The following is a 144179-nucleotide window of genomic DNA, read 5'->3' on the forward strand; positions in this document are numbered from 1 at the left end:
GCGTTAGCATCATGTCATGCTTTAGCCATTGAAAAACAGCAGATCTACAAGCTCGTAGCGCGCCACCGAGTGGCGCGCTACGAGCTTGTAGGTCTGCTATTTTTTGAAAAATCGAAGAACGACTGACATTTTTTTAGAATCTGATCTCAGGTCAGAATGGGTTCATCAGACCAGTAGTGTGTCCCAGTGGAAACCTCGTATGAATCTGATCTCGGGTCAGAATGATGTTCCACGGTTGCTATAACAACCGGTAACTATACTATACGGGAAGCAGGCCTCAACTTATAGTGACTCATCCCTTTAACCCATTTAGACCTGGGGAGGACAATTCTACAAATGCCTTCTAAAAATACCTCATGTTTTCCCATGTCAGCGACTCATGTCAAGGATAGCCCCAAAAAGAATATGAAATTGGCCGCCGGGACCCCCAAAAACATGTTGTTGACCCCGTCCCCGTCCCCCGAACCCCCACCCCCCACCAGAAGCAAAGACTTGCGTTGAAAACGTTTGCTCTGAAAGAATATATATACATTCAAAGATATCCGCCCAACACTTTCACGATTTTTCAAAAAATAGCAGATCTACAAGCTATAAGTGCCGCTGCGCTATGAGCTTGTAGATCTGCTATTTTTCAATAGCTAAACAAGTATAACATAATGCTTTAACCCATTCTGAACGGGAACCCCTTTTGGTGTTCAGCATCATGTCATGCTTTAGCTGTTGAAAAACAGCAGATCTACAAGCTCATAGCGCGCCACCGAGTGGCGCGCTACGAGCTTGTAGGTCTGCTATTTTTTGAAAAATCGAAGAACGACTGACATTTTTTAGAATCTGATCTCAGGTCAGAATGGGTTCATCAGACCAGTGTGTGTCCCAGTGGAAACTTCGTATGAATCTGATCTCAGGTCAGAATGGGTTAAAGCACCAAAAAGGGGTTCCCGTCCAGAATGGACTAACAGAGAGAGAGAGAGAGAGAGAGATACAGTATTATACTACAGTCTAGTATATCTCCACTAATCCCGTTATCATACTGTACACGTCCTTTTAACCCATGCCGTACTGAATGACATCCGGATGTTTCATCCTCTCCAACGACACGAACACGCAGTCAAATCACGGCATCAATGCAACATATGTTCCATTTGAGTGTATACGATAATATACAAATGGACCCATAAGGCAGTGGTTCCCAAAGTGGGGTCCGGGGGACCGACCCCCAGGGGGTCCTTGAGGGGAGTTCCAGGGGGGTCCGTCCCTCAGCTAAATGATAGTTTGGAATCAAATGGACCCTTATGGGTCTGTAACTCTCAAGAGTGTACAAATGGGAACCATTTTGTGTCCATTCGTACACTCTCAGAGTTAAATTAACATTGATTTTACAATATAAATTGGGGGGTCCCAGAGATAGAAATGTCATTAAATGGGGGGTCCGTAGACAAATGCATGTCAAACCTGGGGGGGTCCTTCAAATTAAACAGGTTGAGAATCACTGCTTAGAGCCGTAAAAACCTTCTCTTATGGGGGGGGGGGGGTCCCTGGCATACCTTTTCAAATGGGGGTCTGCAGGCTAATTGGTGTCAATTTGGGGGTCCATCGGTGCCATATGGTTGTAATTTATTGGACGATGTATTATCAAATCATGCCGTCGAGTGTTTCATTACATTACAATGTGAACAACTTTTAACTTAGATTTAACCCATTCTGGGTTTTTTTTAAGCATTATGATATACTAATACTTTAACCCATTCTGGGCGGGCACCCATTTTGGTGTTGGCATCATGTTATGCTTTAGCTATTGAAAAACAGCAGATCTACAAGCTCATAGCGCGCCACTCGGTGGCGCGCTATGAGCTTGTAGATCTGCTATTTTTGAAAAATCGAAGAGCGACTGACATTTTCAGAATCTGATCTCAGGTCAGAATGGGTTAATCAGACCAGTGTGTGTCCCAGTGGAAACCTCGTATGAATCTGATCTCAGGTCAGAATGGGTTAAGCTATTGAAAAATGCAGTTCTACAAGCTCATATAGCGTGGCACTCGGTGCTCGAGCCTGTAGATCTGCTTTTTTTTTTTTTAAAGATCTTGAAAATGTGCCGCAAATCATTGGATTGGATATTCTATCACAGCGGTTTTTCAGAATTTTTAGAATCAGCCTCAGGTCTAAATGGGTTTAACTCATTTAGGCCTGACGTCGAAAAATAAAAAAAAACTTTCGCTCTGAAAGAATATATACCGGTACTTGTAGGCTATTCAAAGATTTGTGCCGCATTTTTTTTCTCCGATTTTTCTAAAATAGCAGACCTACAAGTCCATGAGCTTGTATAGATCTGCTATTTGTCAATAGCTATAACAGAATGCTTGCAGCACCCAAAAGAGGTCCCCGCCCCAATTCTACTCGTATCATCCCTTACCAAAATCAAATCAAATCATGAGGTGCAGCTGTGGGTGACCACAAGTAGACGACTTGTCTGTCTGCATCTCTGCACACAATCACCACCTGCTGTGACAATCCCCTCTTGATTAATCTGCACTAAAGCGTCTCTCAAGCTGCTACATCTCTACCTGATTAGGGGCATATAATATACTCCATGATACATTCACCCTAAAAACAGAACAGCCAGACCTCGACAGGCTCATTAAGACCGGGGAAACGCATTAGCTTTCAACCATTATTTTAAACTTCAGCTGTTGGAAAATTTTGCAGATCTACAAGCTCATAGCGCTATACGAGCTTGTGTAGATCTGCTATTTTTTTGAAAATTTGTGAAAATGTGGCTCAAATCTGTGAATATATATTCTTTCACAGCGAACGTCAAATCTTTGTTTCTGCGCGGGGGGGGACAAAACATTTTCAGATGGGGGTCGGCGGCCGGATACAGATAACTGTGGGGGTTTCCTTGACGTGAAACAGTTTGAGAAACACTGACATAGAAAACTGTCATGATTTATAGAAGACATTTATAGAGTCGGGGTCCTTAATGGGTTAAATTGACGATGAGTTGCCACACAGATAATTGCAGTTAACGATTTAATTGTGTTTTTGGCATCGAACATTGGAAGACACTGGTGCGATTAAAGAATACATTTCCGTTTGCCCGGTGATCAAGAAATGCACAAAAAACTGAAATATACAAGAACATTTCTGACATATTAATTATCTTTATACAAACAAAGGTAAAAATAATGCGGAAATAGCTGATCTACAAGTTTACAACACGTTACAAATGCAGCGTGTAGATCTGCCATTTCAGCTTTTTGAAAGTATATGAAAATGTTTCGAGGTGGAAACGATGACGACAAAACGATTGCGATCATCTCAATTAATAGCAATTAAGACAATTATGTACTAATATTGTGACAGGCCTAATCTCAACCCGTCCCTTTAAATTAATCTCAGTTAGTATAGCCGATAGGACAATTTACTACTAATAGTGGTGGGAAAAGTATATAGTCACATTTTTGAGCGGTGCAACCACTCTTAAGGAACAGCAATGTCCGCGTCCGCCCATGTGTTCACCTATGTGTCCGCCTATGCATGTGTAATGAGAACGAGTATGACCATTAGTACCAGTAGGGGCACTGTTGTGCCAGAGAGAGATAGTGCTGTACTGTTGCCTGCTAATTAGAGAGAGAGAGAGAGGGGGGGGGAGTGGTGTTCACACCCGTGTGAACACCACTCAGTTCACACGGGTGTGACTTTTACTTAAGTAAACGTATAAATTCTGCAAAATACTCTAGTTAAAAAGTAAAAGTCTGGAATTTAAAATTGACGTACACTCAGGGGCTCAGCGGTCCAGGCAGCTTAATGGCCGGGCCATGGTTTTCAAATAATTGTAGTGGGGTTAAAAAAAAAAAAAAAAAAAAAAGGACAATGTTTGTCTCCGAGATGCATAGTGAAGTTAGAAGTATACAGGTAATGTCAAATTGCAAAACACTCAAGCAAAGTACCCTATCGTCCTGAATAATAAAACTATTTTTTAATTCCGAAGGAAATATCATTAAAAAAAAGGGGGTCGTATTATAATCAGTCGTCTTATATTCGGCGCAATATGGTAATTGTACTCAAAAAACAATTTTACTCAAGTACAGTGTATGAATGTGTGTGTGAATGTGTGTGTGAATGTGTGTGTGAATGTAATGCACAATCTATGTAAAGCACCCTTGGATAAAGGCGCTATATATATATATATATATATATATATATATATATATATATATATATAATGCACCATTTACCATTTATTTACCAGTACTTGAGTAAATGTACTTGGTCCAACCACTTCTCCGCCGACTAGAGGTGATAAATGATGGCTGCACTGCACTGCACTGCACTGCACTGCACTGCACTGCACTGCACTGCACTGATGTCAGTGCCATGGCTAGAAGGACACACTGTTCCCAAGACCCCTTCTCACCACCTCATTTGCATCACTGAGGTTTCCCTCTATACATCCCAAACGTATTCATGTCAAGGATACACCCCAAATTGACACATTTGAAAATATAATGCCAGGGAGGGACCTCCACTTTAAATGCTTAGTAATTATATACCTCATACTAAAAAGCATTTAAAGTATGAGGTATTTAAAGTACAGCAGCCTCGTGTTCATATATATATATATGCATGGGAATACATCACATAAAAACATTTATCATGAACCCGCAGCCTCAGCACCACACCACATCCATCCTCAGCACCACACAAACACACACAGCATCCTCTCACATGCTGCATCACCACTTCCCATCGTGGGGTCCAATCACTCCATCAGGATTTATCTCAGAATGAACGACCGCCTCACTGTTCATTATCCCTCGCATAAACAACTAGAGTGAATAACATAAACAACTAGAGCGGAGTTAGTAGAGTCGCTGCTTCTTCCACCTGGAAAGGAGCCAGCTTAGGCGGTTTCGGGGCATCTGGTTAGGATGCCTCTCGGGGCGTCTCCCTATAGGGAGGTCCTCGAGGCACGTCCCACTGGGAGGAGACCCCCCCCCCCCGGGGAAGACCAAGGCGCAGATGGAGGAAACACATCCGACTCACTGGGCCTTGGAACGTCTCGGGATCCACCCCTAGGAGGAAGTCACTATAATGTTGCTCTGGAGAGGGAAGTCTTTATCTGACTGGAGCACAAAGCATTAACCCCAGCCAGCATGAGGATCCGTATTGTGTGGGGAAAGCTTTCGCAAGAAACAACGCGTTGCGAGCTTGTCCATTGGCTTTTTTCAGCAAAGACTGTCCCCACAATAAAAAATAAAACAAACTACCCTAGCATAGAGCCATGAACATTACCTACTGTGAAGCTGTTCACATAAAGTTTACTTAACTTTGCTACTACGGGGAAAACATGCACATGTTTGTACATAATGATGTTAGTTTTTATTTCATTTTTGAGTGGTGCAACCACTCCAAGGAACAGCAATGTCCCTATGTGACTATGTCCCGATGTTTAGAGAACCAGTAGGGGCAAAAGTGGCGCTGTTGTGCCAGAAACAGACAGAGAGAGGTAGTGTTGCACTGTTGCCTGCTAATTACAGAGAGAGAGAGAGAGAGAGAGAGAGAGGCAGGGGGAGAGGGGAGTTGCGACACTCAGTTCACACGGGTGTGATTTTTTACTCTTTGAATGCATGCACTTTCTTGCACCCTTAAGGTCATTACACACTGGCGAAGCGATATATTCGTGCGAATAATTCGCATAAAAAAAAAAAACAATTTGAAGTCCACGCAAGCTTCCACATCAGTGGCGAATGTGCGAAAATGCGACCGTCGCTCTTTATTTGTTCGCTCTGGTGTCGTGTTTTGCAGAGACTCGCAGGCGAACTGCAACATGCAATATTTCGCATTTTCAGATCGCTCATTCGCATCGCGTCGCTAATTCGCCAGTGTGTAATGACCTTTAGGCCTGACTCACACCTTTCGATCTAGCATATATACAACATTGATGCATGCTAGATGTGTGAGACTTGTTTACTGATGCAAGCTCCCAATGCATTTCCAATGGAAGTCACATGGTTTGACACAACATTTTTGTTGTACGGCTTCCGGCTGTGTTTCGACTGCCCCCCCCCCCCCCCCCCCCCTCATACAACAAAAATGTTGTGTCAAACCATGTGACTCCCATTGGAAATGAATTGCGAGCTTGCATCAGTAAACGAGTCTCATGCATCAGCTATACATCAATCTGTTGTGAAGGTGTGAGTCAGGCCTTATTCTATCCCTTTGTTTGCTGTGTTTTGTCGTTTGAATTCTACTGTATATGCTGCTGCATTGTCTGTAAGGACCTGTACCTGTACACAAGATGTATAACAATAAAGTACAACCTTGTTGTTTTTGGCAGCAAATTTAGATTTTAGTTTTAGTCCTAATTTTTGCCACCTGGAATGTTTTAGTGTTAGTCTATAGCTTCAGTCGACTAAATATCACAAGATTTTAGCCGACTAAATCTACAGTTGATTTAGTCGACTGAAATGTATTTTGTCGGGCCTTGATGCCATCGTAATGACTGTTTTTACACTTGCTGAAAATAGCCAATCTACAAGCTTGTAGATTGGCTATTTTCAGCATGCAACCAAGTATAAAATGACTTATTACTGGATCTCTTGTCCACTAGTCCCTTTCCTAACATTTTAGTCTGGTTTTAGACCGCGTCAGGGAGTAAGACAAGACTATTATATCCATGAACTGGCCACATTAATTCATTGAACAATGAGGACCATGACTGTGACTCACTCCATCCACCTACTCATGTGTAGCATCCCTGTAATGGGCATTGGGCATCTCATCATAACTGGCAAACATTCCGCGAAATTAGCTGATCTACAAGCTGTGATCAGCTAGCTATAAATGTCAGCAAAGAGATTTGGTATAGAGGGGGGGGGGGGGGAACAAGAGGACTGAGTATAGTATTGGGCCAAGCCAACTAAAAGTAGGATTAAGCCAGGATTAACCCCTTTTGGTGTTTTAAAAAATATGTTATAATTTAGCTATTGAAAAATAGCAGATCTACAAGCTCATAGCGCGCCACCGAGTGGCTTGTAGGTCTGCCATTTTTGAAAAATCGTGAAAATATTTATTTCATAAAACTAGGAGGATTTAGAAGATTTTTTTTTCAAAGTGATCAAACAATGAGGAAGTGAACATGTTTCTTTTCTCCTATATCTCCTTCTAAAGAGGAACTACAAAGCCTATAAGAAGCACTGAACGGTATATACTGCAAGAGTCTGCAACACCTTGGCCTTGACAGTCAGCTGAGGCCTCACTCATGATGATCTCCCAGAAGAATCACAGTACAAAACAAATATCCATGATGAATATCAGGTTACTACTGTATCAGAGAAGTATGGGCTATATATCCTGTTTCTCGTTTGCTTTTCTTCCTTCATCCGACCGTCCCCACAGCACAGTTCACAGATTTTTTCCACCAGGGAGTCAATTGGATATCGTTGCTGTAGAGAGGAAACCACCTAACCTAATTCCATTCTTTTAGGGGTTTTTTGGGGGGTTTTTAGCTATTGAACAACCTTTACATCCGAGATTTAACCAATGAAAAGTAGTCAAAAGCGCTTTGCACAAAGCCCCAAACGGTCTGCTGAAACAGCCAACTCCACCACCTCTTCCCCTCTCATTCAAAGAAAGTAACAATATATAAACTAAGTCACAACACCAACTTTGATGAGGCAGTATTGCTTTGTTTAAAAAAAAGCTTTTCTTAATTTCTTAAGTTTTATATTTTTCCTTTTCTGAAAAGTGTTTTTTTCCTAACAGCAGAGATATATTATACATTTGAATGTAATTCAACGCACACACGCGCACACGCACACACACACACACACACACACACACACACACACACACACACACAGTCTGGCAGAAACCTCTTATCTCCATGTTTGAACTTGTTTGTGTCTTTTCGTAAATTAATGCTCTAGTTTGATCATACTACACAGCTTGACAGACTAGTATCCAAAATAGCAGATCTACAAGCTCAAAAGGCGCCACGAAGAGACATGTTTTGACCTTGTGGATCTGCACATTTTTGCCGTTCTTTCAGGTATATGTTCTGCAAAGAACATCTTCCCGAAAAAACAAAAAGCACAAAACAAAAGGCATTGTAACCATAGTAACTATATGATAGTCACCACACAGAGAGAGAGAGAGAGAGAGAGAGAGAGAGGCGTTTAAAAACACGTCATCAGTGACAGAGGTCACAGAGGTCAGACTAGTAGTAGGCCTAATGTGTCGTCGTGAGTAACATCATACTTCCTGTTTACCACTGCTGACAATACAATACAATACAGGGACCCCTTATCTGAGAGAGATGAAGCAGTGGATCCAAGGGAGGAGGGCTTGTATACAGTACAGTACTACAGCACGAGTACAGTACAGTACAGCACAGCACCACTCACTTCAGACTGGTCTGATTTTTTGTGTTTGTTGACAGCACTATTATCTGCGGTGGATGTATTTTCAGGCAGTTAACCACTTAAACCCTCAATACCTAAGGCCTCATTCACCTCCTAAAACACACTTGTGTCCGGTGTATTCTGTGTGTCATGGGTGGCCGCCTCAATGCATTTCCAATGGGAGTCACATGGTTTCATGACACAACGTTCTTCTTCTTTTTTTTTTAAATGTTTCATCCCACAATTTTGCAACCCATTTTTTCCACCCAGTGTCAATTACCTAATGTAATGGGGGGGGGGGGGGGGGGGCAGCGGACTGACCTCTGATGTTGCTTCTTTTCACCTGACATGGGAGCGTTTCCCCCGGGCCGGACGCAGCACGTTGGAAGGAACATGTTATTCCGACGACCAGTTCCTTTCCCCTCCATCAGACTCCCCGGCCGGCCAGGGGGAGGTAGTTTAGTGACCAGGATTACTGCATGTTTTTGTGAGGGTATCTACCCTAGGGGACACGGGGAGAACATGCAACCCCCCCCCATGTGTCATCAAACCATGTGACTCCCATTGGAAATGCATTAAGGCGGCCATGACACACAGAATGAGGCCTAAGTAAACTTGACCTTTGGCTCTGTACTTGGTCAGCTCTTTTTCCCTCTACAGTCCACACCAAACCTCTTATTTTTGGCTAAACGTTCCCAAGGGGTTACTGTAAGAAAAGAAAGGAGAAAAAAAAGTTCCTATCACACAAGGACACATTTAGAGTAGTGTAGTCCCTTCCAGTAGTAACTGGAAGGGACCCCCCCCTGTTGAAGACCCATGCAATAGTACAGGTAAGATGTGACGCACAACTTGAACCACTTGACCGGATTACTACTAGCGTCTCTTCTGCTTTCTGTTACTGTGGGGAAAGCTTTCGCTGAAAGATAGCTGCTCGATCAGCTTGACAGCAGAGACACAGAATGCACTCTATACCACAGAGGACTGCAATAGAGAGATGGGTGAGTCAGTCAGTTGGCAGTCGGTCAGTCCGTCAGTGTCCGGCTGGTCAGTTAAGCTGCACTCGTCAAATGTGCGGCTGCATTGCATGCTCTCGCTCTCCGCTGAGTGAGAATTTAATTGTATCCATCGACTGACGTATTTGGTGTCAATGCAGCTTCAGCCTGTCAGTCAGACGGACACACAGAGTCAGTTGTAACTTGTCAGTCAGTCAGTCAGTCAGTCACTATTCAGTCAGTCAGACAGTCGATAAATGTCAGTCAGTCAGTATTCAGTCTGTCAGTTACTAGTCAGTCAGTCAGTTACTAATCAGTCAGTCAGTCAGTCAACCATTCAGTTCAGACAGTCAGTGTGAAGTGATGAGACAGCTGGCAGTCTGTGAAGGAACCACACTACAACAGTGCACCTCTGTGAAGGAACCACAGTACAACAGTACACCTCTGTGAAGGAACCACACTACAACAGTACACCTCTGTGAAGGAACCACACTACAACAGTGCACCTCTGTGAAGGAACCACACTACAACAGTACACCTCTGTGAAGGAACCACACTACAACAGTGCACCTCTGTGAAGGAACCACACTACAACAGTGCACCTCTGTGAAGGAGCCACACTACAACAGTGCACCTCTGTGAAGGAACCACACTACAACAGTGCACCTCTGTGAAGGAACCACACTACAACAGTACACCTCTGTGAAGGAACCACACTACAACAGTACACCTCTGTGAAGGAACCACACTACAACAGTACACCTCTGTGAAGGAACCACACTACAACAGTGCACCTCTGTGAAGGAACCACACTACAACAGTGCACCTCTGTGAAGGAACCACACTACAACAGTACACCTCTGTGAAGGAACCACACTACAACAGTACACCTCTGTGAAGGAACCACACTACAACAGTACACCTCTGTGAAGGAACCACACTACAACAGTACACCTCTATGAAGGAACCACACTACAACAGTACACCTCTGTGAAGGAACCACACTACAACAGTACACCTCTGTGAAGGAACCACACTACAACAGTACACCTCTGTGAAGGAACCACACTACAACAGTACACCTCTGTGAAGGAACCACACTAGAACAGTACACCTCTGTGAAGGAACCACACTACAACAGTACACCTCTGTGAAGGAACCACACTACAACAGTACACCTCTGTGAAAGAACCACACTACAACAGTGCACCTCTGTGAAGGAACCACACTACAACAGTACACCTCTGTGAAGGAACCACACTACAACAGTACACCTCTGTGAAGGAACCACACTACAACAGTGCACCTCTGTGAAGGAACCACACTACAACAGTACACCTCTGTGAAGGAACCACACTAGAACAGTACACCTCTGTGAAGGAACCACACTACAACAGTGCACCTCTGTGAAGGAACCACACTAGAACAGTGCACCTCTATGAAGGAACAAAACAACACCTCTGAGACAGACGATGGCCCTCGTCTGTCTCATTCCGTTTGTGTAGCTCGCCACTTCCTCCAGTCGCACACGAGTAGCATACCGTATAGTGTTGACATTGTCCCTGAGCCCGGTAGAGATACTGTTCACTGCCGTTTGCAGGAGAAATAGAGCTAATGTGAGGTAAGCTTTATTTCCCCAGATGCTATATGGTTTTCCCCCTGGAGAGCTGGGGAAGACGAGCGCTTGTTGTTCCTTATAGTTTTGTTACTATAAAGGCTCATACATAGTCTGGATTTTCGGTGGTGGGGTGACCACCGAACTACAACATGACGTCACAAGCCGCGGTGAGGAGCAAACCACCGCCACCGCTCCAGCCCTTCTCTCTGTTTTTACTCACCACCGCTCAACGTTATTTCAGCTCCGGTGGTCAGATCACCACCGGAGCGGTGGTCACCTCACCACCGAAAATACCAGACTATGAATAGGCCTTAAGGCCGCGACCTTCAGGCTGGCACTTGGCGAACCCGAGCGAACAGCCAGCCTGGCCTGGGAAAAACAATATTGCATTCCTGATTTGGAAATTCAGGTGATCAGTACTAGGCCTATTGTCTCTCTCTCTCTCTCACACACACACACAGCCAATATGAAAAAGTAGTGAGTTGTCAGTCAGTAGGCCTAGTCACACACACACACACACACACACACACACACACACACTATCATCAATAGATATGTCGCGAAGCCGCGAAGAATTGTAATTTCTACTTTTAATTTCTTGAATTTAGAGTTGCGACCACCAACCATTGACAACCTATGCATTCCAAACAAGGTCTGATCCGATTGTATTAAACAAAGTTAAACTCACCAACATGTCTAGCCCCGCGAGTCAGAACCCAATGGTACGTAAAGTTTCTGACATTTTTAAGACTTTACCCACGGGGTCCTGTCCCAGCGCTAACCTGCTACAGTAACATGGTACACAGACATAAATAACTTTGGAAACGTCTTTGCTGCGGTTTCCTCACGCGGGTCCGACGGTTCACAGTCTGTGCTCCAGCACAGACAGTGGCTAACTGCCGTCCCTATACGTTCCTGCCTCTGATCTGCTCTGTCGAAGCTATATAGCCACTGTCGGTGCTGGAGGCGGTACAATGGGATGTCAATAAGGAAGTCAAGGAGGAAGGAAGAGAGAATTTCATAGCTGCCAAAACGGTCAAACACGGATTAAAAGTACGGCTTCTGCGCCAAAGGAAAGATTCTCAGACGTTTCCGTTGTCTCCTATAGCTCTCATATGCTTCGTTTGAAACATATCACAATCACTCAAACGCCGCAGAGATGACGTTTCCGACGGTATGTACAGCTGCGTCCTATAGTGGGCTAACGAACTGAAGAGGTATACCCTCCTTGAAGTACATCCAAATGTCAGAATCTTTACGGGGGGTTTCCGAGAGGGGCTACAACATTGCAGTTGTATAGGCTACGGAAAGCTTGACTTATCCTATCTGCAAAGTTTTTTCGTTGCACAAAAATGCACCACCATAGACATGTTATGAGCTACTTTTGGTCAATGAATTCCATGCAGGTGATCATTTTTTAGAAGTGTTCGCTGTTCGAGGTTTGGAAGCGCTCGTTGGAAATCACTCAGCGGTCCTGCGTAGGTACAACCCGTTTCAAAGTTGCACATATAAAGCAAGAGGCGAGCAGGACATTGCGTTCTTGCAAACGAGCGCTTCCAAACTCTGACACTGGCGGCACGGAATTTATTCACGGAAAAGTATCACATTTTTATTAAACAAAAAAGGATATTCAAGCTTTCCAGCTTCAATGTTAATAGTGAGTTTAACCTTATTTAATAATAATAATAATCAGATAGGTTCTATCTGTTAGGGCCGTTAGTTTGGATGTACAGTATGGGTTGTGAATGTCAATGGTTGGTGTTGCAACTCTAGATTCAAGAAATTAAAACTAGAAATGAGTTGCTTGTGGCTAGAGATCCCAGCCCTGACAGCCCACACGGTGCTCTCACCCAGATTGACACGATTATCTATGTTTCTAACAATCAATCATTCATTGTCAACATGTTACAACACACACACACACCCCTTCATCTTAGTGTTTTATACTACAATAAAAGATTATAGCTAGCTGTTGTCAAACACACCCCCCCCCCCCCCCCCCCCCCCTCAACACACACAGTCAGTGTACACACCCTCCATTCACTACTATACAGTATAAATATGCTGCTCTTCTACATTCACGCACCTGCGCACACAGCGCTCTCTCTCGCTCTCTCTCTCTCTCTCTCTCTCCAACCTGACTGACCTCGTGTCTTTCAGTCTCATGGCGATTTAAAGTCCTTCACGTTCTGATTTCATCTAAACACACAATCCGATTCACCGATAGTATCACACCAACACATTCACAAGCGCAGAGGCGAGAAGAGGAGAGTCGATTGTGTTCAAACACAGTCAAAATCCCCACTGGTGAATGAATGGTGATAATCCATTTGCAACTCTCTCTGAGAAAAATGTAACCAAACGGACCATTTGGTTACATTTCGTACACTCCCAGTCCCAGAGTTAACTTAATTAACGATAGTAGCTTACAATTGCCGTCTCTTCTAATAAGACACCGATTTCTCTGTAGGCCTACAGGGGGGGAAAAGGGCAAAGTAATGAATGAATAAATGTGATTTATTTACCTCTTCCTCGCTACGGTTCAGCGCCACAACCTGCCTCCCCTGTTAGGCATCACTGCTGCTCAGCTCAATGCTTCCACATGTGGGAGGAGAGAGAGAGAGAGAGAGAGAGACGGGTGTCCCTCCACCACTTAAATCAAATGTCACACACCGACTATATTCCTTGTCGTGTCGCCCACACGCCGCTGTCCCTTTCAGAATGATTTAAAGGTCCCCGCTTCGCTTCGGTCAGTCAGTGACTCAAGTCATATTCCCCATTATGCTCCATGATGAGACCGAGACTTTTATATCTAGAATGGTGTTGGATTTAGCAGCGATAATAAAATGGCTGAAAAGGCTTCCTCCGATGAAGAGAGCTGAGTTTATACCAGGCAGATGCCATGTGTTTGGTTTATATCATGCAGAGAATGACGCTCTACTGACTGAGCTGAGCATGGTGGTGAATGGTGGTGTGTGTGCGCGAAGATGTGCCTGCCTGAGCCCAGCGTGTGTGTGTGGTGGGATGGGACAGTAATGTGAAACTCACAAACGATCCGTTAAATGTGAATTCGATTCCGATCAGGGTTGTCCTTCGATCCTGCAAGTGAAGTCCTGATAGTATATATATACAGGGCATTTAAATAATTAGGTGGGTACTGTTATGTATGTCTGCAGCTGTATGGTAGTGGTTAATTATCAACCTTTTTCAGGGCATGAGTCGACTTGTTATTTCTATTTGACAGAAGTGTCTATTTGTACATCTCTAAATGTTTTGATGAATTGAACAAAAGGTGGACCCTCTTGTAACCAAGTGGAGTGCTTTATTGGCCGGGTCGTCCACTCACAGTTAACAGTTTTTGTATTGAGTTGTGCTCGAAATGTAGGCTACTGTAATTCTGCAAACCGTTAATAAATATTTAAATCAATCAATATGATGACATGTATAGTACAAGTTACTAGCGTTATTAGTGAGAACTATAATAACGCTAAGACAATAATGGTGTGAATTCTGAGATTTTGGTTTGGCAACTTTTGGTACAAAAGAGTCGAATCTCAAAACACAGTCAAACTCCCCATTGCTGACACAGCGGCGATCCCTCTGAGGGGTTGTCTGTTTGTAAAAAGGGGCGGAGACTACATCTGGTTTCACACACAGTCCCACACACACACTCACATACACACACACACACACCCACGCACACAATCACTCGCGCGCGCACAGGCGCGCACGCGCACAAACGCACACGCCTCATTTGAATAACCATTCAAATCAACAGAGCCAGCCAAGGCCATAGGCAGGCGGTGTGTGTGTGTGTGTGTGTGTGTGTGTGTGTGTGTGTGTGTGTGTGTGTGTGTGTGTGTGTGTGTATGTGTGTGTGCGTGTGTGTGTGTGTGTGTGTGTGTGTGTGTGTGTGTGTGTGTGTGTGTGTGTGTGTGTGTGTGTGTGTGGACTGTGTGAAGAAGATGATGACTCACTCACAACATACAATGGCTGTACAAACATCCCTAGCTGTTGCAGAGTGATGACCAACTTATGGACTGATCAACGAAGTCCACACCCACAACACCAGAGGAGGGATATAGTTCAGCAAACCATGTGCAACCCAGATTCGGCACAAACAAGGGACTCAAATTATGTCCGCACCAATTAAAATGTGGAACGCCCTATACCAACTGTCATTATAAGACATGCAAATCCCTTGACAAACGGAACCAAATGGACCCTTATCCAGGACCAATTTGTACACACTCTCAGAGTTACAGACCCATAATTGGGTCCATTATTTGGTTCCAAACTATCATTTAGCTGGGTGGGGACCCCCCTGGAACTCCCTCAAGGACCCCTGTGGGTCCCCGGACCCCACTTTGGGAACCACTGTTGTACAGAACAATATATAGGCTACAAGCAGCACAACAGAACCATCAATAATAACATCGTGAAGACCAGGCCCTGCATGCACTGCAAGTTGCTGTCCTCTGCCTTGAGCCACTATAAGCATAACGAGCATGGGGGTTTGGTGAGGTCGTGAATAGAACAGAGTCTACTAGAGCCTGGATTTAGAAGATTCAACAGCTAGAGGGGGAAGATCTAAAGGAGAAGGGAATGCTGTCTGTATATATACGGTACTGTACTGTGCAATAGATACAGTATAGTACTGCAGTAGCCTATAGGACAGTGTTGTTTTTGGCAGCAAATTTATATTTTAGTTTTAGTCTCTTGAATAGTTTTCATTTATACTTTTTAGACACCCGGAATATTTTAGTTAGTCTAGTTGTAGTCGACTAAATATCATAAGATTTTAGTCGACTAAATCTACAGGTGATTTTAGTCGACTAAAATGTATCTTGGCGGGCCTTGATGCCGTCGTAATGGCTGCCGGGTTGGTAAAATGACTTATACTGGATCTCTAGTCCCCTCCTAACATTTTAGTCTAGTTTATATTTGTTGACAAAATCGACAGTATATTTAGTCATAGTTTTAGTCATCATGGCTTAGTTTTTATGTAGTTCTCGTTAGTGAAAAAAGGTAGTCGACGAACATTTTTCGTCACAGTATTAGTCGACGAAAACAACACTGGCATATATAGGACGCTATAGGATCCGAATGGAGACAAGACCACAAGGACATTCTTTTGGTGCAATGCTATAATTTAGACCAAGTATCTGACTGTACTCTGTATAATGTTTACATTTTTGTCTAATAAAGTATATTCAACCAATCAATCAATCAGGCGTGGTTCAATGAAAATTCAATGTAAAATTCAATATACATTTATTGCACATCACCATTCATCCATCGCACTAAGAATGGCAAAAATAAATTGATTACGTTACAGCAACACATTGGGAGCTTGAAGCTTGAATATTATTTTTTCTTTTTTCAAAGATATAAACTTTAGAAACTTTGTTGTCACGTCACTGGTTTACAGGCGTAAAGAGGTGGGTGAAATGAAATGCGTTTCCGTTTTTGCATAACCTCCAGAAGGGTTGAAGAATCTAACATTAAATGAGCATGTCAAAGAGAACATAAAATCACACCCGTATGAACTGACCTCTCTCTCTCTCTCTCTCTCTCTCTATCATTAGCAGGCAACATTGCGGCACTATCTCTCTCTCTGTTTCTGGCGCCCCCTACTGGTACCCTATAGTCATATGCTCGTGCTCATAGCCACATAGGTGAACGTGGACATGCCACATACATACATGTGTACATACACAGGCATTGCTGGTTGTAGGAGTAGTTGCACCACTCAAAAATCACACCCGTGTGAACTGAGTGGTGCAACTCCCCTCTCCCCCCTACTCTCCTCTCTCTATCTCTCTCTCTCTCTCTCTCTCTCTCTCTCTCTCATTAGCAGGCAACAGAGCAGCACTAATACTATCTCTCTCTGTTTCTGGCACAACAGCACCCCTACTGGTACTCATAGTCATATGCTGGTGCTCATGGCCACATAGGTGAACACATAGGTGAACACGAACAAAGCTGTTCCTTGGAGTGGTTGCACTTTGATTGATTGATTGAAATATTTATTAACAGTTTGCAGAATTACAGTACATTACAAGCACAAACTCAATACAAAGACTGTTAACTGCAGTGGACGACCCAATTAAGCATTACACTTTACAACAGGGTCCACCATGTTCAATTCATCAAAACATTTAGAGACGTACAAATAGACACTTCTAACAGAACAGGAATTCATCATAAAGGAAGCAAAAAGGGAAAATAAACATATACAGTGAGGGGAAAAGGGGGGGGATTCAGATTTTATGGGTGCCAGTTTCAAATTGCAGCCGTCCGTAGGTGCCCTTTGAGAGCGGTTTTGAAGGAGTCAAGGGATTCACATGTCTTAATGGCTGTTGGTAGGGCGTTCCACATTTTGGTGGCATAGGAGCGAAAATAATTTAGTCCCTTGTTGTTTGTGCCGAATCTGGGTTGTACATGGTTTGTTGCACTCCCTCTGGTGTTGTGGGTGTGGACTTCGTTTACATTAAGGAAGTATTTAGACAGGTACACATGGGTATCTTGGTGGTGTATCGAATCTTGTGGACCAGACCCATTGCAAGATGCTGTACTCTGTCGTCGACCCTAAGCCATCCCAGCCTGTCAAAGTGGGCAGGGGTGAGGTGGGTTCGGGGGGTGAGGCCATGTAGGAGCCTGACCAGTTTGTTTTGGGAGGTCTGGAGCCTTGTTTTAAGGGCCTTTGAGGTGCTGTGGTACCAAGAGGTGCATGCATAGTCAAAGAAACCGAGGGCTCCTGTTAAGGTCTTCAAGGTGCTTTTGTTGACCAGTGAGGAGATCCTGTAAAGGAATCTTGTTCTTTGATTGACTTTTTTGATTACGTTGGTTAAATTAAAAAGTTAAAAAGTTACATATGGTGCCGCTTTAATCATGCAACAGAGGTGAAGCAGAAAATCAATTTGAACGTGTTCATGAGCTCCTTTAGCTTGTTGTCTGTTTTAGTTTAGTATAGGAACGACAACGTGAGACCACATTTCAGCTCTGTACACTTTGTGAGTATTAGGCCATGCTGGCCCGAACTCATATAGGGACCACAGGATAAATAATTCAAATGAAGCTGTGCGTAATGCCATACAGCAATGCAAATATTTAAAACACACACACACACACACACACACGAACTATATCTCTCTCTCTGTTTCTGGCACAACAGCGTCACATTTGCCCCTACTGGTACTCATAGTCACATAGGTTAACACGGACATTGCTGTTCAATAATATCTCACCAAAACCTGGCCCTTGTGCACCCTCTAGTGGACATACTAGGGTTATCCCCCACATAGGTATGAACGTGAAATGTGAAATACCGTCACTTCTCTCCCACTACTTCACCCTGATGAAAATATGGACTTCCGTAACCTTGATGCACCATGTATCCCCACAACCCCATGGAAGCATCAGCATGTAAGGCAAATGAATGATACCATATACAATACATGCCGGGCTTGCCTCAAAAAGCTCCACTGACCTGACCAGTAATGTAATGTAAACCAACCAGAATCTCAACTTAGAATACAGGTTCTGTTTCAAGCTCCGTCTATAAAGACTCAAGACACTAAGGACACAATTTGGCCATGCAGTTCAAACCTGTCTGATGTCTCACATTTTGTTTTAAATGCAAATTTTGGTCATGGGTGGTATGGCCGACTAATTGGTACCATAGCCTAGGCCCTAGGGGATATTTCTCATGTTATTTTAACAGACATAATAATGACACATCTTGCAGGAAAGAGGCAAGAGTCAGCCAACTATTAAGGCATTTCAGCAGTGAGGCCTGCCAGTCACAATGTGGGACATGGTCTCAATTTGTGGGACGCCTGAAAAGTCCTGGCTGAGGGACTGCCCCACGCAAAGGGGGACATCTGGTCACCCTAGTGTGTAATATGCAGACCTTTAGACTAGAGTTTATAGGCTCGAAGATGCAGACCGACAGTAGGCGGGTTCTAGACAGGATCAGAATTAGGTAGGCCTACTAGTGCAAACACGTCCTGGTGCGGTGACGCGAGGTTACAACTGTTTTAGTTTGTCATCAGACTGGCTGCAGGCAGAAGAGACGGTTTGACACACATGACTCATGACTCACTCATGTAACAAAGTTACCGACTGAACAAGAACACACCTATACTACCAGTCTCTCTCCAGGCTAATCTGACTGAAGGAAAGGAAGGATGAGTAAAACGGGGACACGTCAATGGATCATCTGATCAACTGTACATTTCAGAAGGATTATTATATCTCCCACAGTACATCATCAGATTTACTGTCCGCGTGTCTTCTTGACTTGTGTGTTCACGTCAGCAGCAGCAACAGCAGCAGCAGACAGAGACATGGGGCTGGCGTATTCAGAGGTACGATCAGATGTCGATGATTGAATGATTGTGATCCACTTCTAAGTGACAAAAGAAAACTAAAGTCGTGACTCGATCGTGCCGCGTGTGTTTGTGTCGCGCGCAGCGAGAGAGAGGCTACTGTGTGTGCATGTGTGTGCGTGTGTGTGTGTGTGTGTGTGTCGGTCTGTCTACACTTTAGAACTGTTTGTGTGTGTATACGTGCGCCTGAAAAATTATCTTTTTTTGTGATGTGTTGTTGGGCAACAACTGCTATAGAAAATGTAGCTACTATATATCAGAGCTATAATCTTCATAACTAGACCATTTTACGTTTTTACTATAGTAAACACTACAATTACCGGGTAAGCTATTTCAAAAATAAAGCTATAGGCTACTGAGAATTGTTGGTACAGTACCTATAATCTGGTTGGTAAAGTAGGCTAAATGAGAATGTGTTTGAGTTTGACAACATTGAATGGCTGAATGAAACACAGTAGGCTATAGCAAATGTATAATAGCCTACAACTGTGAAAAAGCTACACATTGGTGGATAATCAAGTATTTGGTGTGATGTACAAATTGCACTCAAAACCCATCTGTTTTGCTGTTTTATGTTGATGTGACACAAAATATCTAGTAGGCCTAGGCTAGCTTTGCCCAAAGCTATAGGCTTACTAGATATTTTGTGTTCAGCTATAATGGTGAACACAGCTGAACTAAATGGAACATACACCTTTAGTGAAGCTAATGTGAATCAAATCAGTTCACTGCTTATGTAAGTTTACAGAATTGAGACTAGTCTAGGCTGGGGTGGAATATATATGGTACTATATGTTCTTTACTTGGAGGAAAAATCATTCAAATGTGTTATTGTTAATTTTTGTTTTAAGAATTAAATGGCAGTTTCCGTGTCCCTCTAAAGTCAGTGTTTTGTTTTTATAGAAGTGGTTCACTAGACTAGTCATGTGAATATCATTCACATGACCAGTCTTGTCTAGTAGTGAATAAGCGAAAGGACCGTTGAATATTGACGGTTAACAATTGTTGTCATTAATGACAAACTCATTTTGACCTAAAACCAACCCAACAGTAATTTTACATATCTGAGACATGTCTCAGAATAGTCTTGTTCTCTCTTCCCTCCAAAAATACTGTTGTCACACGAGTTGTCATTATATAGTGTAGTTAGTACAATGTTTCAGTTAATCACTCGGGTGATTTCTTCAGGTTGGTATTTTGGCAGCAGACTAGACTTTTCTTTGAAGTCAGTTCATACCAGCTTGGACTGGAATGTGGCTGAGTAAGAACATCTGCTCCTTGCCCCGAATTACATTTTCACTTTTCAGCTGAAAATATGAAATATTTATCAGGTGAAATATAGCCTGAACTGTACATTATGTGAGACTGAGCAGTGATTGCCGTATGTAATGTGAGGTTTGCTAATCGTTTGTCGTGACACCTCCATTAAAACCCACAATATTATTGCAGGGCTATGCAAGGTTTGCACAGCTTATTCTGTATGTGTGTGTGTGTGTGTGTGTGTGTGTGTGTGTGTGTGTGTGTGTGTGTGTGTGTGTGTGTGTGAAAGCGTGTGAAAGTGTGTGCGCTGTAAGGTGCGGCTGTCAGAACCTGTTCTTTATCATACAGTCAAAGTATACAACACTGGATACTAAAATGGTAAATATTTGTTTTGGATACCTAGCTATTTCGCCCCGCGGGGGGGGAATTCTGTTTCAGCTTCACCCAGCTGAGTGCTGCCTGCAGAGGAGCACGGGGGGGGGGAGCAGTTAGCGGTTAAGTGTCTTGCTCAGGGGACACTTTGACACATTGCTCAGAGCTGGAATCGTACCTGAGACCTCTGGACTCCCAGGATGGTGCATTTATAATAGCACCTTTATCCTTTATGGAACCGGAGGAACCGGCCCCTGCAGGAAGTAAAATTATAATCTCCTCTCCTCTCCTCTCCTGTAGCCTGCCTGTCTCTCAGCCTATGAAGGAGACCTGCGTCGTCTCCACCAGCTGTTGAAGAACGACCCCAAAAGCATCAACGTTCAAGAGGCACGTGGCGGAGACACGCCCCTAATCGTAGCCTATCGCCGTGGTAACGTGAGGCTGGTGCAGTACCTGCTGGACAACAACGCCGATGTCTCTATAAGGAACAAGGTACGGCTGTGTCCAATGTACAATTAATGATCTCTGACTGACAGACAGACAGACAGACAGACGGGCCTGTGTGTGTGTGTGTGTGTGTGTGTGTGTGTGACCCACTGTTACATGACTAAAACTAAGACGAAAAAATGTTCGTCAACTACCTTTTTTTTCTTGGACAAAAACTAAATAAATGATGGCTTAAACTATGACTAAATATACTGACAATTATGTCTACACAGTACACACACACACACACACACACACACACACACACACACACACACACACACACACGTGTGTGCCACATTCTGAAATAGCCGAGCTACAAGCTCACAATGCTATATTATTATTTTTTAGAGAGTGGCGGTAGTGGCTCAGGGGTAGAGTGGCCGGATGGTAAACCTGCACAAGGTCGCCAGCTCAAACCCGGGCTCCCCCAGAGTTAGTGTCGAAGTGTCCTTGAGCAAGACTCTGAACCCCCCTAATTGCTCCTGATGGATGGTGCTGGTTGGTGCCTTGCATGGTTTCCGCCCGCCATCAGTGTACGAATGTGTGGGTGAATGTAATGCACAATCTCTGTAAAGTGCCTTGGATAAAAGGCGCTATATATATATAAATACACCATTTACCATTTTATAATATTATTATATTATATTATATTATTTTCGGCACACAGCCAAGTATAAATCGGGCATTACGACACACTTTGTCAAATCAACTGTAGAATTAGTTCGCTAAAATCCTATTATTATTTAGTCTAAAATGTGACGAATCGAATTTTATTCAACAGACTGAATGACTAAAACGATACCAAAATCTGCTGTCAAAATGAACGCTTACTGACTGACTGTCTCTCTCTCTCTCTCTCTCTCTCTCTCTCTCTCTCTCTCTCTCTCTCTCTCTCTCTCTCTCTCTCTCTCAGAAACGGAGGACAGTTCTTCACTATGCTGCTAAGAGAACCTTCACCTTCCTGGACTATCTGATGATCATCATTCTGATGCCAATCCTCCTGATAGGCTTCTTCATCATGGTACTGTACTGTCTACTGTACTGTACTGTACTGTCTGGAACACAGTGGTACTGTACTACTGTACTGTCTGTCTGGAACACAGTGGAACAGTCATCATGTTACTGTACTTAGTGTACTACTGTACGGTCTCGAACACAATATTATAGGAACAGGACAGGGGTGGGAAGCTTTGATGATGGCAAGGCAAGGTTCCACACTCACTCCAGAGGGCCACAGTGCATATTACTGTCGTATTAAAAAAAAGCTGATCTACAAGCTCAAAACGCGCCGCAACGCGACGCGTTTTGATCAGCTATTTTTGCTATATTTTAATTGAAAACCTGAATAATGTTTTGCTATTTTTGAATTGGAATCCTGAAAAGTAACCTTGAATTTCAAATGCGTTTCGTTATAGTTACGTTAACTTTATGAACTGTTAAAAATAACTACATTGGACACTTGGACATACTAGTCATTTAATAGTATAGTCATGAAGTAATTAAAGCGGGTTAGGAATTGTAACAGCTGAAATCAATACAATATCTGTATTCTGGTATTAACATTAAGTGAAGGTGGGCCACACCTGGGATAGAAGAACAGACGATAAAAATCACACTTGTGTGAAGTGACGGGCCCACTGTATTTATATCGGCCACATGACGTCTTACGTCGTCATTTAGTACCCTAAACAAACATTAAAGTCTTGCTGGCTCTAAAGGGCTCTGTAAAGTGCTCTAAACAAACATTGTAATGTTATCCTCAAAGTCCATAGACTGGGTTGGCAAAGGATTTACGTCATAAGTGCTCTGAACAAACATAAAAAAAAATTGGCTGCCATAATATCTTCAAAAGCCATGCATTATTGGAGGGGCCCTCAAAAACACATTAGAATAGAAGACAATTATATAAAAAAAGATTTTAGAACACATTATAATGAGATTATAACAAAACAGATTATAATGCGTGTGTGTGTGTGTGTGTGTGTGTGTGTGTGTGTGTGTGTGTGCGCGCGTGTGTGTAGGAGGAGAAGCAGAGGAAGAACGTGAAGCTTCTGAAGCTGGTGTTGAGTTCTGAGGTGGACATCAATGCTGTCGACTACGTAAGACTACCAGAACATTCCACATTATATCGATATATTTATCACTCGATCCACTGTTCTGAACATTCTACTACAGTAACTATACAGTGGCTCTCAAACCTTTTCAAGTCAAGGACCCCCACATCGATAAGTATTTGGTTGAGAACCACTGATATTCAGTACAATATGTATGAATGTATAAATGCGCTGTGTGTTTATCGTTGCAGAAAGGTAACACAGCACTCCACTATGTGTGTCAGAGGAAGAGTGAACGACTGCTTCCTCTGCTGCTGGACAAGAACCCTGATATGGAAATCCAAAACAATGTACGTACGTTACACACGCCATTCAACAGTACACCAATAACTATGGATACATATAGTAGCTCTGGTCCATAGCTCTAATGCGTTGCATTTAGAGCTATGTTACTCTCAACTCCCGCCGCTCGCGTGAATACAGACCAGCCTCTCCTCTTTAGCGTAAATAAAAAGAACGTTTTTGCTGCTCACCAAAACAACGGCGGGTCGTGTCATTAGAAAACCTACTTTCCTTAGTGGAAACACTCTGAGCCCCCCCACCACCACACGTATAAAGGGTACTTTTTGGCCAGAAAGCGATTTTTTTTTTCACCGGAGGAAAAATATTCTCTATGAGGCAATTCTCTGGGCAATATCGGTAGAAGGCGCAGTGGAGTAACAAAAAGTATTTTTTTCCCGGTGGAAACGGAATCCCCTTTTGGCCAAAAAGTACCGTTTATACGTGTGGTGGGGGGCTCAGAGTGAGTGCGTCCACTAAGGAAAGTAGGCTTTCTAATGACACAACCCGCCTTTGTTTTGGTGAGTAGAAAAAACTTTCTTTTTATTTACGCTAAAGAGGAGAGGCTGGTCTGCATTCATGCGACTGCTGGAAGTTGAGAGTAACATAGCTCTAAATGCAACGCATTAGAGCTATGGAGTATGGACCAGAGCTAGGATACAGGATAGGTGGTAGTATATAGAGGGTATGCACATGCATAAAGTGAATGGCAAATCGAGTGGCAAAATCGTCGTTTGATGCAATAAAATACAACTTTTCTGTACGGATGTATGGGCTGTCAAGGCCAGAAAGTCGTTTTTTGGATAATGATGATGATGATGTCACACGCTGCGTATTGGGATATATAGTAGTATATCTAGGGACATCTGGGCACCTCAAAGAAAAATTGGCTATATTGTCAATGTAAAATAAAAGAAAGTCAAATACATAAAGTATACATGATGTGAATATGCACGGTACATTAAGATCAGACTCAATTTTATCCCAAAATGAGTTCGTAGCAATTGTTGACAATGTAGGCCTTAATTGTCGAACGTTTAAGCACGTTCTGATCATGTATTCTTTACTTTTACGTAAACATTTTCCAAATGATATATTATTTAACACAGAGGTGCCCGCTCTTCCTTGGTGCCCCCACCTCTCCTGTTACCATCTAGAATAGAGGGTATGGGAGTGACATCATCATCATACCCAGAAGTTATGTGGGAAGTTTGGGGCAAAAATCTGATCGCATTAAACGACGCGGTTAAACAACATTAAACTCACTTTGCCACTCGATTTCCCATTCACTTTATGCATGCGTATACCCTCTGGCTACTGTAAGAACAGAAGTAACGGTATATTATAATATTATAGTCCTCTACTCACCAGCGTACTTGTCGTTGTTCAGAGTAGCATCATGTCCAGTCATGTTCATGTGTTTCCATAGCATCGTGAATTAAATTGAAGTACCGTGTAAAATAACCTTGGTTTGAGTGAGGTGCTTGCTTCTTGAGTTGTTCTGGAGGGCCTCTGTGTCACCTTTGAACAAACCCTAACATGAATTGCATTTGAAGTGCCTTTCAAGAGACCCTGCAACTATACTCTTCAGGATGATCAAGTTTAAAACTATAACCCTATTAATAGCTAAATAGTGCCACCCTGTGGTCAACTGCCACGATTTTTTAAAAGGACATTTACATTATCATTCTTGGCACGGTGGACTGTCCTTTGAAGTGTATTCCTTGAACAAATAACATGGCTGGTTTGGAATGATCTGTTGGTTTGGTTTTATGCAAACATGACACATCTGTCCTGTCTCTGTCTCTACCTCTAGTGTGGGGAGACGGCACTGGATGTCGCCACCAGGCTGAAGTTTCACAAGATCGTCTACATGCTGAGAAAGACACACTGACACACACACAGACAGACAGACAGAAAGATGTTGAGATGCAAAAACTTTATAGCAAAAAAGCTGATGCATTGCACACGTCAAAAGGCTGGTGCGACAGGTGTGTAGGGCAATAGAGCACATAATGAAAAGGGTATCTTTGAAAGACATCAGGACAGACACTTTTATTTCTTTTTGGCAAGTGTCTGACAGTGTGTGGGACCTCTTCTTTGTCTTTCAAAGATACCCTTTTCATTAGATGCAATAACAGACAGATATAAACAGACAAAGATACCCTTTTCATTAGATGCAATAACAGACAGATATAAACAGACAGACAGGTCTGTAATATCTATATAAAGACCGATAGAAATAAATGAGAACAGGACAGTTAATTCCAACACTAGTAACGTTCCGGCCATCTTAAACTTATACACTTTAAAGTGTATATATTTATACATTTATTTTCGATGTTTCCTTTGATGTTAGTGTGTGTTACATGCTTTGTACATATTTGTTTTGATTGTTTTGAAGGTTATTCTATAGAAGGATATGCTTCTTAAGTTCTTCTTTGTATGCTTTGATTGATTCAGGGGGCAGAGGCATATCACATAATAATTTGTGGGGTCCTTGACATTAAATATTGAGAACCACTGATATAGGAACATGAGGTTTTTCAGCAAAAATTACATTTTAAAAATAACTTTTTTTAAATTTCTACGTCAGTCCTAGTAAATGGGTTGAATACTAAAGTTAAATGTATTAGTTACAAAGCAGTACAAACGGTAGAAAACTATTTTAGCCGATCATCCTGAATGGTTGCATCACATCTTTCTTTTCCTATTGTTTTGATAAAGATAAACGGTACATGGAAGACAAACTGAAGTTGTTTTTCAGTGATACAGATGTTAAGCACTTTTCAGAAATAAGAATATGAAAGGGGAGGACAGTAGTGTGTGTAGTATCTAACATTGCTGTCGGGCAGAAACCTTTTAGCCTGGCTAATAAACCAGACTCAAATCACACCGCCGGCAGGCAATTTTTTTTGCCAACGGCTGATTCGGTCTGGCTTATTAGCCAGGCTAGAAACCTTTAGCTCCATCTTTTTTTTTTCTTTTCTTTTTGTTTTGAAATTGACGCCCTTATGGCAGTGTCATGCAAAAGTAACAAATTGTCGATCGACATTGGTTGCAATGTGACACATTCATTATATTGATGATTGATTGAAGATAATATTATCGCCATGTTTTTGACATGTTCTTAAATTATTTAGGCCTGGTTGAAGGTGGACACAGGTTATTTTTCTTCCATTTCTTGAAAGGTAACGGCTTTAGACGTCCAAGGTTTTCTACCAGACAGCATCATGTACAGAACCAGATCATAATCCACTTTGCTCCCTGCACAACAACATCAATGTCTTCTCCTGCTGGTTCCTCCCAGACCACCCTGTTTGTATGGAAACCCCACAGGGACAAACAGCACAGCGACAGTTCCACACCTCAGTTTACACAGTGCTGATCAACAAAGCATACATGAATAGAATTAATAACCTGGTATATCAAGTATAAACGTATTCAGATGAGATCACGTAAAACGAAACACGATCAAATGTTCTGTGACTTTTAAAAGGCACAGCCATGCAAAAGATGAGACCTGTCAAATCTGTGGAATTATTGTGTAGAATTAAAAAAATACATTCAGTTTAAGGAAATAAAACAATTTGTGATATAGAGCATCTCAGCAATATAAGAGTGAACACTCGGGAGTGTAATGTTTCCAGAGTTACAGGAAGTAAACGGTCTGAAGTCATTCAGTTAAATCTCTTTTGAAACACAGAAGTTGAACAGGATTTAGTTACATTTCCACACTAGCACACAGTATGGTTAGGTTATGTGCACTGGTGAGTCACAAAACACTTTTTAATGAGGTATTGGTCAACTAGTTGGTTATTGAAAAATGTCCACTGGAAGCTTGTTGTAGCAATGATAATGGAAAGTAACGGTATCAGTAAAGGCCTATTCATAGTCTGGACTTTCGGTGGTGAGGTGACCGCCGCTCCGGTGGTGAGCTGACCACCGGAGCTGAAATAACGTTGAGCGGTGTGGCGAGTAAAAACAGAGAGAAGGGCTGGAGCGGTGGCGGCGGTGGTTTGCTCTTCACCGCGGCTCGTGACGTCATGTTGTAGTTCGAGTCCCGGGTTCGATTACCCTTTGCTGCATGTCACTCCCCGACGCTCTCTATTCTCCGTTCCAGTCTCCATTCACTGTGTGCCATTGATAAAGGCAGAAAAAGTCTGGATCTCCACAGTTCGCTCGGCCGCTTATATAATACAAATATATATATATACAAAAATCGTTTGTATCAGCATCAACTAAGTGTGCAATTATGTAATGTTGTGTCTTCCACTCTTCCCCTGTAATGTATTTTTGTTGTCATTGATGTTTTATGTGTGGCTGTAGCTGGGGTGAAAGCCCAAGACAAATTTCCCTTGTGGACAATAAAGTTTACCGTGACCTTGATGCGCTTTGGGGGACGTAGGCTATACTGTTATAATATGCGCTTTGGGGAATGTACACACACTCCTCGCGTACCTTTGTGACGCAACACCAATACAGATCACGTTCTGTGATCAGAGATCACGATTTATTTCAGTCACCGAGTCTAGTCTCACTCAACCTCGGTTTCACTTTAGTGTCCCCCGCCAACCCAGCAGTGAGGCTCAGGAGGCCCTTTAGGTTTCATTGATTGAATAGAAATTGTATTTACAGTTTGTAGAATGCGTACAGTTCAAAGGAAAGTACAGGTCAATACAAAAGCTTCTACGAGGATAAAACCAGAAAAAGCACTAAAGGTCCCTGCACACTGCTGCGTCTTTCGGATTTTTTGCTGCGTTCTTCGTCTGTTTCTCCCGAAAAACGTGTCCAGTGTGCAACAGCCTTAAGTCCTCCATTTTCAATTCATCAGAACATTTAAAGAAGTACAAATACACTTCTATGGGGGGAAAAAAGGAAATCATCATATATACAGTAGGTGGGCTCTGCTTGAGATTAAATCATTTGGCTATGCATTCTAGAAACACATTCCTAACTCACACAAACCGAGTTGAAATCCTATACACAGCGGTGGTAGGTAACCGCTATAGATGACCTTTGACCAAGAATGGAGCAGTGACAATTTTAATGTAGTTTGCAGAGTTAACTTTTGGTACCTTGAATTTGGGGGAAATTACTTGACCGGGTGTGGTAGGGTTCAGGATCCCATTTCAGAAAAGTTGAGATGTATTTATGACAATCTCCAAGTATTCGGGATTGACTGGTTGAGTCACCATTATTAGGAAATGTGCCCATATAACCAATGTGCCCCCGCGCCACGCTCATATACCGAACCCCCCACCCAATACAACACACAACAGTGGTCCCCATGGTTGATTCTCAGTCAGGGTGGTGGTCCCCGCCACTTCATAATCAGTTGAAAACCCCTGCTCTACGTCACCGGTTCTCAAACCAGCAGTCCGGGGACCACCAGTGCATGCCATATGGTCCTTGAGGGAGTTCCAGACAGCTCCCCAGCTAAAGAGAGTTGGTAACCAAATGGACCCCGATAGATCTTTAACTCTTGTGTAAAATGAAACGGTGAAATGGTTTCATTCTATACGCTTGCAAAAAATATAACTATAGTAAAATCACACAACCACAGACGGACGGAAGCACACACACACAACACACACGTCTAGTGTTCGGAAATATGTGATAGCATTGTGATTGCTATGCATGCTGTCATGTATTAATTCAATTGGCTTTGTTGGCATGGGAAAATAAACGTTGACATTGCCAAAGCAAAAGTGGAACAACAAAATGTATATGCATGTACAGCTGCCCGCCGCGTTTCAAAAAGAGGGTCAAAGAGAGAATCATCAGTTTTGAAGTAGACGGCTTTGGTTCCATGAACATGTGAGCTGGGCACTTAGGCCAGGAAACTAGACTATGCACCACCCGGGGAGTTGAGAGAATATCATATAATGCACAATACACTTGAATACCCAACCGCAGGTTTGAGGAGCAGAGACCTGTATCTTCAGCTTCAAAATAATGATTGTTGGCCTGGGCCGGCTGAGCAGTCCAGGGCAGGCACCTATAAGGCTGGTAATCAAGGCTAGCTTGACAGCGTGTCGCGGGTTCGAGTCCCGATCCAGACGACCTTTGCTCTGTGTCTCCCCCCCCCCCCCCCCCCCACCTCTCTCCCCATATCCTGTCAAACTACTGTTAATCTATCTAATAAAGGCAAAAAGCCCCCAAAAATGTTAAACTTTATTATAATGATTGTTTTATTTATAATAACTAAAAGGCAGAACAATGAAGACTTCACTGCAAGAAGGTCATGTGAGAAGATATGTTTATTTAGCCATTAACACTATTTTAAAAGAGGCTTTATAACAAAATGTCAATATCAAAGGGATTAACCCATTCTGACCGGGAACCCATTTTGGTGTCAGCATCATGTTGTGCTTTAGCTATTGAAAAATAGCATATCTACAAGCTCATAGCGCGCCACCGAGTGGCGCGCTACGAGCTTGTAGGTCTGCTATTTTTGAAAAATCAAAGAGCGACTGACATTTGTAGAAACTGATCTCAGGTCAGAATGGGTTAATCAGACCAGTGTGTGTCCTAGTGGAAAACCTCGTATGAATCTGATCTCAGGTCAGAATGGGTTAAAAACTAGATGAAGTCCCCCGAGGGGCACAGGTGGCGCCAAGGTGAAAAGGGTGCCATTTCTTCTTACGCCTTGGATGGCAATTGGATGATTTGAGGCATTTTGTTCCAAAAATGTGTGTTTGCAAAAATCCACCTATGCTACGCGCTATAACAGGCCAATATGAAAAGGGTGGGATATATGCCACAGCCTAGTATAGGAAAGTCTGTGAAAGATTTCACGTAAATTGCACGCTGCTTTGATGATTTGAGGCTTTTTGTTCAAAACGGGCCAATCCTGCAAACTTTGAAAGCCAATGTTAGCCAATTAGGATGGAATATGACATATCGGACAGATCCGTCTTGAACACATGACTATAGAGTGCAACGATTTGCGGGGATTTTCTGACAGAATCCAAAGCCTTAGTGCCTTTGGTTTTATCCTCGTAGCAGTTTTTGTATTGACCTATTTATTTTACAAATGTCAATCAAGCTTGTGTGTTAAATGTAGGCTATATAATTGTACATATGCGGTAGACTAATGTCTGTAGTTATTAATGCATGTGTACAATACATTAGCCTCGCGTTGCGATACTAATATACCACTGCGCTGGGCTACGTCGGGGCATATGCATAATGCAATAGGGGCGGGTGAAGTGTGGCTGCGCCAGGCTAACAATACATAGCCTACTTTATCCGTCAGTGTTTTAGCCAAAGCTATGATTTAAGCATAATAACGATATCATTTGAAAATGTATAGATGTCTCTTCAACAAATGCATGGGAAGCAAAGCGTAGGCTTTTTCCAATTGCGGTCCTTATATAATTCAGTGTTTTAGGCAAAGAGATGCATGCCTAATTATTATATTATGTTCATTCCATACCAAAACTCTACCGCGTGTGTGTGTGTGTGTACACGCATGCGCATTCACTCTAACTAAAGTGGTTGTTCCCCTGTATGTGTCCTCGTGTGTCATAAGTGTGTGTAGTGGGTAAGAGTACCGGCCAGTACAGCAGAGCTTGTGTTACAAAACGTTACAAGTCAATGGCTTTGCGCCAGTTTAGGCAAAGGGATAAAGATCCAAAGAAGCCACAGACACGAGAGGTAAATGGTAATGCAAACAATTTACTGGGAATCAACAGAAAGATCCGGTCACATGGAGCTCAGGTGCCTGTATGCATACAATGACATTGCCATGACAACACCCAATCATTCCTGGCACCACCCCTTTTCCTTCTTTTTTCACACATTGTGCATCCCATACCACCAAAACCCCAAACACTTCTGAACATAGTCCAATTCCTTCACATGCTAGTTAGTTCACATTTCAGATTTTAAAAAAACCAAACAGCTGTAGCGTCTCTGGTGCCCGGCGCGCCCCCACCCCCGACTGACGAGGCCCTGTAGCCGGGTCACAGGCCTGTATGAGTCCTCATGTGGTAAGTTAGAGCAGACTTTGAACCAAAGCCTTTGCGACAAACTATACATGTAAATGGCTTTTCCCCGGTATGAGTCGTCATGTGGTTAGTTAGAGTAACCCTATGAGCAAAGGCTTTGCTACAAACTTTACAATTATAGGGCTTTTCTCCTGTATGAGTTCTCATGTGCTCCTTTAGATTACTTCCATTACCAAAGCATTTGCTACAATCTTTACAAGTAAAGGGCTTTTCCCCTGTATGACTCCTCATGTGCCGTTTTATATGACTTATAGAACCAAAGCCTTTGCTACAAACTTTACAAGTAAAGGGCTTTTCCCCTGTATGACTCCTCATGTGAACTTTCAGAATACTCATATGAGACATGGCTTTCCCACAAACTTCACATGTTAAGGGATTTTCCCCTGTATGACTCGTCCTCATGTGAACATTTAAATAACTTTTATTACCAAAGCCTTTGCTACAAACTTTACAAGTAAAGGGCATTTCCCCTGTATGACTCGTCCTCATGTGAACATTTAAATTACTTTTATTACTAAAGCCTTTGCTACAAACTTTACAAGTAAAGGGCTTTTCCCCTGTATGAGTCCTCATGTGGTAAGTTAGAGCACTCTTAAGTCTAAAGCCTTTGCTACAAACTTTACAAGTAAAGGGCCTTTCCCCTGTATGAGTCCTCATGTGGTAAGTTAGAGAATCCATTTGAATAAAGCCTTTGCTACAAACATTACAAGTAAAGGGCTTTTCCCCTGTATGAGTCCTCATGTGGTAAGTTAGAGAAGCCTTACGGCTAAAGCCTTTGCTACAAACTTTACAATTAAAGGGCTTTTCCCCTGTATGAGTCCTCATGTGGTAAGTTAGAGCACCATTTTGAATAAAGCCTTTGCTACAAACTTTACAAGTAAAGGGCTTTTCCCCTGTATGAGTCCTCATGTGGTAAGTTAGAGCACTCTTATGCCTAAAGCCTTTGCTACAAACTTTACAAGTAAAGGGCCTTTCCCCTGTATGAGTCCTCATGTGGTAAGTTAGAGCAACCTTTTGAATAAAGCCTTTGCTACAAACTTTACAAGTAAAGGGCTTTTCCCCTGTATGAGTCCTCATGTGGTAAGTTAGAGGACGCTTTTGACTAAAGCCTTTGCTACAAACTTTACAAGTAAAGGGCTTTTCCCCTGTATGCGTCCTCATGTGGCAAGTTAGAGAACCATTACGAATAAAGCCTTTGCTACAAACTTTACAAGTAAAGGGCTTTTCCCCTGTATGAGTCCTCATGTGCTCCATTAGAATATATTTAACACGAAAGCCTTTGCTACAAACTTTACAAGTAAAGGGCTTTTCCCCTGTATGAGTCCTCATGTGCTCCATTAGAATAGCTTTAATTCGAAAGCCTTTGCTACAAACCTTACAAGTAAAGGGCTTTTCTCCTGTATGAGTCCTCATGTGGTAAGTTAGAGCACCCTTTTCCCTAAAGCCTCTTCCACAAACTTCACATGTAAAACTCTTTTCTAATGTATGAGTCTTCATGTGTGATTTTAGATTATATTCATGACTAAAACCTTTGCTGCAAGCATTACAAGTAAAGGGCTTTTCCCTGGTATGAGTCCTCAGGTGGGAAATTAGAGAACCCTTATGCCTAAAGCCTTTGCTACAAACTTTACAAGTAAAGGGATTTTCTCCTGTATGAGTCCTCATGTGGTAAGTTAGACTACCCCTTTGACTAAAGCCTTTGCTACAAACTTTACAAGTAAAGGGCTTTTCCCCTGTATGAGTCCTCATGTGCTGGTTAAGATGTGACTTCTTATTACACATTTTGCCACATTCTGTACAACTAAACCTTTTCTTCCCTGTGTGACTCCACGTGGATGTGTGATGGTGTGATGTCAGTGTGTTTAAATCTGATGGACCCTCCCTGGTCTCCTCAAACTCACTCTCTTCAGTGTCAGATTCATTGTGCGATTGAGAAGAGTGTAAAGTGAGGGGCTGCTTATCACTAGTTGGCTCCCACTCATCATCACTGTCACATGTATTGTCCGATTCAGAAGAGTGTAAAGAGAGGAGCTGGTTACCACCAGTTGGTTGTGATGTTCCACAGTGCTCTACATCAGCCTGTGTATTCATGTGTTGAGTTGAAGTGCTGGCTAGAGGCTCTGTCTCTCTGCCTTCATCATCATCACTTTGTAATGTCAATGTTGACCCGTCATCCTCCACTGGTCTTTGAAGTAGCTTCTGTTTAATCTGTAAAGACTCTGGTTCCTCCTGGACCAGACTGGGCCTCCTCTCCTGATGTTCAGGGGAATGCTCTTCTTTAGGCAAAAGATAAAATGAAAGAAATCCATTAAATGTTGAACATAACATTTTCCATGCAGTGTTTCCTCTGTTGTACTACAAGGAAGTAAACACTTCAGACAAACATGTCCTCCAACTACCACAGTAGTGATCGACCGATATGGTTTTTGGCCGATATATCCGATCACCGATTAGTGGACAATCAAAAAGCCGATAGCCGATATTATGAGCCGATTAATTAAAGTTAAAAAAAAAAATTGTTGGTGCAAGAAGCACCAACATCGTTTCAGTAACACTTCCCCCCCCCTCCATCAATTGCAGCTTTTTTTTTTGCTACAGTGCAAACATGTACTGTAGCAGCATAATTTGCAATATCTATCTATCGATCTATCTATGAATGCACCAAGTGTGTGTGCGTGTGTGTGTGTGCGTGTGTGTGTGTGTGTGTGTGTGTGTGTGTGTGTGTGTGTGTGTGTGTGTGTAATTGTCCAGAACCGTGCCAGAAAGTCCTCTGCCCGGGCTCTGGACCGGGCCCATGCCCAGCGTCCACATAATGGAGCTGGCCTGTTCTGACCTCACAGCACTCCATATTTGGACCTGACACAAGACAGAACTCCACAAGCTGGCTGCATATACTATTTGGGCATGCCTTACAAAGAACTCCAAATATGGGCATAAAAGGGAGACAGACATAATATCTGGGTGGGGGCATTCATTCATTTACAACTTGCATCGTACCAAGTAGGTCAGTGTCTACGGGCACCGTTCTAGTTTATCAAAACCGGATTTTCAATGAAAGTGGTTGTTTCACCACGTTTGGTTTGGTATATTTCATGAGAAATATAATAATCGGTTGTTTCTTTCCGATTATTTGTTTTTAGCACCGATACCGATATTAATCAAAATCATGAATATCGATCACTATACCAACAGGGTACAACAGTTGTAGATGTGGTGGCGGGAGAAACTTCCACTGTAAATTAAACCATCCAGTCTACCGGAAAGTCCTCTAATAGTAACCTCTGTTCAATTGAAAATACGGGGGAAATGTTAGCCATGGTGACGCTCGTTCTTAACGAGCATGAGGACCTTCCCACTGTTTTGAGCGCCTTGCTAAATCTACAAAGCTAATGTCGTGTACATGAACGTTAAGATTTCAAATCTAAAGTGCTTACCCCCGGGGCCACGGATGTTAGAATTTTGCACGGATGGGTATCAGCAGCACCAATGTTCCCCCTAAGGTGCGCCCGCGCCCCATATGGAACCTCTCTCTGTAATTCTCCAATCTGTTAATACATCGTTCTTCAAAAGGGGCTGCTGACGTTCGACAATCAGAGAAACTAGGAGTTCAAAGACACACCAACAAACTCGTCTTAGTGTGTGTGTGTGTGTGTGTGTGTGTGTGTGTGTGTGTGTCCCAATAAATTATTTACGTTTTCTCATGCCACCCATGTAAAGCAATATTGAGTATTCATATACGAGTCGTTCTCAACCTGCGGGTCCCCACATGATTTGGGGGTGGGTGGGGGGGGGGACCCCAGATGCCAGTGAAGTGACAATTTAAGGACTTTTATAATACCTCAAAGGCTCTAAAAGAAAAAACACCATTACTGCATCAAAAGTAATCAGCATGGTGTTAGCATTATGTTATGCTTTAGCTATTGAAAAATAGCAGGTCTGCTATTTTCGGGAAAATCGAACGACTGACATAGAAACATAGCTTTTTCAGAAAACTGTCATTTTTAGAATCTGATCTCAGGTCAGAATGGGTTAATCCGATCCGGTGTCATTTTCTCAAGTTATGCATCAGAGTGAAATACACCTCCCAACCGATACGGTGGTTTTATTGAAAGGCAATCAAAGGCTAGACCCTATGAAGCAAACGTCGGGTGTCCAATGCAAGTGTGCCGCAGTGTGGCTGCAGAGTTCGTGTTCAACATCTTGTAATTTAAAGTTATGTATACCATCACATCGGTGTATCAAATATACATTTATTCCAAGGCAATGTCGCTCTTCCGTGGGCAGAGCCAACATTGCACTGGGGATAATGGCTTGCGCAGTCTTCTCTTTTAAAATGGCATCTGGCACGGTGATTGGTTTTATTATTGTAGCCCCTAGCGCCGTGCGTACTGCAGGGTCCATATGGTTACAGTGACTTCCTATATGTAGGCAAGAATGTTCAAAACTGCTTGGAAAAGTCTGGCTAAAGCTGGCTAGGTAAAATGATCGTCTAAATTACTTTACACTGTTGAATGTGAACGCGATGTGCATGTTTTGCAGCCACTATCCAAATCGATGAGGATTGGAAATTTGGAGCCAACTTACAAACTCACAAGGCATCGTGATCGGACACATCGTGACCTTGTAGGTCGATGTGCACCGAGAAGAACGTTTTAACTTTAACATGTTCAGATTGATATTTAGAAAGCAATAGAAGTAGAGAGGTCATCTTTGATTAGTTACAGACCCATACGTTACGTTACAGACCCATAAGGGTCCATTTGGTTCCAAAACTATCATTTAGCCGACTTCCTCAAAGACCCACGCCGGACCCCACTTTGGGAACACAGTCAACTCATTTAAAAGACCATCCCTGCATCCCGGGACTAATTACATTGAAAACTGCATCTGTCTAAATGCAGTAATGCACCATCACAATAGTTGTGATCACCTTTGCTATAAACAACAATTGAAATAATTAGAATAAAACGTACTGGTTTCCAGGTAGTCGTCAGGCTCCTGTTTCGCACAGACTGGTTGCGGAGAACTCATGTTCACCTGCAGACTGGACTCCACACACTGGCCTGGAATGAATGAAGGAATTGAAGTGAATTGATAGCCTGGCTATAATTGTATAATAGTGTCATCTTGTGCTATATGGTGTGAAAAGAACAGCTGCAGATAATAATTTATAATCATCAATAGCACCCTGCATTCTGGCACCCACCTGAGCACGTGTATGTTCACGCATCACCATAGCGCAAACACTCAAAAATAGCAGATCTACACAAGCTCATAGCGGGCCACCGAGTGGCGCTACGAGCTTGTAGGTCTGCTATTTTTGAAAAATCGAAGAACCACTGACATAGAAACAGCTTTTTCAGAAAACTGTCAGGATGTAGAAGACATTTTTAGAATCTGTCATCTGTCAGGATGTAGAAGACATTTTTAGAATCTGATCTCAGGTCAAAATGGGTTCATTTGAGAAAAACATTGGGGATCGGTCCCAAAAAAAACCCAAAACATTGTTTTGTTTCTGAACCCACTCCCCTCGACCATACATCTGACCCAGGCGCATGTATGGGCTGCTATAGTATGACCTTTAGACTCAAATTAATTAGTGTGATGCTCATTTTCATTTATTTTTACCTTGGAGAGAATGGCACCCACGTAGTAATGTCAATGTTGACACATCAGCCTCCTCTTCCATGTTCTCCTCTTTAATGTGTGGAGGTTGTGGTTCCTCCTGGACCAGACTGGAGCTCCTCTCCTCATGTTCAGGGGAACCCTCTTTACAAATTACACAGAGAGAAGAGCTAGTTGGCATCAGCACAACAACTCAAAGTGCTTTTCTAAATGTATGACATTTATTCTTTGATTGATTGATTGAATTTAATAACAGATAATTGGAGAATTACAGTACATTTCAAGCACATCTCAATACAAAACTGTTAACTGTGGACGACACCATAAAGTATTACACTTGTTTACAATAGGGCCCACCATGTTCAATTCATCATAACAATTAAATACGTACAAATATAAACACAGGAAATCATCATTAGGTACAAAAAAAAACATAGTGAGGGGGAAAAGGGGTGGTATTCAGGTTTTACGGCCGGGGCCAGTTTAGAATTGTATTTGTATGTATGTAAGTATTTAGACAGGTATATTATGGATATGGGTATCCTATGGGCCGATTCATACTCCTGTTTCGGCGCTGTAGTGCCGAAATGATTTCGGCTCGTCAGAAAATTTCAGTAGCACCGAAGAGCCGACTTTAGGACGGTACCCGCCCCCCCCGAACCTCAAATGACGTCAAATTGTAGGCTCTACAGCGCCGAACAAACCGACTTTTATTCGGCTCAAAAATAGGAGTATGAATCGACCCAGGGCCGATACAGATCCTGTGTATAGGATTCTTTGGTTGACTTTTTTTTTATTACGTTGGTGGCCATTTTATCACCGTAAAGATTTCCCTCCAGGATGGAACCTATAGGACATTTCATCTTTTCGTGTGATAATATTGCCACCCACTCACATTTTATTCTCCTATATGTTGATCATCTGTTAGCTTAACAAACCTGGTCTGTATAATATGACTTGTGGCTGTAAAAGGACGTCCAGAAGTTTGTCTTGTCTCCCCAGCAGAGTTTCTAGTGTCTCCATCTCTCTCTGGAAGAGGCTAAACATGAATCCTGCAGCAGTGCTGAGGCGCTCCAACACAAACACTCTGACAAGCTTCTGCTGACCAACATCACTCTGCTGTTTTTCCAAAACACACAATATCTCCTCTCCCACCGACGTCAGGTGTTCATTTATCGACAGCCTCAGCCTTAGAGACTCCGTTTGACGCATTTTACCTCGTTTGTAAGACATTTTTCACCACGCTGATTTGTTCCTCGCCGCCATGAAAAACAACACGTCTGCACGACAACGTGGTTCGTTCAAGCCTTAGAGTATAACTCTATGGTTCAAGCATGCGCAGCTTTTTGTTTTACGGCAGATGACAACCATGGCAACCAGTTTTTGACACACAAAGCGATGTGTGGATCGCGACACACACACAGGGCGATGTATGGATAAATCAAACGAACGATTAAGCAAGAAACATTGAGAAGGATGCAACATGCTGTGTGATTTACCTGTTTGGGTTTGTTTTGCGCGACTGGCTCGCAAATGTTTGGAGGCACGCGTGTATTTAGAAAGTGCGCTGCGTTTTCTTCGTGGCATATTGTGTTTTTGGGGGGGTGATGGCAGAGTATATTCCAGTCCAGTTGGCGGTGGCAAGCATGAGTCGTTGTTGTTTGTGTCTTTGTTGTTGGTGGAGTGAGTACGCCTACAGACTACAGTGCAGTCAGAGAGTAGTTCACAGGTCACACACAGGAGCAGTGAAAGGGGGAGGGGACTTGGGATGGCAGTGTAGAGTAGGCACGACATTGAGGGGTAGAAACCATCCCGGTCGCGTGGTTCATCTAACGCGTGTGTCACTGTGAAGGACTGGCCCCATTAAGTGAACGTAGTTGGCGACAGAGGAGCAGTGAAAGGGGGAGGGGCCTTCGGATGGCAGTGTAGAGTAGGCACAGAAACCATCCCGGTCGCGTGGTTGATGTAACGCGTGTGTCACTGTGAAGGACTGGCCCCATTAAGTGAACGTAGTTGGCGTAATATACGCCAACATGACGATTCTGACGTAGGCTGTTGAGGTTGAGCAAGAATAGCGTGTTTCAGAAAAGTAATATTTAAACAGTAAATAAGACATTTTTGGCGAATGCAATGTAGTCTATATCTTTTGTGGGAGTGTGCAGGTTTCATTTTGCATAGAGAGATGTGTGGTGTAAGTGTGGCTTGGTCGGAGATAGAGCACGAATGAACGGCCATGTGCTCATGTACCCCCTGTCTAAACATCTTCTCACTGAAAATGAATCACTATGGCATCTGTCGCAACCGGTGCGTGTTGGAAATGTTTCATGAATGAAAAAATTTCATGCAGAAATAAGACAGGAGAGAAGTTATAGATAAGAGTCTTTCTCAAGAGGACTGGAGAACTGGTGATTATTCTTCATGGCTGGAGAGAGAGAGAGAAGAGAGAGAGAGAGAGAGAGAGAGAGAGAGAGAACTTCATGTGGCTTCTATTCTACAACATAGAGTTATGGGTGTGTCAGTTGAGCTCAATAACTGTATGGACATGCCTGATGTCACAAGAATACTGACGTTGTCTGTGATGTCAGTCGGCATTATAAATAATGCTTAGTTATTATCGATCGAGTGACAGTGAAGGAAGAAGCGACAACATATTTCCGTCCTTACACCGTTCACAAGAAAGCAAAAATTACATAAAGGACGGCAGACCGATGAGTCTCACGCGGCAGCTCGGCTTGCTGCTGTGGAAGAACTATGTGCTGCGGAAACGTCAGATCCTGGTGACCGTGTTGGGAATAGCCTGGCCTTTGCTGTTCGTAGGAATCTTCATTGTTGCTGCTTCTATAGATCTCCTGCCAATGATGCTGGTGCTCGGCTTCAGCTACACCTCGGGCAACATAGTAGTGGCCGTGGTGCAGGAGAAGGAGAAAGGGCTCAAGGAGTACATGCGCATGATGGGTCTCAGCAACTGGCTCCACTGGAGTGCCTGGTTCCTCACGTACCTCCTCAGCTTCTCCATCTCTGTCTTCTTCGTCACTCTGCTCTTGTGCATTCATGTTAGGGGCGACTCTGCTGTGGTGAGCTACAGTGACCCCACACTGGTGTTTGTCTTCCTGCTGCTCTTTGGTGCAGTCACCATCAACTTCAGCTTCATGATCAGTAACTACTTCGAAGAGGCTCATGAAGCACTAAGCCCCTTTATCTACATCTTGAACTACTGGTTCTGGGGAAGCGGTGGTGGGAGGACTGGCTGCCTTATTTCCAACACGGGCATCGGAATGGGGGCCAAGCTCATTGCAGAGTTTGAAGATAACCACACTGGAATCCAGTGGTCCAACCTGTTTGAATCGGTGACCTTAAATGACAGTACCCAGGGCCATGGACAATGGTCCATGGCCGAGGTCCTGGGGATGCTGCTGCTGGAAGCCTTGCTGTACGGCCTGTTGGCGTGGTGGCATGACACCGTTTCCCCTGGCGAGTACGGAGTAGCGCGGCCATACTACTTCTTCATCCTGCCCTCCTACTGGCGCAGCAGCCCCCACACGGCTCCCGTCAGCGGGAAAGAGGAAGAGGAGGTCGCTGGGAGCGCTGTGAATGGTGAGTTCATGGAGGAGGAACCGACCGGACTCGTCTCCGGGGTCAAGATCAAACATCTGACCAAGGAATTCAAGCGGTTCAAGTGGCGGAAAGTGGCCTACGAGACGCTGCAGGCTGTACGGGACCTCACGGTAAACATGTTTGAGGGACAGATCACCGTACTGCTGGGTCACAACGGGGCCGGAAAGACAACCCTGCTGTCAATGCTGACCGGTCTGTTCCCGCCCACCAGTGGACGGGCTTACATCAACGGTTATGACATCTGTCACGATATGGCTCTGATCCGCCGCAGCCTGGGTGTCTGTCCTCAACACAACATCCTGTTTGATAACCTGACAGTCAGCGAGCACCTGCTCTTCTACGCACAACTGAAAGGCTTCCCCAGAGACCGGATCCCGGCCGAAGTGGATCACATCATCGGAATCCTAAACCTGGAGGACAAGCGCCATGCCCGCACAAAGACCCTCTCTGGTGGCATGATGAGAAAGCTGTCGGTTGGCATTGCCCTGACCGGCGACTCCAAAGTGGTGATGCTGGACGAGCCCACATCGGGCATGGACTCCTTGGTGCGACGCGCCACCTGGGACCTGCTGCAGGGGGAGAAGCGCGGGCGCACCATCTTGATCATCACGCACTTAATGGACGAGGCCGAGCAACAGGGCGACCGCGTGGCCATCTTGGCCGGAGGAGAGCTGAAGTGCTGCGGCTCGCCTCTCTTCCTCAAGAACAAATACGGGCCGGTTGCGGAATGGCCGGTTGCATGATGTGATGGTGGACAACGCACTGTTCAAACTTGTGACAGGGGACTCTGCTGGCCGCGGACCGGCTGTCTCTAGCTGTGGGGCAAGGAGAGTGCTTTGGTCTGCTGGGCTTCAACGGCGCAGGGAAAACCACCACCTTTAAAGATGGAGTACCACAATTTTTTTTTTTTCAGTTTTTCATGTGTCTATGAGGTGACAATACTTTTTTATAGTGGCCCCTGAGCCATCTTAATTGGACATAATGTTGACATAATGATTCCCATATATATGGTAGGAGATCAAGTGGGCCTATTCGTATTTACAGGGTAACTGTAAGGGCGGTGGTGGAAATATTACTCCTTTTTTGGAGCGGTGCTAAACACGGCCGATTTGGGATAGTGTAAAGCTGCGTTCAGACTTGGAGCAGCGCGATTTACATACAAATTCTATGCAAAGACGAGAAGTTGCACGAGCGCCGTCTATGTTGTAGAATATTCAAATGGTAACATTTAAGAATGAATTCAACGTTCTAGCCAAAAATAGCCTTAACTACTGTACAAGCTTGTCGTGATGCAATGTTATGAGCTTGTAGATCTGCTGTTTTTGGTTTGATTTAATGATTGAATACTTGATTGAAAACATTTTGTGAAAATAGAGGTACAGTTCTACAACAATGCTAAATAAAAGGATAACTCAAAAAGCCCTGAGGGCTTTATTGTTTCCATTGTGGTAGAAAAATACCAACAATTTGTATTTAAGTCAATTCTGCAATGTAGAGTACTCTGTTACCAGTAAGTCTGGTATTCAGACATATTGACATAAAGTAGCGTACCCAACTCCACCTTGTCTCAACCCACCTCCATACCCAACTCCACCTTGTCTCAACCCACCTCCATACCCAACTCCACCTTGTCTCAACCCACCTCCATACCCAACTCCACCTTGTCTCAACCCACCTCCATACCCAACTCCACCTTGTCTCAACCCACCTCCATACTCACCTCCATACCCAACTCCACCTTGTCTCAACCCACCTCCATACTCACCTCCATACCCAACTCCACCCTGTCTCAACCCACCTCCATACCCAACTCCACCCTGTCTCAACCCACCTCCATACCCAACTCCACCTTGTCTCAACCCACCTCCATACCCAACTCCACCCTGTCTCAACCCACCTCCATACCCAACTCCACCTTGTCTCAACCCACCTCCATACCCAACTCCACCTTGTCTCAACCCACCTCCATACCTCCATGGGTTGAGACAAGGTGGAGTTGGGTATGGAGGTGGGTTGGGGGTGGAGTTGGGTATGGAGGTGAGTTGGGGGAAGAGAAAACAAATCACATTATATATTTAAACTGTCTTTAATCTTTAGTTTACAACATCGCTGATTAGGGCTTTACCACAACCACATAAGGCACTGGCATTAACACTATACACGCCAACAGTGAATTGTCTCGGAGCTCGCAGAGCACCATTAGCAGCTAAAATAAAACATTAAAGTTATCCATTGACACACACACTTCAACCTTCTGGATATTAAAGGAGAATTTCATGCTAGAAAGGCTTTCTTACTTTTATTTGTAGTCGTTACGTCCCCCACCAAAGAGGTCCAGGTGTTATTTTGTGCAAAATTTTATTTTTTTATTTATTGGCTATTTCCCCTAAGATAAGCTTTTGTGCTAATCGAAATACGTAGTAAAGTGTGCCGCTCGGGATACCATTTACATTATGAAGAGAGGATATATACAAAAAATATATATAATATATTTCTGAGCGATGGAAATACGCGAATTAGCACAACACCCCCATAGCCCCATTCAATTCAATGCAATTCATTGAGGGCTTATGGTAGGGGAAATAGCCAATAATGCGCTTTTGCACAAAATAACACCTGGACCTCTTTGGTGGGGGACGTAACAACTACAAAAAAAAGGTAAGAAAGCCTTCTAGCATGGAATTCTCCTTCAATGAAGGGCAGAGTAAAAAAATATATACAAATACAAAAAACAGTGGCAAGGAAAAAGGCTTGTTCTTTTCGACTGTGTTGGAACGTATTGCAGTACAACAGACATTTACAAAAAGGTCAATCAGTGAGTCGGTCAATAATATGAAAACACAGGATTCCTCAACACTGTACATTTTTCTCTTTCCGCACGCCGACACCAGACCAGGGTCACGTAGATATACGACACTTTCAAAGCGACACGTTGTACGAAAACAAGATCGCGTGGATATAAAGACACGACCAGACAAGACACACCAAGAAAGAGATCCTGGCGTAGTTTGGCACGGCAGTGGAAAATACAGTACAGTCTCCCGAGTGAAATGTTCCGAATCGTCACAATCACCACTTATTATGAGGCTTTTGTAAACGCTTTAATCCATTTTGTGGGGCGGGATTCGCGGGAACCCCTTTTGGTGTTTTAAGCATTTTGTTGTACTTTAGCTGTTGAAAAATAGCAGATCTACAAGCTCGTCTACGAGCTTGTAGGTCTGCTGTTATTGAGAAATCATGAAAATGTGCCTGACATCTTTGAATATATGTTCTTTCAGAGCAAAACTCTTTGCTACTGAGAGGGTCCCTGGAACAACATATGTTCTGATGGGGGTCGGCGGCCAATATGTGGGGTTCCTTGAAATGAATATGTTTGAGAACAACTGACTGAATAAAACTGTTGTTTTTTTTTAACTTCAGGCCTAAATGGGTTAAATGACAACTTCAACACTTCACAGTGTGTGTGTGTGTGTGTGTGTGTGTGTGTGTGTGTGTGTGTGAGTGAGTGAGTGAGTGAGTGAGTCAGTGAGTGAGTGAGTGTGTGTGTGTGTGTGTGTGTGTGGATGAACAGTCATTGCTGATGATCAGTGGAGTCAACAGAATCAAGCAAAAGCCTCAATGTGTTCTTCTGCATATCGAGTTCCCCCGGCCATAGTGGTAGTGCCTACTATGTATGTACCAGAATGCATTGCAACATACTGTATATTTAGAGTCGGCAACACAGTTGCAGACTGCAGAATGAACACTCCCCCCCCCCCCGCGACATAAATCGTCTCTTATGGTGGTCCCTGGCACAAAAATACTTTCAGATCGGCGTCCGCAGACAAATACGTACATATGAAAATGTTTAGGATCCACAGGTTGTTGTTTTTTTTTTGTAGGACAAAATACTGTCCAGTCACTCCGTCCGGACATCCATTTTGGCCAAAGATTGTCTCGCGTCTTTAACAGTTATGGCCGGGGGCGTGAGGAGCACACTGGGGTTGTGAGCTGGCGGAGCTAGGCACCAACGCAGGCAGCGTTTGGCCGGTTCCGTTCCCAGGAGGAGACGGAGGAGCAAGGCACCAACGCAGCCAGCGTTTGGCCGGTTCCGTTCCCAGGAGGAGACGGAGGAGCAAGGCACCAACGCAGCCAGCGTTTGGCCCCGGTTCCGTTCCCAGGAGGAGACGGACCCGTCTGTCAATCTGCCCATTCTCTCAGTCCAATCAAGACGTTGCAATGACATCCGTCCACGATAACCCGCCGGCATCGATCCAGAGGGACGGACGTACCGTGCGCTCAGAAAGTAGTGGGTTTCAACCCGTCCTCTGTCCTGTCCTGTCCTGTCTTCACGCTCAGAAAGTAGTGGGTTTCAACCCGTCCTCTGTCCTGTCCTGTCCTGTCTTCACGCTCAGAAAGTAGTGGGTTTCAACCCGTCCTCTGTCCTGTCCGGTCCTGTCCTCACGCTCAGAAAGTAGTGGGTTTCAACCCGTCCTCTGTCCTGTCTTCACGCTCAGAAAAAAGAGACGTCAAGCCTCTCCTTTTATCCAGCCATCCATCCATCGTTTCCATGAAATCCGTCCATTCATACGTTATTATTACCCATCCTTCAATGTATTCATACACCCATCAGTCTCTTTTTTCAATAGTCCTTAGTCCATCCGTCTAGCCGCTCATCTGTCTGTCTGTCTGTCTCTCACTCAGGGATAGTCGCTGTCTGCCAGTCGGCTGTACTTGACCGTTGTGCCCCTGAGCAAGCGCTTGCAGGGCAGAGGCAGCTGGTAGTGGCGTGGTACGACTCCCTGAACGTTCCTCTCCAGGTACAGGAAGACTCTGTACCACCACACCCTGGACACGAAGTTACTGTGAGACGACTCCTTTAGGACCTGCACGCACGCACGCGCACACGCACACACACACACACACACACACACACACACACACACACACACACACACACACACACACACACACACACACACACACACACACACACACACACACACACACACAGTTAACTAGTATCAAGTGAAGATGGACAGGGAAGAGAGCGAGAGAGAGAGAAGGGGAGAGAAACGATAATACGACACGATGATTTCAAATCGATACGGTAACCATTTAAAATACATTGACATTATTTTAAACTAAGTAATTAAACCCCTCTTTTTCTTTTTTCCTTCTAAAAACAATCCCTAAATATCCCGCACAAAAATGTAGCGTCGACACAATCGATTATTTTGCACGGCAAAAACGATACATAGTCAACGTTGCCGTTTTCATTTCGATTTCTTGAAATTAAAATCGATTTGTCGACGCAGTTACTATATCGTTACACCTGTTGCAGTAGTAGTAGTAGTAGTAGTAGTGGTAGTTGCGAACGCAGTGAGCACTTACTAAGTTACTATGAGACCTAGCAGATCATGTCTGTCTGTCTGTGTGTGTGTGTGTCTGTGTGTGTGTCTGTGTGTCTGTCCCGCTATCCAAATATGGAGTGTGTTGCATCAGCAATCACTCAGCTCCATATATGGGCACAAAAGGGGGCAGGTCCACTCAGCTCCATATATGGGCACAAAAGGGGCCAGGTCCACAACAAACAAATCACTGGCCCCTTTTGTGCCCATATATGGAGCTGAGTGCGTTCGCGCGTCTTACTCGTAATAGTAGTAGTAATAATACTAGCAGTACTCATAGTAGTAGTAATACAGAGTGTAGAGTAGGAGAGCAGCGACACACGCTTTCATCTCGCCGCAAAGCGGGCGCCTATGTTGGGCTATAGTTCCAAACACTGGAACTATCCCCATTGAGACTGAACGAGCACTTCCGCATTCCATTGTTACAGTGGGAGTCCAACGCTAGTGTCGCCACTCTCTTACTACCAGTAAGACGCGCAAACGAGGGAAGCGAACGCAGCTCGTATATATTTGGGTTTTGGACGTATAGCTGCTTTGGGGACTCCTTATATGGTTATGGCTGAGTCATGGTGACACAAATCACTCAGCTCCATATATGAGCACAAAAGCGGGACAGACAGACAGACAGACATGATCTGCTAGGTCTCATAGTAAGTGCTCACTGTGTTCGCAAATACTACTCTGCAATAGCAGCAGCAGTAACATTAATATGAGCAGTATACCTGACACCTGTAGATTTGCCATGGTGTGGTACCACCAGAACAGCCTGCTGGTCACGTAGTATAATGTAGTAATAAATAACAGTGATATTAATATGAACGGTACCTGTAGATTTGCCATGGTGTGGTACCACCAGAACAGCCTGCTGGTCACGTAGTATGCCACCAGGACGTCTATGGAGTAGTGGTCGTGGGCCAGCAGGATGCAGAACAGGCCCACGGCGCACAGAGCCCACACCAGCCACTGGTACCACCACAGGCGCCTAGGAGAGTCTGCACGCACGCACGCACACGCGCACACGCACACACACAGTCAGCAACACGACACAATCACTTCCGAAATATTCACGTTGAAGGCATGATTATTACTAGTCTCTGCAATTATTATCATCATCATTATTATTATTATTATTAATGACCCATTCTTTTGGTGTCTTAAGCATTATGTTACGCTTTAGCCATTGAAAGATACAGTAGGTCTGCTGTTTTTTGAAGAATCGTGAAAATGTGGCTTTATATATTTTCTTTCAGAGCGAACGTTATTCGTATATTTGCTTCTGTGGGGGGGGGGGGGGGGGTCTCTGGAACAACATGTTTTCAGATGGGGGTCGGCAGGCCAAATACACATCATTCTCGGGGGTCCTTGACGTGAAATATTGAGCACCACTGAAACATGAGGTATTTCAGAAAAACGTTAGGATTCGAAGGACTTTCTTTTTTTAAATTTCGACTTCAGCCGGGAACCCCTTTTGGTGTTGGCATTATGTCATGCTTTAGCTATTGAAAAATAGCAGATCTACAAGCTCATATGAGCTTGTAGATCTGCTATTTTAGAAAGAATTGTGAAAATGTGCCTCAAATCTTTTAAGCACCACTGATACCGAAACATAAGGATTTCCGACGTCAGGCCAAGCGTCTAGCGTAGATTCCAACATCAAATCAAATCAATTTTATTTGTTATTTTTATTTTATTTTATATTTTATTTTATTTTAACATGAACCCTGCTCTACTCCCTGAGCAGTTTCCATCACAGCGGTTGATGATATAATCATAAACACATTAATCAACGTTGCTCAGAGTTCCACTGCATATTACTGACTGGCCACGGACAGAATGACTTTCAGCGGCTGCCCTGACTGTCGTCGACCACCAGGGGTCAGCGTTGCTGCATTAACCCATTTTGACCTGAGATCAGATTCTAAAAAAAATGTCTGACAGTTTTCTGAAAAAGCTATGTTTTCTATGTCAGTCGTTCTTCGATTTTTCAAAAAAATAGCAGACCTACAAGCTCGTATGAGCTTGTAGATCTGCTGTTTTTCCAATAGCTAAAGCATAACATAATGCCAACACCAAAAGGGGGTTCCCGTCCCAAAATAGGTTAATAACGTTGGGGCAGTTTGAATGGACAGGCATCAGTCAAAAGGGACTCGGACATCGAAGAGGAAGGGTGTGTGTGTGTGTGTGCGCGTGCGTGTGCACACGTGTACAGTCTGTGATAAACAGTGTGAGTGCATGAGCGGTATGTGTGTGTGTGTACATACACTCTGATGAAAAGCGCGCGCGTACGTACATTCTGTGACAAACAGCGAGGTCAGCGTGATGATCACGGTGTGTCCACTGTACAGGTAGTCTCCGCACAGGTGGTGAGAGCCCGTGATGGTCAGCCCTCCGCCGCACAGCATCGTCATCACCCTCCCCGCCATCATCACGTAATCCCCCGACACCTGGAGACACACCGCCGCCATCATATTAATACATGTGACACCTGGAGACACAACCGCCGCCATCATATTAATACATGTGACACCTGGAGACACAACCGCCGCCATCATATACATGTGACACCTGGAGACACAACCGCCGCCATCATATTAATACATGTGACACCTGGAGACACAACCGCCGCCATCATATTAATACATGTGACACCTGGAGACACAACCGCCACCATCATATTAATACATGTGACACCTGGAGACACAACCGCCTCCATCATATTAATACATGTGACACCTGGAGACACAACCGCCGCCATCATATTAATACATGTGACACCTGGAGACACAACCGCCACCATCATATTAATACATGTGACACCTGGAGACACAACCGCCGCCATCATATTAATACATGTGACACCTGGAGACACAACCGCCGCCATCATATTAATACATGTGACACCTGGAGACACAACCGCCACCATCATATTAATACATGTGACACCTGGAGACACAACCGCCTCCATCATATTAATACATGTGACACCTGGAGACACAACCGCCGCCATCATATTAATACATGTGACACCTGGAGACACAACCGCCGCCATCATATTAATACATGTGACACCTGGAGACACACCGCCGCCATCATATTAATACATGTGACACCTGGAGACACAACCGCCACCATCATATTAACCCATTTTGACCTGGGAACGATTCTGCCAAAGATTCTTCTAAATCCTGACAGTTTTCTTGAAAGAAAGCTATGTTTTTCTATGTCAGTCGTTCTCAAACACTTTCACGTCACATTTTCACGACTCTTCAAAAATATCAGACCTACAAGAAGAAATGTCATGATGAGCTTGTAGATCTGCTATTTTTAAACCCATTTAGACACCCCCCCCCTCGCCGCCCCAGAAGCAAAGATTTGAGTTAAAAGAGCTCTGAAAGAATATATGTTCAAAGATTTGAGCCAAATTTCCACGGTTTAACAAAAAGAAATAGCAGACCTACAAGCTCAGCTTGTAGATCTGCTATAAAAAAAAACATGGCCAATCAAATGACCTTTAAACACGTGAACCATGGCCCAAAACCCCCGGAAAAAGGCAATCTTTTTATAGGACTGAGGTGGTTATATAGGAGCGGTGTTCTGGTAGTCTCTCAAGACAGACTAACAACAGGGGGCGCTGTTTTCCCCCAATATTTGACGCTGGGATTCTCATATTGGTGTTCTTGGTGGTAATGTTTGCCAGTGTCATGATGGAAGAAATGTCATGATTTCTCCCAAGAGGCAAAGTGTGGAGTTCTTCTCAGGGTCCGCTCTGTGTCCGCAGGGAGGCGAAGGCATGAGCACGCATAATTATTATACTGTACGCCAGGGACTTTGTGTGTGTGTGTGTGTGTGTGCACGATCATAACATCATAATATTGGATGAAGGTCAAAATTATTTATTTCCAAAAAAATAATATATATATATAGGAATCGTTAAAGGAACTGTTAAGGAATTGGACCGTTAAGAAGGGGAAAAAAAAGTAAGTAAAAGTAAGCTCCACACGTCCCAAACTCTTCTCCCTTCTGGCACCAAAACTGTGGAATGCACTTCCCATTGCAGTCAGAAGTGCAGCATCACTCCCAATCTTCCGCCGTAGTCTGAAAACCCACCTTTTCAGACTCCATCATGGCCCATAGCACTCACCCCACCCCCTTAGATAGCATTTCTGTAGACTTAGATAGCATTTGATACAGACTTATAGCATGTTATGTAGACAGCACTATAATTGCATTGTATGTAGTCATAGCACGTCATAGTACATATGTATAGCACAGTAGTATAGATGTATAGTTTATATGTATAGCTTCATTATATAGATATTCCACTGTTACTTTCTTAGCTTACGCATGTTTCTTGATAAATGTTTTTATGTGATGTATTCCCATGCTTTATTTGTTCTTGCTTAATTTAAGTCGCTCTGGATTAAGAGTGTCTGCTAAATGCCTAAATTGAAAATTGTAAGTAAGCCTTGCCGAGGCATGAGGCCCATATAGGGGCAGGAGCCTATCTCCTGTTTCTGTAGCGTGAGGCAGCTTGATGTACAAGCACACCCCCTGGACATGACGCTAGTATGTGTCGCAGAGACTTATCCCCCAATCCCCAATCCAACCCTTGATGCTGAGTGTCAAGCAGGGAGGCACTGGGTCCCATTTTTATTTTTGGTATATGACCCGGGCCGGGGATCGAACCCCCGACCTCCCTGCAGTCCCAGGGCGGACACTCTATAATCACAAGGCCGGCTGAGCTGTTATACAAAAACAAAAGTGGCATCAATAAAATCCTGCGTTTGGCGTCTGGAAATTGTCAAATGACATGTCGGCTGCTCGCCTCGTGCCTCAGTGCAAATCGCTGGCCCAGAATAGGGCCTGGAGAGAGAGAGAGAGATAAAAGCTAGCGAGGTGCAGCGTGAATGCGTGACACAGGGTCGTCACTTGAGGTTCCTCCAGATTGCCACACTCTAGCTTTTACTTTTTTTTTTAAATAATTTTTATCCCACGATTTTTTTGCAACCCATTTTTGTCAATGATCTGATGTAATCCTGGGCGCTACACTTCCCTCATGCCAACCTAGCTTTTTTTAATACATTTAACCCCAGAATGCATACATGCCCCCCAATAGGCTGGTAAAGCGTGTCGCAGGTTCGGGTACCCAAACAAACAAATGTTGTTTTCACAGTTTAGACCAGTTATAAATAAATATATAACCCATTTTTAGACGTATTTTAGACGTCTGGTATAGTCTGAACAATGCTCAGCAGGGACGGTCATATCTGGTTGGAGTGCTTTGGGGGCTGAGGTTGTGTCTGAAGAGGCCAGTCTTCAGATTACGGTGGATATTAAAAAGTGCTTAGTGCTCTTTTAAACTCTGTACTCTGCTGAGTACGTACTGTAGTAGTTATAGTCTGATCAAGATGTGTGTGCGCGTGTCTGTCTGAGAGAGAGAGAGAGAGAGAGAGAGAGAGTGCGCTCACGAGCTTGTAGGTCTGCTATTTTTGAAGAATCGTGAAAATGTGGTGCAAATCTTTGAATATATATTCTTTCAGAGCGAACGTTTTTTTTAACTCAAGTCTTTGCTTCTTTGCTCAACATATTTTGAGATGGGGGTCGGCGGCCAATTACATATATTTTTCAGGGTCCTTGACATGAAATAGTTTGAGAACAACTGACAGAAACATGGGTTTTTCAGAAAACTATCTTTGAGTATTTAGAAGATATTTTGCAGAATCGTCGTCAGGTCTAAATGGGTTAAGCATATAGAGCGTCGCAGTCAGAACGACGGAGTGGCCCAGGAAATGATTCTCCATTCATTTTCTCCATAGGCTTTTCAAAACGTATTTATTTAAAGACCTTTTAAGCGTCGTACGAAGCCAGCCAACCAATTTGCTGGGACGGTGCATACGAGCCGGGCGAAACTATTACTTGCGTGCTCTGCTTGCGCAAGTAAGAAACAAAAATATTATTGCTCGGCAAGGCTTACTTACATTACTCGAAAAGTCAAATGAAACACTCATATTTCATATTTCAGTACTTTGTGCGTGTGTCTGCATGCGTGCTTGTGTGGGAACAAGCCTGGGATGTCAGACCTCCTACTGGGGTGGAAAACAAGGACCACAAGGTCACAGCTGTCTGGCAATGCAGAACGACAGACATACACACACATTTTATTTGATTGCGTTGGTTTGTTTTTTACTCAAAGGCTTACAGTTCAGTGGCTCCCGTTGCAAGAGGGCCCCCAAATAATTGATGACACAACATTAACCCATTTTCCATTTAGACCCGAGATCAGATTCTACAAAACCTCGTGTTTCTAACGTCAGTGGTTCGTTCTCAAACTATTTTAATGTCAAGGACTCCAAAAATTATCTGTATTTGGACGCCGACAACCATCTGAAAATATGTTGTTCCAGGGACCACGTTGAGAATAAGATTTGTATTTTCCAAGAGACTACTACTGAAACACGAAGGGGACGTCGTCCAGACGTGTTCTATCAACATGAAAACAAACACAGACAGGCGAGTACATATGCGTGTGCGTGCGTGCGTGCGTTACCTTCGGGGAGCAGTGGAAGTGCATTCCCGGCACTGGCAGAGTGGTGATGTACATAGTGACACAACGGTACAGGTAGAGAGTCCCAACCAGGAAGAAGAACCTGCGACCTACTATAGACCTGAGAGAGAGAGAGAGAGAGAGAGAGAGAGAGAGAGAGAGAGAGAGAGAGAGAGAGAGAGAGAGAGAGAGAGAGAGAGAGAGAGAGAGAGACAGAGAGAGAGACAGAGACAGAGACAGAGACAGAGACAGAGACAGAGGCAGAGGCAGAGACAGAGACAGAGACAGAGGCAGAGGCAGAGGCAGAGGCAGAGGCAGAGGCAGAGGCAGAGACAGAGACAGACTTGATTATGAAAGTACATCATTGCATTATGTCAAGATATAATGACGAAGCGACCTCGCCCCTTTAGACAAAGTATAAAGTTGGACTGCTTCAGCTTGGTTGAGCCGGACACTGTATGTATAGTGTATGCAATAATTCATTGCTGTAATTCCGGGAACTTAAAAAGTGAGTTTAAAGCAATCTGATCCATGCCGTTACAATGACACTAGTACATATCCATGGTAGAGTATGTTAACCCATTCTGGGCGGGAACCCCTATTTGGTGTTTTAAGCATTATGTTACACTTTAGCTATTGAAAATGTAATAGAAGATCTACAAGCCCATATAGCGCGCCACTACGAGCTTAAATCATTATTATAGCGTTATGGAAGCGACCGGGTAGGAAAGTTTGACTTGTGAAATATTTTACCGACAGGAAAAACAGTCGAAGTTAAAAAATAAATCATACATTCAGACCAAATGAGCACATTCCAGTATATCCCTGTTTTGTCGGTGATAAAAGCTTGGGAACAAGCTGGCCCAGTAAAACGTGATCTGTGGATGTGGGATGAAGTATTATTTTCATGAGCCTATATTGTTGCTATTGGGCAGGAAAATATTTTGGGCTGTATTTTGCGTGATCAATGCCATTTGGCTATTCTGAGTGGCCAAAGAGCATTGACTCTCCAGGTCTTAAGTTAAGTAATAAGACCTGGTACTTAAGACACGCAAAATACAGCCCTATATCTCCAAAACAGTTATTCTAAAAGAAATGGCTAAAGTATAACATAATGCTTAAACTTAAACCAAATGATTTTTTTGGGGGGGGGGGGGTCCCCAGATTATTTATAATAATAAAAATAAATAATAAATAATAATAAAACTTTTTTGTCTTTTTTTTTGTGCAACTGAATGGCTGGAAAATGGAAATCAAGAGTTAAAGGGCCACTTCACCCTTTTTGCAAAAATATATATGTTAATGACGTCTAGAAGCTTTAGATCACTTTCCTGGGGGTATTTATGTGTGTAATATGTGGTTTTTAGATATTTTAGATTGTAGCAGTGAGCCTGTTGTCTCTGATGTCATGGACACTGGTCTCACTACCTTCCTGGACTACAATTCCCATAATTCTTTGGTGCACTGCTCCTCCTTGTTGATAGGGGGAGAGCTGTCTTACTGAGACAACATGTAGTCCAGGAAGGAAGTGAGCCCAGTGTCCGTGACATCAGAGACAACAGGCTCACTGCTACAATCTAAAATATCTAAAACCACATATTACACACATAAAGACCCCCAGGAAAGTGTTCTAAAGCTCCTAAACGTCATTAACATATATTTTTTTGCAAAAAGGGTGAAGTGTCCCTTTAAGAAATTAACAGTACATGACCAAAAGCATTTCCGAAAGGAGTGTGTTGATGAATTGAATACATAGGACCACCATGGAAACCTGTACCACATGGCTGTCTACATTTCTGAACAATAAAGTATTCAACCAAATCGATCAAAGGTGGTCTACTTTGTATTGTGTTCATTTATTTATTTCTTGCTTGGGGATGTGGTTATTGTTGCTCTATGCTCTGACTATTAAAATTAATCGGTGTTCTTTGGCTCTAAAATATGTCACATGTATGCAATTGCTGTCCAATTGTGTTCTAATAGATCTGCTATTTTCATTACTTTTGCATGCTCAAGTGATTAAAAAAAAATGAAACTAGTTTCCACCTGGCAGTGACAATATGCATGTCTGTGCGTTAAGTTGGCGTTGCACCGAGACAGGAAGTCAATGTCACATGTTTCACACTCAGACAGAAAGTCAGTCAGAAAGTCAGTCAGTCAGTCAGTCAGTCAGTCAGTCAGTCAGACAGACAGACAGACAGTCAGTCAGTCAGTCAGTCAGTCAGACAGACAGACAGTCACAGTTCAAATGACTTAACTTGACCATTATACCCTCCCCCCTTGAGGGTCTGCTGTAAGTGTGTGTCACAAAAGAGAGAGAGAGAGAGAGAGAGAGAGAGAGAGAGGGGGGGGGAGAGAGAGAGAGAGAGAGAGAGAGAGAGGGGGGGAGAGAGAGAGAGAGGGGGGGGAGAGAGAGAGAGAGAGAGAGAGAGAGGGGAGAGAGAGAGAGAGAGAGGGGGGAGAGGGAGAGGAGAGAGAGAGAGAGAGAGAGGGGGGAGAGAGAGAGAGAGAGAGGAAGCGACAGCGGCAGGAAGTATATGAGGCACCGACAGGAGGCTGGGTTCAAGGGTCAAATCTGGTTTCAACCAATCAGTTTGGAGCTTAGTGCTTTGATCTGATTCGCACACACGCACGCACGCACACACACACAGACACAGACACACACACACACACACACACACACACACACACACACACACACACACAGAGTAGTATTCGGCAACTCCCAGTGACCAACAGCAGTGTTGTTTTTGGCAGCATTTAGTTTTAGTCACATTTTAGTCACCTGGAATGTTTTAGTCGACTAAATATCATGAGATTTTAGTCGACTTAATCTACAGTTGATTTAGTCGAACAAAATGTATTTTAGTGGGCCTTGATGCTGTCGTTGCTGAAAATAGCCGATCTACAAGCCCGCAGCGAAGTGTAAAATAACTCATCTGGATGTCGTGTCCACTGACTAGACCCTTTCCTAAAATGTTTGTCTAGTTTTTATTTGTGGACGAAATTGCCAGTATATTTAGTCACCATAGCTTAGTTTTCATTTAGTTTCCGTCAGTGGAAAAAAGGCAGTCGACAAAACATTTCCGTCTTGGCTTTAGTCGACGAAATCAACACTGACAAACAGTCGTCATCAGCGGCGTGCACAGATAGACACTAGGGGGTGCTAGAGCACCCCCTGCCCATTTGGCAATGTGCTCTTAATTTGTAGTGTGTGGAGGACCATGGTGACATTGATCAAATCTTGATAAAAAAACGCTTCTAAATAATATTATTTAGGCCCCCAAAGCTATGTTTCTACGTCAGTGGTTCTTCGATTAAGAAAAAAACAGCAGAGCTTGTAGATCTGCTATTTTTCAATAGCTATATAAAGCACCAAAATGGGTTCCCGGCCGAAAACGCGCTAGTGCACAAGGTGCCCTTTTTTTTCTCACTTTCGCACCTGCCCCTCTAATAAATGTCTGTGCACGCCACTAGGTCGTCGTCAGAACCGGGGTAATAATAACATATCTCCACCATGGGCCGTCATTATTACCTGTACTTGAGCAGCGACCACTGCGCGAGCCACGCGGCGACCAGCAGGATCCCGATGACCTCGCAGACGGCGAAGGCCCACTCCCGCCGGCCGAACCAGTCGAAGAACTTGTCGGGCAGCGGCGGCGTGTCCTCCTTGGGCGGCACGCGCTCGTGCACCACGGCGATCACCGCCGAGGTGACCACGAAGCAGGCCAGCGCGTAGAGCAGCGCGCCGCCCGTCTTGCCCCACTCCTCCGGGAAGGAGGAGGCGGAGGCGGAGTAGCGGCCGCCCCCGGTGGCCTCCGCTGGCGGTGCTCCTATTACGCGGATCAGGACCCGGTCCGCCGCCGCCGCCGCGGCGGTGGTGGCGGTGGTGGTGGCGGGCGGGGGCGCCCCCTGGTGGTGGTGGACGACGAACCCGTTGGGCGTCCCGCCGTGTAGGGCTGCACGACATGGGACAAAAAAAATCTAAATCAAATCAACCTTTTATTTATATATATATATATATATATAGCACATTTTAACCCATTTAGAACCGAGGCCCGAAAAAAATGCTTCTAAAATCAGTTTATGTTTCTGTGTCAGTTTTTTCATGTCAAGGGAACCCCCGGTATTATCTGTATTTTACCGCTAGTACTTCTTCTTTTGTACTTTTTACTTCAGAGTACATTTTGAATACGGGACTTCAACTTGTAACTACCGAGTATACATCTACATCGCAGTATACAGACCGACCCCTTTCATGGCGACGCCAGGCCCAGGATAATAATTCCCAAATGCATTTTTCCCATAGACATTTAAAAAAAGTATTTATTTTAAATACCTTTTAAGCGTCGTACGAAGCCAACTTGAGTCATGACAAATCATGCGTGTGTATGACTTGACTACCGCGGCCTGAATGATTCAGCCCTGCTGTGAGATATGATCTGGACAACTTCTCTCTTTCTTTTGTAATCTTTTTTGTCACCAGACGGACAGCTTGGTCATAATACTTCTCTCTTTGTTGACGTTTTGTTAACTCATCCTCCTGCCGTTAACCCAGTGGTGGAAAGTAAATAAGTACATTTACTCAAATACTGTACTTAAGTACAATTTTGAGGTATTTGTACTTTACTTGACTTTATTCAAATTTCCAATAACAATTATTTGAAAACTTTTAGTTACTTTGGAGATTTACATTTTGATTAGAAAAACATACATTACTGTAACCACTTCAATACATTTCGACCATTTGCTATATACATTTCGACCATTTGAAAATAGCTGATCTACAAGCTCACGATGCGTCGCGATGCATTGTGTGCGACCTCTCTTTTCTATTCAAATATGAATATAAACTAGAAAGGTCGCAATTTTGAAAAATTGCAGAGTGTGGTTGCCGCGGCGGCTTACATGTATACCCCTCCCGCTGATCTCGCCGGCCTGTTACGGTTTCGAGTCACGCCTCAGATGGCGGGTAAGTAATTCGGAGGGGATTTGACCCCCGAAATTCATGTTTTCGCGACAGACGGTTACATTTATCGCGTTTGCGGCGCCCCCTGTGGATGAAAATGGAATTGCTTTCGGAACTCGGTCGAACGAACCACCCAGGACGTGCGATTCGAATTTCGGACGGATCGGACATTCCGTTCGTTATTTATGGCGTTTTTCGTGATATAGGCCCCTCCTACTGACTTCGGTCGACGGTTACGGCCGAACGACACGCACTACCGAAATTCTGAAGTCGGTTTTTTAATCGGATGGGTCCAGAGGTCACGTGTGCCGATTTCTGTGACATTTGGACAAAATCTGTAGTGGGAAAAGCGAAAAGTGTGTTTTGGACAAAATTCAAAATGGCGGAAAATCCATCATGGCGGAAAAGGGCGTGGCCTATATGGGGAGATGCGTCATGACCCAAGGAATCCAGGGTAAAAATAATTTTGATTTTACGACCTACGGTTCAAGAGTTATGAGCCAAAAGGTAAAGTGGGATGTTATAGCGCCACCATGAGGCCGACCTAAAAAATAATATTTTTAATTAATTTTAGTGATAATTAGGAAATATCCCTGAAAGTTTTGTAACTATAGTGCTTACAGTCTCAGAGGGAAAAATACTTGAATGTGTTTTTTTGCATTTCCCCATTCATGTCAATGGGGAAATTTAAATCACTAATAAATTCATATCAAATAAAATATACAACATTTCTCTTAGCAAAGTACAAGCGGTCGATTCCCGATTTTTCCGGTCAATTTGACATATGGCTCAAGTGCGTACAGTCAAAACTTCTTGTTGTTGTAGGGCGCCAAACTTTGTCTTACTCCAGTAGTGGAGTGAACTAGAAAGGTCGCAATTTTGAAAAATTGCAGAGTGTGGTTGCCGCGGCGGCTCACATATATACCCCTCCCGCTGATCTCGCCGGCCTGCTACGGTTTCGAGTCACGTCTCAGGTCGCGTGTAAGTAATTGGGAGGGGATTCGACCCCCGAAATTCATGTTTTCCCGACAGACGGTTACATTTATGGCGTTTGCGGCGCCCCCTGTGGATGAAAATGGAATTGCTTTCGGAACTCGGTCGAACGAACCACCCCGGACGTGCGATTTGAATTCCGGATGGATTGGACGTTCCGTGCGTGATTTATGGCGTTTTTCGTGATATAGGCCCCTCCTACTGACTTCGGACGACGGTTACGGCCGAACGACACGCACTACCGAAATTCCGAAGTCGGTTTTTTAATCGGGTGGGTCCAGAGATCACGTGTGCCGATTTCTGTGACATTTGGACAAAATCTGTAGTGGGAAAAGCCAAAAGTGTGTTTTGGACAAAATTCAAAATGGCGGAAAATCCATCATGGCGGAAAAGGGCGTGGCCTATATGGGGAGATGCGTCATGACCCAAGGAATCCAGGGTAAAAATGATTTTGATTTTACGACCTACGGTTCAAGAGTTATGAGCCAAAAGGTAAAGTGGGATGTTATAGCGCCACCATGAGGCCAACCTAAAAAATAATATTTTTAATTAATTTTAGTGATAATTAGGAAATATCCCTGAAAGTTTTGTAACTATAGTGCTTACAGTCTCAGAGGGAAAAATACTTGAATGTGTTTTTTTGCATTTCCCCATTCATGTCAATGGGGAAATTTAAATCACTAATAAATTCATATCAAATAAAATATCCAACATTTCTCTTAGCAAAGTACAAGCGGTCGATTCCCGATTTTTCCGGTCAATTTGACATCTGGCTCAAGTGCGTACAGTCAAAACTTCTTGTTGTTGTAGGGCGCCAAACTTTGTCTTACTCCAGTAGTGGAGAGAATAATAACCGTGAATAAAGTGTTAGAGATACAAGAGTCTGGTTGCCCCTTTAGGGCAACCACACTAATAATAATAATAAAGTGTTAGAGATACAAGAGTCTGGTTGCCCCTTTAGGGCAACCACACTAATAATAACTAGAAAGGTCGCAATTTTGAAAAATTGCAGAGTGTGGTTGCCGCGGCGGCTCACATATATACCCCTCCCGCTGATATCGCCGGCCTGCAACGGTTTCGAGTCACGTCTCAGGTCGCGTGTAAGTCATTCTGAGGGGATGTGACCCCCGAAATTCATGTTTTCCCGACAGACGGTTACATATATCGCGTTTGCGGCGCCCCCTGTGGATGAAAATGGAATTGCTTTCGGAACTCGGTCGAACGAACCACCCCGGACACGCGATTCGAATTTCGGATGGATTGGACATTCCGTGCGTGATTTATGGCGTTTTTCGTGATATAGGCCCCTCCTACTGACTTCGGGCGACGGTTACGGCCGAACGACACGCACTATCGAAAGTCTGAAGTCGGTTTTTTAATCGTGTGGGTCCAGAGGTCACGTGTGCCGATTTCTGTGACATTTGGACAAAATCTGTAGTGGGAAAAGCAAAAAGTGTGTTTTGGACAAAATACAAAATGGCGGAAAATCCATCATGGCGGAAAAGGGCGTGGCCTATATGGGGAGATGCGTCATGACCCAAGGAATCCAGGGTAAAAATGATTTTGATTTTACGACCTACGGTTCAAGAGTTATGAGCCAAAAGGTAAAGTGGGATGTTATAGCGCCACCATGAGGCCGACCTAAAAAATAATATTTTTAATTAATTTTAGTGATAATTAGGAAATATCCCTGAAAGTTTTGTAACTATAGTGCTTACAGTCTCAGAGGGAAAAATACTTGAATGTGTTTTTTTGCATTTCCCCATTCATGTCAATGGGGAAATTTAATTCACTAATAAATTCATATCAAATAAAATATACAACATTTCTCTTCGCACAGTACAAGCGCTCGATTCCCGATTTTTCCGGTCAATTTGACATATGGCTCAAGTGCGTACAGTCAAAACTTCTTGTTGTTGTAGGGCGCCAAACTTTGTCTTACAACTTTGTCTTACTCCAGTAGTGGAGAGAATAATAACTAGAAAGGTCGCAATTTCGAAAAATTGCAGAGTGTGGTTGCCGCGGCGGCTCACATATATACCCCTCCCGCTGATATCGCCGGCCTGCTACGGTTTCGAGTCACGCCTCAGGTCGCGTGTAAGTAATTCGGAGGGGATTCGACCCCCGAAATTCATGTTTTCGCGACAGACGGTTACATTTATGGCGTTTGCGGCGCCCCCTGTGGACGAAAATGGAATTGCTTTCGGAACTCGGTCGAACGAACCACCACGGACATGCGATTCAAATTTCGGATGGATTGGACATGCCGTGCGTGATTTATGGCGTTTTGCGTGATATAGGCCCCTCCTACTGACTTCGGTCGACGGTTACGGCCGAACGACACGCACTACCGAAATTCCGAAGTCGGTTTTTTAATCGGGTGGGTCCAGAGATCACGTGTGCCGATTTCTGTGACATTTGGACAAAATCTGTAGTGGGAAAAGCGAAAAGTGTGTTTTGGACAAAATTCAAAATGGCGGAAAATCCATCATGGCGGAAAAGGGCGTGGCCTATATGGGGAGATGCGTCATGACCCAAGGAATCTAGGGTAAAAATAATTTTGATTTTACGACCTACGGTTCAAGAGTTATGAGCCAAAAGGTAAAGTGGGATGTTATAGCGCCACCATGAGGCCGACCTAAAAAATAATATTTTTAATTAATTTTAGTGATAATTAGGAAATATCCCTGAAAGTTTTGTAACTATAGTGCTTACAGTCTCAGAGGGAAAAATACTTGAATGTGTTTTTTTGCATTTCCCCATTCATGTCAATGGGGAAATTTAAATCACTAATAAATTCATATCAAATAAAATATCCAACATTTCTCTTAGCAAAGTACAAGCGGTCGATTCCCGATTTTTCCGGTCAATTTGACATCTGGCTCAAGTGCGTACAGTCAAAACTTCTTGTTGTTGTAGGGCGCCAAACTTTGTCTTACTCCAGTAGTGGAGAGAATAATAACCGTGAATAAAGTGTTAGAGATACAAGAGTCTGGTTGCCCCTTTAGGGCAACCACACTAACTAGTAGAAAGGTCGCAATTTTGAAGAAATGCAATGTGTGTTTGCCGCAGTCAATAGGCCCCTCCCACTAATTTTGCCAGCCAATTACAATGTCACGTCACCCCTGTGATCATGCATAACTACTCCGGAGGAGATTTATCTCCCAAAAATCATGTTTTTGCGACAAACGGTTACATTTCTCGCATTTGCGGCGCCCCCCTATGGACGAAAATGGAATTGCTTTTGGAACTTGGTTGATTGAACCACCCGTGACATGCGATTTAAATTTGGAATGGATCGGACATTCCGTTCGTGATTTATGGCCTTTTTTGTCAAATAGGCCCCTCCTACTATCTTCGGACGACGATTACGGCCGAACGATACGCACTACCAAAATTATGCAGTTGGTGTTTTAATCGGATAGGTCCGGAGATCATGTGTGCCGATTTTTGTGAGATTTGGACAAAATCTGTAGGAGGAGGAGCCAAAAGTGTGTTTTGGAGAAAATTCAAATTTGCAGGAATTTCTTTCCTGACTAAAATGGGCGTGGCCTATATGTGGAAATGCATCATGACCAAAGGAATCCATGGAAAAAGAAAATGTGATTTTACGACTTACGGTTCAAGAGTTACAGGGGAAAATGTAAAGTGGGCTGTTATAGCTACACCATGACTGACGCAATTCCTTTTAAATTAATTTTCATAATTATTATGAACCCCCCTCCAAAGTCTTGTAAATATGGCGCTTACGGTCTCCAATGGAAAAAAAAAACATACATTTAGTCTTCGATTTCCCCATTATAAGTCTATGGAGAACTAATTAATTAATATCAATTAAACTATACAACGGATCTCTTAGCAAAATACAAGCACACGATTCCCGATGAAGCCGGTCAATTTGACATATGGCTCGAGTGTGTGCGGCAAAAACTGCGGGAGGAGTAGTGCAGCAAAGTATCGCTCGTTTACAACAACAATAGTCTGGTTGCCCTACTAATAATAAAGTGTTACAATCACTATAGAGTCTGGTTGCCACACTTAACTACAAAAAAAGTCTTGTAACCTGCCGTTATTTTTCTTTCTTCTTTCCAATTATTTGTTCGTTGTCGTGATTTGTCGCGACACGAGTTGGCTTTGTCCGCGCGCGTAAACGTCTTCAAATAAACACTTTTTGAAAGAGTATACATTTCCCCACCCACTCCGTAAACGCCACGTCACCGTCGACACATCGGTGCTAGCCTTACCGCCGTGCTTGCCGCTCCGCTCCTTGTCGACGCAGCCGCCGACGACAACCGCGTTACCGCCGTTAGCCTCCGTCTTCGCCGAGTTCCCATTGGTCGTCACGCCGCCGCCGCTCGTCCCGCTGAGGCCGTTATTGGCCGTTGTGCCGTTCTCCGATTGGTGGAGCCGCTGCTGCTGCTGCTGCTGGCTCCGCAGCAGCGCGGCGATGCGCTCCAGGAGCTGCTGCTGCCCGCCGCCGCCGCCGTTCGGCGCCACGAGGGTGGCGGAGCCGAGGAGGAGGTCCGACGGCGGGGGGGCGGCGGCGAGGTTTAGGAGGCCCCGCCCGTCCAGGTGCGCCAGCGAATGGCGGTACTGCGGCGGCAGCCCCTGGTCGACGAGCCAGCGCGCCACGTCCTCCCTCGACCAGTCACACGGCTTCTTCATGGCGAGGAGGAGGAGTCACCTGGACGGGGGGAGAGAGAGAGAGAGAGAGGGGACCACCATTAAAGGACACACAATGGAAACAAGGCCTACCGGCTTTCTTGTGTATATATATATATATCCTTTTGAATTCATTTTCCATGAACCGCTCAATCAATAAAAAAAAGAGAGGGTGAGACAGGACCGTACCTATGTTCCCTCAGCCCTATGTTCCCTCGGGTCCGCGTCAATATGCCGACGGTCCATTGGTCCGATCGACAACCTACCTCAAACCCTCACCCTAACCCTAACCTCCCCCGGGGCAGACACCTAAACCTAACCACCCACCCTCTCCCGACCCCCAGCGCACCTCGGACCAATGCTCCTTCTGAGGGAACATATAGGGCTGAGGGAACATAGGTATGACCCCGGTGAGACACGTTAATAAATGCGTTTAATTCCACTTGTCATTCCAAAGGGGCTCCATGTTGTTCCTCGTTTGACTCCTTCTTAATTTTATACCGTCGATGACGTAAGGCGTAAGCTATTTACTAAAAAAGGAAATGGGAAAAACCTTAATGACTCATTAAAACATGATACTGCCATGCCTCTAGCGCACACACACACACACACAAGCGCGCGCACGCACACACACACACACAAGCGCGCGCACAGACACGTCAAGCCTGGAGGCACGTGTCCGTGTCACCGTGTTTCACCGAGGAGAGCCCACGCGAGAGACACACACACACACACACACACACACACACACACACACACACACACACACACACACACACACACACACACACACACACACACACACACACACTAAAGATAGTGTGTCCCCCCTCAGTCTAAAAACACCATCCCCATACAACAACATGTCAAGTAGTACATTTCATAATCAAACAACCAAAACAGAACAACAACAAGTCAAGCCAATTGAGTAAATATACTGTAGTGTGACTTGCTGTAGAGTGTGTTAACTTAATATGAGCTATACATGTGTTATATATTACGTATATAAATATGATGATTTGTATAAATTACCGGCTAACTTACCTATACTCTAAATATTTTGTTCCCTATACAAGTTGGTCCCCTCCCTTTTTCCCCACATGTACAAAGAATATATATAAGCAGATCTACAAGCTCACAAGCTTGTAGATCGGTAGGTTTTGGTCTAATGCTCACCCCCAGAAGGAGAACAGTGGTTAACTGTTAACTCTGGTTTAATAACTGTCAGAACGTGAGAGTGAGGACAAAAAAGGTATAAGAAAAACAGTTATTTACAGTTATTTACCTGATACGTACGAGCGCCGTTCACAATCCACTCCCGATATGAGAAGATAAGAAACTATCTCCAAATTATTCCACACTCCCCCAAAAAACAACTCAATGTTTGAGTCTATTTTAGAGATCTATATCTTTGTTATGTTATTATTTATTTATTTTTAAAGAAAGGGGGGGGGGGGGAAATCCCCACTGAAAAGAAGGCACAAAGAAGTTCTTCAGTCCAAAATCAAGACAGTTAAAAGTTTTCCATTCCCGAGGTTTTCTCCCAGGCTGCTGTGCCGTGTGTTGTTGCCCAACACGACGCCCCATCTGGCTGTGTGAGTGAAGTTGAGTCAAGTCAGGAGCTCAGCCGTGTGTGTGAGTTCATAGTTGTTGGAGTTAGGAGGAGGAGGAGGAGTGACACTGGAAACTCTAAGTCAGAGAGGAGGCATGCGGAGAACTCCGCCAGGGTGGGATGTGCCTATAGCAGGGGCGGGGCGGGCGGGGAGGGGGAAACTCCTCTGTTTACAAATCAAGCTCTTTGAAAAGGGCTCGCTGATGTGTGTGTGTGTGTGTGTGTGTGTGTGTGTGTGTGTGTGTGTGTGTGTGTGTGAGTGTGTGGGGGGGGTTGTATCCTGGGGGGTCACGACTCACAAATCCTCTTTCTCCCTTTATCTCTCTCTATCTCTCTCTCTCTCGCAGTGAAACTCTGGTTAATCCATTAAAGATTCTACAAAAGTCTTCTAAAAAAAAACATGCCACATTTTCACGATTTTTCAAAAATAGCAGACCTACAAGCATGTCATACTGTTATACTTTATCTATTTTTCAATGGCTAAAGTATAACATGAGTATAACACAATACACAATACTATAACACTACGTTGAAACTATAAGTTGAAACACCAACACATACGTGTTTTCTGAAAAACACGTGTGTTGCTAATATTACGAGTTGGTGCTCAAACTTTTTCCATGTCAAAAAAGGACCCCCTTGAAATCATGTGCATGTATTTGGCCACAGATAATTGCGTCACAAAATATCTCAAAATATTTGGTTCCAAGGACCCCCCGAGAAGCAAATATTTGAGCTTACATAAAAACATACACTTACACTGACATAATATAAATTTTCAAAGATTTGCCCACACCAAAGCTCAAGTATATCTGCTATTGTATATTTAATCGTGACACATATACACGCATATATATATATTGTTAATGACACAGACATTTTACCGGTTTAAAAGGCTTAAAAACTATTCACCACTTAAGTTTGAACCCCAGCATGCCTATTCTGGGGGGGGAACGTTTGCCAAGAATACTTGTAGATCAATCAAAGTACAGCTGTGCTGTCACATTGCTGTACAGTCACACAGCCTCACACAGTGTTGATTCTGTCGACTAATACTCTGACAAAAATGTCCGTCGACTACATTTGTACACGGAGGAAAACGGAATAAAAACTAAGCCATGACGACTGAAACTATGACTAAATATATAGACAATTTGGTCAACAAATTAAAAACTATAGACTAAAATGTTAGGGAGGAAACTAAAAGTGGAACTAACTAAAAGTGGAAGCTAAAAGTAGAACTAAAAGACAATTAAAAGTCATTCTATGCTTGGTTGCATGCTGAACATGTAGAACGGCTATTTTCATCAAGACAATGGCATTTAGTCGACTAAATAAAAAGAACGTTTTTGCTACTCACCAAAACAAAGGCGAGTTGTGTCATTAGAAAGCCTACTTTCCTTAGTGGACGCACTCTGAGCCCCCCCCCCCACCACACGTATAAACTGTACTTTTTGGCCAAAAGGGGATTTTGTTTCCACCGGGAAAAAAATATTTTTAGTTACTCCGCTGCGCCCTCTACCGATATTGCCTCATAGAGAATATTTTTCCTCCGGTGGAAAAAAAATCCCTTTCTGGCCAAAAAGTACCGTTTATACGTGTGGTGGTGGGGGGGGCTCAGAGTGTTTCCACTAAGGAAAGTAGGCTTTCTAATGACACAACCCCGCCGTTGTTTTGGTGAGCAGCAAAAACGTTCTTTTTTATTTACGCCAAAGAGAGAGAGAGAGAGGCTGGTCTGATTTCGATTTGAGATTTAAAACTGAAAGTCCCATATAGCCTTATACTGCGCAGGGCAGAATCTTAGAAGCAGTATAGAAGGCTATGGACCAGGCTATGGACCAGAGCTAAACAAGGCAGGCCTGTCGAAGTCATTTTGGGGCGAGGGACCGCATTGGTCAATGGTTCACGGCGTCGTCCACAGTTAACAGTTTTTGTATCGAGTTGTGCATGAAATGTACTGTAATTCTCCGGTCTATGAATAAATACTTCAATCAATCATTCAATACAAAAGCTAAAACACCCCTTTTCCCCCTCACTATATATGTCTCTTTTCCCTTTTCCACGATGAATTCCTGTTCTGTTTCTTTGGCTGTATATATAGAAGTGTATATTTGTACATCTCTAAATGTTTTGATGAATTGCACAAGGTGGACCCTCTTGTAAACGAGTGTAATGCTTTATTGGGTCGTCCCACTCACAATTCAACTCAATTTTTTTGTATCGAGTTGTGCTTGAAATGTACTGTAATTCTCAGAAACTGTTAATAAATACTTCACTCAATCATTCAATACAAAAAGCAAAGACAGAGCCACACAAAGCTATACGGAAAGGTTGAGCTGGATTCTTCATTATACAAAGACACAGAGCTACAAATACGCTGCACTCGGCGCCGAGCCATAAGCTTGTAGATCTGCTATTTTTCAATAGCTAAAAGCATAACATACTTTTGGGGCGGAGGGAACCCCTGTCGGTTTTTCAAGCATCATACTTTAGCTATTGAAAAATAGCAGATCTACAAGAAGCTCAAATCTTCAATATATATATTCTTTCAGAGCGTTTTTAACTCAAATATTTGCTTCTGGGGGAAGTCCCTGGAACAACATATTTTCAGATGGGGGGGGGGGGGTCGGATGCCAAATACATCCCTTGACATGAAATAGTTTGAGCACCACTGACATAGAAACATGAGGTTTTTCGGCATTTGTAGATTCGTCCTCAGGTCAAAATGTGGGTTAAGTATGGTTAACCGAACTAAAACGGCTAAGATGAAATGACACACACGTAAGTATGGCAGGATAAAACACCAAGAGGAAATAAATATAAAAGGGATGGTAGAGAGAATGAGGAGAGGTCAGGGACAGAGTGAGGGAGAAGAGAGGGACAGAAAGAATGAAGAGAGAGAGAGAGAGAGAGAGAGAGAGAGAGAGAGAAAGAGAGAGAGAGGGAGGGAATGTCACGGAGGAAGAGCGAGTGAAAGACACACAGTGGGCTAACAGAATGAGGGTAGGTGGAGAGAGAGAAGATAGAATGTGTGTGTGTGTGTGTGTGTGTGTGTGTGTGTGTGTGTGTGTGTGTGTGTGTGTGTGTCAGACGGTTGCTATAGATGAGTCATATACAAGATTGAAGAGAGAGAGAGAGAGCGAGAGATATGGGCGAGTGAAGGGAATAGGAGAACAAGAAGACAGGAAATTGAAGGAGATGGATAAAAACGTAGACTGAAAAAAAGAGATAAATAGATGAGAATACTACAGAGAGAGAGAGAGAGATAAACAGAGAGAGAAAGAGAGAGAGACACAGAGAGGGAGAGAGAGAGGGGGGGGGTGGGTGGGTAATGACTGAGAGCTTTGGCAGTCTGCGCCGTTTCCCCACCAAAGAAGAAGCCTTCATTCTTATTCTGTGGTGTCTTCATCACATGCACATGCACCGATTCAGCTCGTCAGGGTTGATTGAGCAACAGCTCGTCAGCTTGCCGCTCGTGTTCCAACCAGGGGGGCAGTCAGACAGATATTTTGTGAAGCCACTAAGGAAATGAAAGTTCATATAATGGCCTGTTGTGGCGCTGTCATTGGGCTCAAAAAAACCCATAGCCCCATAGAAGTCCATGTATTTGGGCCCAACTTCACCTAGACTGTATTATCTTAATAAACATGGTCATGAATACTTTCTGCTTCCAGTCACTAGTTTAAAGTCTCATTTCTAATGTCATAATATTCTTTTTGGAAAATTATGGTCCCATTTATTAAAAAAATGACCATAAAGTCGCGCATGTTCTGAGGGGCGTGGCTACCGTTACAGTCTATGAACGGGATCCCCCACCCACTCGAGTCAAAATAAAAACCAACGAAGAAGAAGGGGGGGGGGGGGAAGTCCCGCCTCGTTGTCTGGGCCAGCCAATGGGCCAGCTGGGCCCAAACGGATCTAGAAAGATGGCGACTTCCGTTGCAAGGACTGACAGGCATCAATTTAACGTTCATGTTAGACCCGCGGAACGCTTTGTCCATATTTTTTTACAGTCTATGGTTCCAACAGAAAAAAAAAACCCTACCGACGCGTCAAAATGGTATAAACGCTGCGTTTATATATAGTGCTCTTATATATCCGAGTGAGGCGCTTCACACATAGATGGGGCATTACATTCATTCACCCCGTTCACACACCATGAAGGCGAGGCACCAAGCCCGCACCCGGCTGCTCTACCGCTGAGGCAGGACAACAACGACGACGAGCGCACGCTATGAGCTTGTATATCTGTTATTTTTCAATAGCTAAATTATAACACAATGTGTAAAACACCAAAAAGGGGTTCCCGCCCCAAAAATGGGTAACGGAAGTGGTCACCTATATACCGTTATCCCCTGTCCGGGTCAATACAAACAACATGCTGAACCCAAAAGTGCCAAATCACAATTAATGTACACGTTCGTCAAGAGCTAAAGTAATGTTCATCCTTTACGACTTAGAAAACTCATAAGGCACTAACTGCCAGTATCAGAGACCGTTAGTCAATATTACTCTTTGGAATGCCCTGCCCCCCCCCCCCCCCCCCCCCCACCCCACCATGTTAAAAAAATGCAGAGTTTTAAGCGAATGCTAAAGACACATTTATTCCGTATTTATTTTTCCCCCCCATGTAGTTCTTACCCGACTTACTTTTACATACGTGTTGTGATTCTGCCTCTATTTTACTATTTTACATGCCTATATGTTTTGAGATTTTGCCTTGTTTATTGGTTTCGTCAAATTCTTTATTGTCTTTTTTTTTAACTTTAATTGTGCTCCGTTTTCCTGTTTTGGTTTTAACTCGTTGAGTGCTTGTTCTGTGTTCTGTTCAGCACCTTGTGACTTTGTCTTGAAAGGTGCTTTACAAATGAAATGTACTTACTTACACTATTACGGATACAAGATACAAGATACAAGATACAGTACATCACACAATATTAAATGAGCTCAACAGGCCCAACTGGCTGAACCCTTAATGCGGCGAGAGGGGAGTACTCAGTAGAGTACAAGTACTCAGAAAAACCGATGAGGCCTTTAAGACATGCCCTCTATTAAATCCATTCAAAACATTCAAATTTTAGCGGGTGTCGTTGCTCAACCCGTCTTCTCAACAAAGAATAGGCCTTGTCGTATAGCCACTTTGGCATTTTGAGTCTTTCTACTTATTTACATTGCAGTTTTTTCTGAATTCTTCAAATGGGTGTCCGCAGGCGCAAGACACCCCCGCATTACAATCATTTCCCATCAATTACACACCCCATGAAGCTTTGTTTGTGCTGCATTCCTATAAGCCAATCATTTGATGACCGGGGCCAGACAGTGGCCTTGTGGTTATAGAGTGTCCGCGCTGAAGCTGGGAGGTCGGGGGTTCGATCCCAAAATTGACACTAATTAGCCCGCGGACCCCCATTTGAAAAGATATTCCAGGGAGAAGATTTTTTTATGGCTCTAGCAGTGATTCTCAACCCATTTTATTTCAAAGACCCCCAGGTTTGTTATGCATTATTATTAGTCTACTACAGACCCCCATTTAATGGCATACAATGTACAAATGGAACCAAAATGTCCGCCTGACTGTCCAATGTGGAATTGGACAGTCCAATTCCGACAGTCCAATTGGACAGAATGTCCAATTTGTATGTCAAATGTACAGTATGTCAGTCGCAGCTCACGCCACCATACACGCGCATCACAAATCAGATCCGCCTCCCGTCCGGGGGCATGAATGAATGCATCGTGAACGTGCCGCGTTCACAACCAGGAAATGCCTGGCGAGGGGGCGTTGTCGGTCCTAAAAGGCATCATTTATTTTAGCCAGACAATGAAAACTTTGTGCCTAAAGCCAGCCCTGAGACGATGGGGAGGGTCTGCCGAGGTGATTCGGGGGGCCTGCGGCAGCTGCTGCTGCTGCTCGAGGTGCTAACGATGAGTGGCGCGGCGCGAGAAATAAATGCCCACGGAGGTCTGTCTTTTGCGACTATAGTCCACCTGGCGATGAAAGAACTACAAGTAAAAAGAGGCTATGATTGGACAGCCGGCCCAGGACCCCCTCTCTCTTGTCAGAGCTGATTTTTTTTAAGGGATTTTAAAGGTAAAAACTACAGCAGGTTTAAAACATGGCAGTCAACAAGCAGCACAAGGAGCCAAATGTTGTTGGGAGTCGAGCACAAATGACAGTCATTAACCCCCGATCGACTGTGTGACAAAGGAGTCAACATCACGTACGAACAGGGGTCTCCAATAGAGGGTTCCGGGTCTCCGGGAGCCCTATGGGGTCCCCAGAGTTACTTTACTACAAGTTAATCTTTGCGTGATAGGATAATTTATATTTTTCACATTAACCACTCGGACTATTAGGTTTCGTTATCTGCATCGCAAGGCAGTGGGGGTCCCTGCTTCATCTCTCTCTCTCTCAGCTAAAGGGGTCCTTGGCCCCAAAAAGCGTGTCCTAGAATGTGTCATTGTCACGGCCATTTGCAGGCTATATAGTAAGCAACCCTGCTGCAGCTAATCAAAATGATGAACGGGTGGGTGGGTTTTCGCCCCTGGGTGTGCAAACAATGTGTAAGCATAAGACAGTGTTGTTGACACACCTAAATCTAACGGACTGATTGGTTCATTTGATGAGCTGCAGCTGTCCTGCTTACATCACGGACGACCACACAGGGCTGGGGTACTATTAAGGTCGATCTCATCGTTTTACCCTGCTGCACTTTTTAACCTTTTGAGCAGTACAAACTCGACTCCATTTAACTCGGTATCACCCAGCCACCCTACTCCCCTTACCCACCCTTCGTCCTCCCATCCTATATCCCTTCCCAACCCTCCCTCCTTCCACCATCCTATTATTATTTTTTACTATGTTTTACAAACAAACAAAATCGATATAATGCCACAATATCAATATCGAATCAGCAAGTTCAGAATCTTAAAAAAAGAAACAAATATATATATTATTGTATTTATTTATTTTGGACATTATCCGGCTGCATTGAAGTGTATGATTGAACTTTTCTCATGGTATAGATATAGTTTAGAATCGTTAAAAATGTTCTAGTATAAATAAAAGCATATGTACTATATATATGGCTATTTACACGATCAATGCCTCTTTCCACTATTCGACATTATTGTTGAACGATTGTGACGCAGCAATGGTTATTATACTTTTTATTTGTGTCAATCGTTTTCATTTGAGAGGTATTAAAAGTCAGATATACCCTGTATTATATACTGTATGCTGGTGTGTTTACAGTTGAGCGAGAAAACAATGTTTCACATGAAGTAAACCTAGACATGGGGACACAACGGGTTTGGCTCAGGATACGTGGGAATCTCTCTCAGCGCTTAAGACGGGACATGTATTAGTGCCTGCCTGGCCTGGCTTGCATGGAACTCCCATGAAGAAGACAAGGTGCTCAGCAGTTTGTCAGCGCGCCAGGCCTTTGTCTCGTCTAGATTTATATACCGTGGCGCTTGTTTATAATGTTCTCCACGCTGGTCATTAAAACGGCCAATGAACTCGAGACGAAATAACTGAGTCAATGTCGGATATATATACGGTTACACCTCACTGCACCATTAGGAAGAAGACACAAGGACGACTGAATCTTGTTCGCAAATCAATCTTTTCTCCTGGAATTACAGTATGTCAACTGGGGATCTTCAAAAGGGGGATCCTCAGAGGTACTCCAGGGGGGGGGGGGGTCGGCCAAATCTCTGTGTGATTTTTGAGTCGTGCTAGCCACTCCTATCCCATTCTGAACGGGAACCCATTTTGGTGTTAGCATCATGTTATGCTTTAGCTATTGAAAAATAGCAGATCTACAAGCTCATAGCGCGCCACCAAGTGGCGCGCTACGAGCTTGTAGGTCTGCTATTTTTGAAAAATCGAAGAACGACTGACATTTTTTAGAATCTGATCTCAGGTCAGAATGGGTTCATCAGACCAGTGTGTGTCCCAGTGGAAACCTCGTATGAATCTGATCTCAGGTCAGAATGGGCTATTATACACAGCAATGTATAATAGTGCTTCTCAACTGTGCCGTGTTTGTTCCAGGCCTGAAAACGCCACCCGACTATAAATGTCTCTGTGTGCATGTCTGTCTGTATACGTCTGTGATCCACGTGACTCGAGAACCGTTCGCCACCACCTATACACACACACACACGCGTTCCACACCCCCACAGGTGAGTGCAGTGCCCCGGTCGGTGTCGAGTCCGTCGGACCCACGGTTATCCGGAACCGCCACAGAAGGCCTCTGCCCGCGGCCACAGCTGAGCTGACATCACAAGGCCTCTATACCCTAAATACGGGTTCATTCCACCGACGACGTCGTCTGCCTATAGACTCCATATTTGGGCATAAAAGGGGATACACAATGGACAATAAAGGAATCCGAATCTGAATCCAGCTCTTTGGCAAATTAAAAGGCCTTTGTCTCGTCTAGATTTATACCGTGGCGCTTGTTTATAATGTTTATAATGGATACCGCTGACATCACTCTGGGCAGAGGACTTTTGTGGCGGTTCTGGCCAACAGTGGCAGTGGCCAGGACCCCCTGCCAAGGCTCTGGGCAGGAGCCAGGGCCCCTGCCAAGGCTCTGGGCAGCCAGGGCCCCTGCCAAGGTGACAGTATCATGATAACCAGTGTGGTTACCACGACACGAGCCACACACAACACGTGGATCTCCATATGTGGAGCTGACTATCATCATCACCTACGGCAACCTTTTCCCCCTGTTTCTTCACTAGTCCGATCCAGAAGAACACAGTTTTGCCGGGCCACTGCTATACAGAGCTGACAATGAGGTTGTATATCTTCCCTTCTTCTCTGGAGTCCTGCCTCAAAGCAGACCAGAGGTATAGAACACTGTCGTTCCCCTGATGTCGTCGCTAGTATAGGGACACAGGCATCAATCAGTAAGCAGGAAAAAGGGGGATGGCAATGAAGGACCGGGAAGTCTGGCGTAATATGATGTGAAATCCACGATCTCGACCGCGGTTCGACAAAATGACGACGATCATCACCTGGATCTCCATATATGAAGATCAATGACACCGACCTCGTCACACCCTGGATAGCCACACATGGTCTGACATACTGGATCTGGAGCCGGCCGCAGCACCTCTACATCTGACCTCACTGTGACACCATGCAGATTAATAGTTTAACTCCTGCTTCTCAACTGTGCCGTATCAAGAAGCTCTGTTGTTTCAGCACCTCGACCGCTCTCGCCCACCAGGGCGGCGTCTTACTGATGTTATAATTACAGTTATCTGGGGTATTAAAAGTCGATAATTTGATGCGGTGTGGTGCTGTGTAAAGCCGCAGCTGTAGTGGAGTAAAACGTATCTTGCCTCTGAGATGTGGAGTAGAATACAGTAAAGAAAAAGTAACTAAAGATTGTAGTTAAGTGCAGTACTTGAATTACACACACACACACACACACACACACACACACACACACACAGAGAGAGAGAGAGAGAGAGAGAGATGGGGAGGGTGATGTCACAGAGGAAGTTAGTGACAACCAGTCAGTCACCATGGAAACAAACAAAACACAAAAGATGGCCGACTCCTACACTTCCTTCCTTCCTCCAAAGGCAATGACTCAGCTTGCCCAGCAGTCAGTGCACTGTGGTTGCATAACATGACCCCATCTTTTGCCGTCATCCGGCTATGGATTGGAAGAAAAAAAAGGCACATCTTTCTAGAAAGCAGGCTACACTCGTTGGATTTTTCTTCTTTTCTTTTTTACACTATCGTGCCGAAATTCGGAAACTTGTATGGCTTTAACTTTTGCGGCACAGAGGGAGACGGTCGCCTGGATATAATGGGAAAGGTCCTGGGTGTGCTCCTCGGCACCTCCGGACTTTGTGTCGCCTGCTTAACCCTTAATTCCTGACCTGAGATCAGATTCATACGAGGTTTCCACTGGACACACGCTGGTCTGATTAACCCATTCTGACCCGAGATCAGATTCTAAAAATGTCAGTCGCTCTTTGATTTTTCAAAAATAGCAGACCTACAAGCTCGTAGCGCGCCACTCGGTGGCGCGCTACGAGCTTGTAGATCTGCTATTTTTAAATAGCTAAAGCACGACATGATGCCAACACCAAAATGGGTTCCCGTTCAGAATGGGTTAAGTGCTGTGGTGTCTAAAGAAATAAATAATTTACTTGACCTAAAGGACCAATCAACCTATCTTCATACAATAAGTCCTCACTAATAATCATGAAAAAAATGGCGCAATTCTTTTCTACTCGGTCTGTGTCTCATATTAGGGCTGTGGGGCAGTTCAGAAACCGTCTTCTGCAGTGACATCATCGATGGGGAATACACGCTAATAAAAAACTGCAGGCTTTCTAGTCCTGAAAAGTTGCAATGCGAAAATGGAAGCCATCGTTCTCACGATAATGAAAATCTAAACATTTTTTGTAAAAACAATCTTGTTTAAAACATAATCTGCCTAAGGATGATGCCACTGGAAGACGGTTTCTAAACTGCCCACAGCCCCCCCTATGAGACACAGACTGAGTAGAAAAAAATTGTGCCATTTTATCATGATTATTAGTGAGGACCTAGGTTGAAAAGTGGTGAAGTGGTCCTTTAACCCATTCTGAACGGGAACCCATTATGGTGTTGGCATCATGTTATGCTTTAGCTATTGAAAAATAGCAGATCTACAAGCTCATAGCGCGCCACCGAGTGGCGCGCTATGAGCTTGTAGGTCTGCTATTTTTGAAAAATCGAAGAACGACTGACATTTTTAGAATCTGATCTCAGGTCAGAGTGGGTTAATCAGACCAGTGTGTTGTCCAGTGGAAACCTCGTATGAATCTGATCTCGGGTCAGAATGGGTTAAGGTACTGTATTACTTTACTGGAGTATTTGTGATTTTCAATGCTTTTACTTCTATTCCGCTACAACTCGACTCAGAGGCAAATACTGTAGGTGACTTCTACTCGAATACAATTATTTGAAAACTTTAGTTACTTGTTAAAATTAACTAACCACTTCAGTCCTATATATACACTGTGTTTATTTTGTAAAATCTGTGGCGCTTCTCGTGGCGTTTTGTGACATTGTAGATTTGATCCAATACCAGACTTTTACTTGTAACAGAGTAGTTCTACTTTGTTGTACCGATACTTTTTAAAGTAAAAAAAATGCTTTAAGTGTTCCTGAGCAGGATGCCTAATAACCCCCTCCCCTCCCCTCCCCCCACGACGTGTACGTCAATATACAGAGATGTCATTAGTTATCTTCCTCTTTATGATATAAATCATTGGTACTGTTATGTATGCAGTGGTCGGCAAAAGACAGCAAATATAAATGTTTATGTCTACTTCTTAACAGCTTTCTTGGCTTGTTTCTTTTTTTTAATAAAAAATGTAACAATGTCTTTGTCATTTCTGAAAATGAACAATATAAAAGTGACATTTACGTGTGAGTGTGACCCATAAACATGTTTCCTAAACGGTGATATCATAGTGTACCTAAACAAAACAAAGTCCTATGTGTGTTACACAATGGACAATAAAGGAATCCGAATCTGAATCCAGCTCTTTGGCAAATTAAAAGTGCAGGTCGGGATAGCAATTATTTTCCAATTTGGAGAGAAGACTCGTACAGGATAAACCAGGGGTGTCCAAACTTTTTTCAAAGGGGGCAATATTAGAAAATATTAAAACACCCACGGGACAACCTTACTATATCTCCTGACATAATGTAGTGACATACTAGTCTATAACAAAGTCACATAATGTAGCGTCGGACTATAGTCTATAACAAAGTCACATAATGTAGCGTCGGACAAGTCTATAACAAAGTCACATAATGTAGCGTCGGACTAGTCTATAACAAAGTCACATACATGTGCATTGCATTTAAACGATTCTATTGAACTCATCATATCATCATCAATATTTCATATCAATGGTCTTTTGTCGGGTGTGTACTGTGAACAAAAAGAGTCTCTCAGCCTTTTTTCAGCCATATGTCACATTGCCAAATGTAACCAGAGGAGCAACGTAAAAATAATAATACAAGGAAGAAGGAACAAGGTAAACTAGAAAGGCAGTTCCTGTAGAAACTGCGTGGGCTCGCATAAATTGCAATGTATAAAGTTATTGCCGTGTCAAGTTTGAAACTCGGGGACCGGAGTAATAGTGTTCCCATTGGTGGTCTAAATCCATAATCAATATTTCGGGACTGTAGCATATTGTAAACAAAAGTAGAAAATGTATTAAAGCTGAAGTAAAAGTAAAAAAAAAAGTATGAACATTTGGAAAAACTAGTTTAAGCATAAATAACTGCATAAAGCGGAATAAAGTATGTGGAAGCTGTAGAAGTGTTTTTAAAAGTTTTTCTTTAAATGTAAAAAAAATAATCTTTATTACAAAAATTCAAGTTTTTTATATATATATATAAAATATATATATTTTTTTCATAAGTAAAAAAAAAAGGTTAAAGTTTTTTTTTTTTAAGTTTGCTTTTTTTTCAAAAAAATTCATTTTTTTCAAAAAAATACTTTTTTTTCAAAAAAATACTTCTTTTTCAAAAAAATACTTTTTTTTCAAAAAAATACTTTTTTCAAAAAAATACTTTTTTCAAAAAAATACTTTTTTCAAAAAAATACTTTTTTTCAAAAAATTACTTTATTTTTTATTTTTTTGCGTGCGTGCGTGCGTGCGTGCGTGGTGTGCGTGCGCTTGCGAGAGCTGTGTAAAGGCCAGCCAATAGGAAGACAGGGTGTGTGTGTGCGTGTGTGCGTGCTCTTGCGAGAGCTGTGTAAAGGCCAGCCAATTGCACAAATAGCAGACCTACAAGCTCACAAGGTATCGCAGAGCAACTCATTGAGATCTTGTAACTTTAATGTCAGCCCTGTAATTAAGCCCTTATATGTCTCAGCTGTGGACGTAAAAGACTTCCAAGTTCTATGCCAGTACTATGACTGGGAGATTATAATGGCCGTGAATGGGGGGAAACTATGCCCCGAACAAATTGCTCTATCGCAAAAAGTAAAAGTCGAATGCAAATATTTTTTTCGCTGTGAGTGGCCTGAGATATTGAGGTACACCATGTGCGATTGTGGTGTTGGTACGATTGAAAATGTGGTTATAAGAGCGAGTTAAGAATTGTCAGCGCGATAATTTCCTCGTAAGAATTATACAATGGAGGTCAATGAGCAGATTGACTGTTTTTGTGTCACTTAAAAGGCCGTAGTTCACATTCTGTATGTCTCTGTGCTTTGGTGGTCACATTGTGTGAAAGAGGACATGTGTGGCTACAAAATGACAAAAGAACATGCGTGTAAAATGAATACTTTGGCCGGGACGACAATTTGTTTGGTAAATTTTCAAGGAAAGAATTTCAGTCTCCACACTCTAGTCAAAGAAGCTCCGCACTCTAAAATGGCACTAATTATGCGAAACGGCCTGCGATTGAACTGCGATTTCGGAAAAACCGTTTAACGTATTAGAATACGGTTTGAACCGTCCAGAGTCCAGAGTCGTGTGAGCGTTCTAAAGTTTAAATCACGTTTCTACGACAAAGTATGCCAGAGTAATGAGGCTGCAAAAGTGAGCTTGATTTAGAGATAAAATCCCATTCATTGTCTATGGGAGGAGGTTAAAAAAGTTAAAAAGTTAAAAAGTATAAAAAGTATAAAACTTTGTAAAAAAAAAAATACAAGCAACAATCACTTCAAAGAGCTGAACAGTTTGAAGTTTGAACTAAATTTCTAGCATAAAGTATGTGGAACTAGTAGGAAACCGAAGCTTGAAATCCAAGGGTAACTAGAAAGCAGTTCCCTACGGAAACTGTGTGGGCTCGCCAAAAGACGCAATGTATATAATGTACAGTAGAAAATGTATTAAAGCTGAAGGAAAAGTAAAAAAAAAGAATGTATAAAAATGTGTAAAAAGAATAAGCATAAATAACTGCATAAAGCGGAATAAAGTATGTGGAAGTTGTAGAAGTGTTTTTAAAAGTTTTTCTTTAAATGAAAAAAAAAAATCTTTATTAAAAAAATTCAAGTTTTTTCTTTTAAGTAAAAAAAAAAAAAAGAGGTTAAAGTTTTTTTTTTTTTAAGTTTTCATTTTTTTCAAAAAATTACTTTTTTTTCAAAAAATTACTTTTTTTTCAAAATAATACTTTTTTTTCAAAATAATACTTTTTTTTCAAAATAATACTTTTTTTCAAAAAAATACTTTTTTTGGAAAAAATACTTTTTTTTGGAAAAAATACTTTTTTTTGGAAAAAATACTTTTTTTCATTTTTTTGCGTGCGTGCGTGCGTGCACTTGCGAGAGCTGTGTAAAGGCCAGCCAATAGGAAGACAGGGTGTGTGTGTGCGTGTGTACGTGCGTGCGTGCTCTTGCGAGAGCTGTGTAAAGGCCAGCCAATTGCACAAATAGCAGACCTACAAGCTCACAAGGTATCGCAGAGCAACTCATTGAGATCTTGTAACTTTAATGTCAGCCCTGTAATTAAGCCCTTATATGTCTCAGCTGTGGAAGTAAAAGACTTCCAAGTTCTATGCCAGTACTATGACTGGGAGATTAGAATGGTTCTGAATGGGGGAAAACTATGCCCGAACAAATTGCTCTATCACAAAAAGTAAAAGTCGAATGCAAATATTTTTTTCGCTGTGAGTGGCCTGAGATATTGACGTACACCATGTGCGATTGTGGTGTTGGTACGATTGAAAATGTGGTTATAAGAGCGAGTTAAGAATTGTCTGCGCGATAATATCCTCGTAAGAATTATACAATGGAGGTCAATGAGCAGATTTGCTGTTTTTGTGTCACTTAAAAGGCCGTAGTTCACATTCTGTATGTCTCTGTGCTTTGGTGGTCACATTGTGTGAAAGAGGACATGTGTGGCTACAAAATGACCAAAGAACATGCGTGTAAAATGAATACTTTGGCCGGGACGACAATTTGTTTGGTAAATTTTCAAGGAAAGAATTTCAGTCTCCACACTCTAGTCAAAGAAGGCCCGCACTCTAAAATGGCACTAATTACACGAAACGGCCTGCGATTGAACTGCGATTTCGGAAAAACCGTTTAACGTATTCGAATACGGTTTGAACCGTCCAGAGTCCAGAGTCGTGTGAGCGTTCTAAAGTTTAAATCACGTTTCTACGACAAAGTATGCCAGAGTAATGAGGCTGCAAAAGTGAGCTTGATTTAGAGATAAATCCCATACATTGTCAATGGGAGGGAAAAACTATGAATAAAGTTAAATATTTGAAAAATTATAAACTTTTTCAAAACAACTTTTTCAACAATGAAAGTTCAAAGATAGATGAACATTATAAAGTTTGAATGAAGTTTCAAAGTGAAAGTATGACGGAGTAATAAGAGCTCCAAAAAGTTAACTGTGAAAAATGGGACCTTTCTTCCATCGACTCTCATTATAAAGGATGTAAAAAAAAGTTAAAAAGTTAAAAAGTATAAAAAGTATAAAACTTTGTAAAAAGTTGTATGCAAGCAAGCATAACTGCAAAGAGCTGAACAGTTTGAAGTTTGAACTAAATTTCTAGCATAAAGTATGTGGAAGTAGTAGGGTGTCAAAAAAGACGGCGGAATAAAGAATAAAGAAGTATAACTAGAAAGCAGTTCCCTACGGAAACTGTGTGGGCTCGCCAAAAGACGCAATGTATATAATGTACAGTAGAAAATGTATTAAAGCTGAAGGAAAAGTAAAAAAAAAGAATGTATAAAAATGTGTAAAAAGAATAAGCATAAATAACTGCATAAAGCGGAATAAAGTATGTGGAAGTTGTAGAAGTGTTTTTAAAAGTTTTTCTTTAAATGAAAAAAAAAAAATCTTTATTAAAAAAATTCAAGTTTTTTCTTTTAAGTAAAAAAAAAAAAGAGGTTAAAGTTTTTTTTTTTTTAAGTTTTCATTTTTTTCAAAAAATTACTTTTTTTTCAAAAATTACTTTTTTTTCAAAATAATACTTTTTTTTCAAAATAATACTTTTTTTTTCAAAATAATACTTTTTTTCAAAATAATACTTTTTTTTGGAAAAAATACTTTTTTTTGGAAAAAATACTTTTTTTTGGAAAAAATACTTTTTTTCATTTTTTTGCGTGCGTGCGTGCGTGCGTGCACTTGCGAGAGCTGTGTAAAGGCCAGCCAATAGGAAGACAGGGTGTGTGTGTGCGTGTGTACGTGCGTGCGTGCTCTTGCGAGAGCTGTGTAAAGGCCAGCCAATTGCACAAATAGCAGACCTACAAGCTCACAAGGTATCGCAGAGCAACTCATTGAGATCTTGTAACTTTAATGTCAGCCCTGTAATTAAGCCCTTATATGTCTCAGCTGTGGAAGTAAAAGACTTCCAAGTTATATGCCAGTACTATGACTGGGAGATTAGAATGGTTCTGAATGGGGGAAAACTATGCCCGAACAAATTGCTCTATCGCAAAAAGTAAAAGTCGAATGCAAATATTTTTTTCGCTGTGAGTGGCCTGAGATATTGACGTACACCATGTGCGATTGTGGTGTTGGTACGATTGAAAATGTGGTTATAAGAGCGAGTTAAGAATTGTCAGCGCGATAATTTCCTCGTAAGAATTATACAATGGAGGTCAATGAGCAGATTTACTGTTTTTGTGTCACTTAAAAGGCCGTAGTTCACATTCTGTATGTCTCTGTACTTTGGTGGTCACATTGTGTGAAAGAGGACATGTGTGGCTACAAAATGACCAAAAAACATGCGTGTAAAATGAATACTTTGGCCGGGACGACAATTTGTTTGGTAAATTTTCAAGGAAAGAATTTCAGTCTCCACACTCTAGTCAAAGAAGGCCCGCACTCTAAAATGGCACTAATTACACGAAACGGCCTGCGATTGAACTGCGATTTCGGAAAAACCGTTTAACGTATTCGAATACGGTTTGAACCACGAAAAAGTCCAGAGTCGTGTGAGCGTTCTAAAGTTTAAATCACGTTTCTACGACAAAGTATGCCAGAGTAATGAGGCTGCAAAAGTGAGCTTGATTTAGAGATAAATCCCATACAAAGTCAATGGCAGGAAAAAACTATAAATAAAGTTAAATATGTTAAAAAGTATAAACTTTTTCAAAACAACTTTTTCACCAATGAAAGTTCAAAGATAGATCAACATTATAAAGTTTGAATGAAGTTTCAAAGTGAAAGTATGACGGAGTAATAAGAGCTCAAAAACGTTAACTGTGAAAAATGGGACCTTTCTTCCATCGACTCTCATTATAAAGGATGTAAAAAAAATATTAAAAGTTAAAAAGTATAAAAAGTATAAAACTTTGTAAAAAGTTGTATGCAAGCAAGCATAACTGCAAAGAGCTGAACAGTTTGAAGTTTGAACTAAAATTCTAGCATAAAGTATGTGGAAGTAGTAGGTGACCGAAAAAAGTGGCGGAAATTGGAATAAATAAATAACTAGAAAGGCAGTTCCTGTAGAAACTGCGTGGGCTCGCATAAATTGCAATGTATAAAGTTTTTGCCGTGTCAAGTTTGAAACTCGGGGACCGGAGTAATAGTGTTCCCATTGGTGGTCTAAATCCATAATCAATATTTCGGGACTGTAGCATATTGTAAACAAAAGTAGAAAATGTATTAAAGCTGAAGTAAAAGTAAAAAAAAAGTATGAACATTTGGAAAAACTAGTTTAAGCATAAATAACTGCATAAAGCGGAATAAAGTATGTGGAAGCTGTAGAAGTGTTTTTAAAAGTTTTTCTTTAAATGTAAAAAAAATAATCTTTATTAAAAAAATTCAAGTTTTTTCTTTTTAAGTAAAAAAAAAATATATATTTTTTTTTCATAAGTAAAAAAAAAAAAGGTTAAAGTTTTTTTTTTTTAAGTTTGCATTTTTTTCAAAAAATTTCATTTTTTTCAAAAAATTTCATTTTTTTCAAAAAATTACATTTTTTTCAAAAAAATACTTTTTTTTCAAAAAAATACTTTTTTTTCAAAAAAATACTTCTTTTTCAAAAAAATACTTCTTTTTCAAAAAAATACTTTTTTTTCAAAAAAATACTTTTTTCAAAAAAAATACTTTTTTCAAAGAAATACTTAATTTTTTATTTTTTTGCGTGCGTGCGTGCGTGCGTGCGTGCGTGCGCTTGCGAGAGCTGTGTAAAGGCCAGCCAATAGGAAGACAGGGTGTGTGTGTGCGTGTGTGCGTGCTCTTGCGAGAGCTGTGTAAAGGCCAGCCAATTGCACAAATAGCAGACCTACAAGCTCACAAGGTATCGCAGAGCAACTCATTGAGATCTTGTAACTTTAATGTCAGCCCTGTAATTAAGCCCTTATATGTCTCAGCTGTGGACGTAAAAGACTTCCAAGTTCTATGCCAGTACTATGACTGGGAGATTATAATGGCCGTGAATGGGGGGAAACTATGCCCCGAACAAATTGCTCTATCGCAAAAAGTAAAAGTCGAATGCAAATATTTTTTTCGCTGTGAGTGGCCTGAGATATTGAGGTACACCATGTGCGATTGTGGTGTTGGTACGATTGAAAATGTGGTTATAAGAGCGAGTTAAGAATTGTCAGCGCGATAATTTCCTCGTAAGAATTATACAATGGAGGTCAATGAGCAGATTGACTGTTTTTGTGTCACTTAAAAGGCCGTAGTTCACATTCTGTATGTCTCTGTGCTTTGGTGGTCACATTGTGTGAAAGAGGACATGTGTGGCTACAAAATGACAAAAGAACATGCGTGTAAAATGAATACTTTGGCCGGGACGACAATTTGTTTGGTAAATTTTCAAGGAAAGAATTTCAGTCTCCACACTCTAGTCAAAGAGGCCCCGCACTCTAAGATGGCACTAATTAGCCGAAACGGCCTGCGATTGAACTGCGATTTCGGAAAAAACGTTCAACGTATTCGAATACGGTTTGAACCGTCCAGAGTCCAGAGTCGTGTGAGCGTTCTAAAGTTTAAATCACGTTTCTACGACAAAGTATGCCAGAGTAATGAGGCTGCAAAAGTGAGGTTGATTTAGAGATAAATCCCATTCATTGTCTATGGGAGGCAAAAACTATAAATAAAGTTAAATATTTTAAAAAGTATAAACTTTTTCAAAACAACTTTTTCACCAATGAAAGTTCAAAGATAGATGAACATTATAAAGTTTGAATGAAGTTTCAAAGTGAAAGTATGACGGAGTAATAAGAGCTCAAAAAAGTTAACTGTGAAAAATGGGACCTTTCTTCCATCGACTCTCATTATAAAGGATGTAAAAAAAAGTTTAAAAGTTAAAAAGTATAAAAAGTATAAAACTTTGTAAAAAGTTGTATGCAAGCCACAATCACTTCAAAGAGCTGAACAGTTTGAAGTTTGAACTAAATTTCTAGCATAAAGTATGTGGAAGTAGTAGTGTGTCAAAAAAAAGGGTGGAATAAATAAATAAACTTATAAATATAGGCTGGCAATAACTAGTGTGTGCTCGCTGTAGCGAGCCCACAACTAGAAAACAGTTCCCTACGGAAACTGCGTGGGCTCGCCAAAAGACGCAATGTATATAATGTACAGTAGAAAATGTATTAAAGCTGAAGGAAAAGTTAAAAAAAAGAATGTATAAAAAATTGTAAAAAGAATAAGCATAAATAATAAGTAAAAAAAAAAAGTTAAAGTTTTTTCTTAATAAGTTAAAAAAAAAAAAAGTTAAAGTTTTTTCTTAATAAGTAAAAAAAAAAAAAGTTAAAGTTTTTTTTTAATAAGTAAAAAAAAAAAGTTAAAGTTTTTTCTTAATAAGTAAAAAAAAAAAAAAGTTAAAGTTTTTTCTTAATAAGTAAAAAAAAAAAAAGTTAAAGTTTTTTGCTTTTTTTAAGTTTTCATTTTTTTCAAAAAATTACTTTTTTTTCAAAAAATTACTTTTTTTTCAAAATAATACTTTTTTTTCAAAATAATACTTTTTTTTCAAAATAATACTTTTTTTTCAAAAAAAATACTTTTTTTTCAAAAAAATACTTTTTTTGGAAAAAAATACTTTTTTTCAAAAAATTACTTTTTTTTCAAAATAATACTTTTTTTTCAAAATAATACTTTTTTTTCAAAATAATACTTTTTTTTCAAAAAAAATACTTTTTTTTCAAAAAAATACTTTTTTTGGAAAAAATACTTTTTTTGGAAAAAATACTTTTTTTTGGAAAAAATACTTTTTTTGGAAAAAATACTTTTTTTCATTTTTTTGCGTGCGTGCGTGCGTGCGTGAGCTGTGTAAAGGCCAGCCAATAGGAAGACATGGTGTGTGTGTGCGTGTGTGCGTGCTCTTGCGAGAGCTGTGTAAAGGCCAGCCAATTGCACAAATAGCAGACCTACAAGCTCACAAGGTATCACAGAGCAACTCATTGAGATCTTGTAACTTTAATGTCAGCCCTGTAATTAAGCCCTTATATGTCTCAGCTGTGGAAGTAAAAGACTTCCAAGTTCTATGCCAGTACTATGACTGGGAGATTAGAATGGTTCTGAATGGGGGAAAACTATGCCCGAACAAATTGCTCTATCGCAAAAAGTAAAAGTCGAATGCAAATATTTTTTTCGCTGTGAGTGGCCTGAGATATTGACGTACACCATGTGCGATTGTGGTGTTGGTACGATTGAAAATGTGGTTATAAGAGCGAGTTAAGAATTGTCTGCGCGATAATATCCTCGTAAGAATTATACAATGGAGGTCAATGAGCAGATTTGCTGTTTTTGTGTCACTTAAAAGGCCGTAGTTCACATTCTGTATGTCTCTGTGCTTTGGTGGTCACATTGTGTGAAAGAGGACATGTGTGGCTACAAAATGACCAAAGAACATGCGTGTAAAATGAATACTTTGGCCGGGACGACAATTTGTTTGGTAAATTTTCAAGGAAAGAATTTCAGTTTCCACACTCTAGTCAAAGAAGAGCCGCACTCTAAAATGGCACTAATTACGCGAAACGGCCTGCGATTGAACTGCGATTTCGGAAAAACCGTTTAACGTATTCGAATACGGTTTGAACCACGAAAAAGTCCAGAGTCGTGTGAGCGTTCTAAACTTTAAATCACGTTTCTACGACAAAGTATGCCAGAGTAATGAGGCTGCAAAAGTGAGGTTGATTTAGAGATAAATCCCATACAAAGTCAATGGCAGGAAAAAACTATAAATAAAGTTAAATATTTTAAAAAGTATAAACTTTTTCAAAACAACTTTTTCACCAATGAAAGTTCAAAGATAGATGAACATTATAAAGTTTGAATGAAGTTTCAAAGTGAAAGTATGACGGAGTAATAAGAGCTCAAAAAAGTTAACTGTGAAAAATGGGACCTTTCTTCCATCGACTCTCATTATAAAGGATGTAAAAAAAAGTTAAAAAGTTAAAAAGTATAAAAAGTATAAAACTTTGTAAAAAGTTGTATGCAAGCAAGCATAACTGCAAAGAGCTGAACAGTTTGAAGTTTGAACTAAAATTCTAGCATAAAGTATGTGGAAGTAGTAGGTGACCGAAAAAAGTGGCGGAAATTGGAATAAATAAATAAATATAAACTGGGGATACCTATTGTGTGCTCGCTGTGGCGAGCCCACAACTAGAAAGCAGTTCCCTACAGAAACTGCGTGGGCTCGCCAAAAGACGCAATGTATATAATGTACAGTAGAAAATGTATTAAAGCTGAAGGAAAAGTTAAAAAAAAGAATGTATAAAAATGTGTAAAAAGAATAAGCATAAATAAGTAAAAAAAAAAAAGTTAAAGTTTTTTTTTAATAAGTTAAAAAAAAAAAAGTTAAAGTTTTTTCTTAATAAGTAAAAAAAAAAAAAGTTAAAGTTTTTTCTTAAGTAAAAAAAAACAAAGTTAAAGTTTTTTTTCTTTTTTTAAGTTTTTTTCATTTTTTTAATCTTTTTCAATTTTTTTCATTTTTTTCAATTTTTTTTCAATTTTTTTCAATTTTTTTCAATTTTTTTCAATTTTTTTCAATTTTTTTCAATTTTTTTCAATTTTTTTCAATTTTTTTCAATTTTTTTCAATTTTTATTTTGAAAAAAAAAAAAAAAAAGTTTTCATTTTTTTGCGTGCGTGCGTGCGTGCGTGCGTGCGTGCGTGCGCTTGCGAGAGCTGTGTAAAGGCCAGCCAATAGGAAGACAGGGTGTGTGTGTGCGTGTGTGCGTGCTCTTGCGAGAGCTGTGTAAAGGCCAGCCAATAGGAAGACAGGGTGTGTGTGTGCGTGCGTGCGAAGACAGGGTGTGTGTGTGTGTGTGTGTGTGCGTGCGTGCGTGCGTGCGCGCACTTGCGAGAGCTGTGTAAAGGCCAGCCAATAGGAAGACAGGGTGTGTGTGTGTGTGCGTGCGTGCGTGCGTGCGAAGACAGGGTGTGTGTGTGCGTGCGTGCGTGCGTGCGTGCACTTGCATGTGTCTAGCCTAATTGCACAAATAGCAGACCTACAAGCTCACAAGGTATGGCAGAGCAACTCATTGAGATCTTGTAACTTTAATGTCAAGCCCTGTAATTAAGCCCTTATATGTCTCAGCTGTGGAAGTAAAAGACTTCCAAGTTCTATGCCAGTACTATGACTGGGAGATTAGAATGGTTCTGAATGGGGGAAAACTATGCCCGAACAAATTGCTCTATCGCAAAAAGTAAAAGTCGAATGCAATTTTTTTTCCCGCTGTGAGTGGCCTGAGATATTGACGTACACCATGTGCGATTGTGGTGTTGGTACGATTGAAAATGTGGTTATAAGAGCGAGTTAAGAATTGTCTGCGCGATAATATCCTCGTAAGAATTATACAATGGAGGTCAATGAGCAGATTGACTGTTTTTGTGTCACTTAAAAGGCCGTAGTTCACATTCTGTATGTCTCTGTGCTTTGTTGGTCACATTGTGTGAAAGAGGACATGTGTGGCCACAAAATGACCAAAGAACATGCGTGTAAAATGAATACTTTGGCCGGGACGACAATTTGTTTGGTAAATTTTCAAGGAAAGAATTTCAGTTTCCACACTCTACTCGAAGAGGCCCTGCACTCTAAGATGGCACTAATTAGCCGAAACGGCCTGCGATTGAACTGCGATTTCGGAAAAACCGTTCAACGTATTCGAATACGGTTTGAACCGTCCAGAGTCCAGAGTCGTGTGAGCGTTCTAAAGTTTAAATAACGTTTCTACGACAAAGTATGCCAGAGTAATGAGGCTGCAAAAGTGAGGTTGATTTAGAGATAAATCCCATTCATTGTCTATGGGAGGCAAAAACTATAAATAAAGTTAAATATTTTAAAAAGTATAAACTTTTTCAAAACAACTTTTTCACCAATGAAAGTTCAAAGATAGATGAACATTATAAAGTTTGAATGAAGTTTCAAAGTGAAAGTATGACGGAGTAATAAGAGCTCAAAAAAGTTAACTGTGAAAAATGGGACCTTTCTTCCATCGACTCTCATTATAAAGGATGTAAAAAAAAGTTAAAAAGTTAAAAAGTATAAAAAGTATAAAACTTTGTAAAAAGTTGTATGCAAGCACACATCACTGCAAAGAGCTGAACAGTTTGAAGTTTGAACTAAATTTCTAGCATAAAGTATGTGGAAGTAGTAGGGTGTCAAAAAAGACGGCGGAATAAAGAATAAAGAAGTATAAATATAGGCTGGCAATAACTAGTGTGTGCTCGCTGTAGCGAGCCCACAACAATAGTGTGCTCGCTGAGGCGAGCCCACAATTATATTCTGGGAAATGCCCAGGTTAAAAAGCCTTATGGAGGGGAAAGGAACTGGTTGGAATAACGTGTTCCTTACTTCCTTCCACGTCCCCTGTCAGGTGTAAAGGAGCAACTTGGACACTGAGGCATGAAGGAAGCATGAGTTGAAGTCTGTTGGTCTCCCCAGGTTGGCGGAGGGTGTGTAGAGCCCAGGATCACATTAGATAATTGACACACGGGTGAAAAATGGGTTACAAAATCACGGGATAAAAAATATATATATTAAAAAAAAGTCATACGGCCCGGCTGCGGGCCGTATTACATTCATCCCAGGGCTGCATTTGGCCCGCGGGCCACACTTTGGACACCCCTGGGATAAACAGTTGAAATTGGAAGTGTTGTTGACGCAAAGAAACGAGCAGACACATTTGACATTTCAAACTGTAACTGAGAGGCTGATAAATGGGCATACGCTCTCCTCCTGATTGGTTGAAATTGGCAATGGCAACCCACCTGACAAATTGACTTTCTGTTTATTAAAGAGCGCGAGAGAGACGACAGGGAGACCCCATGATTAGCTTATACCATTACCATCTGAATATAAAGAACCTTTTCATTTTCCCCCACGCAATTGTTGTTATTTTGACGAAAATCACTGACGAAATCACTTACAGCAGTGGTTGGTTCCCAAACTTTTTCATGCCAAGGACCCCCACATTGACACTAATTACTGATCATTCTCAGCCCGTTTAATTTCAAGGACCCTCCAGTGTGACGTGCATTAATTACTCTACCGACCCCCCATTTAATGTCATTTCTATCTCTGGGACCCCCCCGATTTATATTGTAAAATGAATGTTAATTTAACTCTGAGACAGTGTACAAAATGGAACCACATTTGTACACGCTCAGAGTTACAGACCCATAAGGGTCCATTTGGTTACAAACTATAATTTAGCTGGGGGGGGACCCCCTGGAACTCCCTCAATGACCCCTGGGGGGGGGGGGGTCTCCGGACCCCACTTTGGGAACCTAAATGATTTGCTTTCTACTTGGACCTCTGCGACGCTCTAAGCCCTACTGGGCTTCATCCCTGACAGCACGTGCTGAAGTACGATCTAACTACGGCTTTCAACACAGTGTTGACCATCATGCAATACTACTTGAACAGAATGCGTTGGACTTTATGGCACGGTCTTTATTGACCATAAATAAAGGTTTACGAAGTAGTAGGCCTACTAGCCCGGTCCCCAGCACCTTCTTCTAGCCCCCCCCACCAGGTCCTACTAGCCCGCTCCCCGGGACCCACTAGTTTGGGTTTCAGCTCTAAATTCTCTCTTGGGTCTTTCTTGAGCTATAAAACATTCAGGGACCATGCAGTTTACATGATCCTGCCAAATTATTAAAAAAATAAAAATAAATAGTGATAGATACCTGTATGCGGAGATGACCCTCAAATGTACATGTATAACTGTGTGACTATATGGTCCCATATAGATTTACTGACAAAGTGCATTTCCTAACAACTGGCCTGAATATTAAAGACTTCTGGTGTGACACAACGACTTCCTTCCTCAAGTGACACAACTTGACAGGCAATCACCCACTAATTTACAACTGTAACTTGTAAGCCTTTGATGTGACAAATAAAACGGATTCCTAGGGATAGAGCACCCACTCCAATCTGTCGGAAAGACAGACAGACAGTTTCAGTTCACTGAAATATCTCACTAACACTGTGATACTGCTTCACAGGACAAAACCTGTAACATGTCTTTGTACCTGCGCCAAGGTTTGTGTGTGTGTGTGTGTGTGTGTGTGTGTGTGTGTGTGTGTGTGTGTGTGTGTGTGTCAGTCTGTCAACGAAAGCTAATTTCCAGCACCGTTGGACCGATTGGCATGAAACTGTGCACACACATTCCATGGGAGGCCAGAGCAGAACCAGTTGCCCAAATTCTTCTTCTATATCAGGGGTTTATATAATAAAAGGAATTTTATTTATAATTTTAAAACATTTCCCCATGGACCACCTGCAGGCCTATTGGGCCATGGACCACTAGTAGTCTGTGGAACATCGGTTGAGAAACAGTGGCAAGTATTAGACAAGTGTTACGAGTGTTACGAAAGCACTCATCTTAGCCCATATCGCAGCCCAACACAACAGCGGTCCCCAGGTTGATTCTTAGCCAGGGTGGTGGTCCCTGGTTCGCAATCAGTTGAAAACCCCTGGTATAAATTGTTTACAATTGTTTTAAAATGAATGTTCTAAGTGTAATGAAAGCAAAGTAACTTGGGGAAGAAAAAAGAAAAAAAATCACAATAAATCGCAATATCGAATCGTAATATAATTAAGAATCACTATATAAAATCAAACTCGCCGATATGGTTTCGAATCGGGCGGTATGTGAGTCGTCCCACCATTAGCGGAGACCTGTCCTCCGAGGGGCACCTATTTTTTGTTACTTGTGAATTACACTGTGATCAGATCCACTATCCTTATAGAACCCACAGCCTATAGCCTTTCTTTCACACACATCTCTCTTCATTTCTCATACCTGGAAAACGGACAGGGTGCATCCTTCCATCCATCCATGATTAAACCATCCATCCAGCCTTTTCCACTGTTCCTTTGATGAAGGGTGGCACAGCGATGCTGCACTGCAGGAAACAATTAAGGCAACAACTGTAACTGTGTGTAAACTATATATATACTGTAAATATAACCATAACCAAAAAAATTGTATTGAAACAACACAAGTATTATAAAATAACAATAACTAACTGAATGTAAATAATGTAATTCTATTAACTCTGTATCAAATAACCACATCAACTGAAACTGTTTTTATTTTAAGAAGAATTTACCCCATGCAAATATAGGCTATCCGGCAGCTTCATGTGAGGCAGACGACGTGACTAGTGTGTGTGTGTGTGTGTGTGTGTGTGTGTGTGTGTGTGTGTGTGACTGCAACACTGATCGAGGATAACGGTTAATAGAACGAACCCTCAACCCACTGCCTGTAAAATATGACTTTAATGTGTGCAAAACCAGCGCCTGCGCTGCAGGGTCAGCCCTTCAGTCATAAATGCAGTGGTGGATGGATAGCCTACCTCAAGTACATTTTCTTACTTTACTGGAGTTAGTGGACTGTACTTCCACATTATTTGACTTTTACTCCGCTACACCTCAGAGGCAAATATTGTAGGCCTACCTTTAAGCTATTACAATTATTTGAAAGCCTTAGTTACTATAGCTATTTTGTAGATTTTGATTATTATAACAAAACTGGAGCAAGAGCAGTCTGTGTTTGTTTGTTTGTTTGTTTTACCGTACGGGTTACATGTGAGACTTTTTAAGCCATATTACGAATACGACTGCGTTTAAAAGTACATTTAGAAAATAACTGTTGAAATGAAACACGTGTACAGGAATATAGTGCAGCTGAATAAACATATGGAACAATTAAAAACGCACCCAGATAGAAAGAACAGCAACCACGGGACACATGACATTTGATTTGCATAGTAAATCTCTGCTCATGTGTGTCTATTAAACCCTCGTTGTTTGTTAGATTGAGAATGCTTGTTTTCTTCTATATCAAGTTCAAATAGGGAATATATTATGTGCAGCACGGGGAAATTGCAATAAACTATTTATATTTTTTGTTCGGCCAACAAGAGAGGTCAAAGTTGAAAGGTACCACATGGACCCGGAACATCAACAAAACAAACGAGGTAGAGTTGAAAACCCGTCCCATAGCCCAGAGGGTCGTATCACCATGTGATTGGCTAGTGAGTTGTTATGCAAAATGCAAAATTGTAATGGTAATCTCCCCTGACAACCAAACTAGCCAATCACAGCGCGACCAACAGTCCGGGCTATGGGATCTCGACCTTTGCCCAAACAAAACAAACAAACACTAGCCAGCAGGCATGTCGTAGACAGTAGCATAGCGTTAACCTATTTAACCAACAGAAGAACACTAACATTATATTAACTAACTACCTCAAAACAACAACATTACTCACACTGTCACACACACAAGATGACGCCGTTGTTATACAAACAAAGCTTCTTCCTCACCGCGTTCAGTCTCTCTCTGACCCGCGTGGCTCACTGCTCCACCGGCAGAAATATACCGCACATCGCCTCGTATTTCGGCACCAAAGGCCGCTACGAAGAGGTGAAGCCTCACCTGCTGAACGACGGTATCCTCTCGGTCGACGCGTCCGTGCTAAAGCCGCCGTCTGCGACGGACTGCAGGCCGATCCATCTGACCGCGATCGTGCGCCACGGCAGCCGCTACCCCACGGTGAAGAACATCAGGCGGATGAGGAGGCTGCACGAGCTGGTGGTGAACGAGGCTGCTGGCTCCGAGGGTTGGCTGGAGGAAATCAGAAGCAGCTGGGACATGTGGTACACAGACGACATGGACGGTAACGCATAATATAATATATGCCCTGAAATTAAATCTCCGTGTTTAAATCATGGGTCCAAAAAAATCCCATATTATCACAATATCTTTGACCATATTGTGGGGGTGAATATTCTTTCACAAAAATATATGTAATGTATTTAATTAGATATAAGATTTGGATAAATAATCGGCAGTAGGGAAAGGCTAATAATAGAATCGCTAGAACAGTATTAAAGTTAAAAAAACTACATCAATTCACTATTGTGATAAAAAATAATAATAACACTTGTTTTGGAAATATGTACAGTCATTCTAGCAGGATGTCCATGCAGTGTTGCTCAACACGTGTGACAGTCACTGACAGATGCCAGTCATCTATAAGTCATATCACCACTGATGATTCATCAGTCATATATATCATAAATGCTATGCAACGTTTCAGTCTTCGACTTACAATATGATTTATTTCACTCGGTATGTTTTGCATGTAGTTACATTTCTACACCACTTTGTGTCACTGTGTGATTACTCAGTGGTTTTCACTGATGACATTTAGCTTTAGATATTTATTTTTGGTGATCAAAATAACAATTCTTCTACAATCTCTAATTGTGTCTAACTTCTTGTAAATTAAGTAATGCAGATGTTTAACAATAATTTAACTCTTGAGAGCGTAAAATGAAAGCAAATGGACCCGATTACAACATAAACATTACAGAGACTTTAGTTGTTGCACACATGCCTAAAATAGCTCTTATCTGCAACAACAACGTAATGTATTTTTCAAACTCCAGCTTGTCCCTCTCCAGGCTGTATGAACAGCGCTCGAGTGCTCGGTTTCAAAGCATGCAGTTCAACAAAAGAACCAAACAAAATTAAATAAATAAAAAATATAACAGAAAACAAGCAAATAGAACATTAATTTTCACAATACAATATGAAAATACTGTCATACCGGTCAAAATGTACAGTATTAAATGTGTCCGTGGTGTGTCGAGATGGTTCGTGTCAGGATAATAGTCACATTCTGTATATTTTTTTCTAAGTGTCCCTCATTTTGTGACATGCAGTCACATACTGTGCAGCCAGATCCCTGGCTGCAGGTCCCTCTCCCAACAGAATGAGTTGTTTGTCATTGTCATGCAACTCTTTAAACTTTGGGATCAACAACTCAAATGTATTAAAATATGTGGTTCTTATATTATTATATTTATTACATCTCTCTCTCTCTCTCTCCCTCCCTCCAGGCAGACTGGTGGAGAAAGGGAGAGACGACCACCGGCACCTGGCCACGCGCCTCGCCAAGCTCCTCCCCTCCCTCCTGGACGAGGCCAACCTGAGAGACGGGCGGCTCAGGTTCCAGACGAGCTCCAAGCACCGCTGCGTCGACAGCACGGAGGCCTTCCAGCAAGGACTGCATAAACACTGGGGCATAGAAGGTATGGGAGAGACTTGGAGATCGAGGGAAGTGTGATCGATGTGGCACAGCAGCCACATTGGAAAGAGATTGGACCTCTGCTTTGTACTTTCTTCATCACAGGTCTTGCCAATCATCATTCTGGGGCGGGAACCCCTAATTTTCAGATGGGGGTCGGCGGCCAATTACATATATTTTTGGGGTCCTTGATATGAAAATGTTTGAGAACGAATGACATAGAAATATGGGTTTTTCATCGGGATTTCGAAGGCATAGAACCGCCCTCGGGTCTAAATGGGTTAAGGCTCTGTTCCATTTAGTGTAGCACTGTGGTTCTCAAACGTTTTAATTTCAACGACCGCCATTATATAACTCTGAGAGTGTACCAATAGAACAGGGTTCATTATATAACTGAGTGTACCAATAGAACATTCAGTTCATTATATAACTCTGAGAGTGTACCAATAGAACAGGGTTCATTATATAACTGAGTGTACCAATAGAACATTCAGTTCATTATATAACTCTGAGAGTGTACCAATAGAACAGGGTTCATTATATAACTGAGAGTGTACCAATAGAACATGGTCCATTCAGTTCATTATATAACTCTGAGAGTGTACCAATAGAACAGGGTTCATGATATAACTGAGTGTACCAATAGAACATTCAGTTCATTATATAACTCTGAGAGTGTACCAATAGAACAGGGTTCATGATATAACTGAGTGTACCAATAGAACATTCAGTTCATTATATAACTCTGAGAGTGTACCAATAGAACAGGGTTCATGATATAACTGAGTGTACCAATAGAACATTCAGTTCATTATATAACTCTGAGAGTGTACCAATAGAACAGGGTTCATGATATAACTGAGTGTACCAATAGAACATTCAGTTCATTATATAACTCTGAGAGTGTACCAATAGAACAGGGTTCATGATATAACTGAGAGTGTACCAATAGAACATGGTCCATTCAGTTCATTGGTAGCAGTGTAGCAGTGGTAGCAGTGTTTTCTTTTTTTGTGATTTTCTTTAATGTGATCCTGGGCTCTACACACCCTCCGCCAGCCTAGTTCCCATATATGGGGGGCATGGGGAGAGCAACGGACTTGAACTCATGCTTCCTTCATGCCTGAGTGTCCAAGTTGCTCCTTTTACACCTAATAGGTGTCCCTGGTTGGACGTAGCGCTTGGAAGGAACACGTTATTCCAATGTTGTTCCTTTCCCCTCCATCAGGCGCCCCGGCTGGCCAGGGGGAGGCAGTTTAGAGACCAGGATTACTGCCTGTTTTTTGTGAGGGTACCACTACCTACCCTAGGGAAACGGGGAGAACATGAAAACTCCACACAGAAAGGCCCTTTCGCCAACCCCGCCTCGGGTATGGGCACTGATGACGCGGAGGAGGAAACACGCCGCCAGCACCCACAGCGTCCCGAGCGGGAATCGAACCCAGGACCTTCTAGCTGTGTGAGGCGACAGCACTACCAGTAGCAGTGTAGCGGTAGCAGTGTTTTCAGTGAGCCAAAAATGACGTTAGACTAGAATGGAGTATCATTGGTAACACCTGTGAAGGAAGAAGGGGCCCAATTTCTGTCCAATATGGCTGAGAGCACAGAGATGTAAACGTGATTATTTAATAACCTGTCTATAACCTGTCTCTCTCTCTCTCTCTCTCTTTCTGTCTGTCTCAGAGGTGACATACCGCCACGAGGTGAACGATGAGCTGATGCGGTTCTTTGAGCACTGCCAGGGCTACGTCGAAGGCGTGGAGAAAAACAAGACGGCACTGGCGGAGGTGGAGAAGTTCAAAGGAGGAGAGGAGATGGAGAGAGTGATGAGGAGGGTGGAGCAGAGGCTGAGCCTTCCTCGCCACCGCCTCACACCGGGTGAGATGTGGCCTCGAATCATATTACGTTCGGCCCCCCTGCCTGTCTGTGTCGGTCAGTATTTCCGCAGCTGATCTCGCAAACTACCTGACGGATCAGAGTCATGTTTATTCTGCATGGCTGCCAGCAGGACACGGTCTTCGATTCCTGAATATTTCTTCAGGTTTGGAGATTACAATGGAATTGGCCAACCTCTCAGCTTCTTGGATAGGCTCTGCGCACAGCCATAGCGTAAAACAAATGGAGCCTCTTCCTCAATGCCTTCGCATGTCTTACCAATTGCACTAAGGAAGGCTCTGTTCCATTTAGCACAGTGATTCTCAAACCTCTTAACTTCAAGGACCCCCGTAACTCTTGAGAGTGTACAAATGGAACCGTATCTTCCATAATGGGCCATTTCAAAGCGCCTCAAGGAACCATGATGAGGGTACCTGAACCACACTTTGAGACCCACTGGCATAGCAGACTCTGGGCTCTGTTTGACCAGTACCAGAACAGGGCCTTCATTAGTATCATTGGTAACACCTGTGAAGGAAGTGTAGAAGAGGCCCAATTCCTTTCCACTATAGAGCGTCGCGAGACCCGGAAAAGAAATCCCCGTTCATTTTCCCTCATAGACTTTTCAGAAAGTATTTATTTAAAGACGTTTACGCCGCGGACAAAGCCAACTCTTGTCTTTTGCATAATTCACTACCCGTTACTAAATCCTGCACCGACTGCTTGGTGTGCCCCAAACAAAAACGTATTTACGGACATGTCTACTTTTTGCTGCCTTGAGCCCACCTTTCACAGTATCCATAGTAGTGATCGACCGATAATCGGCCACGGCCGATTATCGGCTTCGATATTCATGTTTTTTATTAATATCGGTATCGGTGGTAAAAGTTAATAATCGAAAAAAAACGGCCGATTATTATATTTTGTCATAAATGCGCAAAAAAGTACAACAACCACTCCACTCTCATTGAAAATCCGGTAGAGTACGGTTGTAAGGAGATGTATATAGCTTAGCTGCGTGTCTAACACCGAGGAGTAGACACACACAGAGCACAGCACGCTCTGCCTGTGCTCCTCCCTCCCTCCCAGTTCCACACACACACGGAGTAAAAAGAGAGAGGACCAGGGCTAGAAGGAGTAATACTAACCTTGTAACCATAAACATTGCTGTTTTCATCTTGCATTAACAAAAATAAAATCCACACTGAGAGGGACAGAAGGTGTAACAGTGGTAGACCTACATTAGCCAACGCTAGCTCCTATGCTAACGCTGCAAACGTACAGCAGATGTAAACGGTTCTTTGATTGTGTGTGTGTGTGTGTGCGCGCAAGCGCGTGCCCACATGCTGCGTGTGTGTGTGTGTGTGTGTGTGTGTGTGTGTGCGTGCGTGCATGCATGCGAGCCAACTGAATGTTTTCTAAAAGGACAACTTTTCCCCCCCATCCTGACCAGCCTATTATTATTATTATTGCATTTTGGCTATGTGCAATAACTAACTGCAAGCCAATGAAGAATTAACCAATCAGTAGCATTGTCAATATTTGTCTTAATTTCTAATTCATATGTATTTAGTTGACAATAATATAACGGTAGGCCAGTGTTTTGAGACATACAAGGCTATTGTCTTGTATTGCTATAAAATTATGATCTTGAAAGTGGCAAATTTCAGTGGTGGAGTAAAAACAACAAGGTCACATGGCTTTGGGGAGTTTGGGCAGCAGATCTACAAGCTCTCAACATGTCATGCTGCAATGTGCTGTGGGCTTGTAGATCACCAATTTGGATAAATAAACTGATTATTTTTCCCTGATTTCTTTTTAAATAAATGTTTTAAGCCTGTGCCTGCACTTCATACAGCACTATGTTCCATATTCTGCTACAGTACATGTTTGCACTAAATTAAAACTGCATTTGATGGGGGGGGGGGGGGTTGTTACTGAAAACGATGTTGGTGCTTCTTGCACTAACTTTTTATAAGCAATAAATGTTCTCCAATGCATTTAAAGGAATTGTTGTGTTAGAATTTAGTTACTGTAAAAAAATTTTTTTTTACTTAAATTAATATCGGTCATAATATCGGCTATCGGGCTTTTTGATTCTCCACTAATCGGTGATCGGAAATATCGGCCAAAAACCATATCGGTCGATCACTAATCCATAGTAATAGGTGGTTGCACACTGGATGGAAAAATTAGCTCGGTGTGTGGGGACCTTAAATGTACTTATTATTAAACCCAGTATTCTCTCTCTCTGTAGACCTTGTAGAAGCAGCGTTCTTCCTGTGTTCCTATGAGTTCTCCATCAGGGACCTTCTCTCTCCCTGGTGTCAGCTGTTTGATGTGGAAGACGCTACGGTGAGTCCGTGACGCACCGCCAGGGCGAGGAGCCATGTATTTATACTATTTACTGTATGTACTGTACCACAACTACAACCACAATGTGTTGTGCTGTGGAATGACGTGGAACAGTCGAGAAGGGCTTGTGACTCACTCGTGTGTGTGTGTGTGTGTGTGTGTGTGTGTGTGTGTGTGTGTGTGTGTGTGTGTGTGTGTGTGTGTGTGTGTGTGTGTGTGTGTGTGTGTGTGTGTGTGTGTGTGTGTGTGTGTGTGTGTGTGTGTGTGTGTGCGTGCGTGCGTGCGCGTGCGTGCGTGCGTGTGTGTGTGTGCGTGACAGGTGTTGGAGTATAAGGGGGACTTGAAACAGTACTGGAAGAGAGGCCATGGTCACGACATCAACAGCAAGTCCAGCTGCTCTCTGTTTCATGACCTGTTCGCCAGACTGGATCTGAGCACTCAGTACAGCAGGTCTGATGCACACACACACACACACACACACACACGTACGTACGCACGCACAGGTTTATATTACTCTACTTAATACTTGTGAGGTCGTCAACATGTTCGACAGCGATTTTACGCTGTCGAAACGTAACCAGAAGCCTAAACCGAAACGAAAAATAAGCAGATCTACAAGCTCACAGTGTGTCACGCTGCGACACGTCGTGACCTTATAGATCAGCTAATCTTTCAGTGCATGACACTGGCGCCCAACTAAGTATAGATCATCATCATCATCGTCGTTTATTCCAGCCCCTAAATCTAACCTCAAAAGTGTCTTAATTCCTAGTCTTAAACCCAACCATAAAAGTCTATTTATTTTTCCCCCTCTTCTTGTGAGGACCAGGAAAGCTGTACAAATGCTACTACGGTATAGACTAGCGTCGCAGTCCCGCCCCCTCGAGAGACCCGGAAAAGAAATCCCCGTTCATTTTCCTCATAGACTTTTCAGAAAGTATTTATTTAAAGACGTTTACGCCGTGGACACAAAGCCAACTCTTGTCGTGACCAATCATGACAACAAACACAACTTTTCAGGCCAAACAAAGAATTAGAAAGTAGAAAAAAAAACGGCAGGTTACCACACTTTTTTTTGGTTTGTTTCTTCTTCTTTGTAATTATTTGTTTGGTCCAAAATATTGTGGGTGTTGTCATGATTTGTCACGTACAAGAGTTGGCTTCGTACGACGCTTAAAAAGGTCTTTGACTTTAACCCATTCTGAACGGGAACCCATTTTGGTGTCAGCATCATGTTATGCTTTAGCTAAGCTCATAGCGCGCCACCGAGTGGCGCGCTACGAGCTTGTAGGTCTGCTATTTTTTTTTAATCGAAGAACGACTGACATTTTTTTTAAATCTGATCTCAGGTCAGAATGGGTTAATCAGACCAGTGTGTGTCCAGTGGAAACCTTGTATGAATCTGATCTCAGGTCAGAATGGGTTAAATAAATACGTTTTGAGAAGCCTATAATGGAGAAAATGAACGGAGAATCATTTCCTGGGCGACTCGTCGTTCAGGAAAGGGGGGAGGGGACTGCGACGCTCTATACTCGCGGGGACATTTCGGTCCCCGTCGGTGGTATCGCGGTGCGAAGCGCACGCGTTTCGGACGGGATATAACCGTAAGTTGTCTCTTTTTTGTGGTTTTTCAGGTCGGGTCAGACGTTGCCCGAGGCGGTGACGGTGCAGGTCGGACACGCCGAGACTCTGCTGCCCCTGCTCTCCCTGCTGGGCCTGCACAAAGACCCCACGCAGCCCACCGCCGCCAACTACCACACACAGCACGGTATAGGGCGTTCAGCCGTTCACTTCTAGTCATTTGTTTTTAGCTAGTTGACTTAGTTGTGTCCTGGATAGTAGACCTCATTTCCTGTCGGGAATCAGTTGAGAAACAAAACAATTTTGTCCAACCTCTGCTAATTTAATTATCGGACTATTTTGGGGAAGTGTTTGTGTTCCCTCTGATCCTTCTGGAAGCCACCACCATTTACTTTTGAGTATTCATGCCTTTCGATTTTAGTTTAGTCATACCATACCATCTTTATTTCTATAGCACATTTAAATAACAACAAGTTGTACCAAAGTGCTTTACAATAAAATAATAAAAATCACAACTTCTTTTATAAACAAACAACATACAGTACACAGTGTCACTTTCAACATCAAAAGCTCATACTATGCTTGGAAAAGCCAAAGAATAAAAATATGTCTTGAGGCGTGATTTAAACACCTGAAGAGTGGGGGCTTGTCTTATGTGCAGAGGCAGCTCATTCCAGAGTTTGGGAGCTGCCACTGCAAAAGCCCGGTTCCCTCTGAGCTTCAGCCTTGATTTAGGCACCACCAGGAGAAGCTGGTCAGACGCTGTCATAGTGACGCAGTCATAGTCTTTGGACTGAAACTTCATTTCGTTTTAGTCACATTTTAGTCACCTGGAAATGTCTTCGTGTTAGTCTAGTTTTAGTCGACTAAATGTCATAAGATTTTAGTCGACTAAATCTACAGGTGATTTAGTCGACTAAAATGTGTTTTGGCGGGCCTTGATGCCGTCGTAATGAGTGTTTTTACACTTGCTGAAAATGTTTTCAGCATGCAACCAAGAGTAAAATGACTTCTAGTGGATCTCTTGTCCACTATAGTCCCTTCCTAACATTTTAGTCTAGTTTTTAATTGTCGACGAAATTGTCAGTATATTTTGTCTTAGTTTTAGTCATCGTAGCTTAGTTTTCATTTAGTTTCCATTCGTTTTTGTCAGTGGAAAAAGGTAGTCGACGAACATTTTTCGTCTTAGTTTTACTCGACGAAAACAACACTGCTTGTATCAACGTTTTTTTAATCTTTTCCTTTTTTTTTAACGTTTTCTCTTCCAGACAGGAGTTTCCGCAGCGGCCGCATCGTCCCGTACGCCGCCAACCTGCTGTTTGTCCTGTACGACTGCCCCCGCCACGGCGGCACCCGGCTGCAGATGTTGCTCAACGAGTCGCCGGTTCGATTCCCGGGCCTGGAGGAAGAAGACGCCCCGCTGTACCAGGACGTGCGGCGGCGCTACTCGGAGCTGCTGGGCGGCTGCGACTTCACCAAGGAGTGTGAGGTGGAGCACAGGAAGAACACCGAGCTCTGAAAAAACCCACGTATATGGGGGTGTGCGCGCTTCTCCGACACACGCCAAAAGTCTGACATGCACAAATCACCCGTCGCTACCCGACACGCGTTGGCCCGATAGGCGTTGCGTCATGCTTGCGGGTTAGGGTTACTGGGTTAGGGTTTGGGGGTAACGTGTCGGTCTATGAATGACTGTCGGACTGTCCGTATGTCGGAAACTAAAGCCTGTACCCGTAAAGATTCTCTTATTTGAACTTAACGGCTGTCAAAATGACAACATTTAAGTCGACGACTAACTTGTCATACAAATACAGTAATTGCGATTAACGATTTAATTGGGGTTTTGGCATTGGACACTGGAACATACTAACTAAAGTATACAAAGAAATGCAATAATCATATACTTCCCCCAGTGCAAATAGCTGATCTGCAAGTGGCATGTGTAAGCTGCTATTTCCTCTATTTTTGGACAATGTTTGAAAAAATCTTCCAACATGGAAACGATTATGACGATCGTGTAATCAATGTGACAGGCCTACAGTAGAGTGTGCAAATTGATAAATTAAATGTAGTGGAAAAAGTTATATTTTTGGTTATAGCAATTTATAAAATGCTGTTTTGTCAAGTCAAAGCTCTATATACGCATTTTTAATCCTTGCTATAGTGTTTGTTCTGTAACAGGGGTCTTTAATAAACATAAATCTAATATTTATTTGACCATTGACAATACAGGGCTTTGTATGTGCGTTCCTCTGCCACACGCGCGCGCAGACAACATTACATTCACAGAAAACCACACAGTGATGAAAACACATGATCTTCGATTAATTACGATTAGTTATTAACGGCTAACTTCTTAACGGCGATTCATTGATTAACGATGAACTATTAACGTCCCTAAGTGTCCTTGTAGGCCAGTCAATCTAATGCCCAAAACCACACCAGCTGCAACTACTTGCTACTGCCATGGGGAATAATGGTTGTAGTAGGTTTTTTTTAGGATCATTCAAATAACATAAAACATTGTCAATTAAATATTTAGTGGATCATGGTAAATTCAGGGGTTGAACGTTGGGGTACCATTTAACAACCTATATAAGGCAAAAGAAATAATCAAAATATTGGGGGGGGGGGGGGGACGACCATGGAACAAAACCTTTTCAGATGGTGGGTCAGTGGCCAAATACACAGAAGATGTTTGAGAACCGCGGATTTAGAAGGCATTTGTAGAATCGGCCACAGGTCTTAATGGGCTGATATTTCAGCTCAAGCAGAAACAAATGCCACACGTGCAAACGTAACGTTCAGCGCCACGCCGCTTCGTTTCCTCATTTATTACAGCTTTATATTTATGGTTGAGTGGGTTTTTATAATTTATTCTCTTATCTTTCATTCTACAGACATTGTTGTTTGTATTCTTTTGATTCTATTTTACAGAGTGTTTTTTTATTTGATGAATGGTGAATATTAGTGTTTTTAAAGACTTCTTTAAAGAACCTTTTCTGGATCTTTGTTTTAAAATAACGGTGGTTAACTTCTCAACCTTTTTGTGGATCAGGGGGCCCACTTGAAAATCGTCCGGCCACCCATCTGACCACTGAACACAGGGTCAGATGGTCCGGCCACCCATCTGACCATTAACACAGGGTCAGATTGGTGGGCCGTGAGCTTTTCCAGAGTAGGTTTAATTCGTGTTCCCGGCTTGGATCAATGGAACATTTTAAGTTCCTATTTATCGGTATCACAATGAAAACGAATTGTAAAAAAATAAACTAATACCAATCCTTTTTTTAAATATATATATATCGTTGTTATTTTATCATTCAAATCTTCTTCTTTTTTTGCCAACTATTTTATTTGGGTAGTGTTTTTGTGTGTGTCTTTCGTTGCACCTTATTATCTGCCTTTTGATTCTATTTACTGTGTTTTAAAAACCTTTTTTGAATCAGGATATTTTATTATTAATTTATGGTTTTCTTTTTTTTTTTTTCGTTGGGTGGGAGGGGGTAGTCACAGGTTCAATCCCCATCAGTGTGTCTTGTCATAAGTGCTTATTGTAGCTGCTGACTCAGGATGAGTTATTAGGGCTGGGCGATACGACTTCAAATCAGTTATCACCACCATTGTAACAACAACGTATAATACAGGGTTAAGTAATCGGATAATCTATTCAGTCGATTATAAATCCATTGGTTTGGTTTTGATCTAGGTACTTTGGTTTTAATTGCCCAGCCCTGTAGGATAAGTGTCAGATGAAGCCCTGGCTAACAGGAACGCCTACCTATTGAAGTTTGTCTGTTGACTTGAGTTCATGCTTACTCGTCAGCTTTTTCCGATCTTGCACTTGTAAGTCACTCTCGATAAGAGCTTCTGCTAAATGCCTACACTGTAAATGGTAGAATAACTCTAACGTAACGTAATAAATCTACGTTCTCCGTTCGAGAGTGACGTTTGGATGGAACTAGGCAAGTGGAGACTTTGCCCAAACCTTTTTTGAAATCATGTTTTTGTCAATGTGTCTTATAAAGAAATGGAGCTCTTTTTTACAGTTGAGTGTAAGGCCAAGTATACACTAAGTGAACGTTTGTATCGATTGAGGTTTCCTGTAATGTCTTGAAACGTGGTGCCTTGGATATTTTCACTCAATAAAAGCTTTAAGAAAGAGCTGTATGCAATTCCATTGTCATAATTGAGCTGTTATATTCCAAACTTCACTTTACAACATTGTCTCGCACTGCACATCTATAAATTGCAACAGATATTGAGTTAAAAGAATAAACCATGATGAAGTCTCATTGTCTTTTGAGTCACTGGTTAATAAAATGCCTCCAGCGTCCAGATATTAGAGTCTTGAGCAAATAATATGTCAGATAGAAAATAGTGCGCCCTCTGCTGTTTGTTTCCTGCACAGCTTGCCATGAATCTGTTCGACACACAGAACGCTGAGGGAGACAGTTGTAGGAGAGACACCGTAGGAAAGCTGAGAGGGAGACAGTATAGGAGAGACGGACAGCTTGAGAGGACTGTGTTTTCTGAGGAAAGGAAATGGATGAGTGAGTGCAGAACAAAAACAAGTCATATCCACCGTTTATTTCCCCCGACATCAGAAGAAAAAGCACATCAGCTTCAGTATCAAACCAATTAAGCCAAACTTAAAGACCAGATGATATGTAGTCAGAATATGTCAGAAACCAACAATGTAATATTACCATCATTTTATACACTCACAGAGATTGACAAAGTAAAAAATAAAATCCCCTTTCACTGAACCGGCTCACCAAGGTTGAGGGTTTGAGTCCCTCTGCAGGGCTTGTAGTAGGGGGGGGAAAGGGAACGCCGTTGTGTTTCAACGCTGCGCGGGATTGGCTGAAAACAAATGGGTCGCTTAATTGGACAAAAATACTAAAATAGCCATCTTGCAAACTGTATACTCATGACCTTACATTGGTGAGTCAGCACAGTCCTCTGGTCACTCTGGTTCTCAAAGTGGGGTCCGGAGAGCCACAGGAATCCTTTGGGGAGGACCAGCTATAACCTGACTCTGCCAGCTGGGGGCGGTATTGGGTAACCATGTTCCCTGTGAAACAAATTTGTGTAGCAAGCTTTCTTGGATCTGGCAGCGTCAGGTTAGACCAGCTAGGGGTCCCCAGCATAATATATAGCATCAAAATCATTTTAACCATATTTTATGATTTGGCTATTAAAAAAAAAGCAAATGTACAGTCAGATATATTTTTCTCTCTCTCTCCCCCTCCTATATTTTAAATTAACTATGAACTCAAATCTTTGCTTCTAGAGGTCCCTGTCACAGCATTTTCTAGATTCCATGCATTTAGAAGGGTTTGGGAGCCACCAAGCTGGAGGAAACTCAGCTCGTTCCAAGCTAAAACTACCTGAAGCGTTCACCGACACAGATCAATACTTGAGCCATTTGGGGCGGGAGAGAACCCCTTTTGGTGTTTTAAGCATTACGTTTAGTTGTTGAAAAATGCTATTTTTGAAGAATCGTGAAAATGTGAGCGAACGTTTTTAACTCAAATCTTTGCTTCATGGGGAGGGTCCCTGGATTAACATCTTGGGGGTCGTTTGACATGAAAATGTTTTGAGTTTTTCAGAAAACTGTCAGGATTTAGAAGGCATTTGTAGAATCGTCCTCAGGTCTAAACGTGTTAAGGCTCATTTGCACATTATATCACTTGGGAAAAAGGAACAAAATGGACAGCATACTCATGACGCCACAAAAAAACAAATAACCAAAAAACCCTTATGTAAGCAGTAAGCAACCCTCATACTGGGAAAGAAAAACAAACACACAATATTGATAATTTAAAAGAAAATAAGATTCAGGATTTGCATCGCGTCATTGCTATTGTGCCACTTTCATCAAAGAACAAAATAGCCTTAACAACACACTGTCCAACTCCACCTCATTCACACACTTTGAAAGGACATCGGGGCCGTCAGAAATATAGTATATATTATGAAATGTATGAAACCTATTTTTTTTCTTTTACAGGGTGTACCTCGTCAAATCTCTTCACAACGGTGGACATTTCAAAACTCTTCCAACGTTTTGAATCCGGCAGCATGCAGCCCAGATAGGTCGTGTCTTTTAGCCCAGTACGTGGTTCCCAAAGTGGGGGTCCGGGGGACGCCCAGGGGGTCCTTGAGGGAGTTCCAGGGGGGTCCCCACCCAGCTAAATGACAGTTAGGAAGCGAATGGACCCTTATGGGAGTGTACAAATGTTCCATTTGTAGAGTGAAATTAACTTTGATTTTACACTATAAATCGGGGGTCCCAGAGATAGAAATGCCTATAAATGGGGGGGGGGGGGTCTGTAGTAGACTAATATGAATATCAAACTGGGGGTCGTTGAAAATAAACAGGCTGAGAATGCACTGCTAGAGCCGTAAACATTATTCTCTTATGGAAGGAGGTCCCTGGCATATCTTTACAAATGGAAGGGGGGACTGTTTTAGCCGTTTCTCAGCCGTGTTCTCATCTCCATCACTGCCTCTCCCGTGTTGGACATATCAATACCCCTATTTATTTATTTATTCATTAATGAGATAATGAACAATACAAAACAATATGATAGCCGTGGCATGTAAACTATATTTACAGTACATGTTGGGGGTAAACTGTGTGTGTGTGTGTGTGTGTGTGTGTGTGTATTCATTAGGGGACTGCATATAATATTTGTGTATACTGCAAATATGTACAGTATGTGTGCATTTAGTTTTTATATATACAATATATTGTGTGTGTATTCTGTATGTATTTACACAGTGTGTGTGTGTGTGTGTGTGTGTGTGTGTGTGTGTGTGTGTGTGTGTGTGTGTGTGTGTGTGTGTGTGTGTGTGTGTGTGGCGGCGTCACAATCATTTCAACTATATTTTATATTTTTAATTTTTTGGCTGTTCAAACAACAGCGGACCTACAAGCTCATAGCACATCTCCATGAGCTTCTCATATTTCTTTTTTTAAAGCAAACCTTTTTTTTTAAACGCAAATCTGTGCTTCTGGGGGTCTTCGTCAATAAAAAGCAAGGCTTTTGCACACCTCCAGGCGACGGGTGCAAAAGAGGAGGACATCTTTATAAGCCTGATGAAGGTCCGACAGTCATGGCTGCATGTTCCCTAAATACACTGTTCAACTGCATTTGAAGACAGTCAAGTGTGCGAGAGATTTTTTTTTGTCACAAAATACGTTTGAGATGCAGCCAAATACACTCATTTTGGGGGGTCGTTGGCATGAAAAAAATTGAGAATCAGTACAGCATGTACAGAGCGTGTGTGTTGGGCATGTGCGTGTTGTGTGTGTGTGCGTGCGTGCGTGTGTGTGTGTGTGTGTTCAGTCCAGTGCGGCGTGCATCAGGGCTCCCTGGCCCCCTGCGGTTTTGGACTTCTTCATCTTACTGATGGCCTTCTGCAGGTCTGACTGCTGGATGGGACGAATCACCATGTCCTCTGATCCACTGGGAGAGACACAGAGAGAGAGACAGACAGACAGAGAGAGGGACAGACACAGAGAGAGAGGGACAGACAGACAGACGGAGAGAGAGAGACAAAGAGCGAGAGAGGGACAGACACACAGATAGAGAGACAGTGAGAGACACAGAGAGACAGACAGACAGAGAGAGAGGGATAGAGGGATAGACAGACAGACAGACAGACAGACAGAGAGACAGACACACAGATAGAGAGACAGTGAGAGACACAGAGAGACAGACAGACAGAGAGAGAGGGATAGACAGACAGACGGAGACAGACACAGAGAGAGAGACAGAGAGCGAGAGAGAGAGAGACAGACACAGAGAGAGAGGGGCAGACAGAGAGAGAGAGAGAGAGAGACACAGACAGACAGAGTTGGGGTAAGGATGAAGAGAAATATATTAAATATTAATTTAAAATATACTCTGGACTCTATGGGGAGAAATTTGTCTCGAATGTTTTTACAAATGTTCCATGATTTACAAATGTGTTTCCAAGATTTACAAATGTGTTTACAAGATTTGCAAATGTTTTTCCACGATTTACAAATGTATTTCGTATTTTTACAAAAAATATATAGATTTGTGTGTGCGTTTATCCTAAAATACCATTTGTAAATCCTCAATTCTGCTTGTGAATTGTAAATCTGCATTTGGCATTCCTTTTTCCTGTTGAATCATTTTGAGACAAACGTCACGCTTTTTTATGATAATTTTCACAAATGTATTGTCCTATCCACAAAAAAACATGTAACTTGTAAGTTGGCATTTAAATACATTTTTACAAATATATGACAATTTGTAAAAAAAAAAAATTATACTTGGCACATTTATCATAAAATATCATTTGTAAATCATCAACTCTGTGTGTCAGAGTTGATGATTTGTGGATTTTCTCAATGCATTTGTGACTCCAGGCACTTGTGGATTTTCTCAATGCATTTGTGACTCCAGCCACTTGTGGATTTTCTCAATGCATTTGTGACTCCAGCCACTTGTGGATTTTCTCAAAGCATTTGTGAAACCAGCACAAGGTAAAAATGTCTCAAAAAGGTGATTGGCTGCCTCGTTGCTAGGCTGCCTCTAAGCCAATGGGAGATTTACCATAAATCCCATAGTCTGAAGTCTTCAGACTATGGGATTTATGGCAGTCCAAGTTCCAGTAGAGGAGTTGGATGCTCATTCATTATTGAGATCCTTGGTTGTCCAGTTCCCCACTGTATTTCAAGTTGGACTGGTGTTGGAGGATGTTGTTGATACTCTCTCATGGTCTGAACTGCAGTGCACAATTGTGTTAATGCCTCTCTAACCTCCTGGGACACCGGAACATGCTGTGACACAATATCAATGAAAACTATTTTCCTGTGCACATGCAAATTCCAGGTAGTCCACATCCAGGGGTGCTTACTGGAGAGAATGTGACACCCTGTCATAATTTCTAAGACCTGATGTCTAAGCAATTCCTACAATGCAAAAATAATTCAACCACTTTAACCCCCTATGTACAAGCTCACTATTGCTATGCCACAAGTTGTGAGCTTGCAGATCTGCTATTTTCAGAAACATTTAGATAAAAACATTTGGAGGATTTTTATGATCTTCAGACTGAAGATCATAAAACACAGCAACGTGAAACTGTGAGCTACAAGGCAGAGGCTGCAGCAAAACAAACTTTAGATTGATGTTCATAAACGTGAGATTTCTGCACAGGTCTGTTATGACTTGTTATTCTTATTTAGTCACTACATAACATAATGGAAATGGAGAGAAGTCAACAAGCTGGAGTATGTATTCATTATGATTAATAGAAATTCATATGCCTTCATTAAGATAGTTCTAGATTGCCCATGTTTACTTTAGACTACTTTACTTTAAGTTTAGCATTACTTTACTTCATCTTTTAATGATATGCAGTAGCTTTATTCTCAGTGTTACCTGCTGCAAAATGGACAACAATACATCTTGTCCTGCACTTCAATAAAATGATTAGGCCTATTATCGTCATATTATTTACATTCCACCACAAACCTTATATTTTGGTTGCTAAACCCTTATAGTTAAAACAGTGGTTCATCAAGGGGACCCCTAAATTAATAGTTAGGCTATGCATTTGGCCACAGACCCCCGTGCGGCCGGGCCCCACCTGAAAATATTTTGTGAAAGGGAGTGGGACCCCCGTTTCAAGATATATAATAATTGTTTGTGGAAAAAAAATCCTCCAAATGGTCTAAATGTTTCTGAAAATAGCAGATCTGCAAGCTCACAACTTGTGGCATAGCAATAGTGAGCTTGTACATAGGGGGTTAAAGTGGTTGAACTGAAATCCTTTTGCTGTGGACTTGTTTCCAGATACTTATCATGATACTGACCGTGATGACATGATACTGACTGTGATACTGACGTCATAATATTATACTGACACTTATGACGTTATTGTAAAAACCTGGCTCCTCTCACCAAATTTGTCCTATTATTTACATTCTCTCCAGTAAGCACCCCTGGATGTGGACTACCTGGAATTTGCATGTGCACAGGAAAATAGTTTTCATTGATATTGTGTCACAGCATGTTCCGGTGTCCCAGGAGGTTAGAGAGGCATTAACACAATTGTGCACTGCAGTTCAGACCATGAGAGAGTATCAACAACATCCTCCAACACCAGTCCAACTTGAAATACAGTGGGGAACTGGACGACCAAGGATCTCAATAATGAATGAGCATCCAACTCACTGGAACTTGGACTGCCATAAATCCCATAGTCTGAAGACTTCAGACTATGGGATTTATGGTAAATCTCCCATTGGCTTAGAGGCAGCCTAGCAACGAGGCAGCCAATCACCTTTTTGAGACATTTTTACCTTGTGCTGGTTTCACAAATGCTTTGAGAAAATCCACAAGTGGCTGGAGTCACAAATGCATTGAGAAAATCCACAAGTGGCTGGAGTCACAAATGCATTGAGAAAATCCACAAGTGCCTGGAGTCACAAATGCATTGAGAAAATCCACAAATCATCAACTCTGACACACAGAGTTGATGATTTACAAATGATATTTTATGATAAATGTGCCAAGTATAATTTTTTTTTTTTTACAAATTGTCATATATTTGTAAAAATGTATTTAAATGCCAACTTACAAGTTACATGTTTTTTTGTGGATAGGACAATACATTTGTGAAAATTATCATAAAAAAGCGTGACGTTTGTCTCAAAATGATTCAACAGGAAAAAGGAATGCCAAATGCAGATTTACAATTCACAAGCAGAATTGAGGATTTACAAATGGTATTTTAGGATAAACGCACACACAAATCTATATATTTTTTGTAAAAATACGAAATACATTTGTAAATCGTGGAAAAACATTTGCAAATCTTGTAAACACATTTGTAAATCTTGGAAACACATTTGTAAATCATGGAACATTTGTAAAAACATTTGAGACAAATTTCTCCCCATAGGACTCTACATGCAATATCCATGCCACATGTGACTTATTAATATGCAACGTCTCGTGTTTTTTTTTATTATTATTATTATTATATTGACGTGAAGGTATGCACATTATTGACAGATTGGGAACTGGTGGGCGCTAATTATTAGTCATGGCGTTCTTCCTGTTGTGTGTGATATATGGGGGCGGGGGGGGTGGGCGAGCGTGGGAGATGACATTTTCGTGTGTGTGTGTGTGTGTGTGTGATACCTGTCATGTTGCGTGTGCACAAAGTCTCGGACACACAGCAGTGCGGCATCGCGACACATCTCCCTGAGGTCACTTCCTGAAAAGCCCTCTGTGTCCTTGGCGACGCCACTGAGGTCCACAGACGACTCCACCTGACGGCGTGAAACCATAGACCGTCAAAAAAATAATATGGACAACGCGTTCCCCGGGTCTAACATGGACGTAACAATGAAGCCTGTAATTCCTTGCACTGTAAGTGGCCATATTTCTAGATCCGTTTTGGGCCCAGCTGGCCCATTGGCTGGCTCCGTTTGGGCCCAGCTGGCCCATTGGCTGGCCCAGACAACGAGGCGGGACTTCCCCCCCCCCCCCCTTACTCTTCGTTGGTTTTTATTTTGACTGAACGGGGGGGTGGCTCCCGTTCATAGACTGTAACGGTAGCCACGCCCCTCAGAACATACGGGACTTCATGGTCGTTTTTTTTATAAATGGGACCATAATTTTCCAAAATAAATAATATGACATGAGAAAATGAGACTTTAAACTAGTGACTGGAAGCAGAAAGTATTCATGACCATGTTTATTAAGGTAATACAGTCTAGGTGAAGTTGGGCCCAAATACATGGACCTCTATGGAGCTATGGGTATTTTTGGGCCCAATGACAGCGCCACAACAGGCCATTATATGAACTTTCAGGAAGTCCCGATTTCCTTAGTGGCTTCCCGAAATATCTGTCTGACTGCCCCCCCCCTGCGTGAAACACACACAACCCATTTGCACAGTGTGTATACGCAACACGGCTGGTGCGTTAAGACCAGGTTTAGGTTTTATTTATGGAATTTTCTTAGATTTCTTTGTTTACTTCATGGAATTACTGGGGGGGGGGGAAATAATTTAATTCATGCATTTTTTTTTAATGTTTTGAAATAATATAATTAAAAACAAAATGTAGGAAACAAAAAATATAATAAAGGGACCCATAAAAATGTGTCCCAATTTTTTGGCCGATATCCGATATAATTAATTGCCGTTATGGCCGATAACCGATATAACCGATATAACCGATATTATGATCTCATTCTGTGTTAAGAAAATATTTTAAAAAAAAAATGCCATTCTGAAAAAGTCTGAATAAAAAAATGTTCCAACTTGTTGACTGTTTTGAAAGCTTCCCCAGAAAACGTTGATCAAACAAAAGGCTTTTTCAAGCTTTTTTTTATTATTTCTTCAACATTATAATTATAAAATAAAATATCTGCTAAAGCCGATATATTATTTTGCCGATACCGATATATCCTTTTAAGGCCCAATATCAGCCGATATTGCGTTTGCCGATTAATCTCCCGTCACTGATAAATATATTATTGAGTCACAAAGGTCACACTTACCCGTTCATTTTCCAGGATCAGTTTCAGGATCTGTTCTCTCTGCTTCAGACTCTGCGGGAACACACACACACACACAGCTGAAACGTACAGGCGTGTGTGTGTGCGTGCGCGTTTCTTTTTAATAATAGTTGTACATTTAACCCATTCTGAACGGGAACCCATTTTGGTGTTAGCACCATGTTATGCTTTAGCTATTGAAAAATAGCAGATCTACAAGCTCATAGCGCGCCACCGAGTGGCGCGCTACGAGCTTGTAGGTCTGCTATTTTTTAAAGATCGACTGACATTTTTAGAATCTGATCTCAGGTCAGAATGGGTTAATCAGACCAGTGTGTTGTCCAGTGGAAACCTCGTATGAATCTGATCTCAGGTCAGAATGGGTTAAAAACTGTGTACATTGGTGAGTATAACTATAATCTATTCTAGCTGATCTCGAGGCCTACAAAAACGGGAACCCCCCCTTTTTTTCCTAGTACCAACAAGGTTGACTAATAATGATTTATTAGTCGACTAGTTGAATAGTCGACTAGTTGAATAGTCGACTAGTTGCTTAAAGCCCTAGCGTGCGTGTGTGTGTGTGTGTGTGTGTGTGTGCGTGTGTGTGTGTACGTGCGTATAAGCTTACAGGCTGGTTTATGTGAAACCTAGTGGGCATTCTCCTCAGGATGGCCGCGTCTAAATCTTGAGGACGATTAGTAGCTCCCATTATGATCACCTAGACAGACAGACAGACAGACAGACAGACAGACAGACAGACAGACAGACAGACAGACAGACAGACAGAGAGAGACTGTGATTGGTATTATGTTTCAGGTCTCCTGTCAGGATGAAGTATTATACAGTATAGTACCAGTCAGATCAAATCAAATCAAATCAAATCAATTTTATTTGTATAGCACATTTAAAAACGACTCTCATCGTACCAAAGTGCTTCACAGGTCAAAGAAAACAATACAATACAGTGCAATACAATACATCAGTGAAACAATAAAAAAAATCCTATGTATAAAGTGCAAGAGTAAAATTAGGGGGACTGGAAGGCTTGTGAGTAGAGGAAAGTTTTGAGCCTAGACTTAAAACTCTCAGTGGAGGGGGCAGATCTAACAGCGAGTGGGATGCTGTTCCAAATTTTGGATCAAGTGTGTGTGTGTGTGTGTGTGTGTGTGTGTGTGTCTGTGTGTACCTGACAGTTGTAGTCGGTGTCCAGGCCGTCCCAGAGACTCATGAACTGAGCCTTCATCATGGCTGTGGCCTCGTGATCGTTACTGGAACGATTCCTCAGGAACGAATCTAACAAAAAAAGCACACACACACACACACACACACACACACACACACACACACACACGCACACACACACACACACACACACACACACACACACTAGATGTCAGAGCTTGAGTGGCGAGCGACTACAAGCCTCCATCGATGTGATTCCGATCGAATGAGCGTATGTATGTACTGTATGTACTGTATCCATTTGTCAATCTGACCTATCTCGTCGATGAAGATGATGGAGGGCTGCAGCTTGACGGCCAGCGTGAACACGGCGGCGGCCAGCTTCTGGGACTCGCCGTACCACTTGTCCGTCAGCGTGGACGGCTGCAGGTTGATGAAGCGAAAGCCCGCCTCCTTGGCCGTGGCCTTGGCGATGAGCGTCTTCCCGCAGCCGGGCGGGCCGTACAGCAACACGCCTGTTAAAGTGGGTTAAACCCAGGGACGATGGATCGTTGGATACTCGTGTGTTGTTGCCGTGTTGTTTTTTGGGCCAGCACATTTAGATTTATAGGGCTGTATTTTGCGTGTCTTAAGTACCAGGTCTTATTCCCTAACTTGAGTAAACTAAAGACCTGGAGGTGTGGTTAATGCTCTTTGGCCACTCAGAATAACCAAATGGCATTGATCACGCCTCCAGGTCTTTAGTTTACTCAAGTTAGGGAATAAGACCTGGTACTTAAGACACGCAAAATACAGCCCTTAGTTTCCAGTCATATAGGGCTGTATTTTGCGTGTCTTAAGTACCAGGTCTTATTCCCTAACTTGAGTAGACTAAAGACCTGGAGGCGTGATCAATGCCATTTGGGTATTCTGAGTGGCCAAAGAGCCATTGATCACGCCTCCAGGTCTTTAGTTTACTCAAGTTATAGGGAATAAGACCTGGTACTTAAGACACGCAAAATACAGCCAATAGTCTCTTGGATACGGTAGTTTTCATTTAGTTTTAGTCACATTTTAGTCACCTGGAATGTCTTGAGTGTTTAGTCTCGTTTTAGTCGACTAAATATCATGAGATTTTAGTCAAACTAAATCTACGGGTGATTTAGTCGACTAAAATGTATTTTGGCGGTGCCTTGATGCCGTCGTAATGACTGGGTTGTACACTTGATGAAAATAGCCGATCTACAAGCTTGTAGATCTGCTATTTTCAGCATGAAACCAATTGTACAATGACTCATACTGGATCTCTCGTCCACTATAGTCCCTTCCTAACATTTTCGTCCAGTTTTTATTTTGTTGACGAAATTGTCAGTATGTTTAGTCTTAGTGTTAGTCATCATAGCTTAGTTTTAATTTAGTTTCCAATGGATTTCGTCAGCGGAAAAGAGGTAGTCGACGAACATTTTTCGTCTTAGTTTTAGTCGACGAAAACAACACTGGTCAAGATTAGGAAGGGGAAAAAAAATCACCTCTTGTTTTATTACAGATCGGCTATTTCCTGCAAAGATATTGCAGCGGGACTAGTCTTGCGTTGCCAGACTGTTGCCTCTCACAACTTTTCAAATACAGTCTTACAGTCTGGACTGGACTGGAGCGACGGAAGTTGAGCCTTCTCCCCACTTCCGTTTGGTCTTTACAGTTGCGTAGATTTACCCTAATATATAAATATAAATCATCTACGCATCTATATAGCTTGCTGCTTGGCAGAAATTGAAATAAAAAAGAATAAGCAGATCTACAAGCTCGTACTACGAGCTTGTAGGTCTGCTATTTTTTTTAAATCGCAAAAATGTGCCTCAAATCTTTGAATATTCTTTGATTCTGGGGGGCCCTTGAACAACATATTTTCAGATGGGGGTCGGTGGCCAATTACATATCATTTTTGGGTTTCTTGACATGAAATATTGAGAATCACTGACATAGAAACATGAGGTTGTTCAGAAAATTGTCATGATTTAGAAGGCATTTCTTTTAAATTTCGAGGCCTAAATGGGTTAAAGACTAATCATGATGACCCCATGACCTCTGAAAAACATTTTTGGCAGGTGTCTCCTATAATGTCGGTCTGAATAAATGGATCATGTCTCTTTGTCTTGTCTGTCTCTCTGTCTTTCTAGGTCTCTCTGTCAATCTGTCTCTCTGCATATCTCTGTCTGTCTTTCACATTCTACGGGCCCTATATTTGCGCCAGTGCCTTAACTCTTATCCCTAAGCTTGTATAGCCGTCGTCACAAATGTGACGAGGTCGGGACATTTTGGGCACATTTTGGGCAAGTGGGCAAGGTGCAAGACTAATGCTTGGAATGGATTCAGAGTCATGGAAAAACCTCAACTTTGACATGCTACATAAAAGCATAATGACATTTTGAAAATCTCGCCTCATATTAGGTTGTGTGTTATGGTCACATATTATATCCCCCTATAAAAACCTTACCTTTGGGTGGTTGGAGCAGCTTGGACCCTTCAAACAGGTGTCTCTTCTGAACGGGAAGGATGACGGTGTCTTTCAGCTCCGTTATGATCTCGTCGAGACCGGCGATGTCACGCCACGTTATCTACATGACAGAGGGAACTGTTACCGTGTGTGTGTGTGTACATGTGTGTGTGTGTGTGTGTGTGTGTGTGTGTCAGAGTTGACCACTGTCCTCTGTCCTGCTGTCATTTCACACTAAACACACACTAATGTATGCATTGTACTACACAGTCGCTTGCTGACAATAACAGATCTTCAAGCTAACATGTGGCATCAGGAGTGTGTGTGTGTGTGTGTGTGTGTGTGTGTGTGTGTGTGTGTGTGTGTGTGTGTGTGTGTGTGTGTGTGTGTGTGTGTGTGTGTGTGTGTGCGTGTGTGTGTACCTGCATACTGAGAGGGTCGACCAGATGAGCTGCGATGCTCATCTCATATTCTGACAGTTTCACATTCTGAACACCGATCTGACGCATCAACTTCTCAGCCTGATGGACAGACAGACAGACAGACAGACAGACAGAGACAAAGAGACTAAGTTAGAGAATCAATCATTGTTTCCTGACAGGGTAACACTTTAGTCCAGTGGTTCCCAAACCTTTTCGCTTGAGACCCAAAAAGTGAAACGTGATGTCTCCCCAGCCCAGTAACCCAAACTAGTAAAAGGATAGCGGAACTACCCGCATCGCCATGCTTTGTGAGCTTTTTAGATCGGCTATTGTCAGTGTTTTATCATTTTACTTTTCAACCCATTCTGGGTGTTGGTGTTGGTGTTTTAACTAAGCATTATGTTATACTTTAGCCATTGAAAAATAGCAGATCTACAAGCTCGCGGCGCGCTTACGAGCTCGTATAGGTCTGCTATTTTCGTGAAAATGCGGCACAAATCTTCGAATATATATTCTTTCGGAAGACTTTTTTTTTTCTTTTTTTTTTTTGACGTCGGGGCCTTAAAAAAAAACGGCGAATGAAAATGTAATAATAGAAAAGCCTGTGCCTGTTTCTGAGCCTCCATCTTCTGCTTCCTGGTGGGGTCGATGGCGTCCACCATCCATTTGATGGTGAAGTAGGTGACGGCTCCGAAGATGGTGAGGCGGAAGAGCAGGCCGATGACCTCGTTGCGGCCCAGGGGGCGCGTCAGGTTGTCCGCGGGGATCTCCTTCAGGCTCAACACCATCTTTGCCTCTCCACGAAGTCCTACCACCACCACCACCACACAAAGAACTTATCCCATTCTGACCGGAGATCAGATTCTAAAAAAAAATGTCTTCTACATACTAAGATCATTATCTGTTGCTCCTCATCTTCTGCTATTATTGTACAAAAGCATTATTCAACCTGTTCTGTTGTACTGTTCTGCATGTTTCTACACCATACTGTCCATGCCTAACAGGAACAAACTTTTCAGTATCACCCGTATTGCTTCCAAAATCATCGGACTTCCTACACCCACACTTTCTGATATGAACAATAACGCCATCACACGACTAGCACTCTCGATATCAAATGACACTGACCACCCTCTGTATCGTTTCTTTAACCTCATGCCATCTGGACAAAGATACAGAACCTTGCCATGGAAAAAGGTCCGTTTTAGTAGGAGTTTTGTCCCCTCAGCCATCGCGGCATTAAACAAACTGCCCCGCCGATAGGATGGTTCTGTACACAGCTTGTGGGGACCTCATGTTTTTTTTTTTTGTACTGTCTTGGTGTTATGTGCTCTGTGTTGTTTTGATGTGGGTGTTGAACTGTTGAACAGATTGTGAAGACAAATATCCTTCGGGACAATAAAGATTATTATTATTATTACATCCGGACAGTTTTCTGAAAAAGCTATGTTTCTATGTCAGTCGTTTTTTTTTTTTTTTTTCAAAAATAGCAGACCTACAAGCTCGTAGCGCGCGCCATCTCATGTGAGCCCCACACCATCTATTATTGGCACAATGGACAGTCTTAACATCACGTCCCGTGTTGTATGATTCTTTGGCCAATTCTGGCAGCACTAAATGACACCACAGTGTTTCCACACATTACTCACATTTTTTTACTTAACCCGTTTAGACCGGAGGACAATTCTACAAATGTCTTCTAAATCCTGACAGTTTTCTAGTGAAAACCCCTGTGTTTCTATGTCAGTGGTGCTCAAGATGAACACCAATACTTACACCAACTCTCTCATCTCTGCACTTGGCTGCCAATGAGTCATAGATATATATTTTTTTAAATATTGGGTGGATCGTCTTTATGGCTGCAACCAGAGTGTGTAGAGTAGGAGAGCAGCAACACACTTTGATCTCGCCGCAAAGCAGCTGCCCCTATATGGGCTATAGTTCCAAACACTGGAACTATCCCATTGAGATAGAATGAGCACTTCCGCATTCCATTGTTACAATGGGAGTCAACGCTAGTGTCGCTCGCCACTCTCTTACTATATTACTCTGGCTGCAACTAACTTCTTAGTGATTATACTACTAAATACTTTAAATAATAAAAACCATTATCGATTACCTTCAGACCATAATCAATCACTATCAGGCCATTAGGTAAAAAGTACCCACCAATACTTTTACTATTCTTCAAACCACAAGTGAAGCACGCTACTTTTTTTAATTCTATCATCCCAGGATATTGGGTCAATGACTGATCTTTGACTCAACAAATGCCAGAATAAAATAGCAGATCGACAAGCTCACAGCGTGTTAAAACAGTGTGAGATTGTAGATCTGCTATTTATTTATTTTTATGATTTGGGGACATTTTCGCCAAAAAAAACATCACCAAGATAGCAGATAGGCCGGGATGCCAGGTTGAAAGTGGTTTAAAATGAACAATTACACAGGCAGTATCTTCACTCAACAGAAACAAAAATGATTCTAAAATGTTCCACAGATTGTCAGTAGTTGAAAGGACTTTTACGCGCAGTAGGTGCTTTCTCTTTCTATTCCGAGCATGCTGCTAATATATATTATTTATCACTGTATATCTCAAGATCTGACCCGGCCACACAGCCAGGATTTATATACTTTCTCCTCCATATAACTAGTCTCAAGAGTAAAACAGTATAAACAGGTACATGTTTATAATATGTATTAATGTATTAATTATTGAATTATGTATTTTTCCCCTAAGGCGATAGCTTGACCTTCCAACTAGCATCCACACCGGTTTTCCTCTCAAATACTATATTACAGGACAGAGTGAGAGAGACAGGACGGCGTTACATCACATCTTAATAATGAACGACTATGTTCTGGTGTAAATACGGTAACTGTATTGTTGTAAAGTGAGTAAACATTTCATTATTTGCCAGTTTAACAGTCAGACACTCACCTCTTCGCGTCTGAATCACTTCCGTGTTGAGTGTCTTTCTTCTTCGGTGTGGATGTTAGGGGGGAACAACGTTACACCGGAGTGGATGGAACCACCTGCTGCCCCCTCGTGTTTAGGAATTCATAATCATATCATATCATATCATATCATATCATATCATATCATATCATATCATATCAATCCTATCAATCATATCATATCATATCATATCATATCATATCATATCATATCATATCATATCATATCATATCATATCATATCAATCCTATCAATCATATCATATCATATCATATCATATCATATCATATCATATCATCATTATTTTACTCAAGTAAAAGTATCAATACTGCAATGTAGAAACACTCTTCCTAAAACGAATAAAAAGTGTACATGAATAAATTGTTCAAAAGTATTGGTATCAAAATGTACTTGGTATCAAAATTATAGGCTATACTCATTATGCTTTTAAATTTATAAAATGTATTAAAAAAAATCTTTTGAAAATAGCAGAGGGGCGCCCCTGCCGCCCATGTGATGATGTATAATGATAAGAGCGCCCCTCACTTCACACGGGTGTGATTTTTAGTAAGAAAGGTGGTTAAAAGGCACTTTCAATTTCAAACATAGGCTATACATTTTGTTTTCTAAAACAATTTGGGATTTATAATGTTAAAGAAGAAAAACTGACTGCATCACTATTATTTTAAAAGGACGATAAGACGACTTGTGAATGTAGGCTATTTAAATCCAATAGATGGCACTGGAACGCAACAAATCAAATTGTCCCTTAATTGTAGGAATAAAAATCTTATTTTAGTTTTGAATATTTGCATGCTGTTGGTTAATTTAATGCTTGACACTTTCCCAAGCAATCAATTGTGGACACATTTGGCATGCATCAATGCATTTGATTAGGCTATGTAAGAACATCCTAAATGAAAAAATGGGGCGGGGGGAAGAAGACATTACAAAAAATAGAAATGCATCATCATCATCATCATCATCATCATGCCCTTATACCTGTAACCAATGTCACTATACCCACCTGTATAGACCCCTACGCACCCCACCCACACACACACACACACACACACACACTCCACACACACACACACACACACACACACACACACACACACACACACACACACTCATGCATTTTTGCCCCCACCCTGTCTCTCTCTCTCTCTCTCTCTCTCTCTCTCTCTCTCTCTCTCTCTCTCTCTCTCTCTCTCTCTCTCTCACACATGCACACACACAGACATGCAGCAATGCAGCAATTAATTATAACATAACATATGACTTGTAGCCTATTAATAGAGTCATCGTTTATTTATTTGAAAGTGCTAATAATGCTTAAATGTGGGTTTACTTTTAGATGATTCATTTAACATGATTACTGTAACTGCAGGCTAGATAATTTAGGCCAAACAAAGGTCTCAATGATGTGCCATATTTTCTGGTTACATAAAATCTAGAAGACACGATTTGAATATATCTATCTCATTGATCTATATACTGTGTGTTACCGTTCCCATATTCATGGCACCACACGATGTGTGGTGTGTGTGTGTGTGTGTGTGTGTGTGTGTGTGCGTGCGTGCTACAGAGACAGTTGATGTTATATCAACTGGAGTCTTTTGACCAGGACAGTAGGACTAGTACAAAATAAGCTATTTTCGCTTTGACAGTTTTTCAATAAAATATGTGGGTTGCCATGTTGTGTTCAATCGTCCTTATAATTTATTATATTGTTTTGTGCGCTGATGCGTCTCGCCAACGGGTGATAAGATGTGCCACAACCTGGCAACCCTGTGTCGCTGGCAAGATGCGTTGGGTTAGCACGTTAGCATGGTGAGCTAACAACAGTTAACGGCAGTCAGTCGGTAGATACTGTCGTACACTCGTACCGTCTCCCAACTTTACTCACAGTTAGCCTCAGCAGGACCGGAACAAGCTGGATTTTCTCTTCAAGATAAGATGATGCTCATGATGATAGTGGTGGTGGTGATTGATTGATTGATTGATTGATTGATTGATTGATTGATTGATTGAAGTATTTATTAACAGTTTGCAGAATTACAGTACATTTCAAGCACAACTCAATACAAAAACTGTTAACTGTGAGTGGACATAAAACAATAAAAGCATTACACTTGTTTACAATAGGGCACACCGTTTTCAATTCATCAAAACATTTAAAGACGTACGGTACAAATATACACTTCTATATAGCCAAAAACAGGAAATCAGAGGCAAAAAGCGGTGGGGGGGGGGGGGAGATGATGTTTATTAATATTATTATTATTATTATTATTATTACTAGCCTACTACTACAAAATAAATGTAACTATTAAGCAATTAAGAAAGTTGATTGATTGATTGATTGATTGATTGATTGGATACTTAACAGTTTGCAAAAGATAGAGATCAGGTACACCGTACAATTATACAATAATAATGCGAAGGAAAACAAAAAGCCCAGAGTGCTTGTTTTCAACTTTCCATTGTGGTCCTATAGTATGCATTAAATTCATCAAGCTATAGGAGCAGTAAAATGAATATATTTCATACAGAAAAACATTGGGGGGGGGGATTTATCTTGGCAATAAGTTTGAGAAGACTTCTAGGACAGGTTCAGTTGCATGATATTGAAGACAGTAGCCATAGAACAGTGGGCACTATCCAGAGTCCAAGACTGACTATCACCATAAGGTTGTAACTTGTACTGTATTGATTTATTTTTTAACTGACAAAGGTTATTCCAAACCTTTGTCAGTTAAAAAATAAATCAATACATTTATTCTTTCATGGTCCTCCACTTCCTTAATGTAAACGAAGTCCACACCCACAACACCAGAGGGAGTGCAACAAACCATGTACAACCCAGATTCGGCACAAACAACTGAAACAAGGGACTAAATTATTTTCGCTCCTATGCCACCAAAATGTGGAACGCCCTACCAACAGTCATTAAGACATGTGAATCCCTTGACTCCTTCAAAACCGCTCTCAAAGGGCACCTACGGATGGCTGCAATTCGAAACTGGCCTCTGTAAAATCTGAATCCCCCCCCACCTTTCCCCTCACTGTATATGTATATTTTCCCTTTTTGCTTCCTATATGATGAATTCCTGTTCTGTTCTTTAACTACATAGAAGTGTCTAGTATTTGTATGTCTCTAAATGTTTTGATGAATTGAACAATGTGGACCTTGTTGTAAACAAGTGTAAGGCTTAATTGGGTCGTCCACTCACAGTTAACAGTCTTTGTATTGAGTTTGTGCTTGAAATGTACTGTAATTCTACAAACTGTTAATAAATATTTCAATCAATCAATCAAACCTCTCAGTCTTACAAGAAAGCTCTGTGTGTCATGGTTTTGATACCTTAATTTGTTCAAAAATGGACATAAAAAGTAAAAACCCAATTCGATCAACGCAACATCATTGTGTTGAAGTTTTAGTCCCAAAAACAAACTGGTCAGGCTACTACTTGGCCTCACTCCCAGAACCCACCTCACCCCTGCCCACTTTGACAGGCTGGAATGGCTTAGGGTCGACGACAGAGTAGCCTACAGCATCTTGCATCTGCGGTCCACAAGATTCCATACACCACCAAGATACCTGTCTAAATACTTCCTCAATGTCAACGAAGTCCACATCCAGAACACCAGAGGGAGCTCAACAAACATGTGCAACCCAGATTTGGCACAAACAAGGGACTAAATTCCATTCGCTCCTATGCCACCAAAACGTGGAACGCCAACGCCCTACCAACGGTCATTAAGACATGCAAATCCCTTGACTCCTTCAAAACCGCTCTCAAAGGGCACCTACGGATGGTAGCCCTAGAATGTCTATACAGTTATTGGCACAGTATTCCAACAAACAATTCGAAACTGGCCCCGTCAAATCTAAAAAGAAAACACCTTTCCCCCCCTCACTGTGTATGTTTTCTTTTCCCTTTTTACCTCCTTTATGATGATGATTTCCTGTTTTATGGCTAGCCTATAATATAGAAGTGTATATAATGTATATTTGTATGTCTCTAAATGTTATGATGAATTGAACAAGGTCGACCCTCTTGTAAACAAGTGTAGTGCTTTATTGGGTTATTAAAAGTCGTTTTGTAGTGAGTTGTGCTTGAAATGAAATGTAGGCTACTGTAATTCTGCAAACTGTTAATAAATACTTGATTTCTTGTGTTATGGCTAGCCTATATAGAAGTGCATATAATGTATATTTGTATGTCTCTAAATGTTATGATGAATTGAACAAGGTCGACCCTCTTGTAAACAAGTGTAGTGCTTTATTGGGTTATTAAAAGTCGTTTTGTATTGAGTTGTGCTTGAAATGAAATGTAGGCTACTGTAATTCTGCAAACTGTTAATAAATACTTCAATCAATCAATCAATCAATCTATCAATCAATCAATCAATCAATCAATCAATGTGCGTGTGTGTGTGTGTGTGTGTGTGCGCGCGCGTTTGCGTGTGCGAATAATGTGTCAAATAATGTACCGTAATATTATTGTCAGAGGCAGAGCCATAGTACAGTGGTTCCCAAAGTGGGGTCCGGGGACCCCCAGGGGTCCTTGAGGAAGTTCCAGGGGGTACCCACTACCAGCTAAATGAGTTTGTAACCAAATGGACCCTTATGGGTCTGTAACTCTTTTGTACACTCTCAGAGTTAAATTAACATTGATTTTACAATATAAATTGGGGTCCCAGAGATAGAAATGCCATTAAATGGGGGTCCATAGCCTATAAAAGCATGTAAAACTGGGGTCTTTGAAACTAAACTGGTTGAGAATCACTGCTAGAGCCGTAAAAATCTTCTCTTGTGGGGGTCCCTGGCATATCTCTTCAAATGGGGGTCCGTGGGTGGGCTGATTAGTGTCAATTTGGGGGTCCATGACATGAAAAGGTTTGGGAACCACTGCCATAGTAGTAGTAGTAGATTATTGTGAAGTAAGCAACCGGAAGTATCATTTTCCCTCAGCAGCGTGCGCCTTGTCGCGCCTCTGTCAGTCGCCAGTCGTCTTATTTTTTTTTTCACTCCAAGGCAAAAGGAGAGATTCTCTCTCCGCTTCCACTGGATTTAACCACGGCGTCTCTGGCGGAGCCGGGAACCCGGAGGAACGTCTGCTTTGCACCGACACCACCACGTCCGGACGGCCGGACAGCAGTTCTCCCGAGCGAGACCACGGTGGACGGTTTTGTCGCGAGCCGAGGAGGAGAGCAGCGACCCGGGCCTGGAGAAGGAGGAGGAGGACGAGGAGGAGGAGGAGGGGGGCGACTTCGCCTTTCATCTCTGACCGCCGAGAAGGCACCGAGGGCCGGCCGCCTGTCCACTGGCACACCGGCTAGCATAGCAGCGCACCTATATATGACACCGCAACAGTGTTGGAGGATACAACAACTACAAAAAACAAGGGAAACCGTTTAAGTTTGCATTAATTTACGCAGTCGATATTTTAATAACGAACGAAGCAACCCGTTTAGAACGTTTTAAACCAGCGCTGGTGGATATTGGAAAAAGGGGTAAGGACCATTAGCGGCTAGCTCGGCTAGCTGGCTAGCTAGCTGCGGGCTAGCACTGACAGTTAGCCTCCAGGGTTGAAGCACACAGACATTGGGAACCTGCTCGTCATTTTTCGGACCTTTATCAGAGCCTTGAGGCGCCGACATGGCTGCCATCATCAAGGAGATAGTGAGCCGCAACAAGAGGAGGTACCAGGAGGACGGCTTCGACCTGGATCTCACCTGTATCCTTTTTTTATATTAAGTTCTACTGTGTTCTACAACCTGCCTGGATTGCTTTAGCCTGTGTTAGCTGCTAGATGGTTAAAACGTTTTTAATCACTATATAACTACCAAGTCGGAACTTTACTTTATATAGTTTCATTTTGATCATTAGTGTTCTTAGTGGAGAGTGGTGACATAGTACACAGTAAAATCCTCAGGGTAAATTTTAACTCATGAGAGTGTGCAATATAATGGAACCAAATGGGCCCAGACCGTCCATTTGGTTAAATCTCTACAGTCTCAAGAGATGCACATTGATGCATGTGATATGTTTTTGATATATTGTACTGTGTACCTCCCATTAGTATGGTGTGTGAATTTACTGAAATTAATTTAGACCCCTGGCAAATGTGAAAACAGACATGATGTTTTATATATATATATATATATATATATATATATATATAATGGTAACCTGCATATTATCTACCGCTATATTGCACATTTCAAATAATGGTCAGACTTTATCTGTCATATTAGATCATAGTTTTGAGGGATTGTACGGTTGTGTTTGAGAATATTTAGGTGATTATGGTCAGCTGGCAAGCAAGCAAAGCAATGTGACAGTCTGTTGGCACTACATCAGCTGTGCACAAGCTCCAACACATTAAAACTGGAAATCCGCAAGATTTATGTCTAGGTATTTGCAACGGTGTCTGAGCTACAATGAAGACGGTGGCCCATCTAATTGTCTAATCCTGTGTGCCTGCCATCTGCTTCAAATAACGTTATTAAGCATTGGTGTCTGTCTAACCTTAAATACTTTCCGACACCAAGGTCTAGATTTCTCAGAGTGGGGACCGGGGTAGACCACCTCCAACTCTCAGTAGAAGAGTGGGGACTGGGGAGACCACCTCCAACCATACTTAGCAGACTAGCTAGTAGTAATATTGTGTTAACATTCGTTTACCGCCACAAAGTGGGGTCAGGGACGCTCTTGGCTTCCTCGGGCTGCTTCCAAGTCGACCCTTACCGGTCAGTTAAGTAAGTAACTCTCAGAGTTGTATCGAGGGTCATTGAAATGTAATGACCAGAGAACCACTGGTCTAACATACCGATTTGGTTCAAAGCAAACCCATGATTAAACGAAACTACTAAAGGCTCATTCATAGTCTGGATTTTCTGTGGTTGGGGTGACCACCGCTCCGGTGGTGAGGTGACCACCGGAGATGAAATAATGTTGAGCGGTGTGGTGAGTAAAAACAGGGGGGGGGGGGGGGGGGGGGGGCGGTGGCGGTGGTTTGCTCTTCACCGCGGCTCAGTGACGTCATGTTGTAGTTCGGTGGTCACCCCACCACCGAAAATCCAGACTATATATGAATAACGCTTAAATCCAAGGTGCAAGACGATAGAACCTACTGTAGTGTCGTCTAGTTTGACTAATATTACCTACCCTGCAGGCAGGGCAGGCCTGCCCCTGCACTACCTTCTTGGAATGAGCAGTGAATGAACTTGAAAGATTGAATAGTGCTATATACAGTATCATCATAAGTGGTGGAAGATGGATGGATGGCTGGATGGATATCACCATAGTTGATATTTGTATTTGGAAATGTGCACTTGGCATCTAGTTGTCATGTGGATCAGCTTAGTTCAGTGAGTTCACTGTGTGTGTGTGTGTGTGTGTGTGTGTGTGTGTGTGTGTGTGTGTGTGTGTGTGTGTGTGTGTGTGTGTGTGTGTGTGTGTGTTGTAATGTCTTGGCTGTGTTTTGGTTGGGTAGTTGCTAATCGGACTAGGTGGCATTGATTTCCATATTGGCCTCGCCACTCGCAATATTGGGAACTGGCAAATGGATCTTAACCCATTCTGAACGGGAACCCATTTTGGTGCTAGCATCATGTTATGCTTTTAGCTATTGAAAAATAGCAGATCTACAAGCTCAATAGGTCTGCTATTTTTGAAAAATCGAAGGACGACTGACATTTTTAGAATCTGATCTCAGGTCAGAATGGGTTAATCAGACCAGTGTGTATGTCCAGTGGAAACCTCGTATGAATCTGATCTCAGGTCAGAATGGGTTAATAGTTTATGCTGTAGTGATGGTGTGGGGGGGGAACGGGAACACACACACATTGTCATGACAAATCCACCTGTCTGTGTGCAATGGATCAAACCCCACCAGACTAGATCATTGTATTCTCTCAATTCTGCCTTTTCTATGGCCAGGAGAAGGCTTCATCAGAGCGACACTATAGTGCCCGAGTTCCCAAACCTTTCAGCTCGAGACCCCCAAATGATACATGAGGTGTCTCCCCTGTGACCTAAACGTACAAAAAAATATATTTAATAGCCCTGTTTAATAGTGGAAATGGCAGATCTACAAGCCTGTAGATTTGCCATTTTCACTATTGCTCAAGTTTTTTTCTTTTTTTTTAATATATAATATATTCTTTTTTCATTGGATGTTAGATTTGTGGAAAATTAATTAATTTGTGTTCAAAAATGTTTTCAAAGAAGTACGATTACTAGTCGTGACCCATAAAACAATGGTCTGCGATCCCAAAATGTCCCTTTTGGCAAAAATGTCCATCAGCTGAATATCTGAGAATGTGTTGAGTCTTGAACCTGCTGATCTATCATTTTAAAGATGCATTTAATGAGAGAGAGAGAGAGAGAGAGAGAGAGAGAGATGGGGGGGACACGGTGGCGCAGTCGGTACTGGGTTCGATTCCCGCAGGGGGCGCTGGGTGTGTGTTCTCTCCTCCGTGTCATCTGTAATTTGTGTGTGGAGTTTGCATGTCCCCCCCCCCCCCCCCCCCCCCCATGTCCTCTAGAGTAGGTCCCCTCACAAAAACATGCAGTAATCCTGGTCTCTAAACTGCCTCCCCCTGGCCAGCCGGGGCGCCTGATGGAGGGGGAAAGGAACTGGTTGGAATAACGTGTTCCTTCCACGCGCTACGTCCAACCGGGGGAAACTCCCCCCCCCCCCTGTCAGGTGAAAAGAAGCTGTTTGGACTGAATGGACTCCTCATGCATAGAGGGAAGTATGAGGTCAGTCCGTTGCTCTCCCCGGGTTGGCAGAGGGAGTGTAGAGCCCAGGGTTATTACATTAGAGGATTGACACTGGGTGAAAAAAATAAGTTACAAAATTGTGTGATAAAGATTTGGGGGGAAAAAAAAGAAATATAGAGAGAGATATAAGGTAAATGAGCCCCCTCAAGAGATAGAATATGAAGATAATGAGCCCCTCTGTCACAAACATGTTCATGTTTAATTTCAAACTCTTGTCTGTGAAAAACGCAGCCGTTGTGTTCATCGAAAAGCGTTTGTTTCAGTAGGTTTTTTTTTACTGCCTCCCTTCGAGAGCAGCAGCAGGTCATTTGCGGGGTGCCTCTGTGTGTGTGTGCGCGCGCGTGTGTGTGTGCTTGTAAGAGAAGAGGAAGTGTGTGTATATATAACCGATGAATCTGTGCTGTGTTGGTGTGCATATACTGTACATGCAGTGTGCGTACCGTACTCCTAATGTGTATCGGTGGCTCGGTGATGCACTGTAACCGAGCTTTGCTGCCTGTTACGCAACGGCAACTTTTTTTTTTTTTCTTTTTCTTTTCTAGGAATGGTCGGTCCTTTCTAGGAAGGACAGAGCAGTGCGACCAAAGGTTACTGTAGTCTTATTAAGAGCCTGCTGCTACAACACCTCCCTGTGCCTGTCTCAGTTTGCTCCCGACAAGGGGAGAGAGTAGGGCTGAGCCGATATCATGGCTTCAAAATCAATATCGATATTTGGAACTACATCAAACTGTAACTAAATTGGACCAATACAGGGACATTTGGTTGCATTTGTAATACACATAAGTTAGAGGATTTGACTACAGAAATATCTGAACGGGACACCTAGGTGCTGGAAAAGGAAAAAAAAAATGAAACGATGCATATTAAAAACAAAAATGGCAAGCTCGCGACCGCATTTTTACCTTGTTAGATCTTGCTGCTCTTGAAATGTCCCTGAAAAGTAACAGTTTTTGGGACATAATAATGACTGGTTTCCACCCCGACCGAGACTTTCAAGCCAACGGGTTGCTTGAAGTGTGTTTTTGAATGCATCCTTTGGGGAAACCCGAACAAAGGACGATTTGTATTGAAAACCAGTAAGTCTCTTAACCCGGGCTAGGCGGCTGGCTACATGACTGGCCCGCGCCCAAAAAGGTCACGGGTTCATCCTATAACCGTAGTCATTTTTGGTGCACTATGTGACGGTCATACTTTAGTTCACTGGGTCTGTGGCAATTTAGGGCTAATCGATCATAAAAACAAAAAAGAGTGGCTAAAATAAATACATATTTTTTTCCCCAAAAATGTCCAGGGATGGTCATGATAATCACAATGGGTAAAAATGACATTCATGGTGATTCTGCTTAATATTGTAATTATTGCTAATGCTTTTTGGTGAAGTTAGTTGCTCTTATTATCTGTCATATCTTTGGACGTACGGTATTTAATTGTGGTTTTATTGTTCCTCTGTTGAGCCGGTTGGGTTGTGTACAATGAATGCTCTTGTTCTTGTTCTTTGTGTAACAGTGAAGAGATGAGTTCAAGGTGCATAATATTCTGATTGGTCTAAATGCCATGATATTATACATCGCCCGTCAGGTGGAAAATTAAAAAAAAATCAGATCTGCTACTTTTGACGCTTTCAAGTAGGGTGTTGAGTTATTTGGAGATGAGAGGTTTTACACAGCGCAAACCAAATGTCAACGATATATTCGAGCAATAACACATTTTAACCCATTCTGACACTTGAGATCTGATTCATACGAGGTTTCCACTGGGACACACACTGGTCTGATTATAACCCATTCTGACCTGAGATCAGATTCTAAAAAAATGTCAGTCGCTCTTCGATTTTTCAAAAAATAGCAGACCTACAAGCTCGTAGTGCGCCACTCGGTGGCGCGCTATGAGGTTGTAGATCTGCTATTTGGCCCTATCTCCTATCTGGCCCTTTTTTGACCACAGGAACCACCTCCTCCTGCTACTCCTATATAGCAACCGGAGGAGAATCGATACGAGGCCCTTTTGTGTTCGCGTAGACGTCGCGAAGACGACACTTAACTTTCTCATTTATCGACGTCGTCATCATCTGCTATAGTTTTACATCCAGCCCCGGTCTACAAACCAGACGAATCCAGCCAGAGAAACTAATTGAATTTGCGTATTATTATTATTGTGTGTATTGGTCTGTGCAATGCCGCATGCCAGGCTAATAGTGTGGTGGTGGTGGATGGAACGTATTGGCTTTTTAAGGGACATTAAACTTGTGACCGCTTGGTTACTTACCAGGGCAAGTTTGTGTGTGTGTGTGCGCGTGAGTGAGTGACGCTATATTTGTGTGTGTGTGTGTGTGTGTGTGGTAGAGATAGTGTGCGCCCACGGCCGCGCCATGCTGCAGTGCTGAGTGGGGGGGGGGGGGGGGGGTGGCACGACTAAATAGGTCATTTTGGTATGTATAATTAAATCATTGTGTGGTCGAGAGAGAGAGAGAGAGAGAGAGGGAGATGGAGAGATAGAAGGATCTCACGGAGCACCGAGACAAAAAGCACTGTCAAAAGTGCTCTTTTTCAGCGTATAACCCATTCTGACCTGAGATCAGATTCATACGAGGTTTCCACTGGACACACACTAGGTCTGATTAACCCATTCTGACCTGAGATCAGATTCTAAAAATGTCAGTCGTTCTTCGATTTTTCAAAAAATAGCAGACCTACAAGCTCGTAGCGCGCCACTCGGTGGCGCGCTATGAGCTTGTAGATCTGCTATTTTTCAATAGCTAAAGCATGACATGATGCTAACACCAAAATGGGTTCCCGTTCAGAATGGGATAATATCATGAGGAGGAGGAGGAGGAGAGATTGAAGATGATGTCAGGCCTTCATCAAACAGATATCACCAGCATGTAGTATTGTGCGGCGCTAAGTGGAACACGGTGTGTGTGTGGGTGTGTGTGTGTGAGACTGTGTGTGTGTGTGTGTGACTGTGTTTGTGTGCGTTTTCCTTAACACCGTGTGTGTAGACATCTATCCTAACATCATTGCCATGGGCTTCCCTGCTGAGCGGCTAGAAGGTGTCTACAGAAACAACATCGACGACGTAGTCCGGTAAGAGAGAGAGAGAGAGTGTGTGTGTGTGTGTGTGTGTGTGAGATAGACAGACCTAGTATGGATTGCCTATGACCTCTCCCCGACCTCAATGTGTGAGTTTTGATACAGAGTCACAAGTTCAACAGAGATTAATCTCGATTTACCCCCATTCTGACCTGAGATCAGATTCTAAAAATGGTCTGTTTGAAAAATGACAGTGTTCTGAAAAAAAAGCTATGTTTCTGTGTGTCAGTCGATTTCTTTCAAAAATAGCAGACCTACAAGCTCGTAGCGCGCCACTCGGTGGCGCGCTACGAGCTTGTAGATCTGCAATTTTTTTCAACAGCTAAAGAATAACACCAAAACGCCTGTAATACAAACTGTAACACCAGTAACTACTGAAGTGTCGTAGAAGAAATAAATATTTTATTCTCTTTGTCTTGTTTCTCAGGTTTCTGGACTCTAAACATAAAAATCATTACAAGATCTATAATCTGTAAGTACTGTCCTGTCCATCCAGGTGGTTAAAAGTCAAAATATCATATATATATATATATATATATATCAGATTCATTTTGCGTGTGTCTTTGTGATATCACATGTCTCATCCATTTTATGACTTGACTGTCTCGGATGTATTTATGGTCGTGTATGTAATGTATGTTGCGCCATTTGAACAGCAGTCATTGTTTTTACTGGCTGGTTATCAGTAGCTGTCTTGTTAGCTAACCTGTTTGACCGTTCCTTTCTCTGTGTGTGTGTGTGTGTGTGTGTGTGTGTCTACAGTTGTGCGGAGCGGCATTATGACGCAACCAAGTTCAGCTGTCGAGGTAAGATGACATCACTGCAGACGGCCCCCCAGGGCCACAAATATAATGTTTTTCTTTTTTTTCCCCCGTTCTGCTGCTTTTGCCATTTATTGAATTTGAATCTTGAACAGTAACAGTTTTGGACATTAGACCGCTACGAGGGTTACTTTCCATGCGTTGTTCCCTAGTCTCCTGTTATCATTGAGCTCTATTTTAGTTGTTTTGGGGGCGTGTCATTATTATAGGCTGAAATAGCCGATGAACGAGGTCACACAATGTGTCTCATTGTGTGCTTTGTTGCACATCGGGCTATTCCTTGCGAGACAAAGTATGGAATAGGGCTTTTATGTTTACGTTGGCTTCCTCGGTTTACTGGTTCTCTTCGTCCCGAAACAGACATTTATCCACCAAAAGCGCGCGCGCGTGTGTGTGTGTCTGTCCACACACACACACACACACACACACACACACACACACACACAGCTGAGCGAGCACAGTGTCGCTATTTTTGAAAAAAATCCAAGAACCACTGACATATAGAAACACAGCTTTTTCATCAGAAAGCTGTCAGGAATGTAGAAGAAGACATTTATAGAATCTGATCTCAGGTCAGAAGAATGGGTTAGTTAAGTGGTTACAGAGAAATCCCAATAAACTGTCCACCCCCCTCCCTCTCCTCGTCTCTCCCTCCCTTTTGCAAAAACAGCAGATCTACAAGCTCATAACGCGCCCCCCCGAGTGGCGCTCTATACGAGCTTGTAGGTCTGCTATTTTTGAAAAAAAATCCCAAGAACCACCGACACATAGAAACAACAGCTTTTTCAAGAAAACTGTCAGGAATGTAGAAGAAGACATTCATAGAATCTGATCTCAGGTCTGATCTCCTCCCCCCTTAACCACCCCAGTGGCCCAGTATCCGTTCGAGGACCACAACCCGCCGCAGCTGGAGCTGATCCGCCCGTTCTGCGAGGACCTGGACCACTGGCTCTCGGAGGACGAGAGCCACGTGGCGGCCATCCACTGCAAGGCGGGCAAGGGCCGCACGGGCGTCATGATCTGTGCCTACCTGCTGCACCGCGGCAAGTTCATCAACGCCCAGGAGGCGCTGGACTTCTACGGGGAGGTCCGCACCCGGGACAAGAAGGTATACTGATATACAGCTGAAATATAGCAGACCTATACAAGCTCGTATATAGCGCGCCACTCGGTTGGCGCGCTATACGAGCTTGTAGATCTGCTATTTTTCAAAAGCTATATAACTTAATGATAACACGTTTTGTAAAAAATAAAAAAATAAGTTCTTACCCCAATTTGACCTGAGAAAAAAAATGACAGTTTTCTGATAAAAAAAAGCTATGTTTCTATATCGGCCTGTTCCGATTTTTCGAAAAATAGCAGACCTGCGAGCTCGTATAGCGCGCCACTCGGTTGGCGGCGCGCTATGAGCTTGTAGATCTGCTATTTTTCAATAGCTATAACATAATGACCCTTTTGGTGTTTTAAGCATTATGTTATACTTCAGCTATTGGGGGAAATAGCAGATCTAACAAGCTCATAGTGCGGCACCGAGTGCCGCACTATGAGCTTGTAGATTTATTATTTTTTGGAAAGAAAACGTGAAAATGTGGCGCAAATCTTTGAATATATATTCTTTCACAGCAAACGTTTTTAACTCAAATCTTTGCTTCTGGGGGGGGGGGGGGTCCCTGCCTGGAATAACATATTTTCAGATGGGGGGGGTCGGTGGATAATTACATATATTTTTGGGGCGTCCTTGACATGAAAATGTTTGAGAACGACTGACATAGAATCACGGGGGTTTTGAAGACATTTATAGAATCGTCCTCAGGTCTAAATGGGTTAAAGCAGTGGTTCCCAAAGTGGGGTCCGGGGGACCCCCAGGGGTCCTTGAGGGAGTTCCAGGGGGGTCCCCAGCCAGTTTGTAACCAAATGGACCCTTATGGGTCTGTAACTCTGAGAGTGTATACAAATGGAACCAAATTTGGTTCCATTTGCACACATGTAAAATTAACATTTATTATACAATGTAAATTGGGCTCCCAGAGACAGGAATGCCATTAAATGGGGGGTCCGTAGACTAATGCGTGTCAAACTGGGGGTACTTGGAATTAAACTGGTTGAGAATCTTCTGTAAAAGTCTGTAAAAAAATCTTCTCTTAGGGGGTCCATGTCTTTTCAAATGGGGGTCCACGGGGCTAATTAGTATCATTTTGGGTATCAACATTTAAGTGGTGATATTTTCCTATAACCTCCTGTGTATTGTTGAATTCTGAATCCCCCCCCCTCCTTTTCCCCCTCACTGTATAAGTTTATTTTCCCCTTTTTACCTCCTTTATGATGAAATCCCGTTCCGTTCTTTGACTATAATAGAAGTGTCTAATTGTACGTCTCTAAATGTCTCGATGAACTGAACATGGGTGGACCCCTCTTGTAAACAAGTGTATAACGCCTAATTGGGTCACGTGACGTCCACTCACAGTTAACGTCTTTTTGTATTGAGTGTGTGCTCGTGTAAAATGTACTGCAATTCTGCTAAAACTGTTAATAAACGTCGATCAAATCCATCGCAGGGCGTGACCATCCCCAGCCAGAGGCGCTACGTCTCCTACTACAGCTACCTGCTGAGGAACCATCTAGAATACAGACCCGTCGCTCTGCTCTTCCACAAGATGGTCTTCGAGACGGTTCCGATGTTCACCGGAGGCAACTGCAGTAAGTCTGTGACCTACATATCTCCAGGCGTAACGGTTTTCTATTATAGAAATATTGTTTAAATTCATTTATAGGTTTTTTTTTTTTTTTTTTTCTTTTTTTTGAGACTGTGTACAGTACCGTACATCTTAATCCATTTTGGGGCCGGAACCCCTTTTGGTGTATAGCTATTGAAAAATAGCAGATCTACGAGCTTGCAGGGGTCTGCTATTTTTGAAAAATCGAAGAACGACCGACGTAGGAAACATGGCTATTTCAGAAAAACCCGTCGGGATGTATAGAAGAACATTTTTTAGAATCTGATCTCAGGTCAGAATGGGTTAAATGACGGGATTTCTCCATTATAAAATAAATATTGGGAGCATTTCAGAAGCAAAACCTTCAAAATGTCTTCTAAATCTGGTCAAACCAGGCCTGCATGTAGGCTATGCACACGTTGCTTGTAGATATGCCATTTCTGCTATTAAAAGAAACAAATCGACGTGGAAACAATTGGCGATAGTGCGCAAAGATAATTGCGATTATCTCAAATAACTTGTGATCAAGGTGATGATGTAATAATTGTGACATCCCCTATATACAGTTTTTATACAGTATACAGTTTTTATACAGTTTTTATACAGTATACAGTTTTTATACAGTTTTTATACAGTATACAGTTTTTATACAGTTTTTCGTTCCTTTGATTGTGTGAAATTGACATCGTTGTGTTTGCTGACGTGTGACGTTCAGTTGTGGAAAGTAACTAAGTACATTTACTTGAGGACAATTTTGAGGTATTTTTATTCCCAGTACTTTCACTTCTACTCCACTACATTTCAGAGGCAACTATTGTACGTCGTAATGACTGATTTTACACTTGCTGAAAATAGCAGATCTACAAGCTCACAACGCGTCGCGCTGCGAGCCTGCGACGCGTTGTGAGCTTGTAGATCTGCTATTTTCAGCATGCAAACAAGTGTAAAATGACTTATACTGGATCTCTTGTCCACTAGTCCCTTCCTAACATTTTTGTCTAGTTTTTATTTGTCGACAAAATTGTCAGTATATTTAGTCTTAGTTTTAGTCTTCATAGCTCAGTTTTCATTTAGTTTCCATTCCAGTTTTTGTCAGTGGAAAAAAAGGTAGTCGACGAACATTTTCCGTCTCGGTTTTAGTCGACGAAAACAACACTGGTTTGAGGTATAGTTTTGTCGGTCTAATGCCAGTCGCACCAATAGCATGTCTTCTAAAAACCCTAAAGCCCTGTGTGTGCCCCCCTTTCTCTCTCCCCGCTGCAGACCCCCAGTTCGTGGTGTACCAGCTCAAGGTCAAGATCCACACGTCCAACCCGGCCAACACGCGCCGGGAGGACAAACACATGGTCTTTGACTTCCCCCAGCCACTCCCCGTCTGCGGAGACATCAAAGTGGAGTTCTTCCACAAGCAGAACAAAATGATGAAGAAGGTAACGGTGGTTCTCAATATATATATATATATATATATATATATATATATATATATATATATATATATATATATATATATCTTTTTTTTTCTTTTTTTTTAACCCCATTCTGACCTGAGATCAGATTCATAGGAGGTTTCCAACTGGACAACACACTGGTCTGATCAACCCATTCGGACCTGAGATCAGATTAAAACAAAAAAAAGTCAGTCGTTCTTCAAAAATAGCAGACCTACAAGCTCGTAGCGCGCCACTCAGTGGCGCGCTATGAGCTTGTAGATCTGCTATTTTTCAACAGCTAAAGCATAACATGATGCTAACACCCAAAATGGGTTCCCGTTCAGAATGGGTTAATGACACAGGACCCCCCCCCCCCTCCCCCCAGGGTATGCATTATTAGTAGGCATGTAACGATATATCGTATATCGATATTATATCTCGACGATATGTATCTATTTATTAAAAATTTATATCGATTAATTTATTATTTCTTTTTGGGGGGAGGGGGGGCTATTGTGTGGTATGAAATGTGAGCTCTAATCATATTCCATCATATTCACGTGCTTTCGGTGTTTCAAGCATTATGTTATACTTTAGCTTTTGAAAAATAGCAGATCTACAAGAAGAATCGTGAAAATGCGGCAACAAATCTTAGAATACATATATTCTTTCAGAAGACTAAATGGGTTCAGTACATTTGACTCGATTTTCAATCAACTTCTCTCTCCCATTTCAGGACAAGATGTTCCACTTCTGGGTCAACACCTTCTTCATCCCCGGGCCCTACGAGGAGAACTTCGACCGGCTGGAGAACGGCGGAACGCCGCCGCCGCCGCCCCGGGAACCCGACGGAACGACGACGACGTTCCACAGCCTGGGCCCGGGAGGGGAGAACAACGACAAGGACTTCCTGATCCTGCCGCTCACCAAGAACGACCTGGACAAAGCCAACAAAGATAAAGCCAACAGATACTTCTCTCCAAACTTTAAGGTATGTGCGGTATATACCGATGTCCACTCGGGGGTTAACCCATTCTGACCTGAGATCAGATTCATACCAGGTTTCCACTGGACACACACTGATCTGATTAAGCCATTCTGACCTGAGATCAGATTCTAAAAAATGTCAGTCATTCTTCGATTTTTCAAAAATAGCAGACCTACAAGCTCGTAGCGCGCCACTCGGTGGCGCGCTATGAGCTTGTAGATCTGCTATTTTTCAATAGCTAAAGCATGACATGATGCTAAACACCAAAACGGGTTCCCGGTCAGAATGGGTTAATCCATTAAAGACCCATTTTGACCTGAGATCGGATTCTAAAAAAAAAATGTCTTCTACGTCCTGACGGTTTTCTGAAAAAGCCATGTTTCTATGTGTCAGTCGTTCTTCGATTTTTCGAAAATAGCAGACCTACAAGCTCGTAGCGCGCCACTCGGTGGCGCGCTATGAGCTTGTAGATCTGCTATTTTTCAATAGCTAAAGCACGACATGATGCTAACACCTACCGTAATTAAAAATGTGATTTTATAAAAATTACACAAAAATTGATATTTTCCAAGGGCATCCATTGCTAGGTATGCCCATATAATGACTCCAGGTATGGTCTAAAAGTGTGGGGAAAAAAAATGTATTTTTCATTTCACTAGGTCTTTAAAACTCCACAGTCAATGAATGGTTTCAAATGGCCAGCGAGCTAACGGTTGCGTTTTTTAAATATACTGACAATTTCCTCGGCAAATAAAAAAAACTAGACTAAAATGGTAGGAAGTGACTAGTGGACAAGAGATCCAGTATAAATAAATTTACAATTAGTTCGCGACGCGTTTTGTAGATCGGCTGTTTTCAGCAAGTGGAAAAAAACCAGGCCCGCCAAAATGCACGTTGTACAACTGTAGATTTAGTCGACTAAAACTAAATAAACTATTCAAGAGACTTGACTAAAACTAAAATTAGCAAATTGGCAAAAGGTCGAGCACCACCACTGACATAGAAACATTTTTCAGAAGAATTGTTAGGATTTAGAAGCCTTTTTTTTTTTAATCGACCTCAGTCCAAAATTGGTAAATGTCCAGCGGAGCTCTTAATCAATTTTTTGGGGCGGGAACCACCTTTTTGGTGTTTTTTAAAACATTGTTATTATTTAGCTATTGAAAAATAGCTGCTATTTTTCAATTTTGAAAAATCGAAGAACGACTTGATATATATATTTTTTAGAATCTGATCTCAGGTCAGAATGGGTTATAATCAGACCAGTGTGTGTGTCCAGTGGAAACCTCGTATGAATCTGATCTCGGGTCAGACTCTGTTTTAACGGTCGTGTTGTGTGTCCCCCAGGTGAAGCTCTACTTCACCAAGACCGTGGAGGAGGGGGCCAACTCCTCCGCCAGCAGCACGGCCTCCGTCACGCCCGACGTCAGCGACAACGAGCCGGACCACTACCGCTACTCTGACACCACGGACTCGGACCCCGAGAACGAACCGTTTGACGAGGAACAGCACACACAGATCACTAAAGTCTGACGACATACATACACACCGCACGCACATATACACACATACACACACATACACATACACATACACGCGCTGCGCATACGAAAAACACACTTATATAAATATATATATACAGACGTACTTATATCTATACACAGGAAAATGGACCCCACGTTTAAAAAAAAGAGAGAAAAGAACCAGCTAACGAGCTAACTTGGGGGGAGGGGGGGGGGGGAGAAATGGACCAGCCGACCAATCTCTAGGACTCGACGGATTTGACGAGATCGCGGGGGGGTGGGGGGATTTTTTTTTTTTTTTTTTTTTTTTTTGTTAATGACTGCCTGCCCCTCCCCCCCCGCCACGCTGTGATTGGTTGAGGAGGAGGAGGATGGAAGGGCAGCTCGGGTGGGGGGGTTGGGGGGGGGGGGGGGGGTTGCGGGATAGATGGACAGGAGATTTTAAAATAAAGGAGTAAAACTTGAATCAAAAAAACTGAAAAGACAAGTAGACTTCTTTAGCGACTACAACCTGGATGTTTGTTGGATAAATAACCACCACCACCACCCTATACATTCTATCCTTTTTCATCACTCCTTTTCCTTCCTGTCTAGTTTTTAAGAAACGACATGCTGACCAAGTTTTTAGGTTTTCTTTTCTTATTTCGTTCCGTTTTCCTTTTCTTCCTTTTGTATTGTCTTGTCTTGTCCTGTCTGTCTGTCTGTCTGTCTGTCTGTCTGTCTGTCTTGTCTGTTTGCGGTGAGTGTTGTTGAGTTGTGTTCAGGGTCATGGGGGAGGCTTTACTGAGACACGCTGAGTCAAACTGGTTCTCGTATCAAAACCTTTCAGCCCTTCAAATCTGAATTCTCAGTTGTTATAATAATATAATAATAATAATGCCTCACTTCATCCTTTGGCATGCAAAGTCAAAGTGGTTAAAAAGGCCCGAAAGAGTGTTGGGGGATTTGGATTTGATAAGCAGATTGGCGTTCAGAATTCAGACCATTCCACCATTGTGGAACCTGTGTGTGTGTGTGTGTGTGTGTGTGTGTGTGTGAACCACTCTCTCCGTCTTCTGGTGACTTGCAAGGAGTCTCAAATTGTACAGGAACCTCTTATCTCCATATTTCAACTTTTTGTGTTTTTTATTCGCAAATTATCGAACCCTGCTTGAACATACTACAGTGTCGACACGAAAACGTCCAAAAGTAACCGACGCACAAAGTCTTCGCGGTCGCGTTTTGAGCTCACCGATTGTGATTTCGGAATTTGAGTCTTCGTAAAATTGAGAAGTAACTTTTTTCGGTGGGACGATATGAGGTTTTCCCCACCCGACGGGAGACGAAATGTTGCTTTCCCATCACAACCCCATCGATCACTACCGATGCCAGTAGGGTTGCGACAGTAAATTGAACCAATTGATTGAATTAAATAAAAAAAATGTTTTAACCAATTTAGGCCTGACGTCGAAAAAAAGAAAAAAGTTTTCTAAATCATGACAATTTTCGGAAAGATTTCAAGCACATTTTTAACGATTTTTCAAAAATAGCAGACCTACAAGTTCATAGCGCGCCACCGAGTGGCGCGCTATGAACTTGTAGGTCTGCTATTTTTGAAAAAATATGGGACATCGAAAAGAGAGAGAGTTGTTTGACTCTAAAACAATCTGCTGCATTTCTATCAATCATTACTGGGGAACACACACACACACACACACACACACGTGTGTGTGCGCGCGCGCGCATGGGACCCTCACCGCTCACTTTCTGTCCCGTCTCTTAATTGTTCCATGTATGTTTTGTTTGCACAGAAGGACTTATCTTCAACCCCTTCAATCAAATCAAGCAGTTGAAAGAAAAACACAAACTATTTTCTATTATATTTTCACAGTTAATCATTAAGCTACGTATACAACAGACAAGCTTCATACAGCACAGGAGAGTATCCATTCCGTTGACTGTTTTTAAGCTATATTTCTTTTAAAGAAAATGAACGTTTCTTTTCCTCTCCCTGGTATCAGAGTAAAGCTGGAAGGAAACTACTGTTTTTTTTTCTCTCCCTTCAGCTTTACTCGGGAACACTTAGTTTCCTTGTGCCTGGGGAGGTGCTGCGGGGGGGGGGGACAGGGGGCGTGTCACTCTCTTTTAGGGACAATTCATTGACGTTAACTTCGGTGCCATGGGGGCGAGCTGCCGAGCTCAATCAATCCAAGGTGGATAACGGCGTAATTGATATGCATTTTTTTTAATTTTTTTGGGTCTGTATCGATCACTGTAATGTTGGGGGTTGTGTGTGTGGTTTCATGGTTAAGATGCAGTTTGTAACGAGTCGGCAGGAACTGTCCCCCATGTGGTCCGAAATATGTTCACGTAACGGGTGTGTAACTCTTGAGACTTGGGATAAAACCCAGTAGTTTACCAGAAGTGGTAACAGGTGTGTAACTCTTGAGACTTGGGATAAACCCAGTAGTTTACCAGAAGTGGTAACAGGTGTGTAACTCTTGAGACTTGGGATAAACCCAGTAGTTTACCAGAAGTGGTAACAGGTGTGTAACTCTTGAGACTTGGGATAAACCCAGTAGTTTACCAGAAGTGGTAACGGGTGTGTAACTCTTGAGACTTGGGATAAACCCAGTAGTTTACCAGAAGTGGTAACGTAACGGGTGTGTAACTCTTGAGACTTGAGATAAACCCCAGTAGTTTACCAGAAGTGGTAACAGGTGTGTAACTCTTGAGACTTGGGCTAAACCCAGTAGTTTACCAGAAGTGGTAACGGGTGTGTAACTCTTGAGACTTGGGATAAACCCAGTAGTTTACCAGAAGTGGTAACGGGTGTGTAACTCTTGAGACTTGGGATAAACCCAGTAGTTTACCAGAAGTGGTAACAGGTGTGTAACTCTTGAGACTTGGGATAAACCCAGTAGTTTACCAGAAGTGGTAACAGGTGTGTAACTCTTGAGACTTGGGATAAACCCAGTAGTTTACCAGAAGTACTGTTTGTGTCAAGGACCCCCAAATCTATTTGGCCGCAGATAGATTTGAAAACGTTGTGCCAGGGACCCCCAGAAGAAAGATGTGTTAAAGTTGTTTGCTTTTTTTTTTGCTTTTTACAAAACACGGTTAAAGTGTTTCAAATGATTGTGACGCAACATCATTTTGCTGCAATTAGGTCACAATTTAACTCTTAACTACATGAACCCGTTCTGACCTGAGACCACATTCTAACGCACAGAAGAATGGTGGTTCTTTGACGCATTTTGAATCCGATGTCTTCTAAATCCTGACAGTTTTCAAAAAATAGCAGACCTACAAGCTCGTAGCGCGCTATGAGTGTGTAGATCTGCATTTTTTCTATAGCTAAAGCATATCATGATTCATGACGCTGACACCAAAAGGGCCCAAAATGGGTTAACTCCATTTTGTACACTCTTATGCCCCAAACCACACCAAAGTGTCGCGTTGTTGGGACAAAACGGTGTTTTTACGGTAAACCACGCCATCGCAAGTCAATGAGTTGCATTGGTGTGGTTTACGTTTACCTTAAAACATTTCAAATGAACTCAAAACGGTCCATATTTTGGCTCCGCTGCTAAAACAAGAGACCTTGCTTCCAGTCAGAGATGATCCTGCGCCGACCCGAGTGAGAAGAACTTTTACAAACTGCATCTTAAAAAAAACCAAAGTGCCGGTGTTGAAGTTTCTGAGGTCTAGATACTGTCGATTATGGCAGATTATCGATCCCAGTATACTAGAGAACTTATAGGAACAGCCCCGGTCTTTGCACACTGGGGGGGGCGGGTTGCGTTCTATGTGGAATGCACTCAAGACGCAATGAATTGTTTAAACAAAATAATAATAATTGGAGAAAAATGAATCACACACAAAATACACCAGTATAGAGCCCTGAGGGACTCCTCACCTCTACCAACGTTTAAGGTGGTTGTTTTTTTTTAAAGTGGCACGAGGATGGATGGATGTAACAAAATGTGATGTTGGATTGAAGCTCTGCTCTAAAAAGGCCTCTATCTGTATACGTCTGTCTGGTGCTAATTTCCCCTGAACAGCATAGGGCCTGGTTCCCAGGCAGCAGTATATATATCCCTCTCGGGGCCAAAACCTTGCATCTCCCCAAAGTAGGCCTACAACTTGTTACGTCTTTTTTTTTCCTTCCTCATGAATCTACTTTGTCATATGAGAGTGTAGTTGGCAAAAGTATATAGCGAAAACAGCCAGTCTACAAGCTCACGTTTGTAGATCTGCTATTTCTTATATATATATATATATATATATATATATATATATATATATATATAATTATATATGTCTCATTTAGACCTGAGACCTAACTCTACAAATGTCTTCTAAATTTTTGACAGTTTTCGGGGGAAAAAAAACCCTATGTTTCTATGTCAGTGGTTCTCAAACATGACAAGCACCCCCAGAATGATATGTGATTGGTCGCTGACCCCCATCTGAACATGTTTTTTTCCAGAGAACCTCCAGAAGCAAAGATTTAAGTTTAAAACGCTCGCTCTGAAAGAATATATATATATATATATATATATATATATATA

The 144179-nt window shown here is 42.3% G+C and overlaps 6 protein-coding genes across 8 annotated transcripts in view; 3 read left to right on the plus strand and 3 right to left on the minus strand.

Moving 5' to 3' along the window:
- The window catches only part of stambpl1 (STAM binding protein-like 1), a 47848-nt gene extending 33959 nt beyond the window's left edge, over positions 1 to 13889 (minus strand). For both annotated transcript variants that reach the window (XM_080789517.1, XM_080789516.1), the window contains exon 1: positions 13538 to 13889. The gene's annotated coding sequence lies outside the window, so the exon portion shown is untranslated. The remainder of the gene's footprint in view (positions 1 to 13537) is intronic.
- Positions 13890 to 19064: 5175 nt separating this feature from the next.
- ankrd22 (ankyrin repeat domain 22) lies at positions 19065 to 32846 on the plus strand. Its single transcript, XM_080788527.1, has 7 exons — positions 19065 to 19384; positions 21338 to 21529; positions 22440 to 22547; positions 23548 to 23625; positions 23832 to 23930; positions 25736 to 26913; positions 32772 to 32846. Exons 1-6 carry the CDS (start codon positions 19364 to 19366, stop codon positions 25811 to 25813), a joined length of 576 nt encoding a protein of 191 aa, XP_080644653.1. The 5' UTR covers positions 19065 to 19363; the 3' UTR covers positions 25814 to 26913; positions 32772 to 32846.
- Positions 32847 to 45853: 13007 nt separating this feature from the next.
- Positions 45854 to 93286, minus strand: LOC308333246 (phosphatidylcholine:ceramide cholinephosphotransferase 1-like; the record flags this gene model as incomplete). 2 transcript variants are annotated; one of them, XM_080789514.1, is made up of 8 exons in its annotated part: positions 93195 to 93286; positions 91554 to 91656; positions 63315 to 63754; positions 56644 to 57067; positions 53112 to 53229; positions 48855 to 49008; positions 47390 to 47556; positions 45854 to 46039 (listed from the first exon to the last, which is right to left on the minus strand). In XM_080789514.1, exons 3-8 carry the CDS (start codon positions 63733 to 63735, stop codon positions 45854 to 45856), a joined length of 1470 nt encoding a protein of 489 aa, XP_080645640.1. In that variant the 5' UTR covers positions 63736 to 63754; positions 91554 to 91656; positions 93195 to 93286. The 2 variants fall into 2 exon arrangements, with proteins under 2 accessions (XP_080645640.1, XP_080645639.1); XM_080789513.1 differs by lacking the exons at positions 91554 to 91656; positions 93195 to 93286 and adding an exon at positions 65018 to 65177.
- Positions 92907 to 103288, plus strand: minpp1b (multiple inositol-polyphosphate phosphatase 1b). Its single transcript, XM_080789515.1, has 7 exons — positions 92907 to 93435; positions 94664 to 94855; positions 96535 to 96729; positions 98984 to 99081; positions 99401 to 99531; positions 100716 to 100849; positions 101931 to 103288. The coding sequence occupies exons 1-7, from the start codon at positions 93045 to 93047 to the stop codon at positions 102179 to 102181; spliced, it is 1392 nt and encodes a 463-aa protein (XP_080645641.1). The 5' UTR covers positions 92907 to 93044; the 3' UTR covers positions 102182 to 103288.
- Positions 103289 to 105237: 1949 nt separating this feature from the next.
- Positions 105238 to 120271, minus strand: atad1b (ATPase family AAA domain containing 1b). The gene is made up of 10 exons (XM_080789195.1): positions 120241 to 120271; positions 117908 to 118107; positions 117300 to 117398; positions 116878 to 116998; positions 114719 to 114919; positions 114409 to 114515; positions 113851 to 113940; positions 113226 to 113276; positions 111858 to 111988; positions 105238 to 108140 (listed from the first exon to the last, which is right to left on the minus strand). Exons 2-10 carry the CDS (start codon positions 118085 to 118087, stop codon positions 108017 to 108019), a joined length of 1104 nt encoding a protein of 367 aa, XP_080645321.1. The 5' UTR covers positions 118088 to 118107; positions 120241 to 120271; the 3' UTR covers positions 105238 to 108016.
- Positions 120272 to 125276: 5005 nt separating this feature from the next.
- On the plus strand, positions 125277 to 139815 carry ptenb (phosphatase and tensin homolog B). The gene is made up of 9 exons (XM_080789433.1): positions 125277 to 126008; positions 132060 to 132144; positions 132578 to 132622; positions 132913 to 132956; positions 133841 to 134079; positions 135527 to 135668; positions 136949 to 137115; positions 137852 to 138106; positions 139451 to 139815. The coding sequence occupies exons 1-9, from the start codon at positions 125930 to 125932 to the stop codon at positions 139634 to 139636; spliced, it is 1242 nt and encodes a 413-aa protein (XP_080645559.1). The 5' UTR covers positions 125277 to 125929; the 3' UTR covers positions 139637 to 139815.
- Positions 139816 to 144179: the final 4364 nt, after the last annotated feature.

This window comes from Protomyctophum bolini, assembly GCF_963924005.1.
Source record: "Protomyctophum bolini genome assembly, chromosome: 18".
NCBI lineage: Eukaryota > Metazoa > Chordata > Actinopteri > Myctophiformes > Myctophidae > Protomyctophum > Protomyctophum bolini.

Coding starts and splice junctions, on each gene's coding strand:
- ankrd22 (XM_080788527.1), top strand. CDS start 19,364: ATGGGGCTGGCGTATTCAGAG. Junction 19,385..21,337: donor TGGGGCTGGCGTATTCAGAG/GTACGATCAGAT, acceptor CCTCTCCTGTAG/CCTGCCTGTCTCTCAGCCTA. Junction 22,548..23,547: donor TGATAGGCTTCTTCATCATG/GTACTGTACTGT, acceptor GCGTGTGTGTAG/GAGGAGAAGCAGAGGAAGAA.
- minpp1b (XM_080789515.1), top strand. CDS start 93,045: ATGACGCCGTTGTTATACAAACAAAGCTTCTTCCTCACCGCGTTCAGT. Junction 93,436..94,663: donor GTACACAGACGACATGGACG/GTAACGCATAAT, acceptor CCCTCCCTCCAG/GCAGACTGGTGGAGAAAGGG. Junction 100,850..101,930: donor CAACTACCACACACAGCACG/GTATAGGGCGTT, acceptor TTTCTCTTCCAG/ACAGGAGTTTCCGCAGCGGC.
- atad1b (XM_080789195.1), bottom strand. CDS start 118,087: ATGGTGTTGAGCCTGAAGGAGATCCCCGCGGACAACCTGACGCGCCCC. Junction 111,989..113,225: donor TGATCCTGGAAAATGAACGG/GTAAGTGTGACC, acceptor TCACGCCGTCAG/GTGGAGTCGTCTGTGGACCT. Junction 108,141..111,857: donor GTGCACACGCAACATGACAG/GTATCACACACA, acceptor TGTCTCTCCCAG/TGGATCAGAGGACATGGTGA.
- ptenb (XM_080789433.1), top strand. CDS start 125,930: ATGGCTGCCATCATCAAGGAGATAGTGAGCCGCAACAAGAGGAGGTAC. Junction 134,080..135,526: donor TCCGCACCCGGGACAAGAAG/GTATACTGATAT, acceptor AATCCATCGCAG/GGCGTGACCATCCCCAGCCA. Junction 137,116..137,851: donor AGAACAAAATGATGAAGAAG/GTAACGGTGGTT, acceptor CTCCCATTTCAG/GACAAGATGTTCCACTTCTG.